At 42.9% G+C, this 131,016-nt stretch overlaps 7 protein-coding genes across 8 annotated transcripts; 5 read left to right on the top strand and 2 right to left on the bottom strand.

Annotated features, from left to right (window-relative positions):
* Nucleotides 1-2,369: 2,369 nt before the first annotated feature.
* On the bottom strand, nucleotides 2,370-3,771 carry LOC311496579 (sialic acid-binding Ig-like lectin 15; the record flags this gene model as incomplete). The annotated part of the gene is made up of 3 exons (XM_084556466.1): nucleotides 2,370-2,809; nucleotides 3,150-3,536; nucleotides 3,615-3,771. 3 exons carry the CDS (start codon nucleotides 3,769-3,771, stop codon nucleotides 2,370-2,372), a joined length of 984 nt encoding a protein of 327 aa, XP_084412592.1.
* A 14,669-nt stretch (nucleotides 3,772-18,440) lies between these two features.
* Nucleotides 18,441-19,844, top strand: LOC311496900 (nuclear factor 7, brain-like; the record flags this gene model as incomplete). Its single annotated transcript, XM_084556929.1, has 1 exon — nucleotides 18,441-19,844. Exon 1 carries the CDS (start codon nucleotides 18,468-18,470, stop codon nucleotides 19,842-19,844), a length of 1,377 nt encoding a protein of 458 aa, XP_084413055.1. The 5' UTR covers nucleotides 18,441-18,467.
* Nucleotides 19,845-30,981: 11,137 nt separating this feature from the next.
* Nucleotides 30,982-41,971, top strand: LOC311496578 (nuclear factor 7, brain-like; the record flags this gene model as incomplete). Its single annotated transcript, XM_084556465.1, has 2 exons — nucleotides 30,982-31,413; nucleotides 41,027-41,971. The coding sequence occupies 2 exons, from the start codon at nucleotides 30,982-30,984 to the stop codon at nucleotides 41,969-41,971; spliced, it is 1,377 nt and encodes a 458-aa protein (XP_084412591.1).
* Nucleotides 41,972-50,583: 8,612 nt separating this feature from the next.
* LOC311496899 (nuclear factor 7, brain-like) lies at nucleotides 50,584-52,008 on the top strand (the record flags this gene model as incomplete). Its single annotated transcript, XM_084556928.1, has 1 exon — nucleotides 50,584-52,008. The coding sequence occupies exon 1, from the start codon at nucleotides 50,599-50,601 to the stop codon at nucleotides 52,006-52,008; it is 1,410 nt and encodes a 469-aa protein (XP_084413054.1). The 5' UTR covers nucleotides 50,584-50,598.
* Nucleotides 52,009-53,755: 1,747 nt separating this feature from the next.
* cmtm7 (CKLF-like MARVEL transmembrane domain containing 7) lies at nucleotides 53,756-64,384 on the top strand. Of its 2 annotated transcripts, XM_084556935.1 has the most exons (5): nucleotides 53,756-53,899; nucleotides 54,526-54,702; nucleotides 55,188-55,286; nucleotides 56,160-56,238; nucleotides 56,950-64,384. In XM_084556935.1, the coding sequence occupies exons 1-5, from the start codon at nucleotides 53,789-53,791 to the stop codon at nucleotides 56,961-56,963; spliced, it is 480 nt and encodes a 159-aa protein (XP_084413061.1). In that variant the 5' UTR covers nucleotides 53,756-53,788; the 3' UTR covers nucleotides 56,964-64,384. The 2 variants fall into 2 exon arrangements, with proteins under 2 accessions (XP_084413061.1, XP_084413060.1); XM_084556934.1 differs by having other exon boundaries at nucleotides 56,160-64,384.
* A 3,302-nt stretch (nucleotides 64,385-67,686) lies between these two features.
* Nucleotides 67,687-112,631, top strand: nek11 (NIMA-related kinase 11). Its single transcript, XM_084556915.1, has 15 exons — nucleotides 67,687-67,988; nucleotides 74,411-74,576; nucleotides 76,389-76,507; nucleotides 76,612-76,676; nucleotides 77,721-77,847; nucleotides 81,467-81,616; nucleotides 81,763-81,841; nucleotides 88,877-88,947; nucleotides 90,751-90,870; nucleotides 93,152-93,245; nucleotides 93,333-93,435; nucleotides 97,152-97,270; nucleotides 100,618-100,678; nucleotides 104,416-104,509; nucleotides 111,681-112,631. Exons 1-15 carry the CDS (start codon nucleotides 67,831-67,833, stop codon nucleotides 111,880-111,882), a joined length of 1,728 nt encoding a protein of 575 aa, XP_084413041.1. The 5' UTR covers nucleotides 67,687-67,830; the 3' UTR covers nucleotides 111,883-112,631.
* LOC311496893 (nuclear factor 7, brain-like) lies at nucleotides 108,386-110,338 on the bottom strand (the record flags this gene model as incomplete). The annotated part of the gene is made up of 1 exon (XM_084556918.1): nucleotides 108,386-110,338. One exon carries the CDS (start codon nucleotides 110,336-110,338, stop codon nucleotides 108,962-108,964), a length of 1,377 nt encoding a protein of 458 aa, XP_084413044.1. The 3' UTR covers nucleotides 108,386-108,961.
* Nucleotides 112,632-131,016: the final 18,385 nt, after the last annotated feature.

The following is a 131,016-nucleotide window of genomic DNA, read 5'->3' as shown; positions in this document are numbered from 1 at the left end:
TCGGTCATGACTCTAAGGAGGGAGCGGACTGGAAAGAGCTGAAAGACACAGATTATGTCTCCGCTCGTGTTTCTCTACCGGGTGGTAAGAACATCATCTGGCACGCTACCTCCAAAATGGCGGTCTACTTCCTGGGAAAGAATAATGTCTCTCTGGTCGGGAACCCAGCAGCCGCCATCAGTAAATCCCCAGGTATGGAGCCACGCATTTTAACAGCAAACACTCCTTGAAATAGGCAAATTCAGCGCCGGTAAGAATGTTCAACACTTCTGCATAAAAATGACTCAAAACAAGCTCTGAAATGAGACAAAGAGAACCCGATCAAACACATGAAATATAAATATTGTACTTTTGTGTTTGTTTATTAAAGAGAATTCATCATTTGTTCATATCTGTGAGTTGTAAAGTATCTGTAGCCTTCCCGGTTTCTGGTAACAGCTGATCAGTGGTCTACAGCAGCTTGGAGGAATTTTAGCCCATTCCTCAGAACAGAACCACTTCAGTTCTGAGATGTTGGTGGGTTTCCTCACATCAACTGCTTGCTTCAGGTCCTTCCACAACATTTCTATTGGATTAAGGTCAGGACTTTGACTTGGCCGTTCCTAAACATTCATCTTGTTCTTCTTTAACCGTTCTTTTGTAGAACCACTTGTGTTCTTGGGCTCGTTGTCTTGCTGCATGACCCAGTTTCTCTTCACATTCAGCTCATGGACAGATGTCCTGACATTTTCTTTTAGAGTTCACTGGTAGAATTCACAATTCATTGGTCCATCAATGAGGACAAGCCGTCCTGGTCCACAAACCAGGAACTGAACCACACCTGAGTCTCATCACACTGATGGAAACTCTTCTGAACTGAAGGAATCCTAGAGGTTCACCTCTCTGATATGTAATATTGGCTCATTTTTAGTCTAATATTTCTGCTTCATGTGTTTAACTGAGGTTTCTTTTTCTACTTTCAAGTATTTGTGTGAACATCTGATGATGTTCTGAGTCATTTCTATGAAGAAATGTAGAAAATGTCCTTCTGTTTTCTAAACGATAAAGCCAGTTGGTTCTTTTGTCTCACTGTTGTGTTCTGACGTCAGCATCTGTTTGTCTTTCACTAGGAGTGTAGTTGATGCTTCATTTTTCTTGTCACTCCTCAACAGATCTTCAAGGTTGCACCTTGTCGCCCGAAGTCGTCAAAGTTGGAGAGGTTCCACAAGGCTGGCGTGAATCTCTGGAGTACTGCAAGGACAACGACCTGGAGCTGGTCAGCTTCTCAAAAACCAAACATCAGCAACAAGTCCACAAGACGGTCAGCGAGGCCAACGCCGACGGCCTGAAGGAGGTGTGGATCGGTATGCGTCGCAGCTCCCTGACTGGGGAGTGGTACTGGCGGGACAGCAGTCCGGTCGATGACACCAACTGGGACAGCGACGAGCCCGGCAGGGTGGACGAAGGCCAGTGTGTTGTTATGAGTCTGGAAAAGAGTAAGGACGGAGCCTGGAAGGACGAGGACTGCTGCAAGGACGTCCACCCTGTCTGCCACAAAAAGGCCATTTTCCTGATGTGATCCAGATGACGCTAGCGTTGTGGCTGCTTCTGCAATAGTTGAATTATTTATTCTACTCAAGTTTAGATTAATGTCAGACAACCTAAAGGAGATCAGCTTTGATATCAGCAAATAAAAGTTTTATGAGTTAATCATTTTTTATTCTTAAATGTTCTTAAAACATAATCTTTATTGTTTCTGGTCTTTTAATTTAAATATAATCCCAGTTAAATTAAAAGTGATGTTCTTTGTTTTGTGTTGAGCTGCTGCTTGTTATAATCCTGCTTCAACATAGAAACTAGAATAGAAGTTTATTTCTCAGTTTGTTGTAACTTGAGCTGCTCAGAGTCAGAGGAGGCTGAGACTTTGTTAAAATGAACTGAGGTCATGAATGAACCCAATATCAACCAATAAATCAGTTTTAACGTGTGAAAATAAACTGTCTTTGCTTTTCTTCTTTTCTTTTCTTTTCTTTTTTTAATTATTTCTCACAGTTTATTCAGAAAGAAAATTTTAGGCCATAAATTCAAATATAAGAAAAGTCACTTTTTACAGTATGTTCTGGAAAAATTATTCATTTTTTTATATATACATAAATATATAAAATATATAAAAAAAGAATTCTAATAATATTCATTCATTCATTCATTCATCTTCTGTAACCTCTTGTCACAGGGCTATATATAAAATAAAAGTAAATAAATCATTTATTAATTATTTTAATTCAGGAAGAAAATGTCAAATCATAATTTCCACAAACAATCTGTAATCATTTAATAATTCATTGCGTCTTAAATCCTTCCATTAAAACAAGAATAATTCTTCGGTTCATTTAAGACGAAGCTCGTTTCCTCCAGCAGCTGACTCCCTGCAGAGCCCCACCCTGTACCATCCACACCCCCATCCCCACCAGCAGGAGGACTTTGGCCCCTAGCGATGCTGACAGGAGGAGCAGGAGAGGAGGCGGGGCCCCGGCGGTGGTCAGCGGGGGTTTGGGGGCCAGGACGTACAGGGCGGCTTGCTCTTTGCCCAGAGGGTTGGAGGCACTGCAGGTGTAGCGCTGGCCCGGCTCCACGTCCCTCAGCTGGCTGACGGTCTGGTAGTGAGGAGCCGAGGAGCCCTGGGCCAGGGGCCCCGCCGGGGAGCCCTCCAGGAGGTCGTCTGGACCGAGCCACTGGACGTCTGGTAGCGGGGAGCCCTGGACCCGACACACTGCTCTGAACCCAGACTGCTCGCTGCCCTCCACCGACAGGTCCAGGATCTTTGGAGGAGCTGCAAAAAAAATAAAGAGAAAGAAAAAGAGCAGTTAAATAAAAAGGGTCCAGAGGTTCTAAACCTGGGGGTCCCGGACCCTCCAGAGGGTCACCAGAGGAAGGAAATAGAAACTGGACGTTATTTCCTGTCAGTATCTTTTACAATAGATGAGACATTCGACTCTAAACATTTTGTTACTAATTCAACTCCACGCCGTTACCAAATTAAGCCCCGCCCCCAAATTATCTGATTGGCCCGACAAATCTTTGCTGGAGTGGAATCAGTTTCCAACAGACAGACTCTAGAACAACTTTACAACACTCTACGTTCAGAGACTAAACACATCGAGGTCATTTACCCTCCACTCTCAGCCTCGTCCCCATCTTGTCCTCGAAGCTGATGTGTTCTCGTCCCTGAACCTCCACCCGGCAGTAGTAGCGCCCGTTATCCTGCAGCGTGGCGCCGTTGATGCGCAGCGACAGGACGTGCTCCCTGGGGTTCCCCTCCAGCCGGTAGCGCTGGTCCTGCTGTGGCCCCGGCTCGCAGGCGCTGGTCCCGGGTCGGCTGGAGCAGCGGTACAAGACGGTGGCGCCCTGGCCGTGGCCCAGACGCCACAGCACCTGCAGGGAGGAATGCTGGGAGTGTTGGGGGTGGCTGAAGGTGCAGGGCAGCACCACCGGGTAGCCCTCGATGCCCCGGACCTCGGCCTCCACCTTCATGTGCCAGCCGTCGTCTCCGAGGGCCCCTGAGAGAAAAACACAACGGTTCAGTCAGACATTCAGACGACGGTGAAACCACAGGAAGAGAAACGACGTCGGCTCACCACCTGAAACACAGAGCAGCAGAGACAGAGCGCTGACGACCGGCCGGGCGTCCATCATGAGACGAGTGAGGACATGAGGACGGACGAGACAGCGTCTGAGATTCATGTGACTCAGACTCTCCCGGAGACGTCTCATGTCAGCGCAGGGTCTTTCCATCCTTCTATTTATATCACCAGCTTTATTTTTATCAGTTCAACGTGAGACAAACTTTAAACTACTGTCCCTCCTGATGTTTACTGATTAGTAGATGATGAATAAAGGTTACCATGGTTACCACTAGAACCTCTACTCCTCATCCACCAGGAGATCCTTACCTTCAACAGACAGATCTGTCTTTGCTGCAAAATCATTTCTCCAGCTCCACTCTGCAGAAGAACAAGCCGTCGTCCATCAGCTCCACCTTCCTGATGAGCAGCGACATCTCCCCCCGTCGACCAGCTCCATTCAGAGAATTCGGAGACCCTGTTATCTTCCAGGCATTCAGGACAGAACCTGAGGAGGACGAGAACATCTGGTCCCCGGTCCTGACTCCTCTGTTAAAACCTGAAGGGTCCAGATCTTACCTGTGACCATGGTCGACAGAATAAGACAGAAACACTGCAGCCTCATCCTCAGACCTGTTACCAGACACAAGAGAAACAGTGAAACAGCAGATTGAGGAAGTGTTGACAGACATGTCATTAGTGAACTTATCATTTCCGTCCAGATGGAAAGAAGAAGTCAAACAGAAAGATGTTGCAGAGAGAGAGCAGATACTATTATTGTTATTAAATCTTTTTCTGTGTTTGTTGGTCAGTGTCATACTGTCACTGTAATCTCTGTGTTAGCCATGTGATAGACTGGAGACCTGTCCAGGGTCTCACCCAGTGACAGGATTCAACCCCCCCCCCATCTTGTGTCCAGCTGTTTGCAGATGTTTTGCGTCTCCTTGTCTCATTGTGTGTCTCATTTTAAGACGCTGTGTCTCTTTGGGTGTTTAGAGTTCAGAAAACTAAAACCTCTGTGGTGTGGTGACATGGTTTGTGGTGCTGAGGTTTCCACCTGCGGCTCGTTTGACTCCTCAAACCCCACGGATCCATCCGGCTGGTCTGATGTGAAGCGCGTCCTCGTGTCCTCTGGTCAGTCTCGTGGGACAAACTGAGTCCAGTTGGTTTGAAAGTTTGAATCCTGGAGCTGCTGCAGGTGCAGCTTCACTTCCTCTCACCCAGTGACAGGCTCCAGCCCCCCCCCCCCCCCCCCATATTCTGATGATTTCTTCCTTCCTGTTTTGTCACACAGAGAGTTAGCTACGGCCATGAGCCTAATTATAATGCAGTTAGTGACAGACTGCTCAGTTTGAGTTGTTTCCTGTACATTCAGCAGATAAAAAGGTAGCCCCTCACCTAAAAACATTTCTCTCTCTGCAACATCTGGACAGAAATGATAAGTTCACTAATGACAGGTCAGTCAACTCTTCCTCAATCTGCTGTTTCAGTTCAACTGTTTGATTGTTGACTGTTTCTCTTGTGTCTGGTAACAGGTCTGAGGATGAGGCTGCAGTGTTTCTGTCTTATTCTGTCCACCATGGTCACAGGTAAGATCTGGACCCTCCAGGTTTTAACAGAGGAGTCAGGACCAGGGATGATGTTGTGAATTTGAGCTTCCAGATGTTCTCGTCCTCCTCAGGTTCTGTCCTGAATGCTTGGAAGATAACGGGGTCTCCGTCGGTCACCGTGTCCAGAGGAGACGACGCCGTCCTGGGCTGCTCCTTGACTCCAGAGAGAACGGACTACTCAGGGAGGATCACGGTGAAGTGGCTGGCGAGAACAACGATCTCTGAGCCGTTCTTTGTGTGCACAGTTAAAAACGAGTCCATGGAAGGAGGCAACAACTGTTCATGGCCGGAGCTGAAATATTCTCTTAATGGAGATCCTCGACGGGGGGAGATGTCGCTGCTCATCAGGAAGGTGGAGCTGATGGACGACGGCTTGTTCTTCTGCAAAGTGGAGCTGGAGAACACTTCTCCGTGGCGGAGAAATTATTTTGAAACAAAGATAGATCTGTCTGTTGAAGGTAAGGATCTGATGGATGAGGAGTAGAGGTTCTAGTGGGCCACCTAGACCTTCAATGACCTCCAACTTCATTAAAACACGTCTTAATATGATCATTATGACTCCACTGCTATAGAAACCATCAGCATCATACAGATACACAATAAAACAGGACGTAGCATCGTAGACAGGTATCTCATATAGAGAGATGAATGTCATTACTACACTACACATACGTCACATCCAGCAGAAGCATCAGTGTCGACCCAATAAAATGACAGAAATATACATAACAGATGTAAATAGAATTCATTTTACTCACCAGAACTTTAGAAACTATTCAGAGTTCTCCTCAGAGCCTGTCAACCAAGGGTAGCGCTCATAGTTGCTGACCTGAACGTTCCCCCGGTCTTCTCTTTCTCTTCATTTGTTCCGCCTTTTATCTTGAGCACTTTCTTTGTCTCCGCCTCCTCCTTCTTCTTGTTTTCTTCTTCTTCTGTTCTGTTTCCAGTAGATGTGATGCTCCTCCTTTGGTGTGAACTCATGTATCTGATGACATCATTTGATCTGGTCTAACGGTTAAATCTCTGGTCACAGTCATTGATCAGGATGGATAAATCAGTTCTGGCGTTTGAGGAGACGATCAGTCTCTCAGATGGAAAACAGAAAAAATGAATGAACCAGTGTTGGGCACGTTACTTTTAAAAAGTAATTAATTATAGTTATTAGTTACTTCTTCCAGAAAGTAACTGAGTTAGAAACTGAATTACTATATTATGGTCGTGGGAAAGCTATTTCAGCTCCCTGTCATATTAGTTAATATTTATGCCCCTAACTTTGACGATGACTGTTTTTTTAAGAGGATGTTTAGTTCTATTCCTAATCTAGACAGTCATCGTCTTATTTTATCTGGTGATTACAATCTGGTAATGGACCCAATTTGCGATCGTTCATCTCACTCTGTGTCAAGGCCAAATAAGTCAGCACAAATAGTACAATCTTTCATGGATATGCACAAATTGATAGATCCATGGAGATTTAAAAATCCTACCAAGAGGGAGTATTCTTTTTTTTCAAATGTACACAAATCATTTTCAAGAATAGATTTTTTTCTAGTGGATCCTTTTCTACTGAATGCTATTTCTGAATGCAAATATAATCCAATTATGATCTCTGATCATGCCCCTGTCAGTATGACTATAAAACTCCCATCTCAAAGGCCAAGACGGTCATGGCGGCTTGATCCACTTCTGCTGGCTGACTCTGATTTTGTACTGTTTGTTGAAGAACAAATAAATATCTACTTAGATACAAATGTTACTGATGACGTCTCAGCTTCAACTTTATGGGAAGCACTTAAGGCATATCTAAGAGGACAGATCATTGCTCATGAAGCATATACAAGGAAAATTCACCAAAATAACATTGCAGATCTGTCCTCTAGAATTAAGGCTCTGGATAGCCTCATTTCGGCTTCTCCAACTCCAGATCTGGTCAAGGCGAGAATAGGCTTGCAAACTGAAGCTGATCTTGTGTCAACTACTGAGGCAGAAAGGTTAATCTTTAAATCCCGCTCTAGATTCTACGAAGAGGGCGATAAACCTTCCAAATTACTGGCCAGTCAGCTTCGTCAGAAAGCAGCATCGCATGTCATCTCACAAATTACACTATCTGATGGCTCAGTAACTGAGGATCATCAAGCCATCAATGATCAATTCAAAGAGTTTTACTCCAAATTATACTCATCAGACTTAGAACCGGATCAACACCAATTCGACACTTTTTTCTCTAATTTAGATATTCCCACAATTGATTCTGAAACCGAGGCAAAATTAGAACAGCCAATCACACAAGAAGAAATATTCACTGCAATAATGTCTCTACAAAGTGGTAAGGCCCCTGGCCCTGACGGATTCCCTACAGAATTCTATAAGAAATTTAAGGACCAACTCGCCCCTCTTCTTCTCTCAGTCTATAAGGAAGCACTAGAAAGCAAAATTCTCCCGCCAACGCTCCGTCAGGCATCTATCACACTACTGCTGAAAAAAAACAAAGATCCGCTTGACTGCTCATCATACAGACCCATCAGTTTGACAAACTGCGATGGTAAAGTATTCTCAAAAGTTATTGCACTTCGCCTTGAGTCAGCCCTTCCTTGCTTAATCTCAGAAGACCAGACTGGATTTATCCAGGACAGGCAGTCCTATTTTAATTTGAGGCGCCTGTTTAACATTTTATATACTAAACCTAATAACCTATCCCCGGAAGCTGTAATATCACTTGATGCTGAAAAGGCATTCGATAGGGTCGAATGGGACTATCTTTTCCATACATTGTCTAGATTTGGATTTGGCCATAAATTCATTAAACTAATTAAGTTGATATACACTGACCCAACTTCATCGGTTTATACCAATTCAATCTCTTCTGATTACTTTTCTATACACAGGGGGGCCAAACAAGGAGATCCACTAAGTCCACTACTTTTTGTTTTAGCTATAGAGCCACTTTCAATAGCTCTAAGAAGCAATAGTCGCATTCAAGGTATTGTGCGTGGTGGCCTAACACACACAGTCTCACTCTATGCCGACGATTTATTATTATATACCACTAATCCTATCGCGAGCATACCTGAAGCTCTAACTGTTCTGGAAAACTTTGGAAAAATATCAGGGTACAAACTTAATTATAACAAAAGCGAGTACTTTCCCATTAATAAAACTGCTGAAAATTATCCCAACCTACCATTTAAGCTCTCAGTTGACTCTTTTACATATCTGGGAGTAAAAGTTACCAAGTCCTACCATCATTTATTTAAGAACAATTTTGCCCCTCTTCTGGAACAGACCAAAAAAGACATCAAGCGCTGGTCCACTTTACCATTATCCCTTATCGGGAGAATAAACTCTGTAAAAATGAACACAGTACCCAAATATCTTTATTTATTTCAAGCTGTACCTATTTTTATACCACTGTCATTTTTCAAGGCATTTAATCAAACTATCTCTCCTTTTATTTGGAATAATAAATCAGCACGCATAAGGAAAGAATTTTTGGAGAGACCAAAAACTTGTGGTGGACTTTCCTTACCAAACCTTCGTTCATATTATTGGGCTGCAAATCTGAATGCTATCTCTCTATGGTTGAAAGATTGGAGTGGCACAGCTCCTGCGTGGCTTCAAATCGAACGAGCCACTAGCAGTCCACACTCACTCCCTGCTTTATTCTGTGCATCCCTGCCACCAACAGTTAATAATGTGAGTGGAAATGTAATGGTAACTCAGTCATTACATATTTTAAAACAATTCAAAAAATGCTTGGGTGTCCAGAGCATCTCTTCCCACTCTCCCATAGTAAACAACCACCTTTTCCAGCCATCTTTATTAGATAAAGGCTTCCAGACCTGGCATGACAAAGGTATACATAGCATTAGGGATTTATATATTGAAAATACTTTTGCAAGCTTTGAACAACTGTCTGCAAAATATGAGCTGACCAATGCTCACTTTTTCCGCTACTTACAAGTCAGGGATTTTGTGCGGAAGAAATTTGCCAATTTCCCAAACATTCCCCTTTTGTCTTGTCTTGACTCTCTGTTAAGGGTGAATTTGTTTAAAAAAGGTAGGGTGTCAATGATTTATTCACAGATAATGGATACGCTCAGTCCCTCTGTATCTCATATTCGGGAGCAATGGGAAAGTGATATGGGAGTCCCACTTTCAGATGAAGAATGGGACATGGCTCTGCTTAGGGTCCATTCATCTTCTATTTGTTCTAGACATGCTTTAATACAATTTAAGGTCCTTCATAGACTGCACTTTTCCAAAGTTAGACTAGCAAAAATATTTCCAACAATAAACCCCATTTGTGACAGGTGCAAACAGGCCCCTGCTAGTAACTACCATATGCTATGGTCTTGTCCTAAATTGGCCCCTTTCTGGGATTCCTTTTTTGACACAATTTCCAAATCATACAATAGTGATATTGAGCCCTCTCCAACAACTGAGATTTTTGGTATTGCATCGTGTTCAGATGGGTCCACTCTCCCAGCACACCTGCAAAGGGTCATTGCCTTTCTCTCCTTATTAGCTAGACATGCCATTCTTTTTAAATGGAAGGATTCAATTCCTCCAACAAGCAGTCAATGGATTAGAGACGTCATGCTAAATATGAAGCTAGAGAAGATTAGATGTACTCTCAATGGCTCTGTTCACAAATTTTATAAAACGTGGGACCCTTTTATACAATATGTGAATACCTTACCTGGTCTGGAACTGTGAACATATACCTCATGTTTAGACTGTTGTTGCTCTATCCTACTTACCTATTGTACTTATACAGTGATGCACCCCTTTTTTTTTATTTTATTTTTTTTTTGGGTTTGTTTGTTTTGTTTTGTTTTTCCTTTGTATGTATTTGTCTATTAGGTGTTGCGTCAATTGTTGTGGTTGTTGTTTTGATTGTGAAATATCACATGGTAATTTACACATGTATCCGTTTTGTGAAAAAACACCATAAATAAAGTGTTAAAAAAAAAAGAAAAAAGAAACTGAATTACTCCACTATTAAAGTCTAAGAATTAGATTTTTGAACACTGCCCTGCCACTGATTGGCTTACCATCTTACCCTACCTTAGTCAGTCTTCATCACTTATGCCGCTACCGCCCCCACCGCAGCCACAGGGGGACAAAAACCAACAGAAAAACACCTACGGGTTAGGGTTAGGGTTAGGGGTTAGGCGCAAGTAACGCACCACATTTTACTGTCGGTAACGGTAGCGGCGTTGCAACGGAGAAAATAGTAATTAGTTAGATTACCCGTTACTGAAATAAATAACGCTGTTAGTAACGCCGTCTATTTTAACGCCGTTATTGCCATCACTGGATTTAACAACCTGATTCTGTGGTTCACTATTTGGCAGCTAAACCCGAGATCCTGAGCCTCTCTGTGGTGGATGAACCCTGCGGCCCTGGCAGCGCCCCCCGGTGGCTTCGGTGTGAATTCGAGGGCCACCCGCTGCCTAAAATGGTGTGGCTGACGGCCTCCAGGCGCCTTCTGGAGCCCCAGGGCCACACAACAGAGATGGGGCCCTACCGTCGGATCAGCTGCGTCCCCTACCTGGAGGACGAGGTGTTGACCTGCAGGGTGGAGAGTCCTCTGGACGAAGTAGAGAGGACGTATCCCACCAGTGATTCACTGCCCGGTGTCCTGACCATCGTATTGGCTGTCGTTGGCCTCGTCTTGTTCCCGACGATGTCGACAGGACTCATGTGCTTCTGTTGGAGTGAGCAACTGACGCAACACTGACATTTTGACTAAGTGGTCTCTTGTGGTATTACAACAACAACCAAAACTAAACCTGTGTCTCAGTTTCATGAATATCTGCTGTAACACAGTTTTATAGAGGTTATTCTTTAAAAGGTTCAAATATGTTCAGAGAAGTGCAGCTACTGAGTTTATACTCTTGGTCGTGTATTTACCATCTTGACCTTCAATGACCTCCAACCTCATTAAAACACGTCTTAATACGATGGTTATGATCCACTGCTGTAGAAACCATCAACATCATACAGATACACAATAAAACAGGACGTAGCATGGTAGACAGGTATCTCATATAGAGAGATGAATGTCATTACTAAAGAAAGAAACTCACTTAGAACAATTCATAAAGTCTCCTCTCACTCTCTGCAGCCACCAGCGCCACATACGTCAAATCCAGCAGAAGCATCAATGTCGACCCAATAAAATGACAGAAATATACATAACAGATGTAAATAGAATTCATTTTACTCACCAGAACTTTAGAAACTATCTAGAGTTCTCCTCAGAGCCTGTCAACCAAGCGTAGCGCTCATAGCTGCTGACCTGAAAGTTTCCCCGGCTGGGTCAGGCTAGCTAGCTCCAGGGTTGGGCGGCCTTTCCTCACAATATCCAGCTTTTCCTTCAAAGTCCGCTGTGAAAATGTCTTTCTAAGAAGATTTGCAACCAGATGGATAGCCTCTCCTCCTTTCTGCAGAAACGTGGTCTATAGCTAGCTCTTTATTGTGATTAGCTCTAGCTCGTGCTCCATTCAAGCAGAATCTTTAGAATGAATTAAAACAAAAACAACAACATAAAAGTGACTGCAGTCAGGCTAGCCAGGTTAGCTCTGTGACATTTGGCACAGATTTTTGCTAAAGTGTTAAAGTTAGCTTAGCATCTCCAGCGTTTCTGTTCCTTCGTGGTGACAGAATAAATCACAGATCATAACATCTCATCTCTGTTGTTTGTATCTGCAGAAAAGAAACATCCGGTGTCAAACTCTCCGGCTGATGAAGGAGAAACAGTTCAGCCGACTTATTCAGTCATCGAGTCGTTGGGACAGGACTCCACTTCCTGTGAGTCCCGTCGACTCAGAAATGTCTGAATTTACTAAAGCGACGCCTGCAGCAGAGGATCTACAGCTGCAGACAGGACTGTTGTCAAACGCTGGCTGAGACTTGTATTTGTGTTGCAAATGAGATGAATCATCGACACAAAGCAGCTGCTGCTTTCATTTCCACTGTTTGTGTTTCAGCTCAGCCGGTCACCTTCCTCCAGCCCGGTCAGCAGAACCAGGAAACAGGTGAGCTGACAGAGCAACCAGGTGAGCTCAGGTATTTTACAGGACAGGAGGACAAGATGGAGACAAATCCTTTCTATGGTCATACAGCACTAAGATACAGCAGTGTATGGAAGCTACTGTCCAGAGCATAGTCTGTATATAAATATGGACACCACGTCTCCTCTTCCTCTCATTGGTCAAACTGACTCTAGTTTCCCGGGGATACGGGCGGCGCCATCTTGTGAGTTTGGATCCAGAGTCTGATCAGTACGGTCTGAGGGCGGAGCCACGTGGAGCCGTGATATTGATGCCCCGCCCACACTTCCTCCAGACTCACTCATGTTTTAGTTTAATTAATACTACGCTCTGCTCTACCTCCACCTGGTACAAGGACATGATGGATTATACACTGGACTTATTTGTTTTAATTTTTTTACAACTCTCACAGTCCTACAGGACCACTTTACAGAGCGGTTGGCATGGCAACTGGTAGTCGGCATTATGTCACATTCTGTTTCTATAGCATCAAATAAATAACTAACAAAACTACCTAAAATAACAGAAACCATCATTGAAAATAAATATGTGACGTGTATTTTAGTGTTTTAGTTTGGCACAAGTCCCGCCCACTAACATGGAGGGGGTGGAGCTTATGACCTATACTGCAGCCAGCCACCAGGGGGAGCTCTACTTGATTTGACTTCACTGTAGAGGAGCTGTTCCATCTTTATTCAGTCTATGCTAAAACCCTGACAACTTTAAAAGATGTATAAGAGTGTAACCTGTGTAACCTCAGAGTTTCTCGTCTCTGTGGTTTCAGACGTCCTGTACTGTGCTGTGACCGTGTACCAGTGATGGAGGTATGAACAAGATCAACCCAAATAATTTACTGATATAATAAAGAAATAATCTGATTTAAGAATATTTTCTTTCTTTTCAGGATCGACTGAATTTACCTTCAACGTCACAAGAAAACGATTCATGTTCCAGCGTTGATAAAGATTTATTTTAGTGTAACTGTGTAATAAAGATTTATTCATCGTCTTATTCTTCTTAACGCGTTTCATTTAAAGCAGAACTGGAGGAGTGGACCAGGTGTCCATGAGAGTAGATGAATGTTGAGATAATAATAACTATGGAAGAGGATTAGAGCCAGGGGAAGAAGAGAAATGTTCTGGTTGTTTTTCAGAACACTGACTCAGTGGTGTGGTGGTTAGAACTGATGCCTCCCAGCCAGAAGGTTCTGGGTTCTAATCCAGGCCCACTGGTTCCTTTCTGTGTGTAGTCTGCATGTTCTCCCTGTTTCTGCGTGGGTTCTCTCCAGGTTCTCCAGCTTCCTCCCACCGTCCAAAGACATGCTGGTTAGGTTCATTGGTGATTCTAAATTGGCCGTAGGTGTGAGTGTCTCTCTGTGTTAGCCCTGTGATAGACTGGAGACCTGTCCAGGGTGGACCCCCCCTCTAGACCGATGACAGCTGGGATAGACTGGAGACCTGTCCAGGGTGGACCCCCCCTCTAGACCAATGACAGCTGGGATAGACTGGAGACCTGTCCAGGGTGGACCCCCCTCTAGACCAATGACAGCTGGGATAGACTGGAGACCTGTCCAGAGTGGACCCCCCCCCCCCCCCCCCCCCAGACCAATGACAGCTGGGATAGACTGGAGACCTGTCCAGGGTGGACCCCCCCTCTAGACCAATGACAGCTGGGATAGACTGGAGACCTGTCCAGGGTGGACCCCCCTCTAGACCAATGACAGCTGGGATAGACTGGAGACCTGTCCAGGGTGGACCCCCCTCTAGACCAATGGCAGCTGGGATAGACTGGAGACCTGTCCAGGGTGGACCCCCCCTCTAGACCTTCTTTTAACCTGATCACTGATTAAACTGATATGTTTAATTCCTCCTCTCGTCCAGCAGGGGGAGCCAGAGGTTGACTCTCACTCCTCTCCACATCTGTCCCCTGGTTCTGGTCCAAGTCTGTCCATCACAGACCAAATAACAGCCAAAAGTATGTGGACAGCAGTGACATCTTCAGGGTCATTCACAGCACATGGACTATTAGTGGGTCCAGGGGCCCCGGGGTCAAAGTTCAGTTCAGATATATTTTGTATAAACTCAGCGCTGCACACTAAGAGGAGGATGTTGTCATCTTGTGTCCAGCTGCTTGCAGATGTTTTTCGTCCGCTTGTCTCATTGTGTGTCTTATTTTAAGACGCTGTGTCTCTTTGGGTGTTTAGAGTTCAGAAAACTAAAACCTCTGTGGTGTGGTGACATGGTTTGTGGTGCTGAGGTTTCCACCTGCGGCTCGTTTGACTCCTCAAACCCCACGGACCCATCCGGCTGGTCTGATGTGAAGCGTGTCCTCGTGTCCTCTGGTCAGTCTCATGGGACAAACTGAGTCCAGTTGGTTTGAAAGTTTGAATCCTGGAGCTGCTGCAGGTTTCTGCTTCACTTCCTGCTGCTGCATGTGTGACAGTGTTGGTGTGTGTTTAACCACGTCGTGGCCACAGGATGTGGTTGAAGGTGTGAAGCAGTTGTTGTACGTCTCCATGGAAACGATCAACTCTGCTTGAGAAATATCTGTGGTGGATGAAGTCAGTTTGACACTTTCTGCTGATGTTTGTGAATAACAGAGAGTTTCTAACGCTCAGTGGTTTTAAACTTTCTGAACGTTACTGAGAGAAAACTGAGGTCAACTGAAGTTCTACAAAAGAACGGTTAAAGAAGAACAAGACCATTTTATGAAAGAGTTGAATTTATTGGATATATGGAGATTCGGAAAACCTGATGCAGTGGAATACTCCTGTTATTCTAGTACTTATAAAACTCATTCGCGTATAGATTATTTCCTAGTTTCAGCATTATTTGTTTCCAAAATTAAAGGGTGCCAATATGGTAGCCTAGTTTTATCTGACCATGCAGCAATATCCCTAATATATGAAGATGATAAGTTGGTAAGAGACCCCCCAAGATGGCGCTTTCAGCCAGAGTGGCTTATGGACCCTGCATTTGTAGATTTCTTAGATAAACAAATTGACTTGTATTTTGAATGGAACACTTCTGAAACATCGGCTAGTATAAGGTGGGAGGCATTTAAGGCCTTCATTAGGGGTCAAATTATTTGTTTCACTAGTTCAAAAAAAAAGAGAGCACAACTTGAAATGAGGACGCTAGAAGGAACAATTAAAAAACTCGAAACTGATCTCTATCAAAATAAATATAGCTCACCAGATAAGCATACAGAACTTCTTACTCTCAGATCTCAGTAGGCCTATAATGAATTATCAGCTCATAAAACTGCATCTAACCTATTGAAATTCTAACAATCATACTATGAACAAGGGGAAAAATCTGGGAAGATATTAGCATGGCGTATTAAACAACAACAAACAGAAAGGTCAATTAATTATATAGAAGCTCCAAATGGGAAAACTGTTTTGAACCCTGAAGAAATTAGTGAGACTTTCAGGGTCTTCTATGAGAGACTGTATAGCTCTGAGTTAGTGTTAATTTCGTCAGACGAGACGAGACTAAATATGTTCGTCAACGACCTTTTTTCCATGACTAAAGCCCAAGTTATGCTTCCGCGTTGACACAGCACGAGGGGGCGTACGGACCTATTACGTCCTTGCGGACCCCCGTACGTCCTACGCAAGGGCCAGACGTGCACCTCCCAAAAATCCTCGACGCGCGTCGAGGCGACGCAACAGCAACGCAGCACCAACGCAGCAGCAACGCAGCGGCATTGGCTGTGATTGGTCCGCTAACTACATCCGCTGGAGACCGCTTTTCCGGTTTCCACTCATAAACATCATTGTCTCCTTTGTCGTGCCCTAATTTGCAATAGAAGTATTTCTTCCTCTGCTTGAATAATTTGGAGCTCCAACGCCAGTCTCTCTGTCTCGGTGTCCATCGTACACTGTGACTACGACAAAAGCCGGAAGGTAAATAACTATACGAGGCGAGATACGTCACAAGAGTCTCGGTCGGTCGGTCACAAAAAATCATAGCGCCCTCTACCGGTGTGGCATGCATTTCGACACGTAAACCCCACGCAGAACCATCACGGTCTCACGACTGCGTCCAAGCAACTGCGTGGCCATTGCGTGACCATTGCGTGGTCACTACGCCGAAGCATAATCCAGTCTTAAGACGAGACAATGATGAGACTGCGCCATTGTCCAAAAACGCTGACTAAGACTAAATTAACATCCATTATAAAAAAGACGAGACTAAAATGTTTTGCATAAAATAAAAACTAAGATAAAATCTCTCTTCAGTTTCGTCTACAATTGTCTCTACTTTTTCATCGTGAGATAGAATATTCAACTGTTAGGCCTTCAAAATATTCCGAATGAGTTCGTGCTGTTGCTGCCAGCCTGTGGCTGCAACATGAAACTACATGGAGCAAGAACACCCATAGATAGACAGTAGAGTGCGGATCGGGCCGCATTTTTCTGTCCGAGCCCGGCCCACGTCCGACAGAGCAGTAACCGAACCCGACCCGAGCCCGACAGGCATTAAGATATTTATGTCTGAGCCCGACCCCAGCCCGACACAGTTAAAATCTATTTTTTTTCTCATACTAATGACACATGCACTTTTTTGTGTGGAAAGCCCGCTTTTATTAAGCAACTGTAGGAAGGCGTTCGGAAATGTCAACAGATGAGCGCATCAGCGCACACGGGGCAAAAAGCGCCGTTATAACGCAGGCGCACACATGTAGCTTAATACGCACGTCTTTCGTTGTCCTGGCTAGTTTGACACATTTCCGCACACAGGAAGACGGATTTGGGGTAATATTTTACATTTATTTTAATCACAAAAACGAACCTTTGCATCAAGTGAAACAGGCCCATTGGCTACCTAGGCCTACATAATAAGCAGTTTTAAATTTTAAATGGTCAATGCCTTATCGCGCTGATGTGACCGAGCCCGACCCGGGCCAGAGTGAGTGCCGACATCGACATGCTAGGTAGAAGGAAGAGGCTCGATATTTGACTGAAATGGTTATCAGAAATAATCTCAGAAATAATTTGTTATATAAAAAAAGACTAAAATGTTTTGACTAAAACTTGACTAAGATATATTGAGTTTTCTTTTGACTAAAACTAGACTAAAAATGACGAGACTTTTAGTCGACTAAAAATTGACTAAGAAAAAAAGATATGTGAATGACTAAATATGACTAAAACTAACAAGGACATTTGGCACAAGACTAAGACTAAGACTAAATTAAAAATAGGTGACAAAATTAACACTACTCTGAGTGCTCTCCCAGTCTGGTTGAGCAGACACAATTTTTGACTGACCTCAATATCCCCAAACTTTCTGAAGAGGAGAGCAAGACATTAGATGAAGAAATAACAAGAACAAGATGAATGTTTAGGAACGGCCAAGTCAAAGTCCTGACCTTAATCCAATAGAAATGTTGTGGAAGGACCTGAAGCAAGCAGTTGATGTGAGGAAACCCACCAACATCTCAGAACTGAAGTGGTTCTGTTCTGAGGAATGGGCTAAAATTCCTCCAAGCTGCTGTAGACCACTGATCAGCTGTTACCAGAAACATTTAGTGACAAGGAGGTCACAGCAGATACTGGACACAAGGAGGACATGATATGGAATATTGGCTCACTTTAGACTGATACATTGGTTGGGTTCTCTTTGTCTACTTTCAGGACTTGTGTGAACATCTATTGATGTTTTGAGTCATTTTTATGCATAAATGTAGAAAATAATAAAGGACAGGGTTAGGATATACTCATAGGACACACTGAAGAAACTCACTCCACAATTAAACATCATCAGCTGATGCTCCCTCTAAGATAAAAAGATAAAATACTTTGGACTGAAACACTCCCCTTTACTTACAAGTCAAAGTTCTACATTTATGAGAGGAGATCTGGTAAAGCTCCGCCCCCTCACCTGATTTACCTGAGACAAACCAGGAAACAGTTTATTATTGTGTGAGACTAAAGAGAGACACAGACGATCAGATTCACCTTCAGACCAAACTAACACCTTCCTCTGAGTGAGTCCAGCTACAGGAGAGAAAAGTGGAAAACTACAACACTGCTGCTTCAAGCTGCTGACTCTCCACACACTGAAGGTGAGTTTGACCAAAAACAGGACTCAAAGTCAAAGGAAGCTTCAGAGAAGTTAGTAGAAGATGGAGGAGAGCCATGACTGACTGGACTTTGTGTCTGCTGTGTTTCAGCTTCACTCAGAAACTAAATGGCTTCCAGATTAGAGCAGGATCTCTGCTGTCCGGTCTGTCAGGAGGTCTTCAGAGATCCTGTTGTTCTGTCATGTAGCCACAGCTTCTGTAAAGTCTGTCTGAAGAACTGGTGGAGAGAGAATCCAACATACCAGTGTCCAGTTTGTATGAGAAGATCTTCAAGAGATGAACCACCTTTAAACTTGGTGTTGAGGAACCTGTGTGAGTCCTTCTTACAGGAGAGAGATCAGAGATCTCCAGAGTCTCTCTGCAGTCTGCACTCTGAGAAACCTAAACTCTTCTGTCTGGACCATCAGCAGCCAGTGTGTGTCATCTGCAGAGATTCAGAAAAACACTCCAACCACAGATTCAGTCCCATCGATGAAGCTGCACGACGGTACAAGATAAACCTTCAGGAAACTCTGGAGCCCTTAAAGGAGAAGTTAAAGGTTTGTGAAGAAGTTAAAGTGAAGTTTGATGAAACAGAAAAACACATCAAGGTCCAGGCCCGACACACAGAGAGGCAGATTAAGGAGCAGTTCAAGAAGCTTCACCAGTTTCTAGCAGAGGAAGAGGAGGCCAGGATGGCTGCACTGAGGGAGGAAGAGGAGCAGAAGAGTCAGATGATGAAGGAGAAGATGGAGACTCTGAGCAGAGAGATAGCAGCTCTTTCAGACACAGTCAGAGCCACAGAGGAGGAGCTGAGAGCTGAAGACGTCTCATTCCTGAACAACTACAAGGCTGCAGTGGAAAGAGTCCAGCTCTGCCCCCTGCTGGATGATCCACAGCTGCCCTCAGGAGCTCTGATAGACCAGGCCAAACATCTGGGCAACCTGACCTTCAACATCTGGAACAACATGAAGGACATGGTCTCCTACACTCCTGTCATTCTGGATCCAAACACTGCTCATCCAAGACTGTTCCTGTCTGAAGATCTGACCAGTGTGAGAGGAGGAGATAAACAACATCTTCCTGATAATCCAGAGAGGTTTGATTATGTCTGGTCTGTCCAGGGCTCTGAGGGCTTTAACTCAGGGACTCACAGCTGGGATGTTGATGTTGGAGATGACACAGTGTGGACAATGGGTGTGACAGCAGAGTCTGTCCAGAGGAAGGGAGGAATACGATCTGGATTGTGGAGAATAATGCTCTATAAAGGTAAATACTCAGCACGTTCACCACCACATCCTTCCACTGGTCTCTCAGTAGAGAAGAATCTCCAGAGGATCAGAGTGAATCTGGACTGGAACAGAGGAAATCTGTCGTTCTTTGATCTTGATACTAACACACACATACACACCATCACACACACTTTCACTGAGAAGATGTTTCCATTCATTGGAATTGGGGATAAACTCCCAGTGAAGATATTACCAGTGAATCAGATCAGTTAGAGATAAACATTATGATTATAAATGTGTGTTGGGCTGTAACAACTAATCAATGTCAGTGATCATATAAAATGTAGTTTTGTCAACACGGTGTTAAAGAAGAACAAGATGAATGTTTAGGAACGGCCAAGTCAAAGTCCTGACCTTAATCCAATAGAAATGTTGTGGAAGGACCTGAAGCAAGCAGTTGATGTGAGGAAACCCACCAACATCTCAGAACTGAAGTGGTTCTGTTCTGAGGAATGGGCTAAAATTCCTCCAAGCTGCTGTAGACCACTGATCAGCTGGTACCAGAAACCGGGAAGGGTTCAGTTACTTTTACAACTCAAAGAGATGAACAAATGATTAATATTTCTGTTCCATGTGTTTGATTGGGTTCTATCTTTGTTGACTTTCAGGACTTGAGTTATAATCTGTTGATGTTTTGTGTCATTTTTGTAAAGAAATAGTCTCATGATTATGTTTCTGTCAGAACAGACGATGACTTTGTGAAACATTCAACAGTGTAAATGTGTTTTGTTTTTTGCTACTTCTGCAGCTTTAATCAACGTTTGTTGGTGTTAAATGATCTTTATGAATAAAACTGATGCTGACATTTACCTGCACAGGAAGTAGTGTGATAAATACATTTAACTGCTTTCAGAGAAACAACGTAGAAAGAGTTGAGCTGAGGTTTATTTTTCTCTGATAAAACATCACTTCAGTCTTCAGTCAGATCCTCCAACGGCCTCAGAGAAATGATCCAACATGATCCAGGTCTGAGTCTTAAACCAGGCTCTGGTTTCTGGAGCTGACCTGAGCTGAACTCTGATTGGAGCTGAGCTGCCTCCTCTCTCTGGGTTTAATGTTTCTGACGCTGCTCTCTGAATTATTCTGAATTATTGATGAGAGCTCTCAGAGATTTTAGTCAAAAATTCAGGAGTCTGGTTCCAACAGAGACAAACACCAACAGATCCTCCAGCCGGACTGGATCTGAGTCTGAGGAGGTGGAGACTGAGACCATGTCCCTGCTGTAGCTCAGGTCTGATCTGATGGACATGTCCTCCACATGAAGACACATGTCTGCTGTCCTCCTCTCTGCTGCAGTGTTTCCTGACAGAGACCACACCTCCACCATCATCACCTGTCAAGTCTGACAACACAAGGGAACCTGCACACACAGGATGTTCTCTTCAAAATAAAAGCCCGACAGGGAAACCACGCCTCCCCCTGAGGGATTAGTGTTGGTGTCTGATGGAATAAAGTCAGCAAGAGAAAAAATAAAATGTACAGGAAATGAATAAAAAGATTAATGGTATGTGTTTACGTAATAAATAGAGAGACCACCTGATCTCTCTGACCTTTTTAAATCAGAAACTAAGTTTAGTTTTTTCTTTGAAATCAGAGAAAACGTCAGAAATCTGAGATTAGATCCAGTTTCCTTTTTTTTTTTTTTTTTTGTTACAGAATTGTCCCATTTTGACATTTTAAATTCAGACATGAGAGATTAAGGTTAGGTTTAGATTAGGTTTTTAGGTTTTTATTTTATTTTATTTATTATGTGAGAAAGAGAGAGAAACGTTTTTTCGATTTTTCTGTATGTTGCAAACGTATTGAGAAATTAACAATAAAGAAATCTTGAATCTTGAATCTTGAATTAAAGAGTTTAATTTAAACATCAGTCAAAGGTCAGAACCAAACATTTTGTATTTTCATATCATTTTTAATCGTATTTATTATTTATTTTATTAACTCAGAAAAAGTCAGAGCCCCTTGTATTTTTAATTTATTTTTGACACCATTATGTCACATCCTGTTTCTATAGCGTCAAATAACTAAAAGGAGATATTGACACTTGAACGTTCATCAACATTATATTAACTACCTAAAATGACAGAAACCATCATTGAAAATAAATATATGACGTGTATTTTAGTGTTTTAGTTTGGCACAAGTCCCGCCCACTAACATGGAGGGGGCGGAGCTTATGACCTATACTGCAGCCAGACACCAGGGGGAGCTCTACTTGCTTTGACTTCACTGTAGAGGAGCTGTTCCATCTTTATTCAGTCTATGCTAAAACCCTGACAACTTTAAAAAATGTATAAGAGTGTAACCTGTGTAACCTCAGAGTTTCTCGTCTCTGTGGTTTCAGACGTCCTGTACTGTGCTGTGACCGTGTAACAGTGATGGAGGTATGAACAAGATCAACCCAAATAATTTACTGATATAATAAAGAAATAATCTGATTTAAGAATATTTTCTTTCTTTTCAGGATCGACTGAATTTACCTTCAACGTCACAAGGAAAACGATTCATGTTCCAGCGTTGATAAAGATTTATTTTAGTGTAACTGTGTTTTTTTTTTTTATTGATCTTATTTTTATGACATAAAAATACTTCATACTCTAATATTGATTTTCTCTTTTTAAGGAGAATTTCTAACGTTGTTGTTTCTGATCCATAATAATAAAGATTTATTCATCGTCTTATTCTTCTTAACGCGTTTCATTTAAAGCAGAACTGGAGGAGTGGACCAGGTGTCCATGAGAGTAGATGAATGTTGAGATAACAATAACTATGGAAGAGGATTAGAGCCAGGGGAAGAAGAGAAATGTTCTGGTTGTTTTTCAGAACACTGACTCAGTGGTGTGGTGGTCATCACTGATGCCTCCCAGCCAGAAGGTTCTGGGTTCTAATCCAGGCCGACTGGTTCCTTTCTGTGTAGAGTTTGCATGTTCTCCCTGTGTCTGCGTGGGTTCTCTCCAGGTTCTCCAGCTTCCTCCCACCGTCCAAAGACATGCTGGTTAGGTTCATTGGTGATTCTAAATTGGCCGTAGGTGTGGGTGTCTCTCTGTGTTAGCCCTGTGATAGACTGGAGACCTGTCCAGGGTGGACCCCCCCTCTAGACCAATGACAGCTGTGATAGACTGGAGACCTGTTCAGGGTGGACCCCCCTCTAGACCGATGACAGCTGGGATAGACTGGAGACCTGTCCAGGGTGGACCCCCCCTCTAGACCGATGAGAGCTGGGATAGACTGGAGACCTGTCCAGGGTGGACCCCACCTCTAGACCAATGGCAGCTGGGATAGACTGGAGACCTGTCCAGGGTGGACCCCCCCTCTAGACCTTCTTTTAACCTGATCACTGATTAAACTGATATGTTTAATTCCTCCTCTTGTCCAGCAGGGGGAGCCAGAGGTTGACTCTCACTCCTCTCCACATCTGTCCCCTGGTTCTGGTCCAAGTCTGTCCATCACAGACCAAATAACAGCCAAAAGTATGTGGACAGCAGTGGCATCTTCAGGGTCATTCACAGCACATGGACTATTAGTGGGTCCAGGGGCCCCGGGGTCAAAGTTCAGTTCAGACATATTTTGTAAAAGCTCAGTGCTGCACATTAAGAGGAGGATGTTGTCATCTTGTGTCCAGCTGTTTGCAGATGTTTTGCGTCTCCTTGTCTCATTGTGTGTCTTATTTTAAGACGCTGTGTCTCTTTGGGTGTTTAGAGTTCAGAAAACTAAAACCTCTGTGGTGTGGTGACATGGTTTGTGGTGCTGAGGTTTCCACCTGCGGCTCGTTTGACTCCTCAAACCCCACGGATCCATCCGGCTGGTCTGACGTGAAGCGTGTCCTCGTGTCCTCTGGTAGGTCTCGTGGGACAAACTGAGTCCAGTTGGTTTGAAAGTTTGAATCCTGGAGCTGCTGCAGGTTTCTGCTTCACTTCCTCTCACCCAGTGACAGGCTCCAGCCCCCCCCCCCCCCCCCCCCTATTCTGATGATTTCTTCCTTCCTGTTTTGTCACACAGAGAGTTAGCTACGGCCATGAGCCTAATTATAATGCAGTTAGTGACAGACTGCTCAGTTCGAGTTGTTTCCTGTACATTCAGCAGAAAAAGGTAGCCCCTCACCTTAATACATTTCTCTCTCTGCAACATCTGGACAGAAATGATAAGTTCACTAATGACAGGTCAGTCAACTCTTCCTCAATCTGCTGTTTCAGTTCAACTGTTTGATTGTTGACTGTTTCTCTTGTGTCTGGTAACAGGTCTGAGGATGAGGCTGCAGTGTTTCTGTCTTATTCTGTCCACCATGGTCACAGGTAAGATCTGGACCCTCCAGGTTTTAACAGAGGAGTCAGGACCAGGGATGATGTTGTGATTTTGAGCTTCCAGATGTTCTCGTCCTCCTCAGGTTCTGTCCTGAATGCTTGGAAGATAACGGGGTCTCCGTCGGTCAATGTATCCAGAGGAGACGACGCCGTCCTGGGCTGCTCCTTGACTCCAGAGAGAACGGACTACTCAGGGAGGATCACGGTGAAGTGGCTGGCGAGAACAACGATCTCTGAGCCGTTCTTTGTGTGCACAGTTAAAAACGAGTCCATGGAAGGAGGCAACAACTGTTCATGGCCGGAGCTGAAATATTCTCTTAATGGAGATCCTCGACGGGGAGAGATGTCGCTGCTCATCAGGAAGGTGGAGCTGATGGACAACGGCTTGTTCTTCTGCAAAGTGGAGCTGGAGAACACTTCTCCGTGGCGGAGAAATTATTTTGAAGCAAGGATAGATCTGTCTGTTGAAGGTAAGGATCTGATGGATGAGGAGTAGAGGTTCTAGTGGGCCACCTAGACCTTCATTGACCTCCAAGTTCATTAAAACACGTCTTAATACGATCATTATGACTCCACTGCTGTAGAAACCATCAACATCATACAGATACACAATAAAACAGGACGTAGCATCGTAGACAGGTATCTCATATAGAGAGATGAATGTCATTACTAAAGAAAGAAACTCACTTAGAACAATTCATAAAGTCTCCTCTCACTCTCTGCAGCCACCAGCGCCACATACGTCAAATCCAGCAGAAGCATCAATGTCGACCCAATAAAATGACAGAAATATACATAACAGATGTAAATAGAATTCATTTTATCACCAGAACTTTAGAAACTATCTAGAGTTCTCCTCAGAGCCTGTCAACCAAGGGTAGCGCTCATAGTTGCTGACCTGAACGTTCCCCCGGTCTTCTCTTTCTCTTCATTTGTTCCACCTTTTATCTTGAGCACTTTCTTTGTCTCCACCTCCTCCTTCTTCTCGTTTTCTTCTTCTTCTGTTCTGTTTCCAGTAGATGTGATGCTCCTCCTCTACAGTGGTCGATGTTTTGGTGTGAACTCATGTATCTGATGACATCATTTGATCTGGTCTCCATAGTAACGGTTAAATCTGGTCACAGTCACTGATCAGGATGGATAAATCAGTTCTGGCGTTGAGGAGACGATCAGTTTCTCAGATGGAAAACAGAAAAAATGAATGAACCAGTGTTGGGCACGTTACTTTTAAAAAGTAATTAATTATAGTTATTCGTTACTTCTTCCAGAAAGTAACTGAGTTAGAAACTGAATTACTCCACTATAAAAGTAACTAGTTACCAAGGAAACTATTGCCTGTTTAAATATGTTTAAATACGTCTAAGAATTAGATTTTTGAACACTGCCCTGCCGCTGATTGGCTTACCATCTTACCCTACCTTAGCCAGTGATCATCACTTATGTGGCTACCGCATCCACCCCACCCACAGGGGGAAAAAAACAACAACAAAAAACACCTACGGGTTAGGGTTAGGGGTTAGGGGTTAGGTAGGGATTAGGGTTAGGTTTGGGTATAAGGAGTAACCTTACTCCTAAAGGAAAGGCTACTTATGCGCAGGCACAGGTTGTATCGGGGTTAGGTAGGGGTTAGGGGTTAGGGTTATGGCTTAGGGGTTAGGTAGGGGTTAGGGGTTAGGGTTATGGCTTAGGGTTAGGGGTTAGGGGCAAGTAACGCAGTGCAGGTAACGCACCACATTTTACTGTCGGTAACGGTAGCTGCGTTGTAATGGAGGAAATAGTAATTAGTTAGATTACCCATTGCTGAAAAAAATAACGCTGTCTATTTTAACGCCGTTATTCCCATCATTGTAATTAACATCATGATTCTGTGGTTCACTATTTGGCAGCTAAACCCGAGATCCTGAGCCTCTCTGTGGTGGATGAACCCTGCGGCCCTGGCAGCGCCCCCCGGTCGCTTCGGTGTGAATTCGAGGGCCACCCGCTGCCTAAAATGGTGTGGCTGATGGCCTCCAGGCGCCTTCTGGAGCCCCAGGGCCACACAACAGAGATGGGGCCCTACCGTCGGATCAGCTGTGTCCCCTACCTGGAGGACGAGGTGTTGACCTGCAGGCTGGAGACTCCTCTGGACGAAGTAGAGAGGACGTATCCCACCAGTGATTCACTGCCCAGTGTCCTGACCGTCGTATTGGCTGTCGTTGGCCTCGTCGTGTTCCCGACGATGTCGACAGGACTCATGTGCTTCTGTTGGAGTGAGCGACTGACGCAACACTGACATTTTGACTCAGTGGTCACTTGTGGTATTACAACAACAACCAAAACTAAACCTGTGTCTCAGTTTCATGAATATCTGCTGTAACACAGTTTTATAGAGATTATTCTTTAAAAGGTTAAAATATGTTCAGAGAAGTGCAGCTACTGAGTTTATACTCTTGGTCGTGTATTTACCATCTAGACCTTCAATGACCTCCAACCTCATTAAAACACGTCTTAATACGATGGTTATGATCCACTGCTGTAGAAACCATCAACATCATCCAGATACACAATAAAACAGACGTAGCATCGTAGACAGGTATCTCATATAGAGATGAATGTCATTACTAAAGAAAGAAACTCACTTAGAACAATTCATAAAGTCTCCTCTCACTCTCTGCAGCCACCAGCGCCACATACGTCAAATCCAGCAGAAGCATCAATGTCGACCCAATAAAATGACAGAAATATATGTAACAGATGTAAATAGAATTCATTTTATCACCAGAACTTTAGAAACTATCTAGAGTTCTCCTCAGAGCCTGTCAACCAAGGGTAGCGCTCATAGCTGCTGACCTGAAAGTTTCCCTGGCTGGGTCAGGCTAGCTAGCTCCAGGGTTGGGCGGCCTTTCCTCACAATATCCAGCTTTTCCTTCAAAGTCCGCCATGAAAATGTCTTTCTAAGAAGATCTGCAACCAGATGGATAGCCTCTCCTCCTTTCCGCAGAAAGTACACTAATGTGGTCTATAGCTAGCTCTTTATTGTGATTAGCTCTAGCTCGTGCTCCATTCAAGCAGAATCTTTAGAATGAATTAAAAAACAACAACATAAAAGTGACTGCAGTCAGGCTAGCCAGGTTAGCTCTGTGACATTTGGCCCAGATTTATCCTAAAGTGTTAGAGTTAGCTTAGCATCTCCAGCGTTTCTGTTCCTTCGTGGTGACAGAATAAATCACATATAATAACATCTCATCTCTGTTGTTTGTATCTGCAGAAAAGAAACATCCGGTGTCAAACTCTCCGGCTGATGAAGGAGAAACAGTTCAGCCGACTTATTCAGTCATCGAGTCGTTGGGACAGGACTCCACTTCCTGTGAGTCCCGTCGACTCAGAAATGTCTGAATTTACTAAAGCGACGCCTGCAGCAGAGGATCTACAGCTGCAGACAGGACTGTTGTCAAACGCTGGCTGAGACTTGTATTTGTGTTGCAAATGAGATGAATCATCGACACAAAGCAGCTGCTGCTTTCATTTCCACTGTTTGTGTTTCAGCTCAGCCGGTCACCTTCCTCCAGCCCGGTCAGCAGAACCAGGAAACAGGTGAGCTGACAGAGCAACCAGGTGAGCTCAGGTATTTTACAGGACAGGAGGACAAGATGGAGACAAATCCTTTCTATGGTCATACAGCACTAAGATACAGCAGTGTATGGAAGCTACTGTCCAGAGCATAGTCTGTATATAAATATGGACACCACGTCTCCTCTTCCTCTCATTGGTCAAACTGACTCTATTGTCCCGGGGATACGGGCGGCGCCATCTTGTGAGTTTGGAGCCAGAGTCTGATCAGTACGGTCTGAGGGCGGAGCCACGTGGAGCCGTGATATTGATGCCCCGCCCACACTTCCTCCAGACTCACTCATGTTTTAGTTTAATTAATACTACGCTCTGCTCTACCTCCACCTGGTACAAGGACATGATGGATTATACACTGGACTTATTTGTTTTAATTTTTTTACAACTCTCACAGTCCTACAGGACCACTTTACAGAGCGGTTGGCATGGCAACTGGTAGTCGGCATTATGTCACATTCTGTTTCTATAGCATCAAATAAATAACTAACAAAACTACCTAAAATAACAGAAACCATCATTGAAAATAAATATGTGACGTGTATTTTAGTGTTTTAGTTTGGCACAAGTCCCGCCCACTAACATGGAGGGGGCGGAGCTTATGACCTATACTGCAGCCAGACACCAGGGGGAGCTCTACTTGCTTTGACTTCACTGTAGAGGAGCTGTTCCATCTTTATTCAGTCTGTGCTAAAACCCTGACAACTTTAAAAGATGTATAAGAGTGTAACCTGTGTAACCTCAGAGTTTCTCGTCTCTGTGGTTTCAGACGTCCTGTACTGTGCTGTGACCGTGTACCAGTGATGGAGGTATGAACAAGATCAACCCAAATAATTTACTGATATAATAAAGAAATAATCTGATTTAAGAATATTTTCTTTCTTTTCAGGATCGACTGAATTTACCTTCAACGTCACAAGAAAACGATTCATGTTCCAGCGTTGATAAAGATTTATTTTAGTGTAACTGTGCTTTTACTTTTTTATTGATCTTATTTTTATGACATTAAAATACTTTGTACTTTAATACTGATTTTCTCTTTTTAAGGAGAATTTCTAATGTTGTTGTTTCTGATCCATAATAATAAAGATTTATTCATCGTCTTATTCTTCTTAACGCGTTTCATTTAAAGCAGAACTGGAGGAGTGGACCAGGTGTCCATGAGAGTAGATGAATGTTGAGATAACAATAACTATGGAAGAGGATTAGAGCCAGGGGAAGAAGAGAAATGTTCTGGTTGTGTTTCAGAACACTGACTCAGTGGTGTGGTGGTCATCACTGATGCCTCCCAGCCAGAAGGTTCTGGGTTCTAATCCAGGCCGACTGGTTCCTTTCTGTGTGTAGTCTGCATGTTCTCCCTGTGTCTGCGTGGGTTCTCTCCAGGTTCTCCAGCTTCCTCCCACCGTCCAAAGACATGCTGGTTAGGTTCATTGGTGATTCTAAATTGGCCGTAGGTGTGAGTGTCTCTCTGTGTTAGCCCTGTGATAGACTGGAGACCTGTCCAGGGTGGACCCCCCCTCTAGACCAGTGACAGTTGGGATAGACTGGAGACCTGTCCAGGGTGGACCCCCCCTCTAGATCAATGACAGCTGGGATAGACTGGAGACCTGTCCAGGGTGGACCCCCCCTCTAGACCGATGACAGCTGGGATAGACTGGAGACCTGTCCAGGGTGGACCCCCCCCCTCTAGACCAATAACAGCTGTTATCACATTTCTTTCTTTTAACCTGATCACTGATTAACCTGATATGTTTAATTCCTCCTCTCGTCCAGCAGGGGGAGCCAGAGGTTGACTCTCACTCCTCTCCATATCTGTCCCCTGGTTCTGGTCCAAGTCTGTCCATCACAGACCAAATAACAGCCAAAAGTATGTGGACAGCAGTGACATCTTCAGGGTCATTCACAGCACATGGACTATTAGTGGGTCCAGGGGCCCCGGGGTCAAAGTTCAGTTCAGATATATTTTGTATAAATTCAGTGCTGCACACTAAGAGGAGGATGTTGTCATCTTGTGTCCAGCTGCTTGCAGATGTTTTGCGTCTCCTTGTCTCATTGTGTGTCTCATTTTAAGACGCTGTGTCTCTTTGGGTGTTTAGAGTTCAGAAAACTAAAACCTCTGTGGTGTGGTGACATGGTTTGTGGTGCTGAGGTTTCCACCTGCGGCTCGTTGGACTCCTCAAACCCCACGGACCCATCCAGCTGGTCTGACGTGAAGCGTGTCCTTGTGTCCTCTGGTCAGTCTCATGGGACAAACTGAGTCCAGTTGGTTTGAGAGTTTGAATCCTGGAGCTGCTGCAGGTTTCTGCTTCACTTCCTGCTGCTGCATGTGTGACAGTGTTGGTGTGTGTTTAACCACGTCGTGGCCACAGGATGTGGTTGAAGGTGTGAAGCAGTTGTTGTTATGTCTCCATGGAAACGATCAACTCTGCTTGAGAAACAGCTGTGGTGGATGAAGTCAGTTTGACACTTTCTGCTGATGTTTGTGAATAACAGAGAGTTTCTAACGCTCAGTGGTTTTAAACTTTCTGAACGTTACTGAGAGAAAACTGAGGTCAACTGAAGTTCTACAAAAGAACGGTTAAAGAAGAACAAGATGAATGTTTAGGAACGGCCAAGTCAAAGTCCTGACCTTAATCCAATAGAAATGTTGTGGAAGGACCTGAAGCAAGCAGTTGATGTGAGGAAACCCACCAACATCTCAGAACTGAAGTGGTTCTGTTCTGAGGAATGGGCTAAAATTCCTCCAAGCTGCTGTAGACCACTGATCAGCAGTTACCAGAAACCAGGAAGAGGTCCCTTACTTTTGCAACTCACAGAGATGAATAAATTATTAATATTTCCATTTCATGTGTTTGATTAGGTTCTATCTCTGTCTACTTTCAGGATTTGTGTGAACATCTGTTGATGTTTTGAGTCATTTTTTTATGCATACATGTAGAAAATAAAGGACACTAAAACATTTAAGCAGCTGTGTTTCTATCAATATACTCATAGGACACACTGAAGCAACTCACTCCACAATTAAACACCATCAGTTGACGCTCCCTCTAAGATTAAACCTTTGGACTGAAACACTCCTGACTGACAGATTCAACTACTTTTACCAGAGGAGTTCAGGTAAAGCTCCGCCCCCTCACATGATTCACCTGAGACAAACCAGGAAACAGTTTATTATTGTGTGAGACTAAAGAGAGACACAGACGATCAGATTCACCTTCAGACCAAACTAACACCTTCCTCTGAGTGAGTCCAGCTACAGGAGAGAAAAGTGGAAAACTACAACACTGTTGCTTCAAGCTGCTGACTCTCCACACACTGAAGGTGAGTTTGACCAAAAACAGGACTCAAAGTCAAAGGAAGCTTCAGAGAAGTTAGTAGAAGATGGAGGAGAGCCATGACTGACTGGACTTTGTGTCTGCTGTGTTTCAGCTTCACTCAGAGACTAAATGGCTTCCAGATTAGAGGAGGATCTCTGCTGTCCAGTCTGTAAGGACATCTTCAGAGATCCTGTTGTTCTGTCGTGTAGCCACAGCTTCTGTAAAGACTGTCTGAAGAACTGTTGGAGGGCGAAACCAACACGCCAGTGTCCAGTTTGTAAGAGTAGATCTTCAAATGATGAACCACCTTTAAACTTGGTGTTGCGGAACCTGTGTGAGTCCTTCTTACAGGAGAGAGATCAGAGATCTTCAGAGTCTCTCTGCAGTCTGCACTCTGAGAAACTCAAACTCTTCTGTCTGGACCATCAGCAGCCAGTGTGTGTCATCTGCAGAGATTCAAAAAAACACTTCAACCACAGATTCAGTCCTGTCGATGAAGCTGCAACAGAACTCAAGATGAACCTTCAGGAAACTCTGGAGCCCTTAAAGAAGAAGTTAAAGGTGCAAAAAACGAAAATCTGTTCTAGTTTAATTGGTTTATTTTCAGTATATTTATCTTGTCACACTAGTTTTTGGGTTTATTTACTCATTAAGGATGGTGATATTTGACTTGTTTGAAGAAAAATTATCTTAATTAGGTAATAAAACTAGTTTTAAGCAGATTTATCTTAAATTACTGTCGGAAAAGTCTGTAGCCATATCAACAGCTATGCCTTAAGCACATTTTACTTGTTTCTAGACTCACTAAAACTTGATTTAAGAATGGAGGCCAACTTACTAAGACAAATGAATTAAGGGCACACAGAATGAGAGCCTTGCAAACTCTCCTGTGCACATAAACCTGCATCCTGATTGAGCTCTTCTCCATATCTGATCCTCCTGTTTGCACTTTGGGCATTCTCAATACCACCACCAACCAGCCAGTTCATTACATAAAATGAAGGTTTCGGTCTCTATTTTAATCTCAAGCATTTGTACACAATAACCCATCAGTGAGTTCATATTTTCTCAAAACATACATCTTGTCATTGAATAGTACAGTGTGATACGCACTGTAATGGGGTCATTTCTCTAAATCTATTAACTCTGTTGTCAGTGCAGCATTTGACACAGAAATTTTGTATGACAGTAAATCTCTGTTAAATTCCAGTGTATTGTAGGCTTGATAGTCACGACAATATATGAATGAATCTTCAACAAAAATTATTTTTACCAGTCCAAAAACTGGCAGCCCATCGTTTGAGCCTGCGACCATGAACATCTTCATACATTTGTATTTATTACCATTGAGTGAAATCCAGTTTGTAGTAATGATATGGTTGAAATTGTCAGTATTTAAGAAAGCTGGAGATTTTCAAGAAAGCTTTGAACGTACATATTCTAAATTTGATACAGGCTTTCCCTGCAAGGTATCTAACTGAAACAAACATTTAACGACGGTCATTTAAGTTATTGTCCACTGAGGACACACCAATATTACCCCCGTTAGTTGTAAGGCTTATTAAAGTAATTTAATGACCGCTCTATTCAGACCTACTTGGATTCGCCTACTGGCTACCGTATTGTTCAAAAAACCACGTTCGTTAATTTGACGGTAAAGCGGCGCAGGAGAAGAACACAGACGGAGCAGAACATTATTTTCAGGTAAGGTATAAAACATCCCATGCATTCCTACGGTCTTAAAAGTTTAGAATGAACCGTTTTTTTCAGTCCAAGTATGTTTAAAGATGAACGGCTTACCCAGCTTCAACTTAGCTAATGTTAGCTTATGCTAACTAGCGCTAGCTCGTGCTTTATTTTCTTGGTAATACTCTTTTCCCCCAGAAAGCATACAAGTAGATACAGTAAAATAGATTTTAAGAATATATTAGTTAGTTTTCCCATGTTCTTCCTTCAACTTGAGTTGATAAGTACCTCGCAGTCCTCTGCTGGTCATTATCATTTTTTAGAAAATTGCCTCGTTTTATTTTGTGTCTCCATACTTATTGTGTAACTACTCATATAACCGTCTCTAAATGAGGAAAACATGGAAGTGTTTGGTCGCTTCTAAACTCATCCCTGTCTGGATCCCAATGAATGAATGGTGCTAAGCTAAGTGCTACCATAGTGGCGCCTAGCACCAGAGCAATCAAGTGCAGCACTGAGGCACATATCAACACGTCAAGGTTGAGGGAAGAACATAGTCGAATATAGGAAAATAGTGATGGTGATAGGTTAGGGGTGATATATCACCCCCCACTATCACCATCACCCCCTACTCTAGTCACCAGTTTCAGCTACGAAATTCATCCAAGTAATGTCTTTAACACCTCTTTGTTTAGCTGTTTGAGTATGTATGCTACATGATTCACCCTATGTCATGCATGTATGACCTACTTTAGTTATTCAGATTGATTTATGAATTGCAATGACACTTGATTGTAATAATATATTCAACAGAACCAGGAATGCCTTTGAGAAGCTGGATGATGTGGCCGTCAGCATTTTAACAGGTAAGAGTGATGACCCTTGTTGATGACTCTCATTGGACTCTTAGTGACCAGAGAGACAGAGTTACTAGGGTATTCATTAATTCATTCACTCATTCATTCATGTTCTGTACCCACTTATTCCTGTAAAGCAGTGGTTCCCAACCTTTTCACAGCCCCGTACCCCTTCAGACATTTGACCTCCAGCCATGTACCCCCTACTCTCACGCACTTGTAGCAGCTAGAAAAAGAAATGTCTGAGAGCCTGACTGGTGGTAGCAGTTGAGGTCTCTCTGGAAGAGCAATCTATCCGTTTTAGCCATTTATCCATTTCTGGCGGTTAGCTTGGCGACCTAGTTTACCTCAGACTGATGAATTCATTGATTTGAGAACAAGCATTTATTGAACTTTTAACTCTGGTATTTATTTTAATAAGAACTGAAAAATACAAATAAATAAGAGAAAAATATATTTAAAAAGTTAATTAAATAATATGTGAAAATAAAAAATAAACACTATTCCAGACTTTGGCAGGGCCAGTGTGGAGAATTTTTTTTTTCAACAATTCATTTTTAATACAAGATTCACAAGCAACAGCTCAATACGGGACGACTCCGTTTTTCAAGGGACGGTTGTCAGCCTTAGTAGCGTGACATATCTTGCACATCTTCGTTTGTTCCGAGTCAGACTCCTCGAAACCGAAGTGTTTCCACGCCACAGAATTTTCTTTACCTTTCTTTATGACCAAAGGAGCCTTTCTGACATCTGACATCGTCTTCTTCTACACTTTTCTTTTTCCCGACGGGGGCAGAGCAGAGCGGACAGGTGTAGATGGAAGGGTTCGCTGCATTTACCAAGACACGGCGTGGTGCGGCAGAATGATCGTTTTATTACGATTATCATATTTTCATGATCGAGGGAAGCCGAAATCTAAATCTAAATTCAATGAATCGCCCAGCCCTATGAGAAAACAACCCGTTATCCGTTTTTTCAGTTTCAAAATGTAATCAGGCTGAGTTCAGAATCAACTCTTTCGCGTACCCCCCTACGTCACTCTGCGTACCCCTGGGGGTACGCGTGCCACAGGTTGGGAACCACTGCTGTAAAGGGTCGCAGGGTCTGCTGGAGCCCATCCCAGTATGTCGGTGACCGACAAGCAGGCTGCTCCCCCTTTTTGATCAAACCCTTTATGGCAAAGAAGTTGTGTATCAGAGCAAAGGTCATAGGGTCACCACCAACATCATCAGGGTTCATCATCTAGGGGTCATTATTGAAATAATTTAGATGAAAGTTATATTTTAAACAAATAAACAGAGTCGTTCTCCATTCGCTTGGCGGGCACGCAGACGTCAAATACAGAGGGCGCGTCAGTTTGATATGGCGAAAGAATGAGTTGAAAACTCTGAAGTCCTAGTCACAGCCATCAATTCCACAGTAAACCCAAATGTCTGGACTATGACTATGAACTGCATTTATGTGGCTAAGGAGCACAAGACAAGACAGATCAAACATCTCCACACAGCCATGATGAACCCTCTGCACGCTTTCCTCAACAACTTCAAATTCGTATTCTTCTTCTCCTCTGTGTTTAAAGGTACAGTATGTAAGAAATATATTTCAATGAATCATAAAATGGCCCTGATATGTCACTAGACATGAAGAAATCATGTTCATTTCAAATCCTTCTATCACTGACAACAGTGGTCCGGCCAGGATATTGTCATTTAAAAGTGAAAGTTGCAGCCCTCAACTGATGTTGATGTTGTCATGTTGTGTTTTGGTCTGAGGCTCCACCCTCCACCTATCTACCAATCACCAAGTCAGTAGAGTTTCATCATCCGGGTTGCCAGCTCTGCTCTAATTACCACAGCTGCAGCTACCAACGTGTCGGATAAAACATGTATAACGTTACGAAACCTAAAAGACCTCGTTATGAATCCGAAATACGTCGTGACAAAGTCCGAAATAAAACAAGGATTGGTATAGGAGACGCCTTTGAAAGATGGAGATGGCTGAAAACGGAGAAGAATTTGAAGACAGACTCCAACGTTGCTAATTTTCTCCTGGACAGGTAAGATTCATCTGTGTTTGGCTAACTTACTTGTACATAATGTAAATGGACATTTACAATATTCACGACAGTCCAACAAAGTTACGCATGTTCGTGCAAAGCAACGTTACGTTAGCGCATACAGAGGAGGTGGGTCGTCGAATTGAAAAGGTAAGGAATTGTTTGGGAAATAAAAACGGCAAGTGGTCGTTGCTAACATTAGCATTAGCATTATGAGCCCGTTTCTCTGTCATTATGCTGAAACGCTGAGGAAAACAACATTAGCACGTCGATTATGGCAACGTGAAACGTAATTGAGACGTATTGAGTAGCCTAACGGTACCTCGGTAACAATGATTCCTCATTTGTTCTTGGCGTATATTGTGGACTACACATGCTGCAAGTTGACCTGTATGACCACTGCTAATGTTATTTAGTTGCTCTCAATCTTTTCTGATGGGACTGAAAACAACCTTGTGATAGCCATTGGTGATATTGAACGCCGACATGCCGTCATTTGCCCCGCGTTATACTCGCTGTGGCAAATGTGTTGGTTATTTGTTAGCCTACTCATGACTGGCAACCTGGAGTCAGGGGGGACGGGGAGGGGATACACCGTTCTACAGTATTTGGAAAGTGATTGCAGTACCAGTTTTGGCCACAATCCTACATACTGTTCCTTTAAAGGTGCTCTAAGCGATGCTGGGTAACGTCACTTCTGTTGACATTCAAACAAAACAGAGAGCTAGCTCCCCCTCCCCCTCCCTCCCGTGCAATTGAAACTCTCCTATACGAGCATCTCGTCTGTGATTTGCTGGAACAGTTTGTTATGTTTTTATGGGCTAGGTTTGCCCAGGTTGTTTTTGTTGCCATTTTTGGAGACTGGGCTGTCCACAGAGATCGTGTTTTTTTTTTTTTACAGTGTATTCAGGACACAGGCAGCTAGCGGATGGTGAGGTGATGTTTGCTGTAAGTGACAAAAAAGTTTTAGCCTAAAAAACGTGTGGCATCACTTAGAGCAGTGGTTCTCAACCTTTTTGGGGTCCTGGACCCCCTGCATATTTTTGATCGAACCTTTGATTGAATGTTTAGATTTAAAATCAATTTTTATCTTTCACACCGACCGACAGTACAGATGACTCAGCGTTGAAGAAGAGCAACAGCATGAACCAGTGGCTCACTAGCGCCCTCTTCCATGAGGCAGAAGTACTGGCTGCCTCATCTCGTGATTTTTCAGTGCGATTTAATGTCAGATAAACAAGACTAAATATGTTGCACTGATACATGAAATACATAAATTAGCCTATAGAAGATTGGGACACATGATAAAAATGTACACGACCAATATATTGATGGCATACATACAGTTAGCCACAGGCACGCGCCAAGGACACGAGCCCAACGCAGTTTGTGAGAGATTGCGCAACCTGAGGCTCGTCTCGGCTCACTGCCTCAACTCACGTCGCTCTCTATATTCACACAAGAAATACGTAAATTGAGCGATTTTGACTATAAAAATGGTCGACATGACGGGAATCATGCACGTATATCCAACTTATATCAGACCAATGGACAAAGAGTATAATTTATTTTATCGTCATTACTTTTTATGATGCTAGGTGAGGCACTGCCTCCCCTGACCGCACGTCTGTTATCTTTTTCTGTGCCCCAGAGTCTGCTTTGCCGTCTTTTTTCATTTGAGCCATCTCTCCATGTTGTCAAGTTGAAACGTTGTCTTCTTCTTTGTGTAACTGTGCTTATCATCTTGTTCGTTTGTTTGTAACATTAGCATAATTTCAAGCGCTAACCTGAACCTTGCAATTCATGAGTTTTACCACATCAGCTTCCTGCAACTATTTCACAATAAAAGCATTATTAAGAAATGAACGGTGTATGCCCACTGAAACACTAGGGGGCTCATAATTTGAAAAGAATGCATATCCTGTTAAGTTTGTATTAACAGCGTCATGCAGTAACTTCAACAATGCAAACGGGGAGATCTCTTATTAAAATACAATGAATTACACTTGTGAAACAGATGGAATTAGAGAAAAAAGTCATGTTACCCTCTGTAGTTTAGGTAGATAAAGGTCTCAGTCACATTTGAATAAAATAATACTTTTTGTATAACTGTCATATAATCTTTTTTTAAAAGATATTTCATTTTCACGGACCCCTTGCAGTTACACCGCGGGCCACTAGGGGTCCGCGGACCCCCGGTTGAGAATCACTGACTTAGAGCACCTTTAATGGTGGATGTATGATGGGAAGGGTTAGGTAATTATTTTTCTAATTACTATTTTTATACTAAAACAACTCCCATTTAGCATACATTTTAATGAACAGATTTTAGGGGTAAATGTGGTGTTTTAAAATGTATGTTTAATATTTTTAGTAGGCTATTATTTAGCATTTTCTGCGCATGCTCAGTTCATGATGTCAGTCATTTGAGTCTAGCGCATTGATTTCCCGCACTTATTGAACCAATAAAGTTTTGTTAAAAAAAAAAAAAAAAAACAGACGAAGAAGAAGCGATTTCCCGACTTGAAAGAAACGACACCGCTGAAAAACTTGTGGTTCAACGAGGGGAACAAAAATTCAAGGTAAGTACGTTAACCTACTTAACCCAGAAATGCCTTTTTATTAAGAGACAATACCGCGGTTAACACAAGTAGCCGCATTGTAATGCACGAAGGCGGCTGGTCGCAAGCTAGCTATCATTAGCCTCTGTCCGCCTTTGCTAACGTTAGCTTAGTCCGGCTGTGGATTATTTTCAGGTAACCGTGCTTGGAAAGCGAGACTCTGAGCTCTGATGACCCAACATGGACGAGTTTGAGGACACTATATTGTCGGTGTTGGAAGGTAAATCATCTTTTTCATTCATGTTAACTGATTAGCTGAGCAACATCAGCATCTGTATTTGTCTGTATCTTTGAAAAGGAAATTGTTGATGTAATAACTAACGTTAGCGGGATGTCACTAGTGTTTAATCCTTAAAGGGACACTGTGTAGTTTTTGAGCTAATTCTTAGCAAAAAAGTGTAAGAACTTCTCCCGCCTAGCGGTGAAATTCTAAATGACACCCAACTGAAAATTATTTTCTCGCCCCCCCCCCCCCCTTTCCGAGCCATATAGATATATATATCAGCGTTGCTCGCCAACGGAGTCGAACGTCCGCATACGGCGGCCATCTTGCCACAGGCAGCTCCCTCACCCAGATAGTAAAACATGTCATTTTTAAATAGCCATAACTTGCTCAATTTTCAACCGATTTTTCAAACAGTTTGGTTTATTATAAACGTCAAAGATGTAGTTACGACACTGGATACTTTTGAATAATTATCTTATGTTCTAAAAAATAGCATAATTTTCTAGAATAGGTACTAGGCCAACAAGATTTCCCTTAACAAATATACATCAAGAAACGCTTCATGTTGAAATCCCCACCCTGTACAGAGATGACAATAACAGCACGAAGAACCAAAGTCCATATTTCCAAATTTGTAATAAAAAAATTTTTACACATAAAATGGTAGTAAACCAGTTTGTTTAGACATTATAAAGGCACTTTTCAAAGATTTTTGAAGATTTATTAAAATCAATGTTTGGACAGAAGTGTTGGAGACATTTGATGGATTTTTTACCTCAGGTTCGACTGATCCCCCCAGAAAGCCAGCCTGTGGTAAGATGGCCGACCTGTGCGGACGCTCTAGACTCTGACGTAACACATCTAGTCCTGTATATATCTATGCTCCGAGCGCCTTTTAGCTCTGACGGTGGCCGTTTCATGCCAATGTTAACATGGCTTCCAGTACGACTTCGTCGAGTGTTCCTTCCAGCAACGAGGTTACTTTAGAAAACACTTACATTGCATTGCATTTAGTTGTGTAGTCAGTAAACATGTTGGTTATGACCTTTATGTTAAGTGAATAATAGTTTTAACGTTTTCACGTTGTCACGGTGCACCTGCGTGCAGCCTAAAGCGCGAAAGGCGGAGCTTGAATTTACGTGAATGTCCCATGCAGGCGATTGTATTTCAAAGATGGCGCCTCAACATGGATTCAGCCTTAGAGCGGCGCGCGCGTATGTATTCAGAATAGCAGATTCTACACTGACGAGAATACATTGATTAGTAAGTGGAAGTAATTACACATGGATGAGCACTATATTTTTGAAAGAATAAAGGTTTTTTTTGCTAAGAATTAGCTCAAAAACTACACAGTGTCCCTTTAATTAACCACCCTCACCATCTTTTTTAAGTTATAAAAATATTTGGCAAAAAAGGTCCTCAATATTTACAACCTGTAAAGTAACCAATTAATCATATAAATTGTAGTGCAGTATTAGCCTTTACAATGTGATGGAGTGAAATACAAAGTAGCAGAAAATGGAAATAAGTGATGTAAGAACAAGAAACCTAAATTACATGCATGTACAATACTTAAGTGGACTTAGTTTCATTACATCAAGGACAAAATATGGCTAAATCAAGTTTATTAACCTCTATAGCGCTGGTGCCCCCGCCGGTAACTGATCAGTTAATCAATGACTGTGTTCAGTGAACATACTCTTCTAAGCAGTTGTGATGCACAGCATGTTCACACTCTCCACCATATTGTCCTGATCGTTCTGTTGCAGCCTGGCGAGGACCCTGGGCTCTATCTGTGCTGCTTTCTGATGGAACGACCAGCATCGTTGCCGTGGGAAACAGGCCAGTGTGCAACCCCCCCCCCCCCCAGGAGGATTTATGGGAAGGAATTTTAGTGTTAATGGCGTACTATCACACTTTGCACTTGACGTACCCAAAATGTGTTGCATCGGTCCTCTCTGTCATTCAGACCGTGGTCATTGGTGATGCCATCCACGGTCAAGACGCATATAGAAAAGCAATAGTACGTACAGTGTATTACATGTGACTTACACTGTTGACACTGCAGTGTTAAACTGTTGTTGTGTGTTTGATTTTATGATGTTGGAACCCTGACAGTGTTTAAATAAATGTGGATGTTTATCATGCAGTTCTGTGGTTTCTGTAGAAGATGAGTATTCTAAAAATAAGGACAGACTTTAGGTTTTAAGGTTTAGTTTTAAGATGTTTCAAGATAAACCAGCTTGGATTAAGACAGAGCTTAGTCATTCTTCACTAATACTGAGTATTTTTTCTCTAAATTTAATATATATATTTTTACTAATCTTTAGCTTGATTTGCTAAAACTAAGAAAACAAAATATGTAATTGCTTATATTTAGTGTATTTCACTTATTTTGAGGCAGTAAAAGTTCCATTTTTAAGTAATCTCATCTTAAAACCAGCCTTTTTGGCTTATTTTAGGCCTTTTACATACGTCTGTAGACATGCTTATTTCTAGATTCAACAATCTTAATTCAAGAAATCTTATCAAGTGAAATTATCTTGCTGCATGGACAGATAATTTCACTTGTTTTGAGGACATTTTCCCTCAGATTTAGTGCTTTTATCTTGTTTTCAGACACCCCTTTTTTGCAGTGTGTGATTTATCTTGCTGCACTGGCAGATAATTTTGCTTGTAAAAGGAACATTTTGCTTATTATTGGCTGTTTTTTCTTATTTTTCTAAAGGTTTATGAACGAGTTAAAGTGAAGTTTGATGAAACAGAAAAACACATCAAGGTCCAGGCCCGACACACAGAGAGGCAGATTAAGGAGCAGTTCAAGAAGCTTCACCAGTTTCTAGCAGAGGAAGAGGAGGCCAGGATGGCTGCACTGAGGGAGGAAGAGGAGCAGAAGAGTCAGATGATGAAGGAGAAGATGGAGACTCTGAGCAGAGAGATAGCAGCTCTTTCAGACACAGTCAGAGCCACAGAGGAGGAGCTGAGAGCTGAAGACGTCTCATTCCTGAACAACTACAAGGCTGCAGTGGAAAGAGTCCAGCGCTGCCCCCTGCTGGATGATCCACAGCTGTCCTCAGGAGCTCTGATAGACCAGGCCAAACATCTGGGCAACCTGACCTTCAACATCTGGAACAACATGAAGGACATGGTCTCCTACACTCCTGTCATTCTGGATCCAAACACTGCTGGAAGGAATCTGATCCTGTCTGAAGATCTGACCAGTGTGAGAGGAGGAGATAAACAACATCTTCCTGTTAATCCAGAGAGGATTTTTTCTTTATGGTCTGTCCTGGGCTCTGAGGGCTTTAACTCAGGGACTCACAGCTGGGATGTTGATGTTGGAGATAACACAGGATGGGCACTGGGTGTGTTAGCAGAGTCTGTCCAGAGGAAGGGAGGAATACGATCTGGATTGTGGAGAATAATGCTCTATAAAGGTAAATACTCAGCACGTTCACCACCACATCCTTCCACTGGTCTCTCAGTAGAGAAGAATCTCCAGAGGATCAGAGTGAATCTGGACTGGAACAGAGGAAATCTGTCGTTCTCTGATCTTGATACTAACAAACACATACACACCATCACACACACTTTCACTGAGAAGATGTTTCCATTCTTTAGAACTAAGGATGAACTCCCAGTGAAGATATTACCAGAGAATCAGATCAGTTAGAGATAAACATTATGATTATAAATGTTTATTGGGCTGTAACAACTAATCAATGTCAGTGATCATATAAAATGTAGTTTTGTCGTCACGGTGTTAAAGAAGAACCAGATGAATGTTTAGGAACGGCCAAGTCAAAGTCCTGACCTTAATCCAATAGAAATGTTGTGGAAGGACCTGAAGCAAGCAGTTGATGTGAGGAAACCCACCAACATCTCAGAACTGAAGTGGTTCTGTTCTGAGGAATGGGCTAAAATTCCTCCAAGCTGCTGTAGACCACTGATCAGCTGTTACCAGAAACCGGGAAGAGTTCAGTTACTTTTACAACTCAAAGAGATGAACAAATGATTAATATTTCTGTTCCATGTGTTTGATTGGGTTCTATCTTTGTTGACTTTCAGGACTTGAGTTATAATCTGTTGATGTTTTGTGTCATTTTTGTAAAGAAATAGTCTCATGATTATGTTTCTGTCAGAACAGACGATGACTTTGTGAAACAATCAACAGTGTAAATGTGTTTAGTTTTTTGCTACTTCTGCAGCTTTAATCAACGTTTGTTGGTGTTAAATGATCTTTATGAATAAAACTGATGCTGACATTTACCTGCACAGGAAGTAGGTGATAAATAACGTGGACAGAGTTGAGCTGCAGTTTCTTTTTCTCTGATAAAACATCACTTCAGTCTTCAGTCAGATCCTCCAACGGCCTCAGAGAAATGATCCAACATGATCCAGGTCTGAGTCTTAAACCAGGCTCTGGTTTCTGGAGCTGACCTGAGCTGAACTCTGATTGGAGCTGAGCTGCCTCCTCTCTCTGGGTTTAATGTTTCTGACGCTGCTCTCTGAATTATTCTGAATTATTGATGAGAGCTCTCAGAGATTTTAGTCAAAAATTCAGGAGTCTGGTTCCAACAGAGACAAACACCAACAGATCCTCCAGCCGGACTGGATCTGAGTCTGAGGAGGTGGAGACTGAGACCATGTCCCTGCTGTAGCTCAGGTCTGATCTGATGGACATGTCCTCCACATGAAGACACATGTCTGCTGTCCTCCTCTCTGCTGCAGTGTTTCCTGACAGAGACCACACCTCCACCATCATCACCTGTCAAGTCTGACACTCTCAGACACGAGGGAACCTGCACACACAGGATGTTCTCTTCAAAATAAAAGCCCGACAGGGAAACCACGGGTTGGTGTCTGACGGAATAAAGTCAGCAAGAGATAAAATAAAATGTCCAGGAGATGAATAAAAAGATTAATGGTATGTGTTTACGTAATAAATAGAGAGACCACCTGATCTGTCTGACCTTTTTAAATCAGAAACTAAGTTTTGTTTTAGAAATCAGAGAAAACGTCAGAAATCTGAGATTAAATCCAGTTTCCTTTTTTTTTTTTTTTTTTGTTACAGAATTGTCCCATTTTGACATTTTAAATTCAGACATGAGAGATTAAGGTTAGGTTTAGATTAGGTTTTCAGGTTTTTATTTTATTTTATTTATTATGTGAGAAAGAGAGAGAAACGTTTTTTCGATTTTTCTGTATGTTGCAAACGTATTGAGAAATTAACAATAAAGAAATCTTGAATCTTGAATCTTGAATTAAAGAGTTTAATTTAAACATCAGTCAAAGGTCAGAACCAAACATTTTGTATTTTCATATCATTTTTAATCGTATTTATTATTTATTTTATTAACTCAGAAAAAGTCAGAGTCCCTTGTATTTTAATTTATTTTTGACACCATTATGTCACCTCCTGTTTCTATAGCGTCAAATAACTAAAAGGAGATATTGACACTTGAACGTTCATCAACATTATATTAACTACCTAAAATGACAGAAACCATCATTGAAAATAAATATCTGACGTGTATTTTAGTGTTTTAGTTTGGCCCAAGTCCCGCCCACTAACATGGAGGGGGTGGAGCTTATGACCTATACTGCAGCCAGCCACCAGGGGGAGCTCTACTTGATTTGACTTCACTGTAGAGGAGCTGTTCTATCTTTATACATATATTTCACTGTTTCTTTTTAAAAGGCCATAAGTGAATTTTACTTTTTACCTTACAAGTTTCGGCTACTCTGTCTCTGTAGCCTTCATCAGAGGTGTCACGTGATGTTGGTGTGACGTCGTCTGTGTTGGTTTATATGGAGTTTTCCATCCCACTGATGCGGTGGGATGGCCGTGTCCCCCGGAGCGCTCCGCGGGGCGGGGCGCCCTCTGCCGTCTGGTGGTTTTCCATACAGCCGGGGGCGGCCCTGTAGGACTGTGTCCCAGGTGTGGGATAGTTGGTAGGCTCCTTCATCCCGGTTGATTGTCCCCGGGGCCCGCTTCCTGATTTCAACCGCCTCTCTGATCCACCGGTGGAGTTTGTTGCTTTCCGTTCCGATGACCTTGGCTGCATCCCAGTTCATTAGGTGGTTTTCCCTCTTACAGTGGTCTGAAATGGCAGGTTTGAGATTTTCCTGTGTTGCTTTCATTCTCGTTGCACGGGTGAGCGTTCCAGATGTTTCCTTTTCACATTCTTTCTGATGTTCCTTTTTTCGTGTGCTGAATTGTCGGCCTGTCTCTCCTATGTATGTTTTATTGCATGTTAGGCAAGGGATCTCATATATCACATCACACTTTTTCTCAGGGGTAATCTGATCCTTAGGGTGTACTAGGATTTGGCGAAGCTTGATGTGTGGCTTCACTGGTGTGATGATGTGGTGTTTCCTCATCACTCGCTGTATGCGCTCTGTGACCCCCCTGACGTATGGGAGGGTGACCATGCCCAGGTTCTCAGGCCTAGAACCTTTCTTCTTTTTCTCCTCCTTGTTGTTGGTTTTTTGGACCTCTCTCTTGCCTTTGTTAATGGCCCAGTTTGGGTAGTTGCAGGTTTTGAGTGCCTGTTTTATGTGGTTCTCCTCCTCTTCTCTGTCATGGTTGTCAGTGATGACCTTGGTGCGGTCATATAGGGGTGGGGTGCTCTGATGTCCATAGTAAATACTGGTCTGTGTGTGGGTTTTCTGTATATTTTGATCTTGATGCTCCCATCCTCAATGTGGTGTATTCTCATGTCCAAGAAGGCGATGGATCTGTGTTCTTCCTCCTCATGAGTGAATTTTATGTTTCCAGTTTCGTCTATGGTGTTTAGATGGTCTCAGGTTCAGGTTCAGGTTCAGGTTACTTTATTGGTACCCATAGGTAAACTAGGTTTACAGTCTAAGAGGCAGGACATCCTTTACACTTATAAACCACCACATGACATACACCACACAAACCATGAAACATATAGTATAGAGCAAATAAAACAAACTGTAGATCATGGTTAAACAACATGTTACATAAAACATATAGACAGACAGTACAAACATAGATAAAAACATGACATAAAACACATTTTAAAAACATCCAATAGATGCCAGTGCATGACCAAAGTGCTTGTGCGTTATGTGCAAGTAATCTACAGTTTGTTCAACAGAGTGATCGCAGCTGGGACAAAACTGTTTTTAAATCTTGTAGTCCTACATCTAGGGACTATTAGCCTCCGTCCGGAAGGAAGATGCTGAAATTCCCTATTCAATGGGTGTAGGCTATCTTCTAAAATGGCCAAAGCTATCCTCTGTAGTTGTTTAGCATACAGGGATGTGGGGTGCAGCTGGGACTCACCAATCAGTTTGCTTGACCATCTTACAATTTGATTTAAACTATTCTTGTGTTTAATTGAAGCAGACCCAAACCACGACACTAAGGAAAAAGATATAATAGATTCAATAAAAGCATGATAAAATAATGTCATCATGGTCTTGTCTATATGAAACTGGTACAGTTTTCTCAGGCAGTGCATGCGCTGTTGTGCTTTTTTACAGACAGCTTCACAGTTTTTCTGGAAGTTTAATTTAGAGTCAATAATTGTCCCTAGATATCTGTATGATTCTACTTGATCCACTAGTTGACCCTTAATAGTTGTGGCCTCATATCTTGGAGTTTTACCAAAATCAATGTACATATCCTTTGTTTTGGATGTGTTCAATTGAAGGTGTGACTCCTCACACCATTGGACAAAGTCTTCAATTATTGGTCCATGGCCTCTGTCATCTTGATTGAGCAGACTGACGATGACGGAGTCGTCCGCATACTTAATGATGGTCCTATCTACATATTTGCTCTGACACATGTTCGTGTATAGATGAACAGAAGGGGTTCATCCTATACACGAACATGTGTCAGGTCTGTGAGTCTTTGTGTGTGTCCGGTCTTAATCTTCTCCAGGATGTCGTCCACATAGCGTTTCCAGAGGCACAATCTGCAGTCTTTGGGAGAGGTGGTGATGGCTTTGGCCTCCAGGTCCTCCATGAAGAATCCACTCATGATGGCTGAGAGGGGGTCCCCCATGGCAAATCCCTCCTTTTGTCTGTAGATGGTCCCTCTGAACAGGAAATATGTGGATTTGGCTACAAATGTTAGCAACTGGACTGTGTCTTCCACTGTTAGGTTTGTTCGTTGACGGAGTGTTGAGTCTGCTTGTAGACGGCTCTGCACTTTGTTTATTGTGACGTCCACTGGAGTTTTTGTGAATAGAGAGACGACATCGTGGGATATGAGTATCTCGTCTGTCTCTACTTTTAAAGTGCTTAGTTCTTGTGCCAGCTGCTTTGAGTTTTTACAGTGTTGCTTTGTCCGGCCCAGTAGGGGTTTTATAATCTCAACTAGGGCTTTCGAAAGGTTGTATGTCACTGAGCCTATGCTGTCGACAATTGGGCAGAGTGGAATGTCTTTTTTGTGTATTTTAGGAGTGCCATATATTCTGGGGGTGATACTGGCTGTTGGTACAAAGTACTTGTAATTGTCCTTGTCTATTTTTTCCTCGTCTAATAATGGCTTTAGCAGAGTCTTCAGTTTTTTCTTTTTCTCCTCTGTGGGGTCCCTCTTTAATACTTCGTATGTGTCTTTATCCTCCAGCATGACTATCATTTTGTTTTCGTATTGTTCTGTGTCCATGATCACTGTTGTTCTACCTTTATCAGCGGGTAGCACTTTGATTGTTTTGTCTTTGGCTATTGACTGTATATGTTATGGCTACTCTTGCTTTCAAAAAAAGCATCAGAGTAGTTTGTGAGGAGGAGGTCTACGACTCACTAAATAATAAGCACTCACGGAGAGGTTTCGGTTCCACCAAAAATGTTTTGGATTTATTTACAAAAAACAGAAATATTCTCCGGGTTGACTTCAAACAATAAGAAAAATAAAAAACTTAATTTAGTGGTTGATAAACTATTTCACTCCTCACTCCTTTCATTCCTTCAACAAAAAACAGACTCAAGGCAAACCAGCTGTCCTCACTCCTTAATCACAGGAGGAGGATGGTCTGACTAGGAGGAGGAGCTTGAGCAGCAAAAAACAATTATAATAAATAATAGTTCATCTACCATAGTCATCATTAACCTTAGCATTTCCAAAATATAAACAATCAATAGGCTCCAACAGTATAGCCTTCCATGCTTCCCTGCTTGTGTTTTTGTGTGTTATTTTGGCAGACTTCAGTACCCCCGCTACCTCGTTGCGTAGACCGGCTTTGTCGCCCTGGTTTGTTATCTTGTGACATGCTAACTCTGTTGCTACGATTAAATCTTCGTATGGGATGTTTATTGGTGTTGTGTGTTGTGTTCCATCTTTATTCAGTCTGTGCTAAAACCCTGACAACTTTAAAAGATGTATAAGAGTGTAACCTGTGTAACCTCAGAGTTTCTTGTCTCTGTGGTTTCAGACGTCCTGTACTGTGCTGTGACCGTGTACCAGTGATGGAGGTATGAACAAGATCAACCCAAATAATTTACTGATATAATAAAGAAATAATCTGATTTAAGAATATTTTCTTTCTTTTCAGGATCGACTGAATTTACCTTCAACGTCACAAGAAAACGATTCATGTTCCAGCGTTGATAAAGATTTATTTTAGTGTAACTGTGCTTTTACTTTTTTATTGATCTTATTTTTATGATATAAAAATACTTCATACTTTAATACTGATTTTCTCTTTTTAAGGAGAATTTCTAACGTTGTTTCTGATCCATAATAATAAAGATTTATTCATCGTCTTATTCTTCTTAATGCGTTTCATTTAAAGCAGAACTGGAGGAGTGGACCAGGTGTCCATGAGAGTAGATGAATGTTGAGATAACAATAACTATGGAAGAGGATTAGAGCCAGGGGAAGAAGAGAAATGTTCTGGTTGTGTTTCAGAACACTGACTCAGTGGTGTGGTGGTTAGAACTGATGCCTCCCAGCCAGAAGGTTCTGGGTTCTAATCCAGGTCGACTGGTTCCTTTCTGTGTGTAGTCTGCATGTTCTCCCTGTGTCTGCGTGGGTTCTCTCCAGGTTCTCCAGCTTCCTCCCACCGTCCAAAGACATGCTGGTTAGGTTCATTGGTGATTCTAAATTGGCCGTAGGTGTGGGTGTCTCTCTGTGTTAGCCCTGTGATAGACTGGAGACCTGTCCAGGGTGGACCCCCCCCCCTCTAGACCAATGACAGCTGGGATAGACTGGAGACCTGTCCAGGGTGGACCCCCCCTCTAGACCGATGACAGCTGGGATAGACTGGAGACCTGTCCAGGGTGGACCCCACCTCTAGACCAATGACAGCTGGGATAGACTGGAGACCTGTCCAGGGTGGACCCCCCCTCTAGACCAATCACAGCTGGGATAGACTGGAGACCTGTCCAGGGTGGACCCCCCCTCTAGACCGATGACAGCTGGGATAGACTGGAGACCTGTCCAGGGTGGACCCCCCCTCTAGACCAATGACAGCTGGGATAGACTGGAGACCTGTCCAGGGTGGACCCCCCTCTAGACCAATGACAGCTGGGATAGACTGGAGACCTGTCCAGGGTGGACCCCCCCCCCAGACCAATGACAGCTGTCATTACATTTCTTTCTTTTAACCTGATCACTGATTAAACTGATATGTTTAATTCCTCCTCTTGTCCAGCAGGGGGAGCCAGAGGTTGACTCTCACTCCTCTCCATATCTGTCCCCTGGTTCTGGTCCAAGTCTGTCCATCACAGACCAAATAACAGCCAAAAGTATGTGGACAGCAGTGGCATCTTCAGGGTCATTCACAGTGGGTGGACTATTAGTGGGTCCAGGGGCCCCGGGGTCAAAGTTCAGTACAGATATATTTTGTATAAACTCAGTGCTGCACACTAAGAGGAGGATGTTGTCATCTTGTGTCCAGCTGTTTGCAGATGTTTTGCGTCCCCTTGTCTCATTGTGTGTCTTATTTTAAGACGTTGTGTCTCTTTGGGTGTTTAGAGTTCAGAAAACTAAAACCTCTGTGGTGTGGTGAAATGGTTTGTGGTGCTGAGGTTTCCACCTGCGGCTCGTTTGACTCCTCAGACCCCACGGACCCATCCAGCTGGTCTGATGTGAAGCGTGTCCTCATGTCCTCTGGTCGGTCTCGTGGGACAAACTGAGTCCAGTTGGTTTGAAAGTTTGAATCCTGGAGCTGCTGCAGGTTTCTGCTTCACTTCCTGCTGCTGCATGTGTGACAGTGTTGGTGTGTGTTTAACCACGTCGTGGCCACAGGATGTGGTTAAAGGTGTGAAGCAGTTGTTGTACGTCTCCATGGAAACGATCAACTCTGCTTGAGAAATATCTGTGGTGGATGAAGTCAGTTTGACACTTTCTGCTGATGTTTGTGAATAACAGAGAGTTTCTAACGCTCAGTGGTTTTAAACTTTCTGAACGTTACTGAGAGAAAACTGAGGTCAACTGAAGTTCTACAAAAGAACGGTTAAAGAAGAACAAGATGAATGTTTAGGAACGGCCAAGTCAAAGTCCTGACCTTAATCCAATAGAAATGTTGTTGAAGGACCTGAAGCAAGCAGTTGATGTGAGGAAACCCACCAACATCTCAGAACTGAAGTGGTTCTGTTCTGAGGAATGGGCTAAAATTCCTCCAAGCTGCTGTAGACCACTGATCAGCAGTTACCAGAAACCGGGAAGGATTCACTTAGTTCTACAGCTCACTGAAATTAACAAATGATTAATATTTCTGTTCCATGTGTTTGATTAGGTTCTCTTTGTCTACTTTCAGGATGTGTCTATTGATGTTTTGAGTCATTTTTATGCAGAAATGTAGAAGATAATAAAGGACACTAAAACATTTAAGCAGCTCTGTTTCTATCAATATACTCATAGGACACACTGAAGCAACTCACTCCACAATTAAACACCATCAGTTGACACTCCCTCTAAGATTAAACCTTTGGACTGAAACACTCCTGACTGACAGGTCAAAGTTCTACATTTATGAGAGGAGTTCTGATAAAGCTCCGCCCCCGCACCTGATTTACCTGAGACAAACCAGGAAACAGTTTATTATTGTGTGAGACTAAAGAGAGACACAGACGATCAGATTCACCTTCAGACCAAACCAACACCTTCCTCTGAGTGAGTCCAGCTACAGGAGAGAAAAGTGGAAAACTACAACACTGCTGCTTCAAGCTGCTGACTCTCCACACACTGAAGGTGAGTTTGACCAAAAACAGGACTCAAAGTCAAAGGAAGCTTCAGGGAAGTTAGTAGAAGATGGAGGAGAGCCATGACTGACTGGACTTTGTGTCTGCTGTGTTTCAGCTTCACTCAGAGACTAAATGGCTTCCAGATCAGAGCAGGATCTCTGCTGTCCGGTCTGTAAGGACATCTTCAGAGATCCTGTTGTTCTGTCATGTAGCCACAGCTTCTGTAAAGTCTGTCTGAAGAACTGGTGGAGAGAGAATCCAACACATCAGTGTCCAGTTTGTAAGAAAAGATCTTCAAATGATGAACCACCTTTAAACTTGGTGTTGAGGAACCTGTGTGAGGCCTTCTTAAAGGAGAGAGATCAGAGATCTCCAGAGTCTCTCTGCAGTCTGCACTCTGAGAAACTCAGACTCTTCTGTCTGGACCATCAGCAGCCAGTGTGTGTCGTCTGCAGAGATTCAAAAAAACACTTCAACCACAGATTCAGTCCCATCGATGAAGCTGCAACAGAACTCAAGAAGAACCTTCAGGAAACTCTGGAGCCCTTAAAGGAGAAGTTAAAGGTTTGTGAAGAAGTTAAAGTGAAGTTTGATGAAACAGAAAAACACATCAAGGTCCAGGCCCAACACACAGAGAGGCAGATTAAGGAGCAGTTCAAGAAGCTTCACCAGTTTCTAGCAGAGGAAGAGGAGGCCAGGATGGCTGCACTGAGGGAGGAAGAGGAGCAGAAGAGTCAGATGATGAAGGAGAAGATGGAGACTCTGAGCAGAGAGATAGCAGCTCTTTCAGACACAGTCAGAGCCACAGAGGAGGAGCTGAGAGCTGAAGACGTCTCATTCCTGAACAACTACAAGGCTGCAGTGGAAAGAGTCCAGCGCTGCCCCCTGCTGGATGATCCACAGCTGCCCTCAGGAGCTCTGATAGACCAGGCCAAACATCTGGGCAACCTGACCTTCAACATCTGGAACAACATGAAGGACATGGTCTCCTACACTCCTGTCATTCTGGATCCAAACACTGCTAATCCAGATCTGATCCTGTCTGAAGATCTGACCAGTGTGAGACGAGGATTATTCAGAGTATTCAGAATCAGATTATCTCTTTATAAACAACATCTTCCTGATAATCCAGAGAGGTTTAATTCTCACTTTTCTGTCCTGGGCTCTGAGGGCTTTAACTCAGGGACTCACAGCTGGGATGTTGATGTTGGAGATAACACAAGATGGTCACTGGGTGTGATAGCAGAGTCTGTCCAGAGGAAGGGAGACATAGGATCTGGAATGTGGGGAAGATTGTTTAATAGAGGTAAATACTTCACATATTCACCACCAGATCCTCCCAGTGTTCTCTCAGGAGAGAAGAAGTTCCAGAGGATCAGAGTGAATCTGGACTGGAACAGAGGAAATCTGTCGTTTTTTGATTGTGATACTAACACACACATACACACCATCACACACACTTTCACTGAGAAGATGTTTCCATTCTTTAGAACTAAGGATGAACTCCCAGTGAAGATATTACCAGAGAATCAGATCAGTTAGAGATAAACATTATGATTATAAATGTTTATTGGGCTGTAACAACTAATCAATGTCAGTGATCATATAAAATGTAGTTTTGTCGTCACGGTGTTAAAGAAGAACCAGATGAATGTTTAGGAACGGCCAAGTCAAAGTCCTGACCTTAATCCAATAGAAATGTTGTGGAAGGACCTGAAGCAAGCAGTTGATGTGAGGAAACCCACCAACATCTCAGAACTGAAGTGGTTCTGTTCTGAGGAATGGGCTAAAATTCCTCCAAGCTGCTGTAGACCACTGATCAGCTGTTACCAGAAACCGGGAAGAGTTCAGTTACTTTTACAACTCAAAGAGATGAACAAATGATTAATATTTCTGTTCCATGTGTTTGATTGGGTTCTATCTTTGTTGACTTTCAGGACTTGAGTTATAATCTGTTGATGTTTTGTGTCATTTTTGTAAAGAAATAGTCTCATGATTATGTTTCTGTCAGAACAGACGATGACTTTGTGAAACAATCAACAGTGTAAATGTGTTTAGTTTTTTGCTACTTCTGCAGCTTTAATCAACGTTTGTTGGTGTTAAATGATCTTTATGAATAAAACTGATGCTGACATTTACCTGCACAGGAAGTAGGTGATAAATAACGTGGACAGAGTTGAGCTGCAGTTTCTTTTTCTCTGATAAAACATCACTTCAGTCTTCAGTCAGATCCTCCAACGGTCTCAGAGAAATGATCCAACATGATCCAGGTCTGGGTCTTAAACCAGGCTCTGGTTTCTGGAGCTGACCTGAGCTGAACTCTGATTGGAGCTGAGCTGCCTCCTCTCTCTGGGTTTAATGTTTCTGACGCTGCTCTCTGAATTATTCTGAATTATTGATGAGAGCTCTGAGAGATTTTAGTCAAAAACTCAGGAGTCTGGTTCCAACAGAGACAAACACCAACAGATCCTCCAGCCGGACTGGATCTGAGTCTGAGGAGGTGGAGACTGAGACCATGTCCCTGCTGTAGCTCAGGTCTGATCTGATGGACATGTCCTCCACATGAAGACACATGTCTGCTGTCCTCCTCTCTGCTGCAGTGTTTCCTGACAGAGACCACACCTCCACCATCATCACCTGTCAAGTCTGACACTCTCAGACACGAGGGAACCTGCACACACAGGATGTTCTCTTCAAAATAAAAGCCCGACAGGGAAGCCACGCCTCCCCCTGAGGGATTAGTGTTGGTGTCTGATGGAATAAAGTCAGCAAGAGATAAAATAAAATGTCCAGGAAATGAATAAAAAGATTAATGGTATGTGTTTACGTCATAAATAGAGAGACCACCTGATCTGTCTGACCTTTTTAAATCAGAAATTAAGTTTAGTTTTTTCATAGAAATCAGAGAAAATGTCAGAAATCTGAGATTAGATCCAGATTTTTTCACAGAATTGTCCCATTTCGACATTTTAAATTCAGACATGAGAGATTAATGAGTTTAATTTAAACATCAGTCAAAGGTCAGAACCAAACATTTTGTATTTTCATATCATTTTTAATCGTATTTATTATTTATTTTATTAAGTTTAAACTCAGAAAAAGTCAGAGCCCCTTGTATTTTTAATTTATTTTTGATTTGTTTTTAATAATCAAACCCCGATGCTTTTATTTTGAAGCACTTCCCGGAAGCGGTCGTGTTTATCCGGTGTGACTTGACGGAGGCGGTGGTTCGGACTCTTAACGTCTCCGGTGACTCCGCTGCGGTTTAGAACTTCATCAACATCTTTCACCGACTCGTTTACCGGCGCCCGTTACCGTCAACATGTCCCACACCGTCATCACGACCACCACCACCACCAGGACGTCCGGGGACAGCGTCCTGAACACGGGCTACACCCGCACCATCCCGGGGCTGCTGAAGATCGGACAGACGGTGAGAGTACGGCTCCTAGCGGGGACTGTGGCCGGGCTGTCCGCGTCGATGCCCGGGTGTGTCCACACGGACAGTCCCGGGACAGGTTAGCTAGCTGGAGCTAATTAGAGCTAATTAATAACAGGTTAACGTTGTTATTGACTTCACGTTGATGGGCTGAGAGCAGCAGGGGCGGGCCAGGAAGCAGCGGGGCCCCTGGGCAGAGACAGTGAGCCCCCCCCCCCCCCAGACTGAAGTAGAAACAGAAAACGATGTCATTTTATTTGTTTCTATTCTGTAACTGAGATAAACAACATGAAACTACAGCAGTGGCAATGAGCTGAGACTGACACTAGGGGACCTCCCTAAGGGGCCCCCAGGGGCCAACAAACTATAAGCTGAGATTAAATGAAGTAGGAGATGATCAGTGTGTCCATCTTTAATCAAATCAAGTCAAATCAAGTTTATTTATATGGCACTTTTCATACCTATTAAAAGCAATACAAAGTGCCTCACAGAGGCTAAAAACAGCAAAAACAGAACAAAAAATCCAACCCTCCCACCCCATAAGAACACAGAGACATGAGCGTCTGTGTGATGAGTTGTCTCCGTCTCTTGTCTCCCGTCCCGTCCCGTCCCGTGTCCAGCTGGCCCTCCTGGTGGCCTTCCTCTGCGTCCACTGTGCTCGTGGCTGGCCCAGCTGGGCGGCGTTCCAGTTCTTTGAGGTGGTGGTGCTGTGGTTCCTCTTCGCCTTCCTCATCTTCCTCCTCATGCACCTGTTCAGGCTCCAGGGGAAGATGCCGTGCATCAACTGGCCCCTGACGGTGAGTCGCCCGCAGGAAGTGACGTCATCAGGCTCTGTAACCACACGAGCAGCTGATTAGAGAGTTCCTCTAATGATCGCAATCAACGAGCTGTTAGTGACCGGTAACCATGGAAACACAGACACAAACATGGAGGAGGAGATACTACTACTTCTTCTTCTTCTACTTCTTCTTCTTCTTCTTCTGCTTCCTGCTCCTCTTCTTTCCTCCTCTACTGCTGTTCTTCCTGTACTATTACAACCTCTTCTACGTTTTCTTTTCTTCTACTTCTTCTTCTTCTTCTTGTACTTCCTCCTCCTCTTCGTCTTCTTGTCCTTCTTCTTCCTCCTCATCCTCCATTAATGTAGTTCTACAGTGACTTGATGTTTAGGTGTAAACACATCATTCTATCTGGTCTCCATGGTAACAGTGACGTACCTGAGCCCAGTCATTGGTCAGGATGAGGGGGGGTCTCTTCTTCAAACCTTCTGCTGAATGTGTTTCAGGAGTTCTTCCATTACTCGGTGGGGGGCGTCCTCCTCTTCATCGCCTCCATCGTCGCCGCCGTGAAGAGCGGAGGAGTGTCGGCATTGGTGGTGGGCTCGGTGCGTACGCTCTCAGTGTGGTTCCTGGAATCAGAGGCAGAGTGAGACCTCTGCTCCTCCCCCCGTCCATCCTGCCTCTGATTACACAGGAAGTCCTTGTCTGATAAAGACCTTGATGTTAATCTGTTCCAGAGAAACGTTCTGATCCTTTAGGAATGGTTCATACTTTACTATGACCTCACCTGATCACACCTGACCTCACCTGACCATACCTGACTACACCTGACCATACCTGACCTCACCTGACCATACCTGACTACACCTGACCTCACCTGACCTCACCACACCAGACTACACCTGACCTCACCTGACCTCACCTGACCACACCTGACCTCACCACACCAGACCACACCTGACTACACCTGACCTCACCTGACTACACCTGACCTCACCTGACCTCACCTGACCTCACCACACCAGACCACACCAGACTACACCTGACCTCACCACACCAGACCACACCTACACCTGACCTCACCTGACCACACCTGACCTCACCTGACCTCACCAGACCACACCACACCTGACTACACCAGACTACACCTGACCACACCTGACCACACCAGACTACACCTGACCTCACCTGACAACACCAGACTATACCTGACCTCACCTGACCACACCTGACCACACAACACCTGACTACGCCTGGCTATACCAGATTACACCAGACCTCACTTGACTATACCTGACCTCACCTGACCTCACCTGACTACCTTCAGACCTTCAGATCCCCCAGGCAGGATGCTGCCGTGGGTTCTGGACCAGGCCTATGTTGGATCATTTCTTTAACGAGCCTTTGCTGTAAATATTCATTTCTTGTTTTTTCCTTTAAAGCTGAAACGATTCATACCTGACGTGTTTGTGTTTCAGGTGTTTGGATTCATAGCCACGTTCCTGATGGCCGTTAGTTTGTGGACGTCTTTCAGTGTGGTCTGTGGACCTCATGCTGGTGGGTGCCACCTAGCTCTTCCTAGCTCTCTAGCCTCCAGGCTAATAGTAGCACTTCCTATCTTCTTAGCTAGGAGGCTAAGAAAACCTCTTTTTAGCTTCTTAGCCTCCAACTAATAATAGTAATTCTTAATTTCATAGCCTTTCAGCTAACAGTAGCACTTCTTAGCTTCTTAACAGTTGCTCTTCCTAGGTTTCTAACATCTCACCTCATAGTAGCTCTTTCTAGCTTCCTAGCATTCCAGCCAATAGAAGTTCTTTCTAGCGTCCTAGATTCCAAGCTAACAGTAGCTCTTCCTAGCCTCCCAGCTAGTAGTAGCACTCCTTAGCTTCCTAGCATTCCAGCTAATCATAGCTCTTCCTAGCTTGGGTCTTCCCTGTAAGGCAGAGCTCTGTTGTAACTGAGGGGTTAATCTGGAGTCCATCTCAGCGTCACATGTCATAAAACGGATTCAGATAGTTCAAGTGTAGAATCTGTATCCTGTCGCGGTCACATGACGAGAGGCCTCATCGTTTATGGTACAGTAGAGAAGATGCTGTCGATGCTAACAAGCTAATCAGCCGTTAAAAGAGGAACTGAAAGGAATGTAGTGAAGATTTATCAAACCATTATGAGTTTCTGTTTCTGTCATGTGACCGAGAGCCACATGATGAAACTATTTTAACTTTCTCTCTTTCCTCCCTCTTCGCTCTCCTTCCTCTTTCCTTCCAGGTGCTGTGATGTAAACACTGATCCGTCATGAAGGAAGCAGACGGCTGTGTCTGCAGTTTTGCTGTGTCCTGGTCAATTTTCTGCCCAGCAACCGTCTGGATAATCACCCTGATTGGATTATAAAGTCACTGCAGAGGTAACAACAGCAGCTCTGATCCAGGACCAGAGATCAGCCGTAAATATTCCTGACCCCCCCCCATCACAGACGGGACAGTAAATAATCCTTCAGTCAAACCTCTGCAGCCACATTCCCACATGAAAAGGTGCTCAGTGTCAATCAGCCACCAGTTACTGTTGACTACATTTCCCATAATCCCTGCTGCTTCTCACCGTTTCCCCTGAAACGCATCGACACGTTTTTAAATGTTTATTTCTTCTTTAATCTCAGTTTAATCTCAGACAGCAGCTCCTCTTCCTGTGCCATAAATGTCTCCAGAATCCTGCAGCCTCAGCGTCTCAGCGTCGTCTCAGCGTCGTCTCTGCCGGTTTACAGCCGCTAGCTTCATTAGCTTGATTTGTTAGCCAACAATCTTATCCATTCCAACTTTTTTTATTCGACTTTTGAAGATGTCCTCTGGCTCAGCAAAACCAATTAAACTTTTCTGAAATGTCTGTTAGCTCGCCATGCTAACGTTTGCTAGCACACTGAAATGTTAGCGTTCAAATACTCTTATCGTTCAAGTGCACTAGCAAACAAGCTAATATTTATCTGGAAAATAACATGCATGCTAACGTTAGCATGATAAAGCATTACTCAGGGGCTAAAAAACAACAGCATGCTAAAAGAAATTCGGTCAAACTACGTAAAATGTTAGCATGCTAACAATGCAAACAAACACAGAAACAAAGAAGTGCTAACGCTACGTCTGGAGGTCATTTACACACTTTTTATTGTTAGTGAATTAATCTGATATTAGAGAATAGTTCTGCTTTATTTCAGCTGTGTTTCCATTACTTGTGTCTCTATGCTATGCTAAGCTAACTTTACACTTTTTTTAAAAAGGCATCACAGTAGAGACACAATAATGCAAATTATAAAAGCTGAAATACAAACCACAATGCTATTTAAATCACGCTTGAAATACTAGAGCACCAAATGTGCTGAAAATAGTCCCCAGGAAAGAAAAGTTTATTAAAAACAACTTTTTGAACAGTTAATGAGCCAGTTATCAAAAAAGATTAATGTTTTTTAGGCGCTTTTAATGATTTCTGTCTTTAGTAGGAAGCACCAGGTTTAAAGCTGAGAGCCTTTTCTTTTTAATTCTACATTTGAGATTTAATAACAAGTAAATCTGAGTCCAACACCAAGAATAAAGTGTCGCTTAAACGTTTTTGTGCTCTTCCAACTTTTCTACCTTTTCCATAAAAGTTACCGTCACACAAAACCTGAATGTAGACAAAGAGAATATCATATTTGTACATTTATTTATGATTAGTTGATATCTTTGAGAGTCTGGTTTCCGGTAACTGCTGATCTGTCATGTTCAGCGTCTTTCAGGAATTTTAGTCCAGTCCTTGAAATAAACTTGTAGACTCACTTTAACACCTCACAGATATGTAATATTGGCTCACTTTACAGAATAATCTCTTCGTCTACTTTCAGGACTTGTGTGAATATCTGTTGCTGTTTTGAGTCATTTTTATGAAGAAATGTAGAAAGTTCTGTAGAGAACAAAAACCTTTTAAGCGTCACAATAAATCCTTCAAACTGAAATCTCCTCTGCTGTGTTCCAAAGACAGAGTGTGCCATAGATTTAATATATTAATGGTGAAATGACAATTATGTTTTTTTAAAGTTGCTTAAAATCTGTCTTAAATTAAATCACAGTTTCATCTTGCTGTCCAGTTTTTTCTATCAGACTTCTACAAAACTTTTTGGTGCTTTAAAAAAATACAACAACTGTTAACGTTTGAAGTAAAGTTCACTTTTCATTTCACCTTCAAAAAGCACATGAGTCTGAACCAGAGAGCAGAGCTAAAGGTGAGGAATCAGATCAGAGGATTAGAAACTCAAAGGCACGTTAAGGAAGAGTTAATTAAAACATGTGCACAAACTAATGAAGCGTTTAATAAGAAGTGGATTTGTAACGCTGCACGTTTAGATTGATATACATAAATAATAAAAACACAAATCAGTTGAATTCAGTAAAATGTTCATGTGGCCTTCAAAATAAAAGCTGTGTCAAAGTGTCATAAAAGGTCAAAGTAAAGCAGCTTCAATGAGTCAGCACAGATTATTAATTAGTGAAGATGCTCTAAATATCCGGTCTGTTATGATGAGTCACAGCATGTTCGTCATTAAACTGTAAAACCTGTTAAAGCACAAAACACTTCTCAGAGTGCCTCTCCTGGCCTGAACACTATCTCTGCATGTCCCAGTCTTCTCACTGATTATTGATCTGTGCATAAAAATGAAGTTTATCTTTTGGTTCTTCAAACATCTCAGACAGACGTGACGTTCAGCTGAAGCTAGGAGGAAAACTGGAAATGAATTTGTTTGATTTTTTTTCTCTGTAATTCCAGTTTTTCCGTGAGTGTAACGCTGCACAGGTTTGTCTCAGATCGTCTGCTTCATGATACATCACACAGTGAACTAAACTCTGACCTCACATTAACATCCATCCTGATCTGGTCTCTAGGGTCCCGGTTAAAGTCCACGTGTGAACCATAGACGACATAAAGAAGGAGGAACAGCTCCTCTAAAGTGAAGTCAAATCAAGTAGAGCTCCCCCTGGTGTCTGGCTGCAGTATAGGTCATAAGCTCCACCTCCTCTGTGTTAGTGGGCGGGGCTTGGGCCAAACTAAAACACTAAAATACACATCAGATATTTATTTTCAAGGATAGTTTCTGTCATTTTAGGTCGTTAATATAATGTTGATGAATGTTTTAGTTATTGGGTGCTCTAGAAACAGGATGTGACATAATGGCGACCACATCTCCTTGTAACAGGTGGAGGTAGAGCAGAGCGTAGTATTAATGAAACTAAAACATGAGTGAGTCTGGAGGAAGTGTGGGCGGGGCATCAATATCACGGCTCCACGTGGCTCCGCCCTCAGACCGTACTGATCAGACTCTGGATCCAAACTCACAAGATGGTGCCGCCCGTATCCCCGGGAAACTAGAGTCAGTTTGACCAATGAGAGGAAGAGGAGACGTGGTGTCCATATTTATATACAGACTATGGTGTGAACACTGATCTGGTCTCTAGAGTCCAGGTTAAACAGGTCCAGGTGTGAACACTGATCTGGTCTCTAGAGTCCAGGTTAAACAGGTCCAGGTGTGAACACTGATCTGGTCTCTAGAGTCCAGGTGTGAACACTGATCTGGTGTCAGTCCACATGTGGAGGTGGTCTGGGACACATGTGACCTCCTTCCTTTGGTAGTGTGAACACACAATGAGTCCTGGGTCACATTAAAGACCACCTACTCAACAGGGCTGATCTGAGGAAGAGGAGTTCAGTTAAGAGATGATCCATATTTTAGAACAAGCTGTAGAATTAGACGATAAGGACACTTCTTATTATTGAGGAAATGGAGGACACACAACAATCAGCTGTTGATGGTTCTGATCCAGCGGTAGGTAGAGATCCATTAGAGACAGCAGCTGCTACAATATTCTACTGACCACATGATGGCGCTGCTGATTTACAGACACACAAACTGAGATCAGATCTCAAGTGCTGGCTGGGGACGCATGTGGAGACACATTTATGTTAAGACCAGGTAGAGACACATTTATATTAAGACCAGGTGGAGACACAGGGACGTAGAGGTGGACAGGTGAGACCAGGATGGATGTGAACGTGATGTTATCTTCAGTTGAAGAAGTTGAGGGACCACCAACCAATTTTCAAAATGATGGCTGGAGACTTTATACGTCAAAGGAACCGATCAGTTTGTTCAGTTTGTTGAATCAGTTCATTCAACATGATCAGGTGTAATGTTGCTGTCTATCCTGTGATGGACCAGATGAGACTGAAGCAGTCGATTTGAGACGTCGTCACAAATTATTTCCGCTCTGAGAAAATAAAATGTTTGTTGGACTAAAACTTTTTTAAATCTGTCAGAAGCTGAAAGAAACTTTTCTGCCGATCAGAGACAGAAACGATCATCCTGAGATTACTGCCTTATTGATCAGATGCCAAAAAATCTCCAAGTGATGTGTCTTAACGTTTCCTCTGAAGGAGAAAAAGTTTCAGCTGCAGGACGAAGGATTCAAACTGAATGTTTAGACTCAGACGGGTTGTTTTGTTTTTCCTCTACACACTGTGTGACGACGGCAGAAAGATTCAAACCTGGACCCAAACGCCATGAATTCATCTTCACTCTACTCAGAAATTGTGATCTGGTGTTCATCCACGTTGCCTGAGTGAGATTGTCTGTTGACCACAGCTCGGTATGTGTTGCTTTAACAAAGAGAACAACAGTCTGGTTGAGGCCAGTCAGGATCAGTAGATCAGCTGGTCAGAGGCCTCTCAGCTGGAAGGTTCTGGGTTTGACGCTGCCGGTCGTCGGTGGACGTTCGTGTCGAGTTCATTGTGTGTGAACATGAGCATGAATGGTTGTCAGTCTCTTTGTGATCGACTGGCAACCCAAGCACGTTTTGGAAAACCCAAATGAACATTTGTGGACACATCTGTGGCAACTACAACGCCCTCCAGTACAGTGCAAATCAACTGGATACTCCTCCAACCAATTAGAGCAATGAATTATGTGACGTATTCTTTCCAACCTTTAACCATCCAGTCAGTGTCTTTGACAACAGACACAATAATGGAAATAAAACATCTAATTTCTTAATTAGCAGGCGTTTAGTTGTAAACAAAACCAACTCCATGACGTATATGACTACTGTTACACTTCTGTCCATCACCACATTAAGCCCCGCCCTAAAACAATCTGATTGGCCCAGCAGATATTAGCTGGAGAAGAATATCCATATAAACTCCATATAAACTTTTCTGAAGAGGCCTCTTACCAGACTATAAACTAGTCGCCTCTGAATGTGGTCTTAGTTTGTAGACTTTCAGATCAGTCAGTTGTTCAGATCTTCATCACTGCAGCGTGTGGTCATGTTTCTGAAGTCGTTGGACTCGTCTAGCCGCTCTGGACTGACGGAGTTTCCCAGGATTGTTGATGCAGCCTGAAGTCACACAGTGTGTAGAAACCTCTAATGAAGCTTTATTTGTGTTTGATGAAACTTCTCAATGATCCTCCCTGACGTTACCGTGAACCAGGACCTGAAGCATCTGTTGTGTATCACTGGACAAAAAAGAAAAAAATCAGATTTACATTTGATCTGTTTGGAGTTTTTGTATTTCTATTGTTGAACTTTTTAATACTTTAATATGTTTTTCTGTTTTTGCACCTTTTGTTTTTTGGCTTTTATCCACCGCTCTGCGTGGATCCACGATGAATTTCTGATTGATTCTGGATCCAAGCGAAACCAAACCAGACTGTTTACACTATTTATTTTGGCCTTGTTTGTATTTGCTGATGCTTGATGATGCTGCTGTCACTGCTGTGTTGGAGACTTTTAGTTTTGAAGTTGATTAGCTCTGATCCACACAGTCCTGCATGAATGTCACACGTTTCAGTCGCTCTGCTGCTCGTCGGTCGTTGTAGGAAAGTTTAGACTTAGCTCAAAGAAAGGAAGTCAGCTGGTTTGAGGTTTGAGGGAAATGTTTCACCACTCGTCCAAGTGGCTTCTGCTGAACTGAAGAAGTGTCCTCAAGAAACCTCAAACAAGTCCCAAGTTAGAAACGTCACAGCCTAAAGATTTAGATAGAGATTTAGAAATGAGAAGACCTTTAGAAGTCAAAGAAGACGTGTCAAGAAAGGATCCAAACATCGGTAAATACTAGGGATGTCCTGATCAGTTTATTTTACTCCTCATCCCCTGTAGCGTCCTAAAGTCTGTCCTTGTCTTCCTTGTCTTCTCCTAGAGTTGGTCTCCTGTAGCTTCCTAAAGTCTGTCCTTGTCTTCCTTGTCTTCTCCCAGAGTTGGTCTCCTGTAGCGTCCTAAAGTCTGTCCTTGTCTTCCTTGTCTTCTCCTAGAGTTGGTCTCCTGTAGCTTCCTAATGTCTGTCCTTGTCTTCCTTGTCTTCTCCCAGAGTTGGTCTCCTGTGTCTTCCTAAAGTCTGTCCTTGTCTTCCTTGTCTTCTCCTAGAGTTGGTCTCCTGTAGCTTCCTAAAGTCTGTCCTTGTCTTCCTTGTCTTCTCCTAGAGTTGGTCTCCTGTAGCTTCCTAAAGTCTGTCCTTGTCTTCCTTGTCTTCTCCTAGAGTGGACTGGATTCAGTCCAATAAATCTTTCAGTCAAAGTTAATGTAGTGTGGAGAGGGTAGCTGGTACCTTGTGTTCTCTACTCCAGAAATGTTCTGGTCATCCAACGCTGCCATAAACTCCCTAACCCTCTCTGGAAGATGTTTCTCCTTGACGCTGTCTCCAGGAAACTTTTCTCTTCTTCTTCTTCTGTTTTAATGGCGGTTGGCTAGTGTCAAAGCTAGTCAACCACCATTAAAACAGAAGAAGAAGAAGAAGTTTTTACACTGCAGGGACGTGGTTTTAGTTTATGATGGACCTAAAACAAATAACTAAAATCAGATCAGTCTTGACTGAAGTCCAGTCTGTAGATTACTGAGAGAAAGATACTCCTACTAATTCTTCTTCTTCTTCTGGTTCTTCTTCTTCCAACCGCCATTAAAACAGAAGAAGAAGATGTTTTGAGGCAACAAGGACGTGGTTTTGGTTTATGGCCGACCTAAAACAAATACCGAAGGATCAGGCTTGACTGAAGCCCAGTACCGATCAGGACATCCCCAGTAGATGCGTCTTTTTGACGGCGTCTGTTTCTATAAATAAACTTTAAAGCTCAATTTCTTAGATTGTTAAAAGAGGCTAAATGTGTAAAATGTATCATTAACGTCAGTATGAAGCCTGTAGACTCAGTAGGTGCCGTCTTTGATTGGATGTATTGAGAGTAGCGGAAGTTCTTTTGATTTCAAATCATTCAGCACCTTCAGAGCCGCTCAGAACATTTTGTCCAAGAGTCCGACTGAGAGTCTGTGTGACGCTGAGCGCTAGTGAAAGCTAACGCATTAAAAAACAACAACACAGTATTGTTTCAAACAGGAGGAGCCTGCTGGACTCAGACTCCCTGGTAGTTTAGGTTCCTTTAGGTTTTTCTCCAAAGTGCCTTGATGTTCTGTTGCTGTGTAGATCGGTCGCTCACGTGGTTCCACCAGAACCCGAAGAGCGTGACGCGTCCGGTGACTTTGCTTGAAGTGATTTTATTACACGTCAGAAGAGAGACGACCTCCTCAGTGTCACAGACAGAGAGCTCACATGACTTGTGTTGGTTTTCTACATTTTTTTAAAAAATGTGTTCAAACTTACAAGTTGTGATTTGTTGCATGTTGTGAATTAAAGGCTCATCGCACCATTTCTGCCTCCTCATCTGCCTCGTTTGTACGAAATGAATCTGAATCTGAATCTGGAAGTACATAAAAAAAATAAAGTTAAAAAAATACAGATAAGTGGAATTCAACACAAACCAATGAGACGGGGACCAGAGAAGCCTCGTCCAAATATGAAAAGATTCGCTGGTCCTCCATGTCTTTATAGAGGACCATTGGTCCCTAGTGGACATCCCAGGCTCTGGTTGCCTTGGTAATCCTTACAACAAAATATTTCTAGTGCATGTGTGGAGTTAGCTCTGCTTCTGTTTGTCCAGAAAATACAGCCTACGTCTAAACTGCTCCATCTGGGTTCATCTGGCTCTTCAGGCAGCATGGTGGAGTAGTGTTGACCTAAACCAGCTGTTAGCCTAAACCAGCTAACATTAGCCTAAACAACATTAGCCATAACCAGCTAACGTTAACCTACACTAACCAACATTAGCCTAAAGCAGCTAATGCTGCTTAAACTCCCGCCCACATCTAAACCAATTCTCTGGCCGTCCATGTCCAACTGTAGAGGACAGTTGGTCTCTAGTGGACATCTCAGGCAGGCTCTGGTTGCCTTGGTAACCCTCATATCTTCTTCTGGGTTCATCTGACGCTCCTATCATCATCAGGGGCGTAGCACCAAATTCTGGGCCCTATACACTCAGTCAGTGGGCCCCTGTCCATTCCAGTAAGCGAACAAAAATAATAAATAAATAAATAAATTGGGGGCATTTATTTATAAATAAACAAGCATAAATCAGGTTTTAAGCTAAAATCAGATCAGATTATATTGATAACTGGTTCTTTCATTCACCACCTGAACTGATGCATGTGGCCTACTTGTGCTCAAACACCTGGAAACATCAGGCTACATCTGGTTTGTGTACTAATGTACGAGACATGTGGCCCAGATCTGGCTTGAAGCCGGCACAGGTGGCGTTCACTTGGCACTGGCATAGTGCCTGTGACCTGGACACGGCCCAGATGTGGCAAAGGCGGCACTGTCTTGACTCTGGCAGACAGATGTGGGTCATTTGTTGAGTGTCGTATTCAGCCCACATATCAGCTTAGACCTCTGGGCCACATGATGTGAGGCCGGATTCATCCCAGCAAAACTGGTCTGGCCCAGTGATGGGCCACACAACCCACTTGCACTTGGCCCACATGCATGAATGAATTGCGGCCCTTACGTGGCCCACATCCGGCTACATCCAACATGTGTGCCGGATGTGGCCGGCCTCACATCATGTGGCCCAGAGGTCTAATCTGATATGTGGGCTGAATACTACACTCCACAAGTGGCCCACATCTGTCTGCCAGAGTCAAGACAGTTCGCCTTTGCCACATCTGGGCCATGTCCAGGTCACATGCCGTATGCCAATGCTGACTGAACGCCACCTGTGCCGGCTTCAAGCCAGATCTGGGCCACATGTCTCTGCTATGTGGGCACCTGAATGGATGCATCTGGTCTACTTGTGCTCAAACACCTGTAAACGTCAGGCTACATCTGGTTTGTGTACTAACGTACAAAATGTGTCATCGACAGCGTTGGGCATGTTACTTTTAAAAAGTAACCCCCCCCCCCCAAAGGGGGAAAAACAAACAAACAAAAAAACCACCTTCAGCTCTTCTCTCTGGCTGACAGCACAAGTAAACACCACATTATACTGTTGGTAACGGTAACGGTGTTGTAATGGAGGAAATAGTAATTAGTTATTTAATTAATCAGGATTTTCATGGGCCCTCTCCCTACTCGGGCCCTGGGTGGTCAGGCCCCCTTTCCCCCCCACTACCACGCCCATGATCGTCATGGAGGATCTGGGGTAGGAACCAAAGTGGTGGACGGTGTTTCCTTCAGGGAAACGTTTGGGGAACTGTGGATCGGTGGCTCCCATTGGTCCAGATCAGTTAAATTTGGTACCGCCCACTTCTTCTCGTCTCAAGCATCCTTATTCATATACAGCAATCAGCCATAACATTATGACCACTACCCGTGAGCAGATACATGAGGCAGGAGGTTGAACATTTTATCCTCAGAGCTGATGAAAAATGTTCCAGTGGAAGGATTTGACTTGGACAAGTGGTCCAGAACATCTCCATGGTCCTGGTCTACAGGGGTCAGTAGCCTACCTCCCAGGAAGAAGAAGAGGAGGAGGAGGAAGAGGAGTCCACTATATTAGCCAGGAGGTCATAATGTTGTGGCGGGAAGCAGCGTCATGAATGTAAACCAGTGTAGACAACCTGGAAACTATGTAGAGAGAGAGAAAGTGTTTGTTTGTGTTAGACGGAGGGCAGGGTGGGGTGGGAAGTGTGAGTCACTCCTCGGGCCCCTGGAGGCCCCCCCTCACTTCCTGGACTCAGCAGCTGGAGGGGTGTGTGTGTGTGTGTGTGTGTGTGTGTGTGTGTGTGTGGTGGTTTCATGGTTAGATTAAATCTAACTCCTCAGTCTGGAGACACTTCAGGATCCTTGGTGAGGACGTTGAATGTGTTGCTATGGAGACGTACGACTGGATGAAAAAGGAAGCAATAAAATAAAAATAAACTCTATAATAAATAAACAAGTTGAAGCTCTTCAGTTTGTGTCGTTAAATGTCTGGTTTGTGTTTTATTATCAGTTCAGTTGAAGAATCTGATCTGAGGAAATGTCGCCACCTGCTGGAGGAGACACCAACAACACCCTGTGTTCAGTCTCCATGGAAACGAGTCAAACACGGAAGTTCACGTGTGGTACCCTGCTGCAGGTAAACGACACACCGGGCCTCACATCACACTGTTTATTGATTTACTGTAAAAAAGAGAGAGAGACTTAAAAGAACCAAACTATCGCGAGAAGACGCTGCGGAGCTCAGTAAGAGACGTAAGAGCATGCACCCATTATCGGACACGGTGTTATTATCAGATTCCTCCAACGAGCGGATCGAGATCAGCTGATAAACTAAACGTTGATCGTTCACTCAGACACAGACTCGTGTAATTTATGTTTAATGAACGACTGACACGCTTTATATGTTAGAAAGTCATGAAAACAACCGACTCGGTCCCTTAGATCCATTATCGGACAAACGTTTCATACCATACTTTTCATTTCCGGTCATTCCTTCATAATAAAATTCCGCATTTCTCTTTTTAGTGAAAGCTTTTCAAAGTAAAGTTTCTGCCTTCTGATTAAACTGGAGAAGTTTAGGTGTTTACGGTGAAATTAATACAATATAATGTGTAATTACCATCGATTATAGTAGCGCTTCCTAGCCTCCATGCTAGTAGTTCCCTCTACAAAGGTCCCCTGAGTGGGTCTGACCCTACGGCTACATGGTCCACAGGCCTCAGGGCCTCTGCTCAGTGATCCCTCCATCATGAGTCTGGTTCAGTTCAGTCCGTCTCATTCTTCGTTCTTCATGCTGCCGTCACGTCGTTGGTCCTCAGGTGAGGTGACGGGATGCCCCGGTTCCAGGAGGTGGAGGCGGTCCAGGCGTCGACCCCCGCTGATGACGGTGTGGTTGCTAAGCGATACAGCATCCTGCGGAGTCTGGGCCGAGGAAGCTTCGGTTCGGTTTATCTGGTCCGGGATCTGAAAGCCTCAGACGGAGAAGAGCTGTGAGTACGTTGACACTTCAGCACCTCAGAGCTGCTGATACCGATCCTCCATCAACTATCAACCACATGGTGACTAGACTGATAGAATCTGAACCATGTGACTCAGTTTCATACATGGTTCTTTGCCTCCATCTAGTGGTCTAATGCTGGTACTACAGATAATAATGTTAGCTTAGCATTGATATGTAGCATGCCTTGGTGACTGGTTTCTTCTGTATTGTATAATGATCACAATGGTAGAATGTGATGATGTCCAGGATAAATAAAATGTCCAAAGGTTGAATTGTGTGTACGTTGCCTCCTGTAGTGGAATCAGGAGGATTTTGTAGCCAGATTCACTTTCAAGAGGTAAAAACCCAACGTGGAACACTTTGGGTTCTTTGGTTCTCCACATGTCCAGATGGAGAGTGGGCCTGGTTCTATTGTTACTAGAACCTTTGTGGTATTTCTCTAAACTCTTGGTCCAGTTCTAGTCAAGGGGTTGCTGAATGAGTTCAGAATGATATCATTGCTATCAGGGTGTTTTCTACTATCTGATCTAGAAGATGTTTTAGTTGATCACTAATTAATCAGCAAAATATGATGATGATGATGATGATGAAGGTCAGAGGTCACAGTAGAGTCCTGAGTTGTGTTTGTGTTCAGAGGGAGAGAGATAGTTCTGCAGACTGTCCACTAGGGGGCAGCATCGACCTGTTCATCTGTTCATCCTGGACTGTTTCCTGTCACTGACCAGAACATAAACTATATATTTATATAAATATATATATTTATATAAATATATAGTTTATATAAAACCCAGAGGGTCTCAGTGATTATTGGTCATTTATTGATTTTCTGGCTGTGAAATAAAAAGAATAATAAGAAAATATTCTTATTATTTCAAGAAACAAATATTTTAGGAATAAATTCCGTAATAAACAAGAAGCAGATTTTACAAAAATAAAGGTTTTATTTGATTTTTAAATTAAATCACTGACTCTTGTTTTAACCTGATAATTATAATAATCTTTATTTCTGTAGCACTTTTCCACGTTTCAGATTCGAACCACTGTAAAAAAATAAATACATAAATAAACTGAAGGTTTTATTCTGAAAACGTACTTTAACAGAGGAAAGTATTAAAAACTACAATAAATAAATAAACAAGAGTCTAAAATAAAAGTTAAACACCTTCTTCTTCTGAAGCGTAATCTTTAGCAGTGTTTAGTTTACGTTGATGACTCTGAGTCAGAAAGTGTCAATTAATTATTATTATTATTATTATTTACAGTCTGAATTTATAACCAGGCTCTAAACGTGTTCTCCTTCAGTCCGTTGGGTCTCTGCTATGATTTGCTCTGAGAGGGGTTTTTCTCTGGCTCTCCTCTTCCTCCTCCTCTTCCTCCTCCTTGGTTGCTATGCAACTACAGTGAGAGGCTGTTTGAAGTGTGACGCTCTGATTAACGCTGAGATGTTTCTGAGTTTCTGTCTGTGGAGCTGAGAGCAGAGAAAACACAATCTGGGCCGTGGAGAGCTCAGAGTCCGAGCTGTAGATCACAGAGAGTCTGAGGGATTTCAACCAGCAACCTCAGAGAGACTCACAGTTTCAGTTCTGTGCTTTATACTGCTGAAAAGTTTTAGCATCCTTTATAATGTTTTATATCTCTACATAAAATGAGTCAAAACATCAACAGATGTTCACACAAGTCCTGAAACTAGACAAAGAGAACTCAACCAGTGTATTAGACTAAAGTGAGCCAATATTACATATCATGTCCTCCTTGTCTCCAGTATCTGCTGTGACCTCCTTGTCACTAAATGTTTCTGGTAACAGCTGATCAGTGGTCTACAGCAGCTTGGAGGAATTTTAGCCCATTCCTCAGAACAGAACCACTTCAGTTCTGAGATGTTGGTGGGTTTCCTCACATCAACTGCTTGCTTTTCCTGGAAGCGAAGATGAAATGATGAAGCTCCTTTTTAAAATGAACCTACGTGTTTGTGACGTTGTGAATCATTTTTATCTCTTTATGTCGAGATCTGAGGCAGAAAACTGAAACTCGTCACAGCTTCACATCTTCAGTAGGAACCTTTGGCTTTGGAGCCGAAGAAAAACGGACTCCAAACTTTATTATTATTTAAAAGAAAAGAAACACGACCAAACTGAAAGACGACTAAACAGACTGTGTTGCTCTCAGCAGCAGCTTCTTAACATCAGGCGGTGATGATGATGATGAAGACGTTTGTCTCAGTGTGTCCTCTGGGCTTGGATGGCGTCTCAGTGGGAGATTCTCCGGCTCCGTATTGTTCCGTATTGTTCTGTATTGTTCTGTGTTGTTCCGTGCTGCCTCGGAGCTCAGTGAATAAATCAGACAGAGTTACATACCAGAGGTTTGATGGATCGACGGTTAATGACGAGTTCACGGGACGTCAGAGGAAAAACATTCATGGAAAATAAATGAAACCCAAAACAGCTTCTTCTACTTTTAATGGTGTCGACAGAGATGAGACACAAACAGAGAATAAGTTCATTCTTTAACCTCAAAGTCACAACATGAACACTATTATAATTAAAATCAAATGAAAACTTCAGGAACTTGGTTTCATTTTTAAGAAAACTGACCAAAGAGAAAAGATGCAGCTCTGAAACGTTGGTTCATCAAGGTGAACAGCAGGTGGAGCTAATTATCCAGTCAGCGTCTTCAAACCACCACAGAAGAAGAGGACGGTGCAAGTTGACGTCATTGAGACATCTCCAGGGTTGAATGGTGAAAAACTAGAAAGTGGTAAACACTTTAGCCTAAATGCTAGCAGCTAACGGTTCAGACACCAACATCAGATATCTACCAGCAACAGAGCTGGGCTGTGAATGAGAGGCTAGGAAGAGATACTGTTAGCATGGAGGCTAGGAAGCTAAGAAGAGCTGCTAATGTATTTTATCAGCTGCTGAAGCCGCTAACTTGAAGCTTCTCCTCTCAGCTGGTTCAGATCTTTGACTGTCTCAGTCGTCCTGAACCTTTAAATCAAACTTTACTCCAGACTGAGTCTCAGTGTGTTGCTCAGCGGCACTCGGTCAGGACGAGCTGCAGCTCAAGGACGACGTTCAGAGTTGTTCAGAGAGCAGATGGTGAGTCAGTGTCAGGAGTTTTCATCTCTGGCCTTTCACCATCTTACAGCCCCCCCCCCTCTGATAAATTTAGACTCTGATCGATCCGTCAGCGTTTCAGCGTTTGCTCAGAAGTCTCTGAGATCTGAGATCATAATAACACGAAGCTTTCGGGGACCAAAAACCAACAAACCAGAGCTCCAGGTCCGTGACCCCGGCTGTCCATCTGGGTCTGGATGCGGTCTCCATGGCGACGGTCGTGCAGCTCCCGTCCACTTCTGTCTCGGCCTGTCCGTCTGTCATCCTTTCAGGAATAAAGATCTTTAAACATGAAGACGCTTCGACCACCGAGTGAACTGATGAGTAAAAATTAGATTTAATTTAATTTAAGTTTCCTTTCAGGCAGGACTGGGCCACACCTTATAGAGTGAATTTACACCTTTTGAATAATCTCATCTTTGTCAGACACCACTGAAGAAGAATCAGGGGACCATGTCCTCGTACTTGTTGCAGCTCAGCGTTCAGTGACTCATGGGAGGTTGTGGGAGCAGCTGTGTGAAGCCTCGCTGATGAATCCGCCGCTCGACCTCCGTCATCCGTCGTCCTGTTCACACCTGGAGCTTCTGTTTTTAGCTGCTCGGCTTCATTCAGAGCTGTCACCTGAGAGGAAACTTTAACGCAAACTGTCTTCAGATGCTCTGGACGGACTGTCCTTCAAGTCTTCTAGTCATGTTTCTGTTAAGGCTGAGACACGTCAAGCTGATAGTCGGCCCTCATCTGTCTGCAGCTCAGGAGGTTCAACATGTTGAATCAGAATGAGTCAATTAACGAGATCACTCTGATTAGTTCAGAGAACCAGAACTAGAACTAGAACATAGCCTCCCAGCTAACAGTAATGCTTCCTAGCCTCCACTGTTATTAGCAACAACGGGTCACATCATTAAAAGCCTCACACTGAACGGCTGATTGTCAGGATGAAGCTTCCAGGGTTCAGGTCTAATCTGAGTCTTTGTCTCTAGAATAAATCAGATCTTAACATGTGAGAGTCTTTCCATCTGGTTCCAACATCTGGATCATGTCTCCAAGTCAACCAGCAGCTGTTGATGGTTCTGATCCAGCGGTAGGTAGAGATCCATTAGAGACAGCAGCTGCTACAATATTCTACTGACCACATGATGGCGCTGCTGATTTACAGACACACAAACTGAGATCAGATCTCAAGTGCTGGCTGGGGACGCATGTGGAGACACATTTAGATTAAGACCAGGTGGAGACACAGGGACGTAGAGATGGACCAGGATGGACGTTAATCACTTAATGAATCAGTTTTACTGATGAAGAGTCAACATCATCATCTTCAATCTGTGCGTAGATGTTAGAGACCAGAGAGGACGACAGCATCACCTCCAGGTTTTATTTCTCTCGGCTCAGTTTCCGTCCTCACAGCAGAAAGTGAAGCAGTGACTTATTAAAGCAGAGCCTCCGTTCCACCTCCTGACCTGCTCGCCAATTTAACGAGAGCAGAAGGGACGAGGCGCCTCGCTCTGAGAGGAGCATCTGATTAACTCCCTCAGGAGGAGCTGAGGAGACACCCACACCGTCCTAGCATTGTGCTGAGATCTAGATGAATTAGTTCAGTGAAGGTTTGTTCCTCAAGGTAAAGAGCAGGAGCTAAGTCTGTGGAAGGAAGTGGAAGACTGACGTCACTGAAGCTCAAATGATGTCAGAAACTTTAGACTGACCCTTCTAATGATGGAGCATCAGCTACGGCTGCGTTAGCTTGTAGCAACGCTAGCATCAAAACATCAGAGATCCCCTAGCATCAAAGGTCGACTGTGACTTGACCAAAACACTGAACGCATCACAAAGACAAGAACCAATGACCAGCTGGTTCATATGTTCTGTGTCTACAAAGAGCTACTGTTAGCTGGGAGGCTAATCTTCTCCTCAGTCCCTCAGGTCAGGGTAGAAATTATAGGACAAACTGAACCAACAAACACAACATGTGGACGTGTTGTGTGTGTAGGAGACGTTTCCTCCCAGTGTTCAGCTCTAAATGATGGTGGGGGTTTAGGTTTAGAGGACAAGGTGGACATTTTATCCTGAGAAGACAGATGTGTTTGACAGATTAGAGAAAGAAGTTCACACCTCATGTCTGAAGTCTCTGGACATTAATGGTTAAAACTAGGGCCGGGACTTTAACGCGTTAATTAAGATTAATTAATTACACACAAATAACGCGTTAATTTTTTTTAACGCATTTTAATCACACTTATTTTTGCACCGCGGAACGTTTCTCACTGGATGAGTTTCGGCGGACCGATTATACTGGAGCACCAACTAGCGTTCATTACCAGTGTCCTCAACAAGCAGCGGGTGCTGCCGTGAGCCCCTCTCCCGTCCCAAAGCACTCACAGGCGGTCAGTCTCACAGTAGCCCCGCGCAGCAGCGGTCAGAGCAGAGAGGGAGAACCACGCCACCGCGTCCAGACTGCAAACGAATGACGCATGCGCAAAGCTGCCGCTGATCGCGCCCTGGTTTACAGAGCGGGATGTAAATGTTTCTTCACTGTCACACTAAAATAAATAATAAAATAATAATCCATTTAGATTGTTAATTTTGTCAAGTAAAAACCGTTTGTACAAAAAATGTTTAAAATATTCTAGTTATGGCAAAAAATGCTCATGTTCTTCTGTGCCTGTGACTTGTAGGCTAGAAACTAAACCAAACTTAAGAAAACTAAAAAACAAAAAACAAAAAAAAAAACTTAAGTTACTGTGCCAGAGTGTCTCTTTAGAGTCATTTTGCCAATACCAAGCCCGGATAAAGGAGGCGCGTTAATAATACAGCGTCCATCACAATTACATCCAAAAGGTAAATTATGCAAATTAGCCGATGACGTCATTTAGCGACTTCTAGCGACTTTTAGGACAGCCAATAGCTACTTTCCTTTCCTGAGGAGTTGGCAACACTGTTCATTACTTCAGACAACAACAAACCACAGTGAACATGAAAGAAGAAGCTGATGAGACCGCTTTGGTTGGCCCCGTGGATGGGAAATTTAGTCATTATTCAATGGTATACTAAAAATCCATATGAAAAAAATTTATATGCGATTAAAATGCGATTAATTTCGATTAATTAATTACAAAGCCTCTAATTAATTAGATTAATTTTTTTAATCGAGTCCCGGCCCTAGTTAAAACGTATTTAAGAAAACCCAACCAGTCCAGTTGTCTTAGTTTCAGCTTTGCTGTTTTGTCCTTGATGACCCCCCCAGACTTCTTGATGTTGTCCTTGGCTGTTCTTTGACCTCTGACCTCCGTCTCTCCTCCAGGAAGGTGTTGAAGCAGATTTTCCTCGGCGACCTTCAACCCAACGAGACGGTTCGAGCCACTCAGGAGGCCCAGCTCCTGTCTCAGCTGCACCACCCGGCCATCCTCACCTTCCACCACAGCTTCCTGGAGAGAGACGCCTTCTGCATCATCACAGAGTACTGCCAGGTACCTCCACATCACCACAGATATATTCAGTCTCTTCAACATCTGATATAGTCATGCAGACCTTTAGCAAAAAATATTCCTTCAGCAAGCATCACATAGCTGGAGCTAACCAGCTAGCCTCATCTAACACAGAAACACTCAGACAAAACTTTTTATTTCACCGTCATCATGTCAGAGTTTCTTCTTCTGTCTCAATATTTCATGAAATCCAAAAACAACTGACAACAAATATAACTGATCTAGTTTTATTATCTTCTGTCCTTTAGAGTCTATCCACACGTTTCTACATCAACTATCAACCACATGGTGACTTGACTGATAGAATCTGAGCCCTGTTCCTCAGTTTCATACATGGGTCTTTGTCTCCATTTAGTGGTCTAATGGTGGTACTACAGATAATAAACACACCGCAGCCATCTAGTAGTTAAAGTTAGCTTAGCATTGATATGTAGCATGCCTTGGTGACTGGTTTCCCTGGGGAGTTCCATGTGTGAACAACATGGAGGAAATCTCCATCTTCTTCTGGATTGTATAATGATCTCAATGGTAGAATGTGATGATGTCCAGGAGAAATAAAATGTCCAGAGGTTGAATTGTGTGTACGTTCCATAGAAACCAGGGACATAGAGACCAGGGACCATAGAGACCAGGGTCCATAGAGACCAGGGTCAGGAACGTAGACCTGATGGTTCTGGTTTATTTTAGGTCACATGTATTTAACACTCTGTCAGTAGAATCAAAATCGTTTCATTTCATTTCATCTCTTTTACAAACATGACGTTCTTCAGTTTTCAGCTTGTGAGCAAAAACAGAAAATGAAGCAATACCATGAAACTGAACACCCCCCATCTCCCCATCCCCCCTCGTCCTCGTCCCCCCCTCGCCCCCCCTCGTCCCCCCTCGTCCCCCCATCCCCCTCCACCTCAGTTTCCATCTCTTCATTCCTTCTCTCTCGGTTACAGCAGCTATCGTCTTCACCCTCGGCCTCGTCTCTCCTCTAATGAATCTCACACCCCCTCCCCCTCCTGCCCCGTTCACGTCACCTGGTGCTCGTCCTCCTCCCCCCTCGTTAGCTCCCCTCCATCACCTGCGGGTTTCATTCCTCTGCTGCTTCTCGTTGGTGCATTAGTGCAAAGACAGAGACTCAGCAGCAGCTCCAACTAACTCCTGTCATCACCATAGTCCATATATGGTCATCACCTGCCGTCGGCTCCTCGTCTGACTCCACATCAGCTCAGAGACTTTACAATCAAACTGCCTCGCTTGTTCGACTTCATGCAGATCTGTGCAGATCTGACTTGACGTGATGCATGCTGGGTTGAACAAGTTCATTTTAACCAATCATATTCGAGGTCTATGAGCATGAGCAACCCAGCATGCATCACGTCAAGTCAGATCTGCACAGATCTGCATGAAGTCGAACACGCCTATTGTCTCTGGTCAGACCATTACCCACAATCCCCTGCAGAGCTGTGCAGGACTCTCTGTGGTTTCACTGCAGCTTAATAGACTCAACCTGAAGACGCTTTCATGGATGTTACAGTGTCCTGACTGACTTTAAAGAGATATTATAAAAGCTCTGGTATCTCTAACTCAGCAGAACTAAGAAAGAAACGAGAACAAGAAGCTTTTCAATGTAAAACAAGACGTAAGTACAAAGGTCAGAGTCTAAACCTGAACATCAGACGTGAAGAAGAGAAACAGTCAGAGACAGAAGGAGCTGACTGGGATCAGATGTTTCTGTGATTCATCGTTGTTTAACTCTGCTTAGAGATCACAAACCATGAACGTGTCCATTCTGGCCTCCGTCAGGACCGGGACCTGGACTGGAAGCTGGAGGAGCTGAGGCAAGCTGGGCGGAGCCTCCCTGAAAGCCAGGCCATCGATTGGCTCATCCAGCTGCTGCTTGGCGTTCACTACATGCATGAAAGGTGAACGTGATCCAGTAGTTCCTGATACCTTCAACAGTAAATAAGAGCTCCAACCACAACCAGACTGTAAATGATCTCATATTTGTTCGTCCTGTTTCTTTCAGACGGATCCTCCACCGAGACCTGAAGGCCAAGAACGTCTTCCTGAAACAAAACCTCGTTAAAATCGGTGGGTTTCCTCTCTCTGTTTGAGTCTTTACTAATTAACTCGTGCTGCCTTAAACTGCTCCTTCCTCCGACTAACAACCACAACAAACATTCCCATGAATAGAATCCCGCCTCCAGTTAATAATGAGGCGAAGGCAGGAGGAAGTGGATTTACTCTGAGCCCGTTCTGTTTGGAGAGTAAACTCAGCAGATTGTTGCTGCTGCTGCCGTCTGCAGCTTTGGACCCGGACCAAAACACTGATGACAGTTTTTAGTTTGCTGATCACCAGCTGCACACAGAGAAGAGAAGCCACAGGTTAGTGGAACAAAACCCACGGACAAATATGGACGAGCACATATTTGATCCTCTCTGGAAAAGGCAGATTATTATCCTGCTATTAACCCGTTAACACCAAAAACTGGTTTGACAGGAACTTCCTAAAACCTGAGGCCGTCCTTAAAGACTTTATATGAATTGCAGCCCATTCCTCAGAACAGAACCACTTCAGTTCTGAGATGTTGGTGGGTTTCCTCACATCAACTGCTTGCTTCAGGTCCTTCCACAACATTTCTATTGGATTAAGGTCAGGACTTTGACTTGGCCGTTCCTAAACATTCATCTTGTTCTTCTTTAACCGTTCTTTTGTAGAACCACTTGTGTTCTTGGTTCTCGTTGTCTTGCTGCATGACCCAGTTTCTCTTCACATTCAGCTCATGGACAGATGTCCTGACATTTTCTTTTAGAGTTCACTGGTAGAATTCACAATTCATTGGTCCATCAATGAGGACAAGCCGCCCTGGTCCAGATGAGCATCGCTGCAGACCATGTCCACCCTCTCATGGAGACTGGATTCCCTGATGGCCTCTTGCAGGATCCAGCAGGATGATGCTCCCTGGTTCAGGGATGGTTGAGGAGTTCAATGTGTTGATCTCAGTCCAGTCATAATGTTATGGCTGTGTTTCAGAGGAGGATCCAGTTTGTCTACCGTGCTATAAGATGGGGTTTGGTGTTGGTAGATGAACCATGAGTTCAGCTCCTCAGCAGGAACGTGTCTCGTTCTTCCAGGTGATTTTGGCGTTTCCTGTCTGCTGATGGGATCATGTGACCTGGCGACCACCTTCACAGGAACTCCCTTCTACATGAGTCCAGAAGTCCTGAACCACCAGGGCTACAACTCCAAGTCTGACATCTGGTAAGATGTGTGTAGATGTTCAGTCCTGTAACGGTGTCACATCAGAGTGTTGCTGCTTCCCTTCAGTCGTGTAGAAACTAGATAAAGAGGATTCAGATAAAAAGCCCAAAACATAAAGTGAGTTTCCGACTGGTCCAGCTGTGGCCTGAAGACAGCAATGTTTCATAGAATCAACTTATTATCCTCTGCTGTGACTGGTATGAAGCTAGAGGCTGTACAGGTGCATCATGGGAAGGATGGATGACCTCCTACAGGTGTTGTTGCTTCAGGAGGGAAAACAGATATCAGCTTTCTGTCTGCGGCAGCTTAACTTCTGATACCTGTCTGAGTTCTAGGTACCAGAACCAACACGCTACCTGCAAATATCCCCAGATCTAGACCTCTTAATTAAAACACTGCGATCAAACAGGTGGCTTAGTTTTTTACTTTTCCAGCTTGGTACAATGATAGGCCTGACACCAGATGATAATACACCCAACCCACATTTTTAGGCGTCTTCTGGCCGGTGTATATATATAGAGAGCTGCTTAAAAGTTTATAAAGTATTCTTTATAAAAATGACTCAAAACATCAACAGATTCTCACACAAGTCCTGAATGTAGACAAAGAGAACCTAACCAAGCACATTTTATTCAGGAAAATAAGCCAGTATGACATTACATATATCAGAGAGCTGCAAAAGTATCTGAACCCTTGGTTTCCGGTAACTGCTGATCTGTCAAGTGATTTCTATCTAGAAATGTAACCTAGAAATAAATCTTTGTGTCTGTGTTAATGTAGTGTGGAGAGGGTAGCTGGTACCTTGTGTTCTCTACTCCAGAAATGTTCTGGTCATCCAACGCTGCCATAAACTCCCTAACCCTCTCTGGAAGATGTTTCTCCTTGACGCTGTCTCCAGGAAACTTTTCTCTTCTTTTAAACGTTCAGTGTTTGTTATTGTTGTTTGGGTGCAGCCTTTGACTGAGTGGACTCCATGGATTCTGTTTAGATGATCAACTACTACCACCTCACCACACATCCACACTGATCTGTAGTTTACTGAGAGGAACCTTAGCAGAGATCTTATAGGCTGCTGGAGGAACCAGTTTGACTAATATAATGTGTAGACTTTACATAAAACAATATTTATGACCTTGATGATAGTTCTGGTTGAAATGTTCATAATTTAGTTTTTGTGTTGATAAACCTTGAGTGTGTTTGAGGGCGTCTGATTCGTCCCCAGATGAAGGTTATTTATTCCAGAGATTGAGGCCACGGCCACAGATGTTTGCTCCACTTTAGAGCTGAATCTGGGTCACAGCTGATGGAGTTAAATGTACAGAGAAGACTGAGCGAGTGTGATCTCTGTGTGCTGATGGCAGCCGGCAGGACAACGAATGAAACACCCTCTGTGGGAAATCAACAGATATCTGAAGTACAAAGTGTCTGCTGACAGATTGAAGCTGATCTGTAGGGTCCAGGTCATTCTGTGCGTTTATCAGAACCAAGGAGGTAAACTTCACAAAGTCCGGATTACGGGACAGCGCCGGACAGTCATGGTGTAACTGGACCAGAGGGTCAGAGTCCATGATGGAGCTGGATGTAAATGTAGAAACTAACATTTTACTGTCACATCCTAGATTTAAACCCTTTGTTCTAACGTCTCCTTTAAAGACGACTTTTCCAGGTTTTCACTCTCTATTCTTTAACAGTCTGATCTTTGGGCAGATATCAAGATCTTTGACGGTGTCCTCCATGTTTCAGTCGTCTCCTCTGTCTTCATTCTGTTCAGTTAATTAAGTACCTGCTTCACTTTAATCACCTCAGTCTGCAAATTAAAAACAACCCACTAAACGTCCATGAGCTCCGCTCTCTGTCTGCAATTATCTACACAAACAAACACCACATTCATCCTTCAATAATCACTAATTAACTCATTTTTTTTTTCATTACTAACATGCTAACACTGTCTCAGTTTTTACTAATTACTGATCGACTCTAATGAATTAACAAACATGTCAGAGGAGGTCGTGTTCAAACAGAAAGCAGCAGATTATTTCAGTGTTTAATGCTGCAGGACGCAAGGAGCTCAAAGACTCGTCTCTGCCTCAGCGCTGCTAGCTAAGCTCTCCGTTCAACTGAGACAGAAAATATTAGTTTGACGGGAAAAACAAACTGTGAGAAAATAAATGTTTGAATGATAATTTATCCTCATGAAGCCTGGCATTGAAATTCATTTATTTTTTAACTGAAGTGCTCATAGGACCTTGTAGGAACAGATTATTATTCATTTCTCTAACAGCATCTATTATATGACCTTTTTATTTTTACCTTTTAGCAGAAAATAAAAACTTTCTGTTCTTGTTCAAAGACTGAACCGAACTAAAAAAATTATTTATTCTCTAATTAGTTAAATATATATTAAATATATATTCTACAGGTTATGATGAGTCATTTAATTGTAATAATTACTAAGTGAACGTCTGCAGCATCAGAGTGAACAGAAGAATCACATTAATATCTAATAAAACTCTAATATAGCATAAATTAATACAGATTTTAAGACATTTATATCTTTTAACTAATCAGTTTTATTCAGTTTGAAAAATTGGGGAAATACATGTAAAACTAATAAATTAAATTATTTTCTTAACGTAACCAGAGCGTCCACGTAGACGGCCATTTTGGAAATGGCTGACAAAAGCTAGTGACAGCAGAGCCTGAATAAATCCACTATACAACAACCATAGAGGGTTCTTCTAATAATGATTATTGTTCCTGTTTTACTACATCTTATTCTCAAACACGTGGACGTTCATGTGTTTTCTCCTGGAATCTCCAACCTGATGGAGCTGAGGTCTCATCTTATTAAAGCAAAGATGCCTTCATCACTTTCTGCTGCTAATTACCTCCTCCTCCTCCTCCTCCTCCTCCTCCTCCTCCTCCTCACACTGACTGATCTGTTCTTCACTAATTACACCGGCCGACCTCCGGCTGCTGTCAGCGCTGTGTGAACTCAGAGCTCATCATGTTGTTTCCTTTGTTGCTTTTAGGTCACGGAGTCAAGCTTCATTTATAGATCAACGTCATATTTACAGAAAGGTTTCAAACAAGAACAAGCACAGGGAAGTTCACTGACCTGCCATAACATTATGACCACAGGTAATCTGGTTAGTGGGTGGAGATATCAGACAGGAAGTTAAACATGTTCCTGTGGAAAGAATGAAATGAACGACAGGATCAGAACAGCTCCATGATCCTGGTCTGGAGTGGGTCAGAACAGATCAACAGTGGTCCAAGGAAGCAGTCAGGGTGTCCAGGCTGACTCCTGTCCACTGTTGGACATGTGAGCATCAGGACTGGACCACGGAGACATGGTGGATGTACCAGGTCCTGGTGTATCAGAAGAACAAGCTAAAACAAGTCAACTGGACATGTTGTGTTTCTTGAAGATGTTTAAAGTCGTTCAAAGTGAGAAAGATTCTGACTTTTAAAACTAGACTAAAACTATGAATGACTAAAATGTGATGAAGACTCAATCAAAGATGGCCGCCAACATGAACATTGGGTTAGTTAAGGACTGACCCCTGTGGCAGATGTTTCTAGATCTGTCAGGACTGAGGTGTTGTTGCTGCTGCAGGGCTCTGGGCTGCCTCCTCTATGAGATGTGCTGTCTGAGCCATGCCTTCCAGGGCCACAGCTTCCTGTCGGTGGTGATGAAGATCGTGGAGGGAGAAACCCCAACGCTGCCCACCGTGTACTCCCAGGATCTGAACTCTGTCATGGAGAGGTGAGGAAGACCCCGAGCTAACTTTACAGTAATGAACACTGACTCTGGGTTGTTAGGGGTTGGGGGTTGGGGGGTCTGGTGGTTAGGGTGTGATGTTTGGTTTGGACTCTGATCAGCTGCTTTCTGTTTGTCTCTTTGTGAACCAGGATGCTGCAGAAACAGCCGTCCTCCAGACCGTCGGCTGCTGAGATCCTCAAGAGCAGATTCATGGAGGAAAACATGCAGGTTGGACCAATCAGAAGTCGTCTTTAACCTCCTCCAGGTCAAAGCTGACCCGTGTTTCTAAATCAGGTCGACTGGCTGTGGATTCTGCAGAGAACTGTACAGAATATAGAAAGTAGTAGAGAATCAGATGATGATTTTATTTCAGGTCAGTTTTGAGAGAGAACAAAAGTTTCATGTTAAAAGACAATATGAGGCTCAAGTCCTCCGTAGCTGAGTTTGACAGTTTTTCATTAAATATTCATAAATTCATCGTGGTTCCTTCCCCTCAGGATAAGAGTCAGGGTTTCCCCCTAGAACCAGATACCTCCACCCTCCATCCCTGACACCACCACCACCACCGTCCTCATTAATAACTCTAAACGTCTTCAAACTCTACCTCCGTCTGTGTCTCATGTGGCTCATTCACACGTGATAAATAAATCTGTGGTTCACTTTAATTTACCGCCTGATTCACTGGGACCATGTTAACCTTTGACCTCTAGTGGAGTAGAATAACAGAGGTCAGAGGTCAGCTGTGATCCTAATCCCAGTGAGGATGTGTTTTAATTATTTTGATGAAGGCTGTGTTAGAAAAATGCTCCAAACCATCAGAAGAATGAAACCATGAAGGATGATGACATGAGACGTGTTTGATTTTAATTAGCGATGCATTCATGTGTTCATCACGTCATTAAAGGTGGAGCTGGTTTAAATTCTGACAGGACCTGTACGGTCTCATCACTCAGGTTTTAATTTATTATTAATCTGAATGTGTAACTAAAGCTGTCAGGAAGTGTGGAGGAATAAAAGGTTTAATAATAACTCTGACATGTGGTGGAGTAGAAACAGGAAGTAGCAGAGACGTCGAAAAGTTTTAAAACGTTAATTAAAATAAGATAAATGATCTGCCTGTAGAAGAGCAAAGTCTGACCTGCCAAGATGTTATATCGAGCCTCAAAGAACAAACACATTATTATTTTATTTATTTGGCAGCTTTAACGCTAACGCTAGCCAACCGACGCTAATACGGGAGAAGAAGAAGGAGAAGTTTTGAGTTAAGGCAGACCTAAAATAAATAACTACAAAGATCTGATCATTTTTAAAAACTCCTACTTCGACCCAGGTAGGGATCGAGATGCCTTATTAGGTTCTGGGTCTGGTTCTGGGTCTGGTTCTGGTTCTGGGTCTGGTTTAGGGGGTCCCCTTAAAGCTGGACCCATGCTGTGGTTGTGATCCAGTCTGAACTGTGCTGCAGGCTGGATGCTGCACCTGGAGAGAGAGATTACACACATCAGGGTTTTTATGGGCTCTGGTTGCCATGGTTTCCACTGAAATATCATTATGCTAATGTTATTCCATAGTGCACCTCGTCTCTGTGGGATATGGTGGAGCGGTGGCTTCATGTAGGAGCCACAGCGGCGTTCACCGGTTGACCTGCATGTGTCCGTTAACCGCCTCGAATATCCCCCACGGCTCTGAGCATCTTCATAGCGTGAGCTCTGGAAGAAAGAGCTGGTAGCGTTATCGTTCTGTGCTCTCAGGAAGCAATAAAATACAATGAGAACACAGACGGAGGCTGTAACTCAACACTAGACACACATATTGAAACTAAATCGCTCCCAGAGCTTTCATATGGTTCCCTTTAAGAAAGTCCACCACTAATGCACCTCCACTGAAAAGGAAATGTGATGATCCAGAGAGAAACCACACGGATGAGGCACCACTGAACAGACTAATGGGACAGGAAGTAATGGCGGTACTGATGAATCTTTAACCGTTGGTCCTTTAATGAGGAGGTGGTGAAAATGAACCTGGATTAAACGGTGAGGGAGGAGACTCAGTCAGATCTGAACATGAAACACAGATGTTTTAGATTCAGCGTGACTCACAACTCTTTATTAACTCTAATGTCATTCAAACAGCAGTTTAGAAATCTTTAAACATAAAAAAGACCATCCGGATTCAGATTCAGCAGACAGGAGGCGTTAATAGATAATTCTATCTTCTTACTAAATGAATTAAGTTTACATCTGTTCACAGCAGAATTTTAATATTCAGTGTCTTCTACAACACGTCCTAATGTTGTTTTATGTTTTTTTAATTTAGTTCTGCTCTAAAATACCACAAAGGTTCTAGTAAAGATAGAACCAGGCCCACTCTCCATTTGGACATGTGGAGAACCAAAGAACCCAAAGTGTTCCACGTTGGGTTCTTACCACTTGAAAGGGAATCTGGCTACAAAATCCTACTGATTCCACTACAGGAGGCAACGTACACACAATTCAACCTTTGGACATTTTATTTCTCCTGGACATCATCACATTCTACCATTGTGATCATTATACAATCCAGAAGAAGATGGAGATTTCCTCCGTTTTGTTCACACATGGAACTCCCCAGGGAAACCAGTCACCAAGGCATGCTACATATCAATGCTAAGCTAACTTTCACTGCTCGATGACTGTGTTGTGTTTATTATCTGTAGTACCACCATTAGACCACTAGATGGAGACAAAGGAACATGTATGACATTGAGGTACAGAGTTAGGGTTAGGCTCAGATTCTATCAGTCCAGTCACCATGTGGTTCATAGTTGATGTAGAATCATGTGGATAGACTCTAAAGGACAGAAGATAATTAAACCAGATCAGTTACATTTGTTGTCAGTTGTTTTAGGATTTGATGAAATATTGAGACAGAAGAAGAAGTTAGTTACTTTCTGCCGAAGCTGGTACTGATCTCTTTAGGTGGAAGGGCTGAAGTATGGAATTAGAACGCTGCCATAAATCGTGCGCACGCAATGAGACTCGCGCGAGCGCAAATCAAACATCCGCGGGCGCATTTTTCCCCCCCGAGCGCTTTTCCAAGCACTCGCGAGCTATTTTGTATCCTGTATCTATGCCCCCTGGAGCAATATTGTAGCCTGCGAGGAGAAAAACAGCTCGCGCGCGCGCAGAGTCCGCTCGCAAAACTTTCCCCTGCTCGCTCGCGAAACTCTCCTCTCCTCGCGCGGAAAACTGTCCCCTGCTCGCGCGCGAGTTATTTCTTTTAGTGGGCGTTTTTGTCAGTGAGGGGGACGGGCCTGGGGGCATGCCAATCACCATTGTATCCCCGAATATAATTGGTTGAGCGTATTGGCCAGTTGAACAGCAGGGTACGGCAACACTACTAGGACAAACGGGACAAACCACACAGCCCCGAATGCCTGAATGACATGTATCCACCTTATTCCTGGGGGCGCTGATGTAGACTTCCGGTGACACACCGGAAGTAGCAGTGAGCCATTGGTTGCTAGCGCTTGCTAGCGGTTTTCGTTTCCCGTAGCGGTTTATTTGGAAATTTACTGGTCTTTACTGTTCTTTACGAAACGATTATCAGCTCCCGCAGCATTTAAAAATGTCCTTGCGCAGCTCGGGAACATGTTGCGCTGTTCGCGGTTGTACTAATAACCAGGCGAAGTTGAATCTGTGGCTACAAGAGCAGAAGAGACGCCGGGTGCTAAAGAGGACTGACAGCAGTGTCACGAGGATAACAGTGTATAATATATACAGTACCAGTCAAAGGTTTGGACACACCCTCTCATTTAATGGTTTTTCTTTATTTTCATGACAATTTACTTTGTAGATTCTCACTGAAGACGTTAAAAATATGAATGAACACATATGGAATTATGTAGTAAACAAAAAAGTGTGAAATAACTCTAAATATGATTCATATTTTAGATTCTTCAAAATAGCCACCCTTTGCTTTAATTACTGTTTTACACACTCTTGGCATTCTCTTGATGAGCTTCATGAAGTTGTCACCTGAAATGGTTTACCAACAGTCTTGAAGGAGTTCCCAGAGGTGCTGAACACTTTGCCTTCACTCTGCGCTCCATCTCATCCCAAACCATCTCCATTGGGTTTAGGTCAGGTGACTGTGGAGGCCAGGCCATCTGGTGCACTCTCCTTCTTGGTCAGATAGCCCTTACACAGCCTGGAGGTCTGTTTGGGGTCATTGTCCTGTGTCCTGGTTCAGTGTGCCTTCAGTTTTGAATAAATCCCCAACAGTGTCACCATCAAAGCCCCACCACACCATCACACCTCCTCCTCCATGCTTCACGGTTGGAACCATGCATGTAGAGACCATCCGTTCACCTTCTCTGCGTCGCACGAAGACACAGTGGTTGGAACCAAAGATCTCAAAGTTGGACTCATCAGACCAAAGCACAGATTTCCACTGGTCTAATGTCCATTCCTTGCGTTTCTTGGCCCAAACAAATCTCTTCTGCTTGTTGCTTTTTCTTAGTGGTGATTTTCTAGCAGCTATTTGACCATAAAGGCCTGATTGGTGCAGTCTCCCCTGAACAGTTGATGTAGAAATGTGTCTGCTACTGGAACTCTGTGAGCCATTGATCTGGGCTCTAATCTGAGGAGCTGTTAACTTGTGATTTCTGAGGCTGGTGACTTAGATGAACTTATCCTCAGCAGCAGAGGTGACTCTTGGTCTTCCTTTCCTGGGGCGGTCCTCATGTGAGCCAGTTTCTTCGTTGCACTTGATGATTTTTGCAACTGCACTTGGGGACACAGTCAAAGTTTTTGCAATTTTCTGGACTGACTGACCTTCAGTTCTCAAAGTACTCGTTTCTCTTTACTTAGCTGATTGGTTCTTGCCATAATATGAATCTAACAGTTGTCAAATAGGGCTGTCAGCTGTGTACCAACCTGACTTCTGTACAACACAACTGATGGTCCCAACCCCATTAAGAAGGCAAGAAATTCCACAAATGAATCCTGACAAGGCACACATGTGAAGTGAAAACCATTTCAGGTGACTACATCATGAAGCTCATTGGGTTTGCAGCGCTGTCAACAAAGCAAAGGGTGGCTCCTTTGAGGACTCTCTAAAATATGAATCATATTTAGAGTTATTTCACACTTTTTTGTTTACTACATAATTCCATACGTGTTCATTCATAGTTTTGACGTCTTCAGTAAGAATCTACAATGTAAAAAATAAAATAAAGAAAAACCATTAAATGAGAGGGTGTGTCTGAACTTTTGACTGGTAGTGTAATATTTTGTTTAATAATAGAATAATTCCACTTTCTCTGTGCATCAGTGCATGGTGTCCCTGTCTTTCCCTGTCTCACAGCATTCTCAACCTGAATTGAAAATAAATTAAAGATTCATTCGTTCATTCATATCTATTTATTCCATTCATAGATTAAACACATTACATGATTATATACGTAACACCATCAATGAAAAGGAGCAGGAAGAAGAAAACTTATGATACCTGCCCCTTTCTATAGTTTTAATTACATTTAATTGACTACAAAAATAATGGTTTGTTGCAGCCCTACATTAAAAGCAATGCAAATGATAATTAAAACTACCAGAACAATAAAGATATACTTTCCAGAGGATGGCAGCAGCCTGGCTGCAAGCTCTGCTGATGATGACACTAATACCAAGGCTCGGTGATGAGGGACTTTAAGACTTTGGCTGGGCTCTACGTCTGCTTTAAGGTAAACAAGATTGTGTCCCACGCCACGATCTCTTTTAACAAAACGCGTCCAACCTTATTACTGTGCAGGTACTGATGCGCCTCAGAGCTTTTTAGATGATGCCTCCCCGTCCGAAGCGGCAGAGTTAAAGTGGCTAACTATGCCACTGTATGTTATTTTAGGCCACTTCTTCATGTCATCCTCCCACCCCTATATATTATTAGACAGCGGGATTGTAATGTCGTCTTGTTTGAGCTGGTGTTCCCACATGGTTTACGTGTCGAAGTAGTCGGAGAAAGTGGATTCGCGCTGACAGCTAGCATGTAAAAACGCTACTTCCGGTCCGTACCGGAAGTCTCGCCCATAATTCACGCAAGGGCTCATCTTGACTTGAAAGTTTGCAAAATGTCACACAGAGCAATGAACTTCAGTATGTTTGACTGAGTGCTGTCTTTCCTTCCCTCCATCGTCGACATTAATCTGATAAAATGCTGATCATTTTTTGTAACTTGGATTCTGTTGCACGACATTTTTTATTTTGGTAAAAGTGTTTTGTTCATATTCTCGATCTAGACTACTTCTTTCTCCCTGAAAATTATAAACGTAATGTTAAAAAATTCTAAAAATAAATAAAAAAGATAGAAGGCCTGTAGTTTATATAGGCGTCAGCAACTCTCGATATGAGAGCAGCATATAGACGTATGGTCCAGATGCAGATGTGTGTCAAAATATAGTAGGCTATTTCTTATTAAAATCTTATTAAGGCAAAGATGCCCATGGACACTCATTTTAAGAGACACAAGATTGATGTGCAGAATAAGAACGTAAATGATGATACACACTGTCGTACAGCAGGTGGCGGTATGCACTTGACAATTGTTCGTCTTCCGCCTGTTCTGCCATTAACCATTAACAGCCATAGCTCTTGATGATAATAACGTTAACTAAGAAGTTATCTGATACTACTGTCTTTGACGTTACCTGAATGGCGGTTCGGCAACCAGCTTTTTGGTGCATTACCGCCACCTTCTGTTCTAGAGTGTGAATAAGTGTGGTTTGTCCCGTTTGTCCTATTAGTGTTGCCGTACCCTGCTGTTCAACTGGCCAATACGCTCAACCAATTATATTCGGGGATACAATGGTGATTGGCATGCCCCCAGGCCCGTCCCCCCCACTGACAAAAACGCCCACTAAAAGAAATAACTCGCGCGCGAGCAGGGGACAGTTTTCCGCGCGAGGAGAGGAGAGTTTCGCGAGCGAGCAGGGGAAAGTTTTGCGAGCGGACTCTGCGCTCGCGCGAGCTGTTTTTCTCCTCGCAGGCTACAATATTGCTCCAGGGGGCATAGATACAGGATACAAAATAGCTCGCGAGTGCTTGGAAAAGCGCTCGGGGGGGAAAAATGCGCGCGCGGATGTTTGATTTGCGCTCGCGCGAGTCTCATTGCGCGCGCACGATTTATGGCAGCGTTCTAATTCCATACTGAAGATTCTCAGATATATAGATCAACATATCTGTAAGTCTCAGTGTTTCTGTCCCTTAAAATGTCCACACTCTGTCTCTGCAGAAAATGAAGGACAGGTTCGTCTTCGTTTCATCAGGAGGAGAGAAGAATGCTGAAGCCATCGCCAAGAACATGTGAGACTCTTCCTTCTCTCCTTCTTCTCTTATTCTCTTTCCTGTAACGTAGCTACATTACCATGCTAGCTGAGATTCAGCCTGAAGTCAGTCAGAAATTTCCCCACCCACAAAACCGTAGCCGAGGAAAGTTCTTCTGGATACTCTCCATTGGGAACTGATTCTGCTCCAGCAAAGATCTACCAGCCAATCAGATCGAGGGGGTTTTGGGCGGGGCCTAATGTGGTGATGGAAGGATTGTAGAGGTTGTAATGCAGAGGAATTCATTTTTCTCTGTGTTGGATGAAACACTCCCAGTAATGAAATCCAGATTATGTTTCACGCCAGGCTAACAGAGAAAGTCTGAATGGAGTGAAATAAACTCTGTGACAGACTCGTCGTATTCTTTCTCCCTCTGCAGAGGTGAGTCACAATGTTGAGATGAGATTGAATCAACGTCCGACACAGACTTGAGGCTAAAGATAAGAGTCTGTCTCATAGTTTTATTCATGAGGGATTTGATCTTAACTGGAGATACTGGAACAAAGACTTTGTGTTCAGTTTTATGTCTGAAGTGGGAGGAGGAGCCTGCAGCAAAACCTCTGATTTATTTTTCCCATGGAAAATCTAAGGAGCAGGTCTTTGGCTTGGAATAAATAACATGGAGGTCTATGGGGGAGGGGACGGGCACTCCCTGTTGGAGCCTCCAGTGGACATTTGACTCTTCAGTGTGGGCTTCATTTCTTTGGAAGGAATCCATTCTTTTATTCTGTGGAAGTTAATATTACACATAATTATGTTTCTGCTAACATGATTAAATTAATAATAGTATCTATATATAATATATCTCTTCCTAGCTTCCTAGCCTTCCAGCTAATACTACATCCTCCTAGCTTCCGAGCTCCACAGCTAACAGGAGCTACTTTTAGCTTCCTTCCCTTAATAAGTTTTAGGGCCAAACCGTTTCTCAAAGTCAATTTCAGGATCTGTTCTTTGGCTCAGAATAACAACATATTGAAATAATGTGAGGACATGTCAGGACTATGAGATTAGATCAGCACTGAGTTACTTCAGGCTGTGTTTACTCTTTCCACAGTAGAATATTAGACCTTTTGATATTCTGTTGAATAAATGATTGAGAGAAGCTCATTTGCGTTGTGATTAGTGTTGAAGTATGTCACCTTTATGTGTAGGCGCCGTTTCAAAGAGGATCAAACGTTTGATGTTAGAAAAGCCGGAACACACAACCTGCAGCTTCACTGAAGCCTTTCACTGTTCTGCTGCTGAGGCTCGTAGGGAGGTTTAAGTTCAGTTTTGAGGTTTTACTTTATTCTTTTACCTTCATGTGAAGTTTCTAGACTCTAGATCTCTACAAAGATCTCTAGGGCCTGTGACGGTCGGCTGGTTGATGGTGGTGGGTGTTGTTGAGTGTCTCCAGACGTGACTCTGTCTGCAGCTTTTTAGCAGATTCATCGTGTTGAACATGATTCAATGATTCAACTCAATCTCCACCAACAACATGATGATCTAGAATAAAAATAAAGTAAGTAAAAGACTAGACCAACTGATCAGCTGATTCAGGAGAGGACAGCTCTGTAGCCTCCCAGCTGACAGTAGCTCTGTCCATCACCACATTAAGCCCCACCCAAACGATCTGATTGGTCCAGGAGATCTTTGCTGGAGAAGAATCAGTTCTCATCACAGAGACTCCAGACCAACTTTGGGTGGACTAAGTGGGTCTGGCTTCCAGGCTTGCGCTTCTCCCTCTTGTAATCTGATTGGACAGCCCTCAGGTGATTGACAGGTGGGTGTGGTTGTGTGCAGGCAGACGAAGGTTCACCTGCAGACGCTGAGGGACAGGTCGGAGGTGGAGAAGATGACGCCCAGAGAGAGAATGAGGCTCCGTAAACTGCAGGCCGCTGACGAGAAGGCCAGGAGGCTCAGGTAACACACCTGTACACACACCTGTACACACACCTGTACACACACCTGTACACACACCTGTACACACACCTGTACACACACCTGTACACACACCTGTACACACACCTGTACGTACACCTGTACACACACCTGTACGTACACCTGTACATACACCTGTACACACACCTGTACATACACCTGTACGTACACCTGTACATACACCTGTACACACACCTGTACACACACCTGTACATACACCTGTACACACACCTGTACACACACCTGTACATACACCTGTACATACACCTGTACACACACCTGCACACACCTGTACATACACCTGTACACACACCTGTACATCAGAATATTCTACATTTCTTCATCATAATTACTCAAAACATCAACAGATTTTCACACAAGTCCTAAAAGTAGACAATGAGAACCCAATCAATCATATTATAATTGCATATTTGTTTATTCAGGAAAATGAGCCAATTTTACACAAAACCATCTTTAAAGAGTTTGGAACCCACAAATAATCCACAGTCAGACAGATTGAAGACGACTGTTCCCCTCCACAGGAGTGGTCCACCAACAAAGATCACTCCATAATAGTCTGAGAGGTCCCAAAGGAACCCAGGGGAACTTCTAAGCAGCTAAAGGCCTCTCTCTCATTGGCTGATGTTAATGTTGATGAATCCACTGAACAACCATGGTGTGATGGAACTTCTCCAAGCTGCTGTAAATGTTCTCTCCCAAACCTCCAGAAAACTCATTTATGGTCAAAACGAGACACGTGGCCAGAGTGACGTCTGTACAAGTAATTAATTTACACCAAAGATTAGAACAAAAATACAAAAATGAAAAATACAGTCCCTCAGAGCGCAGTGAGGGGATGTTGGGAGGAGCTATAGAAAGCCTAAATAGTCAAATCACATTTCAGTTTCACCAAAGCAAAGTGTCTCTTTAGCTCTATTACATCTGACTCCAGCAGGATGATGCTCCGTGTCCCTGATCTAGACTCAGTCTGGTTTAATGAACATGTCAGCTGATCTGAATCCTCTGGGAGCTCGGCAGCTTGAATGAAATGAAGCGACGAATCAACACGGAGCAGAAACTCAGAGGAAGGTTTCAACATCAACGTCTAGAGCTGAGGATGAAGCCAGAGACGGTGACGTGTTGGTAATAACGGCCTCAGTGATGATATGTCCCGTTAACGTCTGGTTTCTGCAGCCGCTCGTGTTCATACGTGTCATTTGACCTGGTTTCTCTGGGCTGAGGTCTCTACTGGGACTGGATGCGTCTCCCAGAGATTATATTTATAGACGTTACTGTGACTACAGCTGAGATTTATGCTTAGATAATAACAACCAGAGTGAGTGTGGTATAGAAACACTGCTGCATGTGCTCTAGAAATGAAGTTGAACGTCCAGTTTTACAAAAAGATTTTAGGAGCTGGAACCTTGAACAGAGTCCTGGTTTATTTCTTAAACGTTTGAGTCTGTGTTAGTTGAACCAAACATTCAGCCTCATGGTTTATTCTTGTAGAACAGGGCGTAAATCCACTGAAATCATCCTCTAATGGTCTTGATGAGGCCATGATGTGGATGTGAATGACTCCAGCGTCACAGTGCCAGCGCCAGACGGACATCATTCAGACTGAGTCGGACACATTCAGTCACGTTAATCGAGTTCCATCGTGGCGAGCGGCTGTTGAACGCCGGGTGTTGCTGCTGTCGGGGTAAAAGAGCGTGACTCTGCTCCGACATGGAGACTCGTCACAAACGCCATGTGGTGAACAGACGCCGTTAGAGGACGGAGACGACAGCAGGACAGTTCCTGGAGGACCTCACCTCCACAGCACCACCCCAACATGTGTTTATTCTCGTCTGACACACATTAAGTTGGAGATTCACTGAGGACAGAACAGCTGTTGAGTCCAACCACGTTAATAAGCAATAACGCCACACAAGTCAAATCCTGACACCACTGACTGTTTACGTTTCTGTAGAAAAATGAATCAAAACATCAACAGACTTTCACAAGACTTTCATTTTTCAAGTCCTGAAACTACTGAGGAATGAGTTATAATTCCCCCAAGCTGCTGTAGACGACAGATCAGCAGTTACCAGAAACATTTAGCTACAAGGAGGTCACAGCAGATACTGGACACAAGGAGGACATGACTTTATGCTACTTTCTGCATTAAACTGATCAAACTGCCAGATTTTGTGATTATTTCAGACCATCTTTTTAAATTTAAATAAATTAATAAACAGTTTGATTCCTTTTTTCTCTGAAGGAAACTGGCAGAGGACAAATACAAGGAGATCCAGTCCCGCAGGACAGAACTGAGGAGCCGCCATTTTGAAAAAGTCAGTCTGGATGTTTTTACTGTAAGAAAACTCTTCTCTCCACCCACTGCTTCTCTAGTTGAGTTAATCCTCTGAACATTTAATGACCTCTCTTGTTCTGACCAACAGGACGAAGCCTCTCAGAGCTGGCCAATCAGTGACCAGGTTCACAGGAACGCTGGAGGGTCACAGCCAATCCAGACGCAGGACGAGTCAGAACCAGGACTGCATGGTGAGAAAATCTAATCCTCAAATAATCATCAAGCTGAGAGTCGTAGTGAGGAAGTAGAGCTGCTCATGTCTTTCATTGTGTTTTATTCTTCTGTTATTTCTGCTTTTATTTTGTTAACCGTTTCCTTCTGTCTTCTAGTCAGCTTGTCCTTCCTGTGTCTTCCCTCTTTGTGATTGTCTCTCCGTCCTGATTGTCTTCACCTGTGTCTCATCACCCATCATGTACATATCAGTCCTCTGACAGGTCGTCCTGTCCTGTCCAGAGGAACCAGCTCTGTCTCAGCCTGGTTCTGACCACGTCTTAGTTTTCTTTGTTTATTTAATATTCTGTTATTTTACCTTGAACAGAGAGATGTTGTATTTCCTTAATCACTGATGTTCTTATCATGTTTTTACCTCATGAAGAGATATTCTTAGTTTTTATCCTCAGAAATAAAGACTGAGTGGATCTGAACGTCTTCTCTGAACATCTGGGTTCAAACTTGTACCGTTGTGACACTGTGAGGACGGTTAGTTTATCATAAAGATACTGAGCCAGACCCCGGGGCCCAGGAGGTTAGGGGCCCCAGGAGGTTAGGGGCCCCAGGAGGTTAGGGGCCCCAAGGTGGAAAGTGACGGGTTAATGTCTCTTGTTGAAAACCTAATGAAAGGACACAAACAGACACAAAGCCACATGGACGTAAAGAGACACCGTCTCAGTGAGATGGTGAAGAAAACAGCTTCCTGTGTTTTATCAGTGGAGTCATTCATCACCTTTATTATTTCATGTTCTCTAATGTAGCTCCTGTATTTGTAGTTTAGTCACCAACACATTTCAGTGTTTGGTTTGAACAATTACTGGAGGACATTTGAGGTGTCCAAGATGTCCCCAGCGTCCCTGCCTCTTTCCATCTGGTCTGGATTCCTTGACTCGGTTCCTGAATCACAGTTTGTCACTGAACACGTTCAATGAGATCCGAGAACGTCTGATGTTCCCTCGCTGACGTTCCCTCGCTGACGTTCCCTCGCTGATGTTCCCTCGCTGATGTTCCCTCGCTGACGTTCCCTCATTGATGTTCCCTCGTTGATGTTCTCTGATTAAACCAGAGAACTAATGACGATTCAGGCTGAAGTGAAGCTCTCTGCAGGTTTCACTGCTGCAGCAACTTAATCATGTGTTTGTCTAGGAAGTCCTTGAGGAGCTGGCAGCTTTTTAAAAGAAGCCACGAGTCACAGATGTCATTACAGCCAGAGTCACGTTTAAATGAGACCAGAGAGGTTTAATATTTCTCTTCTTATCGGCCTTTAGTCTGCACAGATGATGAACCACTCACTGTTTATAACGGGATGAGAGGGTGGAACTGAACCCTTCAGTCAGGACAACAACCAGCTGTTGGGACGTCCCAACACAGACGTACACATGTTAGAATGTCTTATCGTATTGAGCTTCAGTTCTGATCTGACTCTGTCTCCAGAGCTTTTAGTTTTTGTCTCAGTCTGAGTCCCTCACATTTCACCTGGAACCTCCCCTGAGACTCCTCCAGTTCCCTGGAGACCCCTCGAAGTCCCTGAACCTCTGTTTGGGAACCACTGATCTGAGAAGTGACAGGATTATAAAACCAGACCCTGAGGTTTGTTCAGATGTTAAATTGACGATGAACTCTGAGAACGAACTAATGATAAAGAATTGTTACGGTGAAAACAGGAAGCAGCTGAACCTTGTTTGTTTGTCTTGGATTCAGATGGAGTTAGTTTAGTTTAGTTTAGTTTAGTTTAGTCAGAGAGCCTGAACGTCCTTTAACTCTCAGAATAAAGCTTTAATGTCCAGGATGCAGGTCCAGGTTTGACTCTAGAAGTGACGGACGCTCTGGAGGAGACGCTGGTGAGACGTTTAGTGGAGTTACCTGTTGGATTATACACTGGACTTATTTATTTTTTTTTTTTTTCAACTCTCACGGTTTACGGCGCGGTTCTCATGGCAACTGGTGGTCACCATTATGTCACATCTTGTTTCTATAGCGTCAGATAACTAAAACGAAACGTACTCAAAAAATGAACACTTGACCATTCATCGACATTATATTAACGACCTAAAATGACAGAAACCATCCTTGAAAAAAATTAGCTGACGTGTATTCTAGTGTTTTAGTTTGGCCCAAGTCCCACCCACTAACATGGAGGGGGAGGAGCCTATGACCTATACTGCAGCCAGCCACCAGGGGGAGCTCTACTTGATTTGGCTTCACTTCAGAGGAGCTGTTCCACCGTCCATCTTTATTCAGTCTATGGTTCTAAACCTTTAAATATTTAATCTCTAACGCCTTTAAATAAATTTCCTCCATGGTACACAAACATAAAAAAGAAGAAATAGTTTGACCTCTAAAACTAAACTTGTTTCATCCAACAGGAAATATTCTCCACGTCTTAGATCTCCTACTAGAACCGGTTCTCTCTTGATATCAAACATTTCTTCTGAAATCTCGTTATGTGTTTGTGTCTCTTTGCAGTAGTCGGGTTCTTTAGAGACAGTCTGAGTAGTTTTGTGTATTTTTGGACTTTTTGTCTCCACGTCCTCGTCCTACGTTTATGAAGAAGTTCTGAAGGATTCCCTCACATTCCGTCTTTGTTGTCCATCAGGGACATTTTCTTCAAACCTTCACATTTATTTTCATCCAGACCCTCGTCAACGTCTCAGCGCGTCCTCAGGGACTCATTTACTAATTAATGTTGGAGCTCTATTTTGTTGCCAGACTTTCATCAGAGGACGTTTCACCTTTTCTCAGACGGTCTTATTTGATTTTATTTTATCTGCTCCTCAAACTGAAGCTCATTAAAGGAGCCGGAGCTCAGACCCTGAACAGGAACTCCTCAGAGACGCCGTCGGTGGGTTTATAAAACCCTCTGTGGTCTCAGACACCTGAGCCTCAGAGAGACGTCACTCTGGCCACGCTAGACAAACTCAGTCTGAAGAGCCCCGCCCCCGTCTGATTCGGCCCCTGTGATTGGCTGACAGGGAAGGAGGAGACTCTGTGGGACCTCAGAGACGTCATGAATTAAACATGGTCCATGTTAAAGAGTCTCAGAGCTCGTTAGCAGGAATAATTACCCACACTCATCAACTCTCCACTTTATTCGTTTTATTCTCTAAACTGAGACGTCTCCAGGTTCGTCTCATTTAAAAAAGTTTCTAAAAGCGTTTTAATCGTTAGTAGAAACTTAGAACAATAAAAAACAACACAATGAGTTTAGTCTGTTAAGAATTAAATCTGCTAATGTCTCTCTGGGGACAGTTTCTTCTCTGAGTTTGTCTCTCTGCAGTAGTTTAATGTCTCTTTGTGTTTCTGGGTCCATGTCTCATTTCTCTTTGTGTCTCTTTACTTTTCATAGTTTATTGTTAAATGTCTCATGTTGATTCGTCGTCTAGTGTGAGGACAGTCAAGTAGTTTATGTGTCTCTTAATGTGTTCCATGTCTTTGTGTCTCTCTGTTGTAGTTTTGTGTCTTCTCGTGGTTGTGTTGTGTCTCTAGTCTGTCTCTGCTTTTGTCTCCACTCATTTCAGAGTTGTGTTAGTTTCTCTGTGTCTCTGTCCGGTTATTTTTTGTGTGTCCTTGTGTTGTGGTTGTTTTGTCGTCAGTAGTTGTGTTCTGTGACGTGTCCAGAGACAATCAGAGACGTTTGGTTGTGTCTCCAGTCTTCTCAGAGTTGTGTAGCTCTGTCTCTGCTCGGTCTTGTGTGCAGATATCCCAGAGGACCCTCAGGCCGCAGAGGTTTATTACGACCAGGACGGCTTTGACTCGTGTTCAGAGGACGAAGAGACGTCGTCTCCTGCAGAGTCTCTTTACCTGTCTGAGCCTCAGGTGAGTCGCTGCAGGTTTCCAGACACATGGAGACAGAGGACATGGGTTCGGTTTCTCTCCTGTAAATCTGATGGTGTTTAGCTTCCTAATTAGGGCGGCCGATTAGACGGCGTGTTAGCGTTAGCTGGGATTAGCCACTGGAGGAGCTTTGCTTTCAGCTTCAGGTAGCGTGACCAGAGTTTGTGTTTGGGCTCAGAACAGAAGATGATTCTCACACACTGAGCGAATAAAACCTCTAATTAGAGACTCACAAGGACACGACGTCCTGCTCCGACCTGAGGTTCACATCATTAGCGTCTTATGCCTGAGACGGAGAACAACCAGTCACAAACTGCCTGTGTGCTGGGTTATTATTTGTTAGTATTCATATATAGCGTCCTGGTTATTTATAAAACCAAAGCAGCCTCAGAGAAGATGAGATGGAGATGTGGAGGATAATAATCCCAGAGGGAAACGAGCTGAGGCTGAAACAAAGAAGAGGAAAATGTACAAACTGCACAGCTGATCAGTCTGGTTTTTAAAATCCTCCTCAACATCTGGACGTCCCAACGTGTTCACCAAACGAATAAAACACACAAAACTACCGCACAAGGACGAGATCGACTCTTTGGTTGAGGTTGTTTTATGTCGTTGTGGTGATCTTTCAGAAACACAACCACAAATATAAGATGAGAGATTCATCAACAAAGAAACAACAACAACCACAAAGAGACACATAATAACCTCATAATAATCCTCCTGCTGAGTATTTTCCTCTTAAAGCGTCAGTTGGATTCTTTGTTTCTTCGTTTTACATCCTGGTAGACCGAGAGTCTGCACAGACTTATGCTAAGCTAGGCTAACCCAAGCTGGACCCAGCAGAGACAATAGCAGGGAGGATAACAAGTGGAGCCACACATTTTCACTTTATCAGGATCTTTTATTTTTTTGCAGAAGACAGAAACACACATTCATCCAGACCTACAGCCGCTAAGGGACAAGTCAGATCCCATTTTTCGTAGGACAGCAGCTCTGTGTCCCGGGACGATTACAGCCAATTTATAACTGAAGGGACGAGTCCAATATGGTCTCTGCTGAGAAAGAGGGAGCTGGTTGTGGCCAGCAGCCAATTTGTGGTTGAGCTGTGGAGAAAGTGGGAGGCTGAGAGAGATGAAACCTATTTGTCACTGCTGATAGTGATGACACAAAACAGAGGAGAGAAGAAATGGAGCGAAACTGAAGCCGGATAATTAGTGGAGCTGAGAAACAGAGAAAATGAAAAAAGAGGAGATGCTGGTTTCATTTGAGCTGGATCACATTTCCAGATCTGTTTTTAATATGATGAAATCATGATGAATTTATTCTGCCATCGTATCTTAAACGCCACAGGGCCGTTTTAAAATTCTTCTGCTGAGGTAAAGATGAAAATGAAACAAACTCTCAGGTTTAGAAATAAGAAACATCTGATTTCCAACTAATCACTAAAAGATGAATCTTAACGGACTCATTCAGCTTCACATGTCGAGATGAGGACAGAAGGTTTTACATCTTTTAGCAAACGCTGTTTAGAAGAAGATGTTCTCTGGATGTCACAGCTCGAGAGAAGAGGCAAAGAAGGAAGAAGAGAAGGAAAGCAGAAAATAATGAAGAGTGGAAAGGACGAGGTAACAAACCAAAGATAGAAGGAGAGGCAGGAAATGAATGGACAGGGAACAAGGACCCTGGTCTCTATGGAGAGGTCAGACTTCAGAGTCAGAAACACTATGTGTTCTAGATTAGATAGTAGAAAATAGCAATGATATCATTCTGAACTCATTCAGCAACGCCTTCACCAGAACTGGACCAAGAGTTTAGAGAAATACCACAAAGCAAAGGGGGTGCTAATGTCCTGGTTTGGGCCTGTTCTGCTGCATCTGGACCAGGACGTCCTGTCATCATTGATGGACCAATGAATTCTGAATTCTACCAGTGAACTCTAAAAGAAAATGTCAGGACATCTGTCCATGAGCTGAATGTGAAGAGAAACTGGGTCATGCAGCAAGACAACGAGAACCAAGAACACAAGTGGTTCTACAAAAGAACGGTTAAAGAAGAACAAGATGAATGTTTAGGAACGGCCAAGTCAAAGTCCTGACCTTAATCCAATAGAAATGTTGTGGAAGGACCTGAAGCAAGCAGTTGATGTGAGGAAACCCACCAACATCTCAGAACTGAAGTGGTTCTGTTCTGAGGAATGGGCTAAAATTCCTCCAAGCTGCTGTAGACCACTGATCAGCTGCTACCAGAAACTATGAAGGATTCACTTACTTTGACTCACTGATTTGAACAATCACTGTTCCATGTGTTTCATCAGGTTCTCTTTGTTCACTTTCAGGATGCCTTTCGTCTTTTTTTATGCAGAAACGTGGTGTGAAATATTTCTAGGTGTTAAATCTCCCTCTGACTCTGACTGAATGTGTTTTTAGATCAGTTTCATGAGACGATGAAGTCTTTAGATGTGGCCTTCAGGATTCAGTCGTGGGTTCAGAGCTGACGCACAGTTTCCATCTCAGAGTTTTCTTCACCTCCCACTGACCTTCTGTCCTCAGACGTCCATCATGTCTGATCAGCTCGGCGTGACGTCGGCCGGTCCTCGTTAGCAGAGTGTGGATGTTGATCAGACTCATATGAACGAGTTATTACTAACGGAGGAGGACAGCTCATCGTCTGACAGAATGAAAAATAATATGTATTACTGGTTCAACTCCCTCAGGTCTTTAACAGGCTGCACAGACTCAATGTGTTTCCATCACTGAACCTTCAGGGACAGTTTCAGACCCGGCAGCTGCTTCCACAAAAACTCAGAGGGAAGAATCCTGGAATCAGATTCATGGGCTCACTGTAAATGTGTTTATATATATATTTATTTATATGAATTCAAGAGCAGATTTATGGTTCTGCTTCACTGAAACTGAAACCAGGAGGATTTGAGGGTGTGGATGCATTTTAAATATCTTAACGTCAGATCTGTCACACAGCCACGAAGCATTACTTCCTGACTCGTCTCAAATGAATCTGGTTAGATTAGTGGAGAAAAAAAGATGCTGAACTTCACTGGTGATCGTAGTAATTTAAGGTTTTCAGTAAAACAGTGATAAACTCATATCTGCTCAAGTTTTCAGAAACTGTCCATCCAGGATACTTCCTGTCTGAAGCTAAATGTGGATTATTACATTATTCTGTGGTTACAGTCTACAGTCGGACATATTTACTGGAACCAAATCACAATTAGAGTTATTTCTTTCTTGCTGGTGCCTCCTGTCTGAGGTTTAGCTCTGTAATGAAACGTCTCCTGTTGACGTGACGTTGTTGGTTTGCGTCTTCCTCAGGTCAGAGAGCTGGAGGCCATGATGAAGCACATGCAGAAGGTTCTGGAGGAGGAGCTGAGCGGTGAGTCCAACAAACACAGAACTCCAGATGTTACACCGACCACAAGGTCTGCACTCGTCATCCCTCTGAACCGAGAGGAAGAGACTCTCCAGCTTCTTTCAAACTGATCGTCTGAGGTCATGCTGTCTCCTGCATCGACTTTTAACTCCTGAGGTCCTCCGGGTCAAATCTAACCCGTTACTGAATGTTTTCATATCACATCATTTTATATAAATTAGTTGAAATTAAGTTGGCTAAAATTGTGTACACCAGCTTCCTAGCCTTCATGCTAACAGTATCTCATCCTAGCATCCCAGCTAAATCCAGAAAGACCATCATCAGAGTTCAGAGTTGAACAGAAGGTAAACAGGAAGTACTCAAGAACTGAATTGCCATTTTAAAACTAACTAACTAAGATTTGTTGGTTGTGTAGCTGATGAACATCCAGAGTTTCCTCCAGAGTTTCCTTCCCCTGGATGTTCTGTTGCTCGTTTTCTTTCCTTGCACTCGTTCATTGTGGTTTTGTTAATGAACTTCTACTATTTCACTCTGCCTCTTCCCTGGTGTGTCGGTTTGGATTCGTCCTTCATGAACAGAATTTAGCCAATCGTCTTCAGCACTGTTTCCTGTGAAAGAGTTTCTTCAGTTACAGTAACACAGACAGCGTCAGGCTTTATTCCAGCTGTCTACATCGACTGAGTCAGGATGGACATGATGGAGGAGAGACGACAGAGCAGCAGCTGTCTTTAGTTTTCCTCACAAACATTGAAATGTTAAATCTCGGGAAACAAAAACCCTGAAGTGGTCTTTAATGAATGTCACAAGGTCTAATCAGTCCTCACCATCCTCCTCCTCCCCCTCTTCATCATGATTCTCCCTTGGTTCTCGTTGGCCTGGTTCAGTCACCGTCTCTCCTCGGCTGTGAAACCTGTTCGTCTCGCTTCACTGACTCCAGAAAAAAAAACAAAAACCTGATGAAACTTTGCTCCCTCTCCTCCTGTCAGAGTTCAACCTGCAGCTTCACACCTGCTGAACAACACCTGCAGGAAATCACCAACCACACAACCAGAGCTTCATTAGCTTCATTAGACACTGGTGAAACCTTCTTGTTTGGTGAATTATGCTGAAAAAGTCAAATAAAATTTCACCAAGCAGTTTGTCAACAGTCGAGTCATAGCTGCAGGAAAATGAGGCTTAATTAATGTTGATTAATGTTGAATTATTTTGTAACTTTAGTCACTTTTAAACTTCTATGAGACGGCAACAGGGAGTGAGTCTGTAGATCCAGAACTAAAGACGAACAACAAGAACAAGGGTTTCAGTCAGTGTAATGAAGCTAATGAAGCTAATGAAGCTAATGAAGCTCTGGTTGTGTGGTTTTTGGTCATCTGCTGGTTTTGCTCAGCAGATGTGAATCTGCAGGTTGAACTCTGACAGGAGGAGAGGAAACAAAGTTTCATCAGGATTTATAAGATGAACTAGGAGGCTAGGAAGAGCTACTGTTAGCTGGAAGGCTATTTCAACAACGTTGAAGCAACTAGTTGTAAATAATTCTTGCATGTGTCAAAGAAACGGTCGCAGTCTTGAGCTGTGACTTAAATGTAGAAAAAAAATTGAAGAAAAAATGAAACCCTGGCCACATGAGAGGCTTTTCTTTATTAGATTAGGCTGTTACCATGGCAACATGCATGTGCAAGTGTGAGTTAATATGTAGAAATATGTACATACATATGTCCTGGACCAGAGTTTTCATGAATACATAGACGTTACATGGAGCCTCCCAGACGTTCACAGTGTTTCTGTGTTTCAGCCTCACATCATTTAACAACAGTGAACGGATTTAAAGGTTCAGATTCCAGAATGTCTCTGAACCGTCGGTTTGACTTGCATCTAAATGACACGTTCACATTAGAAGGAGCTGTTTCATTCCATCATTTCATTTTATAAATCTCTCTTCAGAGAACCAGAGCTTTAGTTCTACACCTTCATGCATGTCATGTTTCTGTTAAATAGCTGCAGTTTAAAAGCAACTGCAGTTCAGGTACAGCGTCACTGTCAAGGCTACCTAGTGGTGGATTTTTCAGTCATAACAATAAACCACTTTAAACCTATGAAGCTCTACACTACATCTACAGTACTGAAGAACTCCACAATCCTCTCTGATGTCACTATTTCAATATTTCATCAAATCCTAAAACATCTGACAACAAATGTAACTGATGTAGTTTTATTATCTTCTGTCCTTTATGATTCTACATCAACTATCCACCACATGGTGACTTGACTGACAGAATCTGAGCTCTGTTCCTCGGTTTCATACATGGTTATTGTGCCTCCATCTAGTGGACTAATGGTGGTACTACAGATAATAAACACAATACAGTCATCTAGTAGTAACAGTTAGCTTAGCATTGGTATGTAGCATGCCTTGGTGACTGGTTTCCCTGGGGAGTTCCATGTGTGAACAACACGGAGGAAATCTCCATCTTCTTCTGGATTGTATAATGATCACAATGGTAGAATGTGATGATGTCCAGGATAAATAAAATGTCCAAAGGTTGAATTGTGTGTACGTTGCCTCCTGTAGTGGAATTAGTAGGATTTTGGAGCCAGATTCACTTTCAAGAGGTAAGAACCCAACGTGGAACACTTTGGGTTCTTTGGTTCTCCACATGTCCACATGGAGAGTGGGTCTGGTTCTATTGTTACTAGAACCTTTGTGGTATTTCTCTAAACTCTTGGTCCAGTTCTAGTCAAGGGGTTGCTGAATGAGTTCAGAATGATATCATTGCTATCAGGGTGTTTTCTACTCTCTGATCTAGAAGATGTTTTAGTTGATCACTAATTAATCAGACACAATGTTACTGACACTGAAGAATGACCTATCATAGAGACCAGGGTCCATATAGAGACCAGGGTCCATAGAGACCAGGGTTATAGAGACCAGGGTCCATGGAGACCAGGGTCCATAGAGACCAGGGTCCATGGAGACCAGGGTCCATAGAGACCAGGGTCCTTAGAGACCAGGGTCCTTAGAGACCAGGGTCCATGGAGACCAGAGTCCATGGGCACCAGGGTCATAGAGACCAGGGTCAGGAACATGGACCTGATGGTTCTGGAGGTAGTCCTGGTTTATTTGGTCTTTTTAGACCAGACCTAGAGGGGCTGAAGAGATTAATCGAATCAGAATCTAAAACCTTACCGTGTGTCTCTCATGTTGTTGGTTGTTTCCTTTTAGTTGTAATTAAAGCCGTTGCTTCACGTTGAACTGTCCACAGAGTTCAGGCTGTTTTCTGGTCCTGGTGGTGTGTTTATTGTCTAATTGTTCTCTTGAAGAAAGTAAAAGGCTGCTTCATCATCATCATCATCATCAGTGAAGAGCAGACGTGAGGTCTTCAGATATTTAGCCTCTAGTAAAAAGAGGAAAGATCAGAGAAGCTCAGGGACCAATAACCTGATCTACTGTCGGGTCGATTTATGTGGCGTCTGTGTTTCTGTCTGAGAACTGAAGACAAACAGTTTTTATTCAGCTGATCAGATTCAGACTGAAGGAAAAGGAAACGACCAAGGAAGGAGAGTTAATAAGACACAGAGGAACCTCAAGGAATGTAAACGTTCAAGAATTACACAGAAACCTTTTCAAAATAAAACAGGAAGTGAGCTCAAGGAATAAGAAAAGAACCAACATAATAGATCTGACGTCAGACAGAACCTGATTCACCAGGTTCTCCTCTCTGTTCTTTCTGTCTTTAAACCAGGAGACTCTGCAGAACCAGAGGCCCCTCTTGGACCTGAAGGGCCACCGACAATCAACAGGAGCCTGCTTGAGACCAAAGTCCAGCATCTGAGAGGGTGAGTCTTCAACCCAACCCTGTTAATTATTAGTTTTAGGATCCAAACCAGATGCCCGTGTTGTGCCTCATGTGGACTGAGCTTTGTTCTGTGCAGTAAAAGTGGATGCCATGACAAAGCATGTGGAGCTCCCCCTGGTGGCTGACTGCAGAATAGGTCATATAAGCCCCACCCCTCTTCCATGTTAGTGGGCGGGCCTTGGGCAAAACTAAACCACTAAAATACAGGTCACATACATTTTTATCAAAGATTATTTCTGTCATTTTAACTAGTTATTTCCATATTTCTAAGAAGTTTCATTTTAGTTGTTTGACGCTATAAGAACAGGATGTGACATCATGATGATTGGCAGCTGCCATAGATAACCATTCAGTGAAGCTGTCACGTGAGTAGGAACCAACTGAGGGATCTTTGCAGGGTTTTAATTTAAACTGTATGCTATGTTAGCTCAGTGTAGAGTTAGCATTTACAAAGTCTGAATCCATGATGGAGCTGGACTTAAATGTTGTAGTAACTGGTGGAGGCTCTGATCTCGTTTTAGATGGAGAAGTAAACATTGTTCAGTTCTAAAGAGGAATGAAAACATTAGAATCAAGGTATTCTGTATTTATTTTTTATTTTTTTCCATTTGTGCAGTAAATGCTGATGTTTTTATGTAGAGACTCTGTGTTGAGCTCCGTCTTCTGTGAAGGTTTAATTTAGAATAATCCAATTATTACAGACAAACATCCTCACCGAAGCTGCAGCCCGGCGCCCTGTAGATCAGATTCAGTTTGTTGGTGCAGAAAACACTGATCTGTTCATCAAGAACAAGAGAAAATACAACATTTGGAACAATTAGAACAAAGAAACAAACAGTGTGAGGAGCTAATGAGACTTTAAAAGATTTTAAAAACACAATAAACACTGTTTAACAGGATGTTTAAACCAGGTTCAGTTATGGTCCTCCTCCTCCTTCCATCCGTCTTCTGGCCACTGCTGAGTTTCTTCTGGTTTACACTGAAATCAGTTTATCAATCAATGATTTATTCAGTTTTAATAATCTGTAAAAACAGACGTCCATGTCTTTGTAGCTGACAGTTGGTCTCTAGTGGACGTCCCAGGCTCTGGTTGCCTAGATACAAAACATCTACGAAACATTAGCCTTAACAATGTTAGCCTAAACCAGCTAACTTAAACATGAACCAGCTGTTAACCTAAACTAGCCAACCTTAGACTAAACAATGTTAGCATAAACCAATTAGACAACATTAGCATAAGCGAACAAAACTAGCCTAAACCAGCTAACTCAAACATAAACCAGCTAATGTTAACTTAGACTAGCCAACATTAGCCTAAACAAGCTATCTTTAAGCATCAACCATTAGCCTAAACAGCCTTAACACTGTTAGCCTGAACTAGTTAACTTAAACATAAACCTGCTAATGTTATAGAACAGAACATAGAGCTATGTCTAGTGTGTGGACTTGTTCTATTTGTTCTGCTCTACGTAGCCGTCAGCACCGTGTTTTGGGAGCAGTTGTGATTAGATAACTCGTCTTTCTTTAGTTTGTTGCTCTTGTAGCTTCTGATCACCACAGATCAGATGTTGAGCCCAGTTTGTGTCTTCAGGGAGTCAGTTTTAATCCCTTCTTCATTATATGAGTTACCACCCCCCCCCCCCCAGCAGCAATAATTACAGATGAAATTAACTTTTTCTCTGAACTGGCTGCTCCTCCTGAAGTTGAAATCTCATCTGAAGCCATTTTCTTGTAATTTAAAGTGTTTTTTTTCTCTCTCCTGCTTTTTATTACACTCTGATGAAGTACTTTTACTGGAGAGAGCGTTCCCTCATGAGCTGGTGAAGACAAAAAAAAACTGAGCTCAAAGACTGATTTTCAAACTCTCTAGACTCTCCAGCTCAAAACAAAGACAAACGGCTGGAGGTGGTCTGATGAACCCGCTGCCCTGCTCTGATTGGTCGATTGGGCGGGTAGCATGTGGTGGGTAAGGTTGTCCGATCGATCCGACAGCCGCGGCCGATTAAACGTAGGAACCCGCTTTGATTAGAGTTGGCTGGTCACCACGGCAACAGCATCCAAACACATATAGATGCTGAGTCTAAAAATGAAAGGTCTTCAGCTTCACAGAGCTCCAGACCTTAAAGATGACACTACATTATCTTTGACAGAAAGATTTATTGGACTGAAAATTTATAAGATCAGATCGGGGGAAAACACATCTGGGACATCCCTAATATACAGAGCTATTTAAAAGTGTTTGTGTCCTCCAATTTTTTTCTTTTTTACATTTCTGCATAAAAATCTCCTTACCGGAAACCAGATACTGAAAACAAGGGTTCATATACTTTACTCAGTGTTATAACATAAGCACATATGACAGTAATACTGAGGACTGAGGAGGCAGGTTAAGGATCTTGCTTTTGGCTCAGTGACAGGTTCCACATTAAACAATAACCTGCTACCAGGGATGTAAGGATGGTGATGAGATTAATTCTCTGTGAAACACAAAGAAAAAACTGTACGACAGCTTCTATGAGCAGGTTTCTACATAAACACCTTCAGAGGAGAAGACAACAGGAAACAGACAGCATGAAAACCCAAAGTCTGGATACGACAGAAACATCTGATCTACTTGGAGCGAAACGACGAGAATGTCTTTTGGAAAATTTTACATTTATAGAAGATGAGGACATTTCTGAGAAGCGAGGATTATATCAAACGTTATCTGCATGTGTCTGTGTCCAGAAAAGAGAAATATGACTGTAAAACACGTGAAGAGCGGCTTCAAACACAGATAACTGTCAGAGGACGTCCTCTGCATCTACAATCAGCCCTGAGACTCTGGAGGAAACTACCGTCTGTCACAGAGAAGAAAAAAAAAAGAAGAAGAAACGGACCTGTTCACCTGCTGACAAAGACAAACCCCTGAGATAAACAGGAAGGATGTCAGCCGTCCCGTGTCCAATCTGTCGATCAGAACACATCCCAGAGGAAGAGGTCCAATAGAAAATACAGGAAGTGAGGTCATGTCTGATAACGAGGGTAATCTGAAGAGGTTAGTGAGACGTAGTGGTAATTAAACCTCTTAAACCGTCTCAGTTTCCTTTTCTGCAGTAAACGGAACACTTAAAATAACTTAAAATCATCAGAATGATCTGATAATAAACCAGTAAATGTGTGTCTCATCCAAGAAGGCCCAGATTTCTCCAAACTAGAGTTTCAGACTAAAGCCAAATAGATTTGTGTTGATCCAAGGAGAATGTGACCAGAACAGTTTAGTCAGTAGCAATAGTTTCTACCTTCCAGTCAGTACTGTCATCGCTCTGGACTGGATTCCACCCAGGGATGTGGACATGAGTCCCACAGACATGTAGTAGTGTTGTACTCATTCTAGAGCTTTGGAAGTGATTTGTCAGCACTTGTTGTTTAAATGATTTCAGCTGCTCTGTTCCAAATTTTACCAAATGTTTATTCTCCACAGAAAGTTTAAAAGGATGAAAGTTAAATAGAAATGGTTACTAGTGACATGTGGACATGTGCACATAGTTTTTGTACTTTTTCATTTGCAACATACTGTATCACATGTAAAAATTTAACATATATATATGATCTGTCATTTAAATTGATTGTTATTACTGTTAAAAGGACTCGAAATTAAAAGTTTAGTACTTGGCACTTGACAACAATGACTCGGTCCCATTTATGACTTAAACTTTAACAATAAAACAATAAATTCCATTTGGTCTTTATCTGTTTTTAATATGTTCACCGATGCTTGAAAGAAGAAACATTGACAGAGTTGTGTTCATCTAAAACCTTTCTGATTGTTCTAGTTCTCATTTTAGTCATTAACTTCCTACAATAACACATTTTAGGGACAAGACACTTTAAGAGAGTCAAATGATCTAAAGCATTAAAATGAGTAAGAAGAATTATCTTGGTCGACAGAAAACAAGACTTGATTTCAAATTTATTTCAAATTTCAGTTTTTACAGTGTAGGGTTTGTTGGGTGGTTGGCCTTTCTGCTGAACTTCTTCCCAACTGTCACAGACTAAAATATTCTTTGCTGCTCGGTGGGAATTGTCTTCATGTGTGCTTCATCTCAGTTTGTCTTCAGTTTCCACCACGAGTGACCACCTTGTTTTCAGTATCCGGTTTCTGGTAACTGCTGATCAGTGGTCTACAGCAGCTTGGAGGAATTTTAGCCCATTCCTCAGAACAGAACCACTTCAGTTCTGAGATGTTGGTGGGTTTCCTCACATCAACTGCTTGCTTCAGGTCCTTCCACAACATTTCTATTGGATTAAGGTCAGGACTTTGACTTGGCCGTTCCTAAACATTCATCTTGTTCTTCTTTGACACCGTGATGACAAAACTACATTTTATATGATCACTGACATTGATTAGTTGTTACAGCCCAATACACACTTATAATCATAATGTTTATGTCTAACTGATCTGATTCTCTGGTAATATCTTCACTGGGAGTTCATCCTTAGTTCTAAAGAATGGAAACATCTTCTCAGTGAAAGTGTGTGTGATGGTGTGTATGTGTGTGTTAGTATCAAGATCAGAGAACGACAGATTTCCTCTGTTCCAGTCCAGATTCACTCTGATCCTCTGGAACTTCTTCTTTACTGAGAGATCACTGGGAGGATGTGGTGGTGAATGTGCTGAGTATTTACCTTTATAGAACTCTATTCTCCACAATCCAGATCGTATTTCTCTCTTCCTCTGGACAGACTCTGCTAACACACCCAGTGTCCACACTGTGTTATCTCCAACATCAACATCCCAGCTGTGAGTCCCTGAGTTAAAGCCCTCAGAGCCCAGGACAGACCATAAAGAAAAAATCCTCTCTGGATTAACAGGAAGATGTTGTTTATCTCCTCCTCTCACACTGGTCAGATCTTCAGACAGGATCAGATTCCTTCCAGCAGTGTTTGGATCCAGAATGACAGGAGTGTGGGAGACCTTGTCCTTCATGTTGTTCCAGATGTTGAAGGTCAGGTTGCCCAGATGTTTGGCCTGGTCTATCAGAGCTCCTGAGGGCAGCTGTGGATCATCCAGCAGGGGGCAGCGCTGGACTCTTTCCACTGCAGCCTTGTAGTTGTTCAGGAATGAGACGTCTTCAGCTCTCAGCTCCTCCTCTGTGGCTCTGACTGTGTCTGAAAGAGCTGCTATCTCTCTGCTCAGAGTCTCCATCTTCTCCTTCATCATCTGACTCTTCTGCTCCTCTTCCTCCCTCAGTGCAGCCATCCTGGCCTCCTCTTCCTCTGCTAGAAACTGGTGAAGCTTCTTGAACTGCTCCTTAATCTGCCTCTCTGTGTGTTGGGCCTGGACCTTGATGTGTTTTTCTGTTTCATCAAACTTCACTTTAACTCGTTCACAAACCTTTAACTTCTCCTTTAAGGGCTCCAGAGTTTCCTGAAGGTTCTTCTTGAGTTCTGTTGCAGCTTCATCGATGGGACTGAATCTGTGGTTGAAGTGTTTTTTTGAATCTCTGCAGACGACACACACTGGCTGCTGATGGTCCAGACAGAAGAGTCTGAGTTTCTCAGAGTGCAGACTGCAGAGAGACTCTGGAGATCTCTGATCTCTCTCCTGTAAGAAGGACTCACACAGGTTCCTCAACACCAAGTTTAAAGGTGGATCATCTCTTGAAGATCTTCTCATACAAACTGGACACTGGTGTGTTGGATTCTCTCTCCACCAGTTCTTCAGACAGACTTTACAGAAGCTGTGGCTACATGACAGAACAACAGGATCTCTGAAGACCTCTTGACAGACCGGACAGCAGAGATCCTCCTCTGATCTGGAAGCCATTTAGTCTCTGAGTGAAGCTGAAACACAGCAGACACAAAGTCCAGTCAGTCATGGCTCTCCTCCATCTTCTACTAACATCTCTGAAACTTCCTTTGACTTTGAGTCCTGTTTTTGGTCAAACTCACCTTCAGTGTGTGGAGAGTCAGCAGCTTGAAGCAGCAGTGTTGTAGTTTTCCACTTTTCTCTCCTGTAGCTGGACTCACTCAGAGGAAGGTGTTAGTTTGGTCTGAAGGTGAATCTCATCGTCTGTGTCTCTCTTTAGTCTCACACAGTAATGAACTGTTTCCTGGTTTGTCTCAGGTAAATCAGGTGCGGGGGCGGAGCTCTACCAGAACTCCTCTCATAAATGTAGAACTTTGACCTGTCAGTCAGGGGAGTGTTTCAGTCCAAAGGTTTAATCTTAGAGGGAGTGTCAACTGATGGTGTTTAATTGTGGAGTGAGTTGCTTCAGTATGTCCTATGAGTATATTGATAGAAACACAGCTGCTTAAATGTTTTAGTGTCCTTTATTATCTTCTACATTTCTGCATAAAAATGACTCAAAACATCAATAGACACATCCTGAAAGTAGACAAAGAGAGCTGTAGAACTAAGTGAATCCTTCCCGTACAGTACAGTAAACAGCTGATCAGTGGTCTACAGCAGCTTGGAGGAATTTTAGCCCATTCCTCAGAACAGAACCACTTCAGTTCTGAGATGTTGGTGGGTTTCCTCACATCAACTGCTTGCTTCAGGTCCTTCCACAACATTTCTATTGGATTAAGGTCAGGACTTTGACTTGGCCGTTCCTAAACATTCATCTTGTTCTTCTTTAACCGTTCTTTTGTAGAACCACTTGTGTTCTTGGGCTCGTTGTCTGGCTGCATGGCCAGAGTTGTTAGACCGGGTGTACGTCCAGCTGATGCAGTCGGCCTCTGATGATTTAATAGCATCTAAAAGGATCTTTGTCTGTTTTGCCAGAGATCTAACATCCCAGTTACTTAAAGCTCAGATAGAGGCAGCACCAAGAAACAAATACACTGTAAAAACTGAAATCTAAGACGAAACATCTCAAATCAAGACTTGTTTTTTTTCTATCTTCCAAGATAAAGATAAGTCTTACTACTAGAAAGTGTTTGTGACATTTGTAGATAGATTTAATTGTTCCTGTTGTATTATATATCCCTCATTTTAAAAGTATAGTTCTAAGCTGAGTTTTTGTAGTGTAGACTTGAAGCATCGTCTCTAAGGAGGATGGACTCGTCGGTTTCCCAAACATGCATGGAGACAGTAGACTAGACAGGACACCTTAAAATCTAAATCCAGTTCCTTCTCAGTTTGACCCGTACCATCCTCCCTGCAGGTCTCTGTGTCGACGTCTGGGCCCGGAGGTTTTCCAGAAGCTGTATGAGAACCTGAACGAGAACAGGCTGGATGCTGGTGCTGCAGCTCTGAACCCGGACCACCGACCTGACGATGCTTCTTTTCAGGTGGACCAGCTTCTGTTTTATGAAGAAGAGCTGCAGAGGTTCAGAAAGCAGCAGGAGGACGGAGCGCCGGTCTGAACACAAAGACTCTTCAACACCTGAACCTCAACACATTATGTTTAGCTTATTTTGATGATAAACAGACCTTGTCAACCCAACAGCTGTTGTCTCTGATGGATCTCTACCTACCGCTGGATCAGAACCATCAACAGCTGCTTGTCGACTTGGAGACATGATCCAGATGTTGGAACAAGATGGAAAGACTCTCACATGTTAAGATCTGATTGATTTTAGAGACAAAGACTCAGATTAGACCTGAACCCTGGAAGCTTCATCCTCAGAGGGATTTAATCGCTGCCCCAGCCACCTGTGATCAGGTCAGTTAATGCAGCAGAGGATAACATGTGATGTGACTGCTCTGTGAAAGCATCGATCTATCCAGCATCAGACCCCATCACCCTCTGATGGAATCAGTCCACAATCAGATCAGAATCCTCTTTGATATGAGCTTAGACTGGAGGCAGAGCGCTGTGACCTCCTGATAATTAGACCACGCCCTCTGGTCCTTCTCCGTCCTCAGTCTCTTCTGTGTTTGAATTAATTCCCATCTGTCATTGTTAAACAGAAATACCAGCAGCAGCAGTTAAACCGAACGAGTTAAGAGAATGAATGAAAACGTGATCAGAGCCCTGAGAAAAGATGAACTAAAGTTTTAAAGAAACAGCCGCAGATATAAAACGTGGAGCTGATCTGATTCACAGGCTGCAGGATCTCCTTTCAGCTTTTTATCAAACATCAGTGTCTCTGTTTTATCACATTTATCAGATTTAAAGTCAGGCTGCTCCTCTGACTCTCAGCTCAGTGAAGAACAAGGTTAACGTCGAGCTTTGACAAACCGTGGCTTCGTCTACAAGGACCAGGGTCTGGTTTGATTTTTTGAGTTTGCACATGTGAACATCATATCCCAGTTTTTCTAGGAGATCAGATCTAGATCTGAAAGAACCACATCTACAGCTACATGTTGAGACTTCCTCTGAAGATATATTTACATATACAAACCTTACACCAGATAAAGCTCAGACATGTGAAGATCATGTGATGGAGACACTTCTGAACACAAGGACTCTGATTTAACCTTGTAGTTTTTGAGGCGTCTTCTTCTCATGCAGGTTCAGATTGGTAGAATCTCTTTCTGGAGATCCTGGGCTGACGTGTCGGCTTCTTGGATACATGTATATATTTCCATCAAACTCTCTTGGGATCTTGGGATAAACTTGTCTCTTCCTCCACCTGTAGTGTTCACACAAAACCAAAGCAAGGCAAGAAAACGTCTTTGTTCTAGTGACAGCGCTGAGGAGACGCTCACAACACCAACACAGGAAAATACTGAGAGCAAACGTCCAGGAGAGAGTGATGAGAGGTCTGAATATAAATGTTTAAATATCATATATATTATAACGCTGTTAGAGCTCCTTAGATCTCTGTATGACGACGCTTCAGCGTTAAAGAGACAAATAGATGCTTTAAATAAACCAGTCATTGGACCTGATCCTGAACTTTGATAGATTTGAAGCTGTGATAAATGTAGACTGATTGATTTCAGTCTGATTGATTTCAGTCTTCCATAGTTTCAGTTATGAAATGAGGAGTATTTCATGTTAAACTCTTCTGTAGGAGGTTTGTTGTACACGACTGTGGCTCAACACAGAACGCCATGGCACAGATCCACCGACTGTCGGCTGTTATTCCTCAGGAACTGAAGCTGAACCTATTTAAACTGAATGAATGTAGAACTCTCTCTGTGAAATCTACTTCCTTTTGTTTTTCTCGTCTGGAGCAGCTTGTAATTCTTGGCCTCCGCTCTGCTCCAAGGATTTTCTGCTGTTAAAGAGCATAAACATCTGTTGTTGGGTTGTAACTTTCACCCAAACCAGCTGCGAGAGGGATTTAAACCCTCGACCTCTGGCAGTGTTGGAGCTTCCCTCAGCCCGCTGAGCTTTGTGTTGGTGAGTCTCCTCCCACGACACAGAAAGGTTTAACGTTAAAATGAATGTTAAATGTTTCTGAGACCTCTACTCTAACTACATCATCAACACGTCCCTGAAAGACCTGTCGTAATCATTCTGATCCTGGTCATCTGCCCCCTGGGGGATTTATCCAGGCTCTGTAGCCACTAGCTTTTGGCAGCCGTTTCCAAAATGGCCGCCTTCAAGGACTTTCTAGCTTTTCTTCAGGTAAATCTTTGCTAAGGTTACGATAAGAATATAATTTATGTTGTTACTGATTTTCAATATGAATATTTACTTTAGTGATTTTTCTGTTCACTCTAATGCTGCAGAGGTTCACTTGGTAATTATTAGAATTAAATAACTCATCATAACCTGTAGAATATATATTTAACTATTCAGAGACACAAGCATTATTTTTTCAGTCCATCTTTGACAGAACAACAACAAACTTTGTTTTTTACCAAAAGTTAAAAATAAAAACAGAAATGTTTGAAATGTTCTAGATGCAATAAAGAAAATTCAGTAAATATACATATATTGTTTTTAGTTTTTTTTTCATATCAATGTAATTTTTTAATTTTTGTGAATTTCGGTTTATTGTTATAGAAAAAATTTTTTACTTTTTAAAAAGAATCTCAGTCCAGATTTCAGTTTCATATTTATTTTTTGTTTGTTTTAAAAAAATCGATTTATTTTTATTTATAAAAAAAAGAATCAGTAGTATTTTGTAGCCAGATTACCTTTCAAGAGGGAAAAACCCAATGTGGAACACTGAATGTGACAAGTTAATGCTAACTCACTGGACGTCCAACTGAGACTAAAAATCAAGCATCCTAAAGAATTAATATAAACATGATGGGCCAGTCAAAATAACTGAAGGAAGACCTGGTGTCTCCTCTCTAAACCCGTACTGTAATCACAAATAAGACAGAAAAAGAAGGAAGACCTCTGGACCCATCAAACATAATAAACTCAACAAATCAAAAGCTACGACAATAACCACAGGTCCAGCTGGAGCTGTTAACACCTTTACAAGCAATCCTGAAATTCTGTAGCATTTTTCAAACAAAGAACCCGACATCTGGATCATTAAAAAGACAAATATCGTTTCAGTTCTTTATGTTTTATTTTGTTGTTTCTAATATTGAGCCACATTAGTTGTGTTTGAGTTTCTGACCACCAGGGGCGCTACGGAGTCGTGTTTTAATAACCCCAACGATTAAAAAGAAATAATCCATGAATCTGAGAAAAGTTAGCGTTCTTACACAAAAGGTAAAATCAAACCTGTCGAATATTTTACGTCCTCAAAATGACACAGTGTCCTCCTTAGGTTGGTGTACAGTCAGGAATGTGTCTTATCAGGTTTTTAATCTCTTCTTGTTTCTCAAACAAACTGTATTCATTGTCTCTAACAGAGACGTGGAGCTCATGGTGACCTGACAGCTGCTGGAAAACACTTGGTATTTAAGAGCTGTGAGGAAAGGGCATGTTGGAACCGGCAGCAATTAAAGGCCATCGACATTCATAAATTCAGATGGAGCTGCGATGGCTGAGACTCTGTAAAGGCCAGTGAACAGCTGACTCCATGCAGCTCATTAACCTTTGTGTAAACCTGGACGCAGAGAGGGAAAAAACTCTAAAACTTAAAGAATGAAGTGTCGTCACTCATTCATGGGCGATGAAAGGATGAAATATGCATGAGACAAACTTTATGAGATAATAAAAATCACTTTTTTAAGTCATGGCAGGTCTGAGAGGATGAAACTCTGACGTCTATTTAGTGGACTGGAAACATCTTTATTCTTATTTCTGCTTTCAGGATCGTCATGTTCTGATCTCCGATTTAAAGAGAACTCAGAGAAGAGGGGATCCATCAGAAGATTCAGAGGAAGCTGGTTTTACTAAATCAATCAACGGTACATCCATAGAACAATCTGATCCCAGCGATCCTCCTCATCCTCCTCAGAGTTACACAGTGAACCAGGAAGGTAAATGTTGTGTGGCTTTAGGACTATTTCTTGACAGCGTATCCTTCCACCAGTCTCTCTGGCTCCACAGACAAACAGACAGATTCAATCAGCATTAAAAACACAAACTGCCAAAAATCTTCAAGTCTTTTTTGACTCTGAAACCTGAACGTGTCAAACATCCGTCACTGAGCAGAATTTAGTGAAGGTTTAATGAGACAAACTTCAGCTGAGATATAGCATCACCGTCAGTAAGCAGCTGCAGGTTTCAGCGTGAAGCTATTAAACATTTAAACCTTTAAACCTTTAAACCCTGGTAAGTTTCTGTCAGAAACAACAGCAGCAGATAACGAGGTCAATACTAAACACTGACAGGAATAAACCAGCTCCACAGGCTGAGCAGAGACGGAGTAAAAATGAAAACCTACCTGACCAAAACTTTTAACATTTTTATTTTAATTTAAAAACCATTTGTATTTTATTTTATTTATTTTAAAAAACAAACTTTTTTTTATAAATAAAAACAAAATCCTACTGATTCCACTACAGGAGGCAACGTACACACAATTCAACCTTTGGACATTTTATTTCTCCTGGACATCATCACATTCTACCATTGAGATCATTATACAATCCAGAAGAAGATTCAGATTTCCTCCATGTTGTTCACACATGGAACTCCCCAGGGAACCCAGTCAAGGCATGCTACATATCGATGCTAAGCTGCTACATATCAGTGCTAAGATGCTACATATTGTTGTAAAGGTCTCGTTCAGTACCAGATGGCTGCACTGTGTTTGTTATATAAGGTCTAAACGAGGCCTAAGACTTTAGTTATGAAGTAAAACAGTAGAGATGTGGACGAGGTTCTACGGTGAGCTCTGCCCGTTTATCAAATGTGAATCTGAATTTCATCGTCGTCCACATATTGCTCAGCTGTTGCGTCAGTGTGGCCACAGAGTCCAACTGAAGCAATCTGCTCGCATGAAATTGGACGGAGAGAAAAAGAAAAGCTGCCATCAAGATGCACATCGTCGCTTTTCAAAGTGACGGATGTCTGCTGCTGCTGTCGAGGCCAGAGGCGAACGCGTCCGACACTCAGAGGACTTCCTGTTAGACTCGCGTGGAGATTCCCGCTGACAGAGACACAGTAACGGATGGAGACGTGCATCATTACTGTGCACTTCATTCATCCTGCAGCCGCTTCCTGTCCAACAAACAAGAGTCCACTCACTGTCCTGTTGTCCTGTTGGAGGAACCTGTCAGAAAAGTGTCCGACAGTTATAAATAAAACATCAGAAAAGTCTGAAATTAAATGTCCCCAAGAATGACAGAAAAATATTAATAAAATAACAGAAAAAATATCCAGTAGAACTAAATAAAAAGTCTCCAAACAATAACAAATAAAATGACCTGAAGATATGTGGAGAAAGACTAGATGTCTTTAATTCCTATTATTTTACTAAATGTCTTAAAACAAAATGTGTGAAAACTAAATAAAATTGTGTCCAGGATTATGCAATAAATTATAGAACAACAAACTATAACATATAAAGTGTTCTAATAAAATTAAGAAAAAAAATGTTCAGAAAATAAAAAATAAAATAAAATTCTGGATACATATTTAAATGCTGAGAGGAAACGTTTCCCTGAGGAGCTGCTGTCCCCCTCCAGTGGCTGGTTATCACTTTAAAAAGTCAGGAGGACAACGAGAATATCGAAAGTGGACAGTTTCTATTTCTTTGTGGGTTTTCAGTCAAACACTTGTTGATGAGCAGCCATGAGGCCTCAGAGTCCTTGTTCCTCTAAAAGACAAAGTGGACACAAACAAGAAAACCTAAACGAGGCTGCTGATGATCAGTCTGATGGATCTGACCGCCGTCCTAATTAAGTCGAGCAGATGTCCCATTTAAAGGTTTTTAATTTGCTTCAGCACCAAAACCTCATTTATCGATCGCTCCGAGGCGTTTTCAGATCATTCGCTCCTTAATATTTCTGTCCCCAGCCCAAAGCTAATCCACTTTCCTAGGCAGAGAGATGTCAGGACACATTTCACCTGCAGCAAAACCAGACTAAAGACGAACACATGAAGAGGTTTAAATATCTGCTGCTCTCAAAAGACGTCCCACCAATAAAAGCTGCTGTCGCCCACTGAACGTCTCCACAGCAGCTCTTCATCCAGGAGGAAGCGTCTGTTTAAAACCAGTAAAGAATTTTAGTAAATGAGATTTATATTTTAGAATTTAATCTCCATAAATTAACACTCGAATAAGTCTCTAAGGTGCTGAGATAAATCAGGACTATCTCCAGAACCATCAGGTCCATGTTCCTGACCCTGGTCTCTATGGATCCTGGTCTCTATAGACCCTGGTCTCTATGGACCCTGGTCTGTATGGATCCTGGTCTCTATTGACCCTGGTCTATATGGACCCTGGTCTCCATGGACCCTGGTCTCTATGACCCTGGTCTCCATGGACCCTGGTCTCCATGGACCCTGGTCTCCATGGACCCTGGTCACCATGGACCCTGGTCTCCATGGACCCTGGTCTCTATGGACCCTGGTCTCTATGGACCCTGGTCTCTATGACCCTGGTCTCCATGGACCCTGGTCTCTATGGACCCTGGTCTCCATGGACCCTGGTCTCCATGGACCCTGGTCTCTATGGACCCTGGTCTCTATGACCCTGGTCTCCATGGACCCTGGTCTCTATGGACCCTGGTCTCTATGGACCCTGGTCTCCATGGACCCTGGTCTCCATGGACCCTGGTCTCTATGGACCCTGGTCTCTATGGACCCTGGTCTCTATGGATAGGTCAGACTTCAGTGTCAGTAACATTGTGTCTGATTAATTAGTGATAAACTAAAACATCTTCTAGATCAGATAGTAGAAAACACCCTGATAGCAATGATATCATTCTGAACTCATTCAGCAACCCCTTGACTAGAACTGGACCAAGAGTTTAGAGAAATACCACAAAGGTTCTAGTAACAATAGAACCAGGCCCACTCTCCATCTGGACATGTGGAGAACCAAAGAACCCAAAGTGTTCCACGTTGGGTTCTTACCTCTTGAAAGTGAATCTGGCTACAAAATCCTACTGATTCCACTACAGGAGGCAACGTACACACAATTCAACCTTTGGACATTTTATTTCTCCTGGACATCATCACATTCTACCATTGAGATCATTATACAATCCAGAAGAAGATGGAGATTTCCTCCATGTTGTTCACACATGGAACTCCCCAGGGAAACCAGTCACCAAGGCATGCTACATATCGATGCTAAGCTGCTACATATCAGTGCTAAGATGCTACATATTGTTGTAAAGGTCTCGTTCAGTACCAGATGGCTGCACTGTGTTTGTTATATAAGGTCTAAACGAGGCCTAAGACTTTAGTTATGAAGTTAGAATGTATTCATTAAAAGCAGCAGCAGCATTCAGCCTCTTTTTATTTAACGTCCTCGTATCAGATTCTGATCACCAGCCGTTTGTCTAGTGGCAGAAAAGACGTTTTCAGAGCTCAGTCTTGTCTTGTTAGTGGAGCTTCACTCTGTCGACCACAGCTTCAGTTTTTCTCTGACAAGAAGAAGAAATCACAATCAGTCTGCTGTCCATCTGAGGCGTTACCCATAATCCAACACACCGCGCAGCTACCGGACCGTTCATTGATTGGCTCCCGAGCTGCTGCAGCTGAAAAGGTCTCAACGGTCAAATCATGACTTATCAGTGACTTTCATAATGTCACCGTCACCGCGTTCATCCGTCTCTGTCAGAGCTGACTGATTTCATTTAGAGGATAATTCATTCAGCTTCGTCTGATCATCACTCTACCGTGTCTCTATGCAGTCATTCTTTATGGACAAAAGAAGACGAGACAAAACAAGATATAAAAAGATAAAATTGGTTTTGATTTGATTTTAAGCCAAAAAAACAAAATGCTTCAAACTAAAAATGTCTCCATGTGTCCATATGGAGACTGTAACTGTCCTCTTCTGGGACACGTCTCTGAATGTCCTGCAGATATTTTATCTGTTCAGACTGAACGTTTCCTTCCTGACAGATTCATTCTCATCTGAGTCATTTTCTCTGTTGGTGGACTCCAGAGGAAATGTGTTTTTCGTGTTTAACCGTTTCAGAGCAGCGTCCCGTCATCCGGCTGATGGTCTCATGTAAACATCACCACGACGACTTTCCAGACCTCAGCGGTGGAACGATGTCTCGCTGCTTCATTTCAGGGAGGAAAGCGTCCATCTGCTCCATTGTTCGGTGTGGAGCTGCTCATTAGCGAGCCCATTATGTGACTTAAACCAGTGAATCAAAGACGTTTATCTGCAGCAGCAGCAGGGACGACGCTCAGCTCAACACATTCAAAAAATAAACCTGGAAATAGAGACAGATGAGTCAGTGTTTATGGGTTAATAAGTCTCAGAGAGCGATGGTGTCCTCTGCTTCGATGAGGACGATGGATGAAGAGCTGCAGGCTGGAGGATGGTGGAGGTCCTCCTCAGGTCGTCCTCCCCGAGGCTGGAGCTGACGTTTGACCCCTGGACTGAACGTCTGCTGGGTGTTTTCTGCTTTTAGACATTTAAAGAATAATTAATGGAGACAGAAATACTTGAACCTGAAGAGACACAGAAAATACGTCCATAACTCCTGAAGAGATGATGAGAGATGACTTCAGATATATTACTACTAATCCACAGAATAATTATCAAAGCAGACGTAGAGGGATGTTTTAGTTTTACTGTAGTGGATGTTTCCTGAGTCACTGCTCAAATCCTAGAATGAGTTCCTCCCTGAAGAACGCTGCAGACTGTGGCAGTGGTATCGATGAAGGCCGATGTCCATCAGACCTCTGACCTGGTTCATATTGACTCTAGTGGAGGGAAAAGTTCTTCATCTAAGTCCAGAGTGTTGTCATCGTCCTTTTGTCACGACCCAGTTCAAACTCTGGAAACTACACATGAATCTTTTAAATAAAATCAATTTACTGTATCAACATAAATCAGATATTCAGTAAATCAGTCCGTGAGTGAACAGAAAACCATGAGACAAACCAAAGTAGAGAGATGTAGGTTAACTATCACATCAACACAGGTGTCAGACATCACTGCTAAAATGGGCCTTCTGAGGGTGTCCTGTATTAGTGGGGGGGGGGGGGGGGTCTTTGAGGGGAGGGGCCTCTGTGGATCATCCCACAGATACTTGATCAGTTTGGGATCTAGTGAATTTGGAGGCCAGGTCAACACCTTGTGCTGTTCTTCATGTTTTTTTTTTTAGTTGTTCCTAAAGTGTTTTTGTGTGTGTGTCTGTGTCAGGCTGCATCCTGCTGGGGATGGCTGCTGCCATCAAGGAGTGTCATTGCTATGGGGTGGGGGTGCCTGGTCTGGTCTAGGTGGGTGCTACATGTCTAAGTAACATCCACACCAATGAATGCCAGGTCCAGAAGTTTCCCAGCAGAACACTGAACTGTCACAAGATGGTCAATGTCAGTGGTCATAATGTTGTGGCTGATATATAGTCCGTTTGATTACAGGTCAGACTAAGAGGTAATTAAAACCTCTTATGAAACTATAGATTTTCAACTCATCTCTTCTACAAAGTATCGTCCAAATAAACGTATTTTCCTCTTTATAGATCTAGAAATGATAGACACTGTCAGTAGTTCACTAACAGAACTTATTCAGGGGAGGTCTTCATTTTGAGTCTTGTTCTTCCTCCCTGTCCTCATATTTTGTCTCATTTTGTGTCTCATATCCTTCAGTCATCCGTCCACACCAGAACAGGAACCAGTTGTTTGAGCTTCATCCTGCTGTCGTTTAGTTTTCAGGTTGTACCTGTCACTCTGAGTCTCTGAGTCTCTGCAGCAACGAGGGCTCTGAGCTTTAGTTTGTCCTTGGGTTGAGTGGAGGGAAGGAGAGAGATGCCCCGTGGCGAGGAAGGAGGTGGGTTGGGTGAGGAGGAGGAGGAGGAGGAAGAGGAGGTGCAGGCCTGACACCCCATTATTTCCTGCCCTGATGGAAGAGCTCCAGGCGGGCGTGGCCTCATTTAAAGGAACGTGATATTTCGCCTCCATCTCCTGCTCCGACTCTGGGGAATACACTCAGACATGAAATATGAAAAAAATTTAAATTATTCAAATGAGCTGACGTCCAGTTTTCAGACGTCTTTTCTGCCTCGTGGCTAAAACAAACAGTCGCCTCCTTCTAAAGAACAAACGGCGTCAGACTACATGAGCTCAGAGAGAACTGAAATGAAAAGGATTCGTCTTCCTTTATATAGAGACACATGGAGGAGGTCAGGGTGGATGGATGGGACAATGAAGAGACAAATAATCCACATAAAACACCAACAACCTAGACAATAAAAACTATTAAAAGCAGAGAGATCAGATAAAAGACAAGTTGTTCTCCTGATGATCATCTGACTGAAACCATTATATAAAATAAAAACACAATGTGGTTGAGACGTGCTAAAGTATTTCCTATTGGTCATGAGACCATGGTGGAGTAAATCAGACTCTGACAGTAAAGCCTGCCACCAGTCAGGAAGTCATAAAACATAAAACTGAATCAGAATGATCTTTAAACTGAAATAAACTAGATTGAGTCATTTTCTCTGAACCTTTTCACCCAGATTTGTCTCCATATGTGACTGACTGAGTTGTTTTTCAGGAGAAGACTCTAGACTTTGTGTTTTCTTACAGTTGAGGAGTCTCGTCTCATGAACTGTGTCTCACGTTGCCAAAGAAGGAATTAAAGACTGTGGAGGATCCGTCACATGACGGCGTCCAGAGTCTCTGTGGTGAATGTGAGACGGCGGTGTCGTTCAGGTATTTGAGGAAATCCCTGCTGCTGTTTTATTTGTTATCAGGAGGAAGCACCTGCTGCCTCATACAAGCTGAACAAAGCCGAGCGGAGAGCGGGGCCTCGCTGTAATCTGCCCTCAGAGATGCCTGGTCAATAATAAAATGGAGCTTACACTCCATCTCTGCAGCGCCACGTCTCCAGACCGCCGACATTTACGGGGAGATTACAGCCGGTGGCAGAGACAGACGTTAATGCCTTCCAGCGGTGACAAGACCCCCCCAGGGCAGAGAGGAAGAGGAGGAGGAGGAGGAAGAGCAGCTGATAAATGAGTTTCCTGGAGTGGAGCTCCAGGCCAGGGGCTGCTGAGTTCCTCCACTCAGGTGTAGCAAGAGTTTCTGTGAAGTTCAGATATTTAAATGTAGCTGAAGTTAGTTAATCTGGTTTGTTTCAATCTGATGTATTCCCTGAGCTCATCTGGAGTCTCTGGCTCAGACCAGACCACTATGAAGAAGCTCCCTGAAAAAAGATGATTCAGTTAAAAGTTTGTTAAGAGACAGGTCAGACTTCTCTATAGACCCTGGTCTCCATGGACCCTGGTCTCTATGGACCCTGGTCTCCATGGACTCTGGTCTCCATGGACCCTGGTCTCTATGGACCCTGGTCTCCATGGACCCTGGTCTCTATGGACCCTGGTCTCTATGACCCTGGTCTCTATGGACCCTGGTCTCCATGGACCCTGGTCTCCATGGACCCTGGTCTCTATGGACCCTGGTCTCCATGGATAGGTCAGACTTCAGTGTCAGTAACATTGTGTCTGATTAATTAGTGATAAACTAAAACATCTTCTAGATCAGAGAGTAGAAAACACCCTGATTGCAATGATATCATTCTGAACTCATTCAGCAACCCCTTGACTAGAACTGGACCAAGAGTTTAGAGAAATACCACAAAGGTTCTAGTAACAATAGAACCAGGCCCACTCTCCATCTGGACATGTGGAGAACCAAAGAACCTCTCATGGTTCTGTATTGATTTTTTTTTTGTTAAGTTCTTCCTTGGTTTCCTGTTTTGTGTTACTTCCTGTGTTTTCCCTTTTTGGTTCTTTCATTGGTTTCTCCTTGTGGCTCCGCCCTGATTAGTCTCACCTGTGTCTCGTTACTCCTCTGTCCACCTGTGTATATATAGCTCTGATGTCTGTATTTGCACGTTAAGCTGCTCACTTGTGCCTTAAATTGCCCCCGAGGAATATTAAACTTTTCTGAATCTGAATCAGAATCTGAATGAATCTCTGTCCTACCCCACTACCTGCAAACCCTGACAGAACCAAAGAACCCAGAGTGTTCACATTCTCCAGGGAAACCAGTCACCAAGGCATGCTACGTATCAATGCTAAGCTAACTTTCACTACTAGATGCCTGCATTGTGTTTATTATCTGTAGTACCACCATTAGACCACTAGATGGAGACAAAGGACGTATGAGGATTCTATCAGATTCTATCAGTCCAGTCACCATGTGGTTCATAGTTGATGTAGAATCATGTGGATAGACTCTAAAGGACAGAAGATACTAAAACTAGATCAGTTATATTTGTTGATGAAATATTGAGACAGAAGAAGAAACTCTGACATGATGACTGAGAAATAAAAAGTTTGTCTGAGTGTTTTCTCTTTCTAGCTGAGGCTAGCTGGTTAGCTCCAGCTACGTGATGTTTGGTATCAATCAATAGAGAAGCTTCTCTAGTTTCTAATGACACCCAGCAGAGTGGAGCAGAGAGGATTGTGGGTAATGTTTGCTCCATTTTGGCTCTGATTTGTTGACAATGATAAATTATAATTTGTTAACTAGTTAGATGTGTATGACTCATGTCTAATTTGTCAAATAGTAAATACATAACGTGATTGATTTTGCAGCATTCTCCAACTTTAGTAATTCCAAGTGTGTTCACGTCTTCACTTGTACCTGGTCTACTTTATATAAGTCATTTTAAATCAGTTGTATTCAGGTTTTTCTGTCTCAGGATCTACAGGGTTAAGGTGGTATGACTGTGATAGCGGGGTGGTATTATCAGCTGAGTGTGAACACCGAGCTCGCTGTCTGAGCCCAGCAGGAGGATGTTTAATCACTGTTGTTGGTATCGATCCATCTGAGCTGGAGATGGAGGCTGAGATAACCCGGGAGAGAGTGTGCAGCTAAATGGATTAGTGGACGACCTGAGGACTCACTGTGGCGTCCTCGGAGTTTCACTCTGAGTCTGAAACCTGCAGCTGAGTGAGTCCAGAGAGACGACGACCTGGTGTCTGTCTCCAAGGAGCACACCTGTTTATTTCCATTAATGTGTCTCTATGGGTATGTTTACAGTATAAACACCCTGTCCAGTTCATTAGGTACACTAGTGAATGCATTCTAATCTAAATCCATTTAGTCAGACAGGTTTTAATTCATCTGGACGATCGTTGTGGTGAACAGAGTTTGAGGTTGATCTGGATTTATTTGAGGAGATGATCCATATTTTAGAACCAGCTACAGTTAGAGACTAGACTTAGAGCAGGACTAGTTTCTCTAGTGTACCTAATATAGTGGCCAGTGGACATTTACAGACAAATAAAACTCAAGAGATCTGTCAGACTGCATCTGAATACTTTTAGTCTTTATCAGAACATCTGCAACTATTTTATAGTTTTCTTTTTTTCATGCATTAAGTATAAAAGAATGTTATTAACATGATCGTTCTGCTTTTATTGTGAAAAACTAACCTGATGAGTTTACTGTAACAGAAAAACAAGAACATCTGTTTTCATATCAACGTCACAAGTAAATACACAACACAAGTCAATAGAACAAACCACAGAACCCAAAATGAAAAGTAGAATCAACATCTCTCTCAGACTAAAGCTGAACACCAGAACCTTCATGAAGACCAGATTTAGAGCAGGTCTGGTTTCTCTAGTGTACCTAATGAACTGGACACTGAATATATTTTGCTCTTTGAATTTCAAGTCTCAGTTAGAATAGAATCTGATCAATTTTAACCTCTCACATATTTTATTAAGTTAAATGATTTTCTTTCTTTCTGTTGATTTTAAAGAAATATTAATGTTTCTGGCTGAGCCTCAGGAGATGAGCTGCTACATGAAATGATCACATATATACATATAAATAACATTTTAAACAGTGTTTGTTCTTTGTGTTTCTTCCACGTTGCTTGGAGTCGTTTATATCATCATTTATTTACCAGCGTTGCTACTGTACAACTAATACAACTGATTTAATTATTCACATATTTCTTTGAATTAATGATCGCGTCGGAGAGATCCTTCCCACAGCTGCAGTGTGTTGGCAGCGTTGAGTTGAATATGATAATGAGTTTCCTCTGAGTAGCAGCGAGCCGTCACTCAGCTCGCCTCTGATTCTGTTCCAGCGTCTGCAGCTGAACGCCACGCTGCTGAAAACGCTCGTCACGCCTCTTTGAAACTCACCTTCTCTTCACATTTAAAAAACCTTTTTGAAGCCTGACTTACAGCAGGAAGCATGAATCCTCTAAAACAGAGATATTAGAAATGACATTATTAGCATGCATAGATAAATAAAGACTATTCTTTACTTGGGACGTGTGTTATTATCAGATATTTGCTCTGAGGGGTGAAAAAGGTTTTAAAAAGACTCATAAACCCTAAACCTTGAACACTGGTTTGAATCCATTTGAACCATTTTTGACGTCTGTCAGATTCTTTGCCTTTAGGTGAACATCCTTCTATTTATAACAGAGAGCTGCAGGCTGGCTTCTCATTGGCTGCTCCTCATTAACCTTCCTCTTAGTCTGGAGGCGTTTCCTACACTCACAGGCTGAGGTAATTAAAAACCTGTTGAACCTGCTTTAATTAAACCGTTTAAATGAAGACCTTTAGCTGGTCAGGGCGTCCCCGAGACGTGAGGTTTTAGAGTAACAACAGCATTAATCAGCAGGAGGAGGTTTCCGCTGATTCATCCCGACAAAAAATAAACTTAGTCTGGAAAGTTTGAGACGAAGGTTCTCGGGTTGTTGGTGTCCCCCGTCTGCAGCTGAAAGCCTCGTTTCATGTTATGTTTGTGAATGGAGTACCTCAAGGTTCAGTATTGGGACCTTTGTTGTTCTGTGGTTTTATAAACCAACTCCACTGAAGTTGTTCGTCTTTACGCTGATGATACAGCTGTATTTATCATATCTGTCTGAGGCGACTGTAAAACTCTCCTCCTCCACTTTCTTTTTGTCTTTTATTCCAGTTGCTACAGAGTAAATATGATCTAAAAGGTGGTTTATGCACATTAAGCCCAGACTCTAACCCTAACACCGTAGCCTGACATGCACCTCGCCAGAAATGTAACTACGCGTCACGGCGACGCAGAACACAAGAGCTGTGATAGGTCCTCTTGGTGGTAGCGTGTTTCCTCTTTAGTATTTCTGGCTTTGATTGCTTTGGATCAATAAAGACGGAACACCTGGAGGAAAGGTTAACTGAGGAGGGTCAGAGATACAAACATTTGTACGACTCGTCTTCGGTGAAATTTCGGTGAAGAAGGAAGTAGAAACAAAAATGAACCTGACTGTCAAAAAAGGCACAGCACTAGTGTTTGGGTGACGTTGTTACAGACTGACGAGAGCACAAGTATAAATGACTCTCACCGGTGTAGGCAACGTACGTAGGTTACAGCGTCTATGTCCCACAGAGGAATAAACTGCAATTAAGAGATAATTGAAATAAATTATGGGCTAGAAGGAAGCTTTGAGAGACTCACTGGTAGCAAACAGCAGTAATTTAATGATCTGAAATGACGTATAGCTGATGATCATGTCAACATTCATTCTCTCACTTTTTTACATGCAAAACATTCAGTCTATTGAAATGAATTTAAATAGATACACAATAAAAACTAAAATCTAACTAAAATGAATAGGCCTGTTTTCTGTGTTTTGAGCCTCAAAATGAGAACTAGAACAATCCTAAAGGTTTTAGATTTACTGGTTCCTGTTCTATTATCAGATCATTTAGATTATTTTAACTAATAATAATAATATTGAAACCTTGCTTTCTGATTTTTGCAGTGTAGGAGGATAATGACACGTTGATTTTGTCAGGTGTAATTAATTCACTTCAGTTAAGACTCAAATAAAAAGCTGATGGATTCGTTTGGTGTCTTGTTCGTCCTGAGGCGTTTGACTCGTCTCTCCCTGGTCCTCCTCTCTGAGCGGCTCCTCGTTCCTTCATGTCGTGTCGGTGGCTTCTCTTTTGTCTCATTGACGGAGCTAATGGCCTCTTTTCATCCGTCTCCTCCTCCTCCTCCTCGTGAAGCCGTCACGCCTCCGAACAAACAGCCGAGTGGTTTAATTACTGCTGCTGAGGATGTTGGGACAGCTGGGAAAAAATCCTCCTTCATTTCCCTCTTTACTCTCACAGCGTTAGACGGCAAACACACATTTCACACAACGTCGCCCTGATGGTAAATACTGATAAAACGTGAACAGACTGGGATTCTTTTAATGCAGAAATATATTTGATTAAAAAAAAAAAACTTCTTCAGTTGAAATTGCGTTTTTTCTTTTTGTGGTTGAAGAAGAGGAACCAGAACCCAGTGTGTAACCATGAAGGTCGTCCTCTGTTAGTCAGTAACTAGTGTAATGTGCTTTATGGCAGCGTTGGATGACCAGAACATTTCTGGAGTAGAGAACACAAGGTACGTGTTAGGATGTGTTAGGGTCGTCTGTCACTTTGTGTTTTCCTGGTGTTTCTTCTTCCCTTCTTGTTCTGTGTCTGTGGGCATGGCTGACCTAATTCTCCAACCACGCCTCCATTGATCCTCACCTGCTCTACTCTCACACCTGCATCTCATCATCTCATCAAGCTCCTGTAGTATTTAACTCCAGTTCACCCTCCGTCAGTTCATCGTTGTACCTTTCATGCTCTGCTTGCTATGCTCAGTCTTCACTTGTCTGTTCACCAGCTCTGATCGACCAGCCTGAAGATTGGCTTGCTTTTTATTTTTTTTAGTTTGTCTTGGAAATGAAAGCCTTTGAAAATCCATTCCTGTTGTGGTCTGCATTGTGGGTTCAGCGTCCTGACTAGCGCTAGCTTAACAGTACCAGCTACCCTCTCCACACTACAATGACTTTGACAGAAAGATTTATTGGACTGAATCCAGGAAGACGAGGACAGACTTTAGGAAGCTACAGGAGACCAACTCTAGGACATTTAGGATCAGAGAGGGACCAGGATCTCAATATTAAACGATCAGATCAGAGGAAAAAAAACTGAATCAGGACATCACTGAAAAACAAACATACAATCATAAAGAGGTGCCCCAGAACCTTGGGTAACTCTGATGGGAACTGATTCTGCTCCAAAGATCTGTTGGGCTAATCAGATCCTGTGGGCAGGGCTTAATGTGGTGATAAACAGAAGAGTATCAGTAGTCACACATGTCAGGAAAAAGTTTGTGTCCTTCGGTAAACTACAAGGATAACTGGTTGGACACACAGAAAGAGAAAACACTTCCGTCTGAGCCGAGAATCAAAGAATAATTTTTTAAGTGCTGCTGCTTTCAGCCACTCACACTGAGACGCTCTGAGGTTACTGATAAAACTTTTATTATCATAAGTCACTTTGTCATTGTTTTGCACACAATACTGCATGTTAACACAACAATAGGTCACGTGACTCAACACCTGTCCTCCATCTTGGTTCTCTTTGTTCAACGGGACAAACAAAAGTGCCAGTGAGAACAAATCAGTGTTTTGTGAAAATGACCAGCAACAGGTATTAACGGGGATCAGCAGGTTTCTTTTTAAAGTTTTCTTAAATCTGCTAAATGAAGCTAAAAACTGACAAACCAGACAATAAGTCACAGTTTTTTTTTTTTCAGGGAAACTAGCTGCTGTTATATTCCAGTGTCACACAGTTTACTTCTTCCTGACTGGTAGCCTGGTTTGTTCCCTCTGGGTTTAAAGTGTCTATGGGACATATTCACAAATGAGGTTAATCTGAAATCCAGCCCTGATTAATAGAAGATCCATTCAGCAACAGATACCACACATGGGTTTAAGAAGGAGTTCCTAAGAATTCAGAATCTCACATTGTGTTGACAGGAGCCAGGTGAGGTGGTCTGGACAATATTCTGGCCTATGAACATTTTCTCAACACCTTCACTTAGGGCAACAACCTGGAGGCAACTATATCTCACCTGGGCAAGGAAAACTATGGGAGCTATTGGGAGGACCATTGGGTAGCTTGGTGGTGTACTGCAGCATCAGCAGTAATGTAAACACTTCACTGACCTTTCACAGTGATAATAATGACCTGACTTCAGTACAAGCTGTATTAAAAAGTTAAGCTGACAGGTACAGTTCACTGAAAGTAGTTTCTGGACTCCAAAGGGAACTAGGGCTATCATCAGGTCCTCCTTTATGTAATCTGGATAAGCAGATGTGACTGTTTCAATCATCATAAATAAAACTATTATATTTAAAAAGGATGTAGTGAATCAGTTCCAGAGACATAAAGACAGATGGACAGATGTTGTGCCACAAAGAGACCAAAATCTATCACCATAATCTAGAAAGTTCTCCAAAGATACTCAGTGTTGTGCTTTTAAATCTACTCACATATTTCCGTTTACATGTGAACATGCTTGAGAGTAGAACAGCCCCATCGTCGGGTACATTGTAAACGTCATTATTACTCATATTATTCAACTACCAGGGAACAGAAACCACATGGACCGAGGAGTCCCACATGGAGATTTGCATGCAAAACAACAGTTCATGCATCTGCCTCGCCTTTATGAAAAAACAGAGAGGATGCAGACGTCTGTGAAGGCAGCTCGCTTGTTCATCTGGCAGAGATCCAAAATGCTTTACAACATACGAACCTTACGAAATTTAGCAAAATCTCAATAATCTCTTATAAAAACAAACTGGGACGGGGGTTGGGGGTGGGGGGGGGGGGGGTCATACATTCCTTCATCGACTGTTTCCCTGCCCATCATGCTGTCTGCAGGGAAGCAGCGTTTGAATTGGTCAGTGTTTGTGTGCTTTCCACGTCTGCTAAAAGTCTTCTGAACGCTACAGTCTGTTCAGCCTTCATCGGCCCTGCATGCACAACGGATGCTAAAGGTGCTACAGTTAGCATTTTTAGACATGAAACTTCCGATGAGATGAATTCCTGCCTAATGCTACCGTTAAACCTAATCTCCCCCACAGGAACTGTTTCAGGCTAAAAGACTTCTGAGGAACCAGCTTATTTTACCTGCATTGGTTTACTAAGAAGAACCAAAGTCTAGCTGAAGGATTCGTTTTCGAGCTAAAACGGTCCCTTCAGCCTTTGTAGATTCTGTCCGTACTGACAAGCTACACAACTCTGCGGTCCCTTAGAAAAGCCACTGGAACGAA

Source organism: Chelon labrosus (genome assembly GCF_963514085.1).
Source record: "Chelon labrosus genome assembly, chromosome: 12".
In the NCBI taxonomy this organism is placed as follows: Eukaryota; Metazoa; Chordata; class Actinopteri; order Mugiliformes; family Mugilidae; genus Chelon; species Chelon labrosus.
Note: the sequence above shows the minus strand (reverse complement) of the source record. Positions and strands in the feature narration are given on the sequence as shown.

Excerpts from the sequence above, each read along its gene's own strand:
- cmtm7 (XM_084556934.1), top strand. The coding sequence starts at position 53,789 with ATGTCCCACACCGTCATCACGACCACCACCACCACCAGGACGTCCGGG. Across the intron at positions 53,900-54,525 it reads TGCTGAAGATCGGACAGACG|CTGGCCCTCCTGGTGGCCTT; the intron begins GTGAGAGTACGG and ends TCCCGTGTCCAG. Across the intron at positions 54,703-55,187 it reads GCATCAACTGGCCCCTGACG|GAGTTCTTCCATTACTCGGT; the intron begins GTGAGTCGCCCG and ends AATGTGTTTCAG.
- nek11 (XM_084556915.1), top strand. The coding sequence starts at position 67,831 with ATGCCCCGGTTCCAGGAGGTGGAGGCGGTCCAGGCGTCGACCCCCGCT. Across the intron at positions 81,617-81,762 it reads CTGAACTCTGTCATGGAGAG|GATGCTGCAGAAACAGCCGT; the intron begins GTGAGGAAGACC and ends TTTGTGAACCAG. Across the intron at positions 93,436-97,151 it reads GTCAGAACCAGGACTGCATG|ATATCCCAGAGGACCCTCAG; the intron begins GTGAGAAAATCT and ends TCTTGTGTGCAG.